The sequence below is a fragment of the Micromys minutus genome (assembly GCF_963924665.1).
Source record: "Micromys minutus genome assembly, chromosome: 24".
Classification (NCBI taxonomy): Eukaryota; Metazoa; Chordata; class Mammalia; order Rodentia; family Muridae; genus Micromys; species Micromys minutus.
Window position 1 is genome coordinate 32,401,724 of NC_137959.1, and position 123,985 is coordinate 32,525,708.

At 44.6% G+C, this 123,985-nt stretch overlaps 3 protein-coding genes and 2 pseudogenes across 6 annotated transcripts; 2 read left to right on the forward strand and 3 right to left on the reverse strand.

The window, feature by feature from the left end:
• Window positions 1-12,438: 12,438 nt before the first annotated feature.
• DHODH (dihydroorotate dehydrogenase (quinone)) lies at window positions 12,439-24,450 on the reverse strand. Of its 2 annotated transcripts, none has more exons than XM_080937312.1 (9): window positions 24,363-24,450; window positions 22,012-22,224; window positions 19,713-19,912; window positions 18,074-18,156; window positions 14,883-15,070; window positions 14,323-14,436; window positions 13,556-13,709; window positions 13,260-13,419; window positions 12,439-12,784 (listed from the first exon to the last, which is right to left on the reverse strand). In XM_080937312.1, exons 2-9 carry the CDS (start codon window positions 22,120-22,122, stop codon window positions 12,730-12,732), a joined length of 1,065 nt encoding a protein of 354 aa, XP_080793438.1. In that variant the 5' UTR covers window positions 22,123-22,224; window positions 24,363-24,450; the 3' UTR covers window positions 12,439-12,729. The 2 variants fall into 2 exon arrangements, with proteins under 2 accessions (XP_080793438.1, XP_080793437.1); XM_080937311.1 differs by lacking the exon at window positions 24,363-24,450 and adding an exon at window positions 24,187-24,209.
• A 1,874-nt stretch (window positions 24,451-26,324) lies between these two features.
• On the reverse strand, window positions 26,325-29,771 carry LOC308436272 (galectin-1-like; annotated as a pseudogene). Its single transcript has 2 exons — window positions 29,721-29,771; window positions 26,325-26,722 (listed from the first exon to the last, which is right to left on the reverse strand). The product of its transcript is annotated as a galectin-1-like (transcript).
• Window positions 29,772-32,525: 2,754 nt separating this feature from the next.
• On the forward strand, window positions 32,526-92,909 carry PKD1L3 (polycystin 1 like 3, transient receptor potential channel interacting; the record flags this gene model as incomplete). Its single annotated transcript, XM_080937139.1, has 36 exons — window positions 32,526-32,838; window positions 34,748-34,858; window positions 38,806-38,907; window positions 40,517-40,761; window positions 41,592-42,587; window positions 42,711-42,944; window positions 43,194-43,361; window positions 45,925-46,056; window positions 48,972-49,088; window positions 50,866-50,955; window positions 52,054-52,181; window positions 52,271-52,397; window positions 53,409-53,537; window positions 53,927-54,158; window positions 55,805-55,998; window positions 56,546-56,776; window positions 58,505-58,606; window positions 58,863-59,041; window positions 63,967-64,113; window positions 68,162-68,358; window positions 68,652-68,851; window positions 69,317-69,494; window positions 70,245-70,437; window positions 70,530-70,764; window positions 72,184-72,283; window positions 76,859-76,996; window positions 77,514-77,699; window positions 81,128-81,437; window positions 82,873-83,006; window positions 84,875-84,999; window positions 86,203-86,363; window positions 87,530-87,740; window positions 88,064-88,165; window positions 90,138-90,269; window positions 90,876-90,970; window positions 92,739-92,909. The coding sequence occupies 36 exons, from the start codon at window positions 32,526-32,528 to the stop codon at window positions 92,863-92,865; spliced, it is 6,801 nt and encodes a 2,266-aa protein (XP_080793265.1). The 3' UTR covers window positions 92,866-92,909.
• Window positions 60,251-60,819, forward strand: LOC308436091 (thioredoxin reductase-like selenoprotein T; annotated as a pseudogene). The gene has a single exon. The product of its transcript is annotated as a thioredoxin reductase-like selenoprotein T (transcript).
• IST1 (IST1 factor associated with ESCRT-III) lies at window positions 92,814-114,497 on the reverse strand. Its single transcript, XM_080937423.1, has 9 exons — window positions 114,413-114,497; window positions 103,850-103,952; window positions 102,941-103,121; window positions 102,490-102,577; window positions 98,918-99,001; window positions 98,368-98,478; window positions 97,230-97,430; window positions 95,114-96,596; window positions 92,814-92,914 (listed from the first exon to the last, which is right to left on the reverse strand). The coding sequence occupies exons 2-8, from the start codon at window positions 103,935-103,937 to the stop codon at window positions 96,492-96,494; spliced, it is 858 nt and encodes a 285-aa protein (XP_080793549.1). The 5' UTR covers window positions 103,938-103,952; window positions 114,413-114,497; the 3' UTR covers window positions 92,814-92,914; window positions 95,114-96,491.
• Window positions 114,498-123,985: the final 9,488 nt, after the last annotated feature.

Sequence of the window (123,985 nt, forward strand, 5' to 3'; positions counted from 1 at the left end):
TTTGGTGATACAGCTGCCTTTGGGTCACTCCTGCTCCTGTAAGTCAACCCTCACCTATATTCCTATAAGTAATCCCATTAAAACTCACTGGCTCTCTTCCTTTTCTGCCACCGCCGTACCATCCAGACTGATGAAGACCCACGCCGTGGGAATGCTTGAGGCGTGTCTCACCACAAGAATAACTTGGACAAATATCATCCAGGTTACTTTGGGGAAGTTGGTATGAGGTGTGTGTGTTCCAGTTCAAGAACAGCCAGGGTTACAAAGGTGACCTATGGTTGGCTTTATTTAATTCTGTTTACAACAACAGCAATAAAGCTCTTGGATCAAAGGTGTGTACCAGGACTGAGCCACACCACAGCTAGAAACAGGTTTTTTTTTTTCAGTAAATAGCACACTGTGTTGTGTAACACAGTTATATAACTGTGACCAAATATCCTGTGTACACATCACATTTTGCATTTTCTGTCAGTGGACTATTAGGTGTAATAATTAAAATCAAGCTACCCTATTGACAGCTACGCACTGGCCGGCAGACTCAGTCTGTTCCCAGCTCAGTACATAGCCCAAGATCAAGACCGCATGTTTCCCCTAGCCAAAGCCTCTCCCACCAGCACTCTGAGGTAGCACTCTTGGTCCCCATGGGCAGTTAATGGTGTACTCTTGCCAGTCCTGCACTCCATTAGCTACCTTTCCCCCTGGAATTCAGTCGTTTCCCAATCTTCCTGTCCCAAAGCCTGGCCAAATTCCACCTCAGCTAAGTTCTTTTCTTCTGCCCCACTTGAGTCACTGTGGAATAGAAAATACCAGACAGTCTTAGTTTAGAATCAACCGGTAATACAATCACTGGGTGAGGAATCCATCATCCTAAATTTATCAACTAGTTTATGTTAGAAATCTTCCAGTGATGGATCCTGGTGGATTCCGCCACCAGCTCTGACAGTCCCTGGTCTACATCTTTTCCTCTGCTCTGGCCTCTTAGTCCAAAAGGGTGTGCTCCTTTTCCTAGGTTCCTCTTCCTCTTCCAGAAGGCCCACCTCCTCCAAACCCAGTAATTAGCTTCTGTGATCTTTATTACCCAATCAATCAGTTAGGGAAAACTTTAACTACAATGGACCCCAGGGCTGTTTTTACCCCTGGAGAGCACTGTGAAGATGTTACGGTGAACATAGAAAGCTCCTTGTTTCAGTTCCCTTTGGTGGACACTTCATTGTGTGACAGTTTATTTTCCTGGGGAGATGCAACACACACACACACACACACACACACACACACACACACTAGCTTCTGGCTGGGTGATGACAATGTTTTGAGCATGGGGCTGATAGTTGCTCAACACTGCTGTTGTGATCCATGCTGCTGAAGTGGAAGCTGCAAGTGGCCGAAATCGGCTGTATGTTATATGTATTTTATTAAATCAACTCGAAAAATAAACGGTGAGTAGTAAGTGAACTTTACTGTATGGGGGGGGGGGACAAGCACAATTCAGCAATAAATTGGATACCCATAAACTCCAGCGATATCAAAACTTTATCTTTCAAGTGCTCAATGGAATGGAAAATGCAAAATGTAAAAGTGTTACCTGTCCCAGTGAGGTGGGCAGAAACCACTAGAGAGCGCACCTGGGAAATACAAAAGTAAGTGATAGTCAGTGCTCAAGCCGTTGCCCTGGGTGGGAAGTTCTTGGATGTATATTTTACTGTGCTGTATTGTCTGTCCATGTGTATGAATGAACACAGACGATATCTTTTAAAGTATGAAGTATTTGTATTTTCAAATGCACTGGAGGAGGAAATCCCTGCTACACTCACTGAGGCCTGTCTGTCACAGAGGGGTCTAGCTGAGCAGGATCTGGAGATTCAGGTCTTGACCCACGTAGACCACTTATGTAGTGGATTCAGATGCTTTCCCATTAGTAAGGGACCCTGGTTCCATACCCTTTGACTCTGGGTTTGGCTATGTGACTATTTGAAACAGAGTAAACACAACCCAAGGATAGACCTAGAATACAGCCTGCACCTGGGCCTGCCTCCTCTTTACTGCTAGTAGAATCCGGATGCCACCATGTGGAGGAAACTGAGCCATCCTGGAACTCCTGGAGAACTGAGAACTCGGGAGTCCCAGCCACAGCCAGCCAGCTCCTCTTTTCTGAAGCCCTCCACATGGTAAGTGCTTGACCCAGCTGAGACCTACACAGACCACAGCACAGCTCAGCACAGACGAAGCAGGTAATTGTCAGAGTCACCAGCCCAGAATGCCTGCTGCAATTGGAGAAGGCTTGTTAAACAGAGCATCTCAGAAGCACAGAGGGAAGAAAGCTACTGCCTGGACCCCCTGGTTCATTACACATCCCGGCCCATCACAGTTCCCCTTCCACAGCTCTTCTAGTGGCTCTCAGTAACCAAAAAGAAGGGACCTACTTCCCTGTGCATCACAGCAGACTGAAGGTAACCCTGAGCTGGGAACCTACCCAGAGGCACCCTCTTTTTCTGCCCCCCCAAGTCAGTCAACCACCCCTCCCTTCCTACAATCACCAAACTCCCGTCTCCGGCCACCACAGGTCTTGCAAGTGTCACTACCTCATGTTGTTTCTTCTCCCTCGTTTCTGGGACTCTGTGGGACCCAGAGCAGTGTGAAGGTCCTGGCCTTCGAGACTTCCTGTAGATGCTAGTGGTACCCTGGGAGGGTGCTTAAGAGGGGAGACCCAACTTCCCACTCAAGCAATTGAGACTCACATTCTGCCCTGCACATCTCCTGACCCTGTTACCCTGACTACCCTTCTTAGGCTCCACAGCCTCCCTGCTCTGGGTGTCCTTCATGAAAGTGACATAAAAATCATCCACCCCAAAGGATATGTTCTTTAGTTGGACAGACAGAAATGGGGGAGCAAGTGAGAAGACTGAGTACCTAGCCACAGGTGTAGGAGTGTGCTTTGTAAGATCCAAGATGCTATTTTAGAAAGCCTTGTGTGCGTGTGTGTACAACCAGGACCTGTGTCGAAAACAAAAGTTTAGTCAGCCACAAAATTCTTGAGATTTTGCCCACTACAGAAAAAAAATCATTATTTTATTTTTACTGTATTATTTTACCACCCCAAGGTAATCAATAGCTAAGGCTACTTCTGTGTGTGTGTGTGTGTGTGTGTGTGTGTGTGTGTGTGTGTGTGTGTGTGTGGTAAGCATTTTGCATATGATATGTGGTCTGTTATTTACAGTTTATGCTTCAATACAGTTTACTTGGCCATTGAAAAAAGTTTGTAGTTTTCATTTTGTGTCTGGTTTGCCCCATACCTTATTTGGTTTATTCATTTTTATTTATGCAAATGTGTCACATACCGCCTGCTGTTAAACTTGGAAACATGGAGCTCTTAATGGTTTCTCCATATTGACTTCAGCTCCAACATCACTCACTGAACATATAGTCCATGTAACTTCCAAAACTTGTCTCCTTTCCTCAAGTTCTATTATTAGGCGCAATCGATTTTAGACTTATTATTGCATCTTCCACTGAAATTGACCACTTATTATGAAATAGCCTTGCTTATCTCTAGTAATCCTTTGTGCCATAAGTCTCTCAGGATGTAGTAGTGTTCCGAGTAGTGTTCCTGTGCTTCATCTTTTTTCTATTTACCTATATTACCAATAGAACTTCCCTATCCTTTGTCTTTTAACTACAACATTTGCTTCATCTATATTTAGTGTAATTAGAGGTAGGGTAAGTTTTAAGTGCACCATTGTTCTATTTGTTTGTTTGTTTTTAATCCACAATTTCTATTTTCTTGATTTCTCTGCTCCTACTTTATTACATTATTTAGTTCTTGTTGTTTTGAGTTGGGTTTTGGTGAAGGTACTTTTATAATGTCTCACTCTGTAGCTCAGGTGGCCTGGAATTCATTAACTAGCCACCAAGTAGTGGCAATCTCTTGCCTCTGCTTCCAAGTTCTGGATTACACATGCCTGTTTGAATTTCTCAGTTTCTGTATTACTCATTTTTAAATTTCATTTTGCTTTGTTAGGTTTATGGAGGGGATGCTGTGATCATGTAAAATTTTATTTCATTTACTATGTGTGGGGGTGGGGTGGGGAAATATGTGCATGCATGTACACACCTGTGCCACAGTGGAGGTCAGTTTCCTCCTTCCACCATGGATTCCAGGGATTGTGCTCTGGTCATCAGGATTGCATGGCAACCTTCTTACCACAAAAACATCTCACTGGCCCATACTCGGTTTTTTAAAAGATTTTCACTGAGGGCTGGGAATATTGGTGAAGAAAGTGCTTGTGACAGAAGCTTAAAGACAGAGTGAGGCGCTCCAGCGCCCCATCAATGTCAGGCGGCCATGGGCCTTCCTATAATCCTGGCCCTCAGGAGCAGAGACAGGATCCAAGGAATGAGTTGGCTAGCTAGACTGGCAGGAAATGGTGAGCTCTGGGTTCAGCCAGAGACTCTGCCTTGGTACAGAAAGTTCATTTGTGCACCTGCATACATGCAACCACACATGAAGTAAAGGCTAAGATCTTGTACTACTTTTGACAAGATGAACTTCAGGCTTAAAAGTAGTACACATACTTTTAATAAAACTTACTTTCTTTTGATATTTGAGAGAATTCTTTTTGACACAGGGTCTCACGCCAGTTAGCCTGAAACTCAGAGACTGATCCACCTGCCTCTGCCTCCCAAGTACTGGAACTAAAGGTGCGCATCACCACATTTGGCAACATTTAAAATACTTTGTCCTCCATTCACTTTTTTGTGGCATGTTCCTGTATAACTTTTCTGTTGGTCACCTTCATGACTTCAAGCAATGTCGCTTTCCACAGGCTGGGTTTGTGCCTTCCCCACTTCTCAGATAACACAAAGACCTCACAGCAAAGGTGTTCTCTCTCCCTGCCTTCCGTCCTTGGGTTATTTCTGTATCTCCCATCCTAATGCTGTCATTGCTGAACATTTAGATCCCAATGTTGTAATCTGAATAAGAAATGTGCCTCGTAGTCTCATGGATTTGAACATTTGTCTCCTGGGTGGAACTGCTTTGGGGCTTGTGGGAGGGGTCACTGTGGAATTCTTAGAGATACAGCCTTGCTAGAGTCAGTATATCACTGAGGATGGACCTCACAGGCTTAAAGACTTGCCCTACTTAAAGACTGCGAGTGGCAGAAATGTGCTCAGCCAGCTTCCTGTTCCTGCTGGCTGCTGCCGGGTCTTCCTTTCTGTCTTGTTCCCTGCCTAGAACAAACAAACTTTGTTTAAGTTGCTTCTGACATGGGGTTTTATCACAGTAACAGAAACATAACTAATCTAGAAGTTGGTAGGAGGGGAAAAAAAGCCATGAACTTGGAAGATAGCAAGAGGTGGGGGTACACAGGTGGGGTACACAGGAGGGTTGGAGAGAGGACTAGGAAGAAGGCAAATGGTGTAGTTGTAGTGTAATCACAAAAAAATTAAAGTGGAAAAAAGATTGGGGTTGTTGCTCTAAGGAATGTGAATGTTGGTTTTTCGGAGGAATGTGAAAGAGTTTGGAACTTTGAGCTAGAAAAGCAGTTGAATGCTGTAAGGGCCATCTTACAGCATCTGTTAGATGGGCCATCCTAGAAGGAGCCTGGAAGACAGTACTGCAGAGAAGGAAATAGATACTGAAGGCCCAGCTCATACGGTTTCAGAGGAAAGCAAGGACTTCATTAGCAGCTGGGCAAGAGGCCATTCACGTGATGTGTCTGCAAAGAATCTGACTCCCTTCTGCCAAAGTCCTAAGAACTTGCTTGAAGCTAAATTTAAAAGTAACTGGCTAACTCAGTGTGGTGGCACATACTTTTTTAATCCCTCCACTCAGAAGGCAGAGGTAAATGAATGATCTCTGTGAGTTTGAAACCAACCTGGTCTACATAGAGAGTACCAGGAGTTATATTAACATTCTCTTGTCTTTGACCTTTAACTTATTTATTGCTGGGAAAGGCAGACTTTTAATGAAAATTGTGACAGAATTCACCCTTTTCCATTTCTGCTCCTCTTTCCTTACCGGAAGGAGTTGGCATGAGGGCCGTGTGTAGTTTGGCAGCCAGCATCTTGGAAATTTCTCACTGATGCAATGTTTGGGTTGATGATTTAGGGATGGAGGTTAATATTTTGGAGAAGTTTTTTCTAAAAGCTTGAGACTTCAGTATGTACAGTGCAAGCCATTAGCAAGTTTGTCTGCCAGTGGCCTCGTCTTTTGAGAACAGAGTTGCAGGCAGTTGGAAGTAGGAGTGGGAAGCACAGTCTGTGTCCCTAGCAAGGCAGTGCCTCATGGTCCCTGGAGCTGATTGCAATACCCTAGAAACGAGGGTCATAACGGGAGCACCCATTTAACTTGTTTACTGAAACAAGCTGCCATTTTGAGCAACATGTTCTGGGTTCCCACACTCCTCTTTTGATCCTGCTGGAAAGCCATGTGTACCCCAGGAAAACATGTGGTTCTTTGCCCATTCTGAGCATAAACATGTTGGCATTTGCTTATTCTCTGCCCTTAGTGTCTCCAACAATGCCAGCACACAACTCGGGTCTGTTTGCTGAACAAAATGGAAGGTAAACAGAACCTCTGCCCTCAACGTTTGTGGAGGGAACAGAAATTATGTAACACATGAACCAAGTGCTCCCTGCTCTTTACATACACTACTGAAGGGCTGGTCCTTACCAAACCCCTACCAAGCCCTTACAGAAAAGGCAGTTATCACACAGAAATGACAAGCCACATGTGAGGGTCCTTACCCTGGGCCAGGCATTTTTTTTGCATGGACTTTGAGCACCTACTGATTGGTTTCTTCACCATCGCTGAAGCAAGTGGTCCTATCATCATTTACTAAGCCTGTCTTTACAACTGAGACTCAAGACTAGAAATTTGCTCAAAGTAACGTTAGTAAGAAATAGTAAGCAGAGAGACAAGTCCAAGATACAGGCCACACCCACGGGTCATGATCTATATGCTGACCACTGGATTAGGGGTCCTTTACACGACTGCCTCCAGTTCCTACCAGAGTCACCTCTAATAGTCAGCGGGCAACAAACCCTTTAATCCTGGATCAAGGCACGTTTTACCCAGAAGAACAGGCTGACATCATCTCTCAAGAGCTATGTATGAGGGGTCTTGAGGAAATCTGCACATCAGATGAAAACTATGACATGGCAGTAACACCCAGCAAAGTGGAAGGAAGGTCCTAAGACACTGTCCCTCCCACCACCACCCTAAAGCTGGGAAAGCCAGCTCTTCTCAGAAAGTGAGGCTCTGTCCCAGCTGGGGCTTCTCAGCCCAGGCTTCCTGGAACATCCAAGGACACTGTGGCAGAAAGGCCATGAAGAGCTAGCACAGAACATGTAGATCGTGGCTGGGAAGTACATTATTAGGCAATAGCTCAAGGAAATGGCCTAATTGCATTCAGGCAACAGAATCTCTGTGAACCAACCAGATCCTGGGAGGAGCCACACAGCCCAATCCCTTGACAGATATCTCTATCAGGGATGGGATTGAAAAGAGAATTGAACTTTCGGACAGTCAGTCCAAGGAGTCAGGCACCACAGATGCCTGGCAACCCAGAAGTGACTCCCGTCCCACTGTAGAGCTCAGGCTCTTTCTCCTGCTATTGAGTACAATCCATAGGAGTCCTTGCCTCCACCCACCCACCCCACCCCCTCTGTGTGTGGCTTCCCAGAGACTAAGCAGCAAAGCATGTTTATCTCTGTCTTAGTCAGGGTTTCCCAGGTAGCCCAGCCTCTGACAAGCAGGATCTTAACAAACACCAAGGGAAGAATGTCAGAGCACAGCTCAACTCCATTTTTGCACACATTTGAGTTTTACTTTTAATGGTTAGAGACTCACATAAAACTGAAATTCTGATCTTACCAGTCTGATATATTTTGGGTTCTAAGACTCAGGATCCACACCAGACTGTTAAGATTCAGACTAAAGGGAGGCAGAAGCAAGCAGATCTCTACAAGTTCGAGACCTGTGTGGTCGACATAGTTTCAGGCTGCCTAAGCCTACACCGTGAGATCGTCTCAGAAAAAAAAAAAAAAAAAAAAAAAAAAAAAAAAAAAAAAAAAAAAACTAAAGAGAAAAGAAAGGAAAGGTTTGTTTTTGGGTGGTGAGGGCACACATCTTTAAATTCCAGCACTTGGCAGGTGGCTGAGTTTGAGGCCATCCTGGTCTACAGAGCAAGTTCTAGAATAGCCAGGGCTACAAAGAGAACTCCTGTCTTTGAAAAACCAAAAGGCAGAGAAGGAGGTAGAGGAGGAAAAGAAGAGGAGGAGAAGAGAAAAGAAGAAGAAATAAGAGCAATAACAAAAACCAGCCTTCACATCCAGAGTAACTGAATTTTCTGGGGTCACTGCCTTGTGATTCTATCTGGGGAATGAGGAACAGCTCTGATCCTTTGACAGTTTTGCTCCTGGATTCAAACCAACAGCTTGACAGGACCACAGGTGGAACAGCTCACTCAGCCCTCTGACCCCTTTTTAATTTCCTGTAAGGTGCTCTCCAGCTGGGCTTTTCCCCACCCCTGTCATCTGAGGACTGTGAATGGCTAAGTCCCATCCACTCATGAAGGTCCAGCCCTCCTGAGAGCTGACCCTGCTGTCAGTTCCCAGGTCCTTCCCTTTGTGTGTCATCTTCTGGCCTTTCACAGCCCAGCTGGGTGCCACATCAGGTCATTCCCACTAGGCTCCTGCATAGACACCTCTCAGCCACGTCTCTTGGTGACCAGGTACACTGGCTTTATTTCCCACCTACCGAGCCATGAGGTTCTTACAGGAATGTCACCTGACTGCCAAGACCCACAACAGAAGCCAAAAACTATATGGTCCATGATCCTTTGGCTCCCACTGAATTCTCTGGTACACTGACCAAGATCTGTACCCGGAAGAAAAGGAACATGAAGCACCTCTCATCAAAAAGCAAATAACATCTCTTCCAGGCCAATGCACAGTTATGAAAGACCCTAACCCTTCTCCTTACTAACTGGGGTTAAGTTTGGCTGCGTATGACAGAAAATGGTCTACCACGCAGCAACAGAGGTGACACTGCTTGTCTTATTGAGACTGCTTGTGGGGTGGGGGTGGGGGGCTGGCAAATAAAGGGAAGGGAAACGAGTGAGAGAGGGCACTAAGGTGTAACAGGCATGGGGGCTGGAGTGTGTTAGCACAGTTCTTGCCTAGTGTGCATGGGACCCTCCCTGTGTTGGATCCCTAGAGTATTGTGGTGTGTTCTGTCATCCCAGGGGATGGAAACAGGACAATCAGAAAGAAGGTCAAGGTCATCCTCTGCTGCCTACTGAGTTTGAGCTTGACCTCCTTGAGACCTTCTGAAAAGTACACGCATGTACCTATGTAGGGAAATGTTATGATACTCATTGTGCTGGCAAACAACACAGTGATGTGGATAATGAAGAAAACCACCAACTCTTTAATGTCCATCTAACCAGAAGTAGAAACTAGAGCTGGGGGTGGTGGCACAAGCCTGTAACCTCACTCCTTAAGGTGTAGGTAGGAGAATTGTAGCTTCAGTGCCAGCCTGGGATATATAAAAAATGTCAAGTCAGCCTTGGCTGTGTGCATATGATAACTAATTTCCCTCCCTTGAATGGCGGGCTAAATGGCTTGTTTTTTACTACAGTTAAAAGGTAGAATCTGAGATGCCCAGTTAAATGAGAATCTCAGATAGAGCCATCAACTTTACTGTAATACATTCTGTACACAGTATCACTGACCTACGCTAAAAGTATGTCTTCCTTCATATTTGATTGTGCATCCTGCTATTTAGGGCTAAAACTGCCGACCCTGCAATGAATGTGGCTTAGTAACAGTTTAACTTCCAAGCCTGAGTCATATAAGGTACCTAAACCTTTGGTCTGCTCTCTTGTAGACTGCCACTCTGGAGAAGCCAGATACAGTATTTTAGACACTGCCAATAGGCTTTGAAGAAATCTCCCGAGCTTCCTGCTGGAGGCCAGCTCCATCTCCCCAATCAGGTGAGGAAGTTCCTTTATTCCATTTGTTTGTTTGTTTGTTTTTAAGTGGTGGTAGAACCAGGGTTATAACTCAGTAAGAACACTTGCCTGGCATGCTCAAGGTCCTAGGGTTGATCCCAAGTACTACCAAAAAAATATTTTAAGTAGTAAGACTTAGTTGGAAATCCATCTGTCTAGTGTGCATGTGTGAAAGTGTGCAGAGACCAGAGAACAACTTTGGAGTTGTTCCTCAGGCACTATCTGCTTTTCTTTTATTTTTTAACTTTTCAAATGGGTTTATATAATAGGTTCTCAATTCACAAACCCTCTACACAGTAAGATTATATCCAATAGACAAAGACACAAACTGCCCTTCCATATGAGATAAAGACCTATAGAATCTCTTTAAATATTTATATCTACCTATGTCCAATTATAGCCACCAGGATCTAAGTCTGCTTTCCCTGGCTCCATCTTGATTTTTTAAATCCCTGTTCCTCTCCCGTTTTCCTACCTTTTCTCCACCTACCTCCACTGTCCAATCACATATCAATTTAACAAAAATCTACTTATCACTCCTTTTATTTACTTAAAAATTTTACCTTTAAATGTAAGCCGTGTACAACTATTATCACTTGAAAATATTTTAAATGACTACGTTTTCTCAAAGTTAGTTAGTTTGGATAGGCTGTAAAACTAAATTAGTCTTCAACTCCATCAGAAATCTGAGAATGGCCAAATATCTAAAAAACATAGGAAGCCTAACACAGTTTCCAGAGCTGAGAGAGGTTGTAGAGACAAATCTCCACTAGCAGTCCCCTGTTAGCAACATGTGAGAGTAAGTCTTCAGCCTTCTGGCCCAGGATCACTGACAAACTTTGAAATGCAGAGATCTTGAAGGGCTGATAATTTTGGCTTGGCAAAGATTATCAGTCGACTATTCTGCACAAAGTGTTCCTTTCTGGACAGTAATAGTCTGTTGATGAATTTGGCAGTTTCTGCCCAGTGGCTGCCAAACCACAAACTATACCTCACTACTATCTGCTTTTCTTATTTTCAGGCAGGGTCTCACACTGGCCTGGAACTCTCCAAGTAGGCTAGGCTGGGTACTCAGTGAGCCCCGGGGAACTGGTCTCCGCTCCCCCAGCTTTAGAAGTACTACACACAACAGGACACCCAGCTGATTTTTTAACCCAGGTTCCAAGGATCAACTCTATCCTCACACTTTTAACTTGGGGCTTGACTCTTCTGGACTTGTGCTTTGAAAAAGTTATTTAATCATTTAATTACCCCTTCTTCCCCTGGTATTCGAATACAAGACTTTTGTGATGAGTAATATTAGAAACTGCAGCTAAAGTTTCTTAGTCTGCGATGTAATGAGTGATGTTCTAAGGATTCCACAATAGTCCTTTCCCCTTTAACACACTGGAAACTAAGGCACACAAACTAGGGAGATGTCCATAGCTGATAAGAACATAATATTAGCCTGGCACATTGAGGGCATATTTTAAAAGCTGCTCAGGTACCTTTACTCCAAAGCAGTCCTGATGGAGGAAACAAGCTGCAATGACCTGAAGTAACTCTTCCCAGGCCAGTCCATCGCCACTCCCCACCCCCACCTCAGTGACCTCCTGCCCCAGCTGGAGTGAGCCCTTCTGATGTACCTATTAGCACCCTCTGGAGGGGACCTAGACTGGAAACCTAAATTTGCATCTGGTCCATAAGCTAGTTCCAATAATTAGCACATCAGCTCATGTTGTACAAAGTAGAGATGCCACATCTGCATCAATTCCTGTCCTGCTTGAGGTTTTGCTTGCCCTGACTACTCTCCGTGATGAAGCGTGACCCAGAACTATAAGATCAAATTAACCCTTTCCTCCCTGGGCTGCTTTTGGTCACAGTGTTTTATCACAGCAATAGAAACTCTACCTAAGACACGGGGATTTAAATTTTTAAGCAGTGAGGTGTGTTTGAGAAGTGTGCAGAAGCACTCATGAGGAAAACTGTGATGACAGTTTTTCACTGTCTTTGAGATCTTTCAGCCAGTTGCTGGGTGTGGTGGCATATGCTACCATGAGTTGCAGGTTGGCCTGGTCTACAAAGCAAGTTCCAGGACAGCCAAGGTTGTTACACAAAGAAACCCTATCTTGAAAGAAAAAGAAATGTTTTAGCAGTGACAGTGTATGCTAGCGTTGTTCTATGCATACGTGTTTATGTGCAGAGAAAGAGAGGGACAGAAAGCCACTTGAGGTGGATCAGAGTGAAGGACACACAGACTGCACTGATTATCCCTGCAACTTTTGACGACATCTGGGATATTCTCAGAGTTGGAAATTTAAAATAAACCCAGGTGAACTGAAAGGCAGAGTCCTGGGAAGCCTCTTACAGAGCAGGGAGTGGAGGCTCAGGAGGATCTGAAGAACCTGAGCAGAGACTTGGCCCCCAAGAAGGGATGGGATTTAAAACAGGTTTAAATGGCTTTATTTTCTCCATGATTTTTCCTCCCAAGAAGCCAATGTCCTTATGATACTGATCGATCCCAGGACTTAGATCTAGAGGGTGACGGTGGGATCTGTGGTCTCATCTCATCAAGTGATTAGTGAAATCTTTCACGTGGCACCCACGACTGGCTTGTGCAGTCCGTCAAGGCCACGGCTAAGGGACATGCACTGAGACAGCTCTTCCTCTCACGACCAGTTGCACAGCTTGCTGGAGCTGGCAGGCACATTCAGGATGGGGCTTCCGGCAGGTACTGTCACCTCCGATGATCTGCTCCAATGGCATCTGTGACTGTGTTAAAACCCCGTTCTCTGAAAAGAAAAGCAGTCTGTTACTGCAAGGAGCCCACACTCACCATGAGCACACTGCTCACTATACCATCCCACCCAACACACCTCGTGACCTCTACCCTCACCCAGGCAGCTGAACCAAAGTCCACCCAGGCCTTCTGTGCAGGAAGAGAAGTAACTTTATATCCTGCAGCTCCCGGACACCGAGTCAGTGTAAATTCATTACCTGCCTTCTTCTGCTTGGAATCCTCCATCCCCAGGGGCCTGAGAAAGTGGCAAGCCTTGCCTGGTAGCCAGCACTGCCTCAGAATCATTCTGAATTCCCTTAGCACTGAATTCCATAGTCAAAGGTGCAACAAAGAAATCATCCCACCCTGCCATCAGTGTTTCCCTCCAGCCCTTTGGGGGTACACAACAAACCAATGACAAGTGTCACTTTCCAACTTAACCTCTTTGACCAACTTCCCTGTCTCAAGCTGCATCCAGCCTCACTCACTTTAGAAGTGCCTCCAGCTCACGCTTGACTCTGACCACGACTGGTGGCCCCAGGAAGGTAAGAGCCGTGTACAGTTGCACCAGGGAGGCCCCCGCCTGGATCTTCTCCAAGGCATCCTGTCCGCTGCTCACACCACCAACCCCGATAATGGGAATCCTGCCTGCAGAGAACACATAGCAAAGCCAGGGTGGAAGGTGGAAGGACCCAGGTCTCCATCAGGCCTCAGCCCCCAGTCCCAGCAGACACAGAGCATGCGGGAAGACCCCAGGCTCCACACATGTCCAAAGCCACCTTGCCTTGGGTGAGGGCATACATCTCCCGGATGGTCTGGGTCGACAGATCTCGGAGTGGTTTCCCACTGAGTCCTCCTGTCTCAGAGCGCAGAGCACCCTGGAGGCCAACAGGGCGACTCACTGTGGTATTTGTGATAATCAGTCCATCGATGCCCAGCTATAGTGTGAGACAGAGAAACAGCTTTAAGTCATGGACCTGACAGACTCTCACAGGCCTCACCTACGTCTTGACTGGAGAAGCTGTCAGAAGGAGCCTCTCAGTGTGACATGGCAGCTGTCTCACACTGAGCCCACCATTGTGCCCAAGCAGGGTTGGACCCTGAGAGCAAGCTGTCCAGGAGTATAACTGATCGTATCTGAGGCCCTCAGGCAGGACGAAGAAAACCCAGGATTTAAGTCTGGGACTGTTGGGCTCATGAGTTCCCTCTTCCCTCCTTAGTCAGAGGCCTGGTGCTCAGACTGGCTGGAGGGGGGGCAGACATTGCCCTAGCCCCCGGTGAGGCTGGCAGAGAGACTAGCACATCCTTTCTGGGTGAACATGGATCAGGAACAATAAAAAGACTCATCAAACGTTTTCAAACTCACTGTTTGCCGCCAGATGAACTTTACAATGACAACTAGCCAGCCAGTCTTCCACATCACAGAAAGGAAGTCAACAACCAGGCACTCTGGGTTATCCCAGCGGGCAATGGGCAATGAAGGCTGCCCTGCCCTGCCCCACCCCGCCCCACCCCACCCTGCCTGCCCCGCCCCGCCCCGACGACTCAAACCTCTCTTGCCACACTGGCAATGTCCTCCTTGTCCTGGGCCGTGAGGTCAGGGGCAATCTTCACCAGCACTGCTGGCTTCCGTGTTCCCTTCAGGGCGTTCCTCTCGTGCAGCACCTAGGTTGGCAAGCCAAAGACAGGGAGCTCAGATCACAGCCCAGCGGTGCAGATCAGCAGTTTTCATACAGTCAACTAAAGCTCTGGCAATTCTCCCCTTGGGAGAGCTGCTCAAGGGCTCGGATTTCTGTTTCTGAAAACAAGCAAGGAAGAAAAACTGCACACTGGGAAGTCATCCCGTCCACGCACAGAACCGGGGGCACCGTGACACACACGAGAGATGCACCCGCTCTGGCTGACCTGTGGTTTTATAGCAGTTAACTGCCTGTTGCCTGGTACCGGGGACGGGAGAGATCGGAGAGTGCTTGGGGAAGCTGTGGTGAGGGTTCCTAGGCCAGGTGTGGAGAACAGCTTCTCCTCAGTGGTCCTGAACTCCCATGTGAAGGATGAAAAGGAACGAGGAGGCCAGGCAGGGAAAAGGAGCATGCGGTGCTGTAATGGCACACCTTGGACAGCAGGCGGCGCAGCTCAGTCTTTCCCTGTAGGCTCCTCAGACCAGCAGTGTTAGGACTGGAGACATTTACCACCAGGTAGTCAGCCAAGGGGCCCAGGATTCGGACACCCTCTACATAGTCTGCAGCAGCATCCACCGAAGTCTTATTCTTCCCAAGGTTTATCCCCAGAGGCAGCCCATCTGTAAAGATCAAGTTTGTCCTCACAGTTTATCAGGAAAAACATTTAAGTACCGGTTGGAAGTTCCCAAATCCGAACCTTCCCTTGAACCAGATGAGGGATCCGAACCACTCGGGCCTGGTGCAGGTACCCACCTGATGAGGACTAGCTCCTCAACTCTGTGGGCATCAAGTGTGTGAGCACACCGAGCCTTTTCTCTTTGGAAATTTAAATGGAGAAATTAGAAGGCCTACGTACTAGAAATAACAGAAAAACTATAGGAAGCTAAGTTCTTAGAAGTGTAGGCATAAAAATCAGGAGTTCAAGGTCACCCTCAACAACGTAGCAAGTTCAAAGACAACATGGGTTACATGAGACCTAGTTTCAAACAAACAAACAAACAAACAAAAAATGCAGGGTCATAAAGATATCATCTGGTGCTGGAGCACATGCTTAGCTTACACAAGGCCCCTAACATTAAGCCCCCAAACCAAAAAGTAGCTTCAGAAACTTAGTAGGCCCATTCCCAGCAGATCACAGACTTCCTCCAGGCTCCCTCCTCCCAATCCCAGCTCCAGAGGCACTGGAAACCCTTCAACCCCCAATGGTCAGGGGACCACGTGGGCAACCTTCACTCTCCCTCTGTCCTCCAATCCCAATCTCCCAGTTTTATCCCCAGCTCTGTGGCCTCTCCTTCCTTTCTGTGCCCATCTCCACACAGACTCCAGGAGCACCTAGCTCTCCTCCCTCCTGTGGACCCTCTCAGCACCACGTTCTAGCTCACGCTCACTCCTCAGTGTCTACTTCCAACGCCTAGAAACACTTTCTACCTGGGACTACGAGTGGCCACGCTGGCAGCATCTCAGATGCATTCCCTACCAGGCAGCCCACAGCATCACACTCTCCTAGGAGGCAACAGAAACTGGGAGTGGAACCCAATGAAGGCAAGAGCAGAGATCAGCACCTAGTATTACAGTTGTCTCAAACCCAGATGCCTAGATGCCAGCATAAAACACAGTGATGACATGTCCCCTCTAGAGCACAGCAACCTTACCACGCTAGGGCCTAAGAAAAGCAGAATAGGGAAGCAAGGGTATCAGAACAGCTCTTCAGAATATGTTCAAGGTCCTCAACAACGATATGAAGAAGCCTGTTAATGAAATCTATGAAACCTGAACAGGGGTAAAATGAAGAAAACAACTCAAGACACGAAAGTCAGAGGGGATGGAGTCACAAAAGAAAACCCCAACTGAGGAAAGGCTGGAAATCGAAAACTTAGGAGCTGGAACAGAAGCCTCAGAAGCAAGCCTAATGTAATGCAAGAGATAGAAGAGAGGGTCTCAAGCATTGAAGACAAGATAAGAGATAGATACCTTTAGTCAAACAAAATGTTAAATACCAGGCACAAAACAGCCAAGAACTCTGGGACACCATGAAAAGACCAATCTGTGAATAACTGGGCTAACAAAGGAGAAGAAACCCAGATCAAAGGCACAGAAAATATTCTCAACAAAATCATAGAAGTAAGTCTACCTTGCCTGTCATGGTACAAGAAGCAAGTACACTGAACCAGAAAATAAGTTCCACACTACACATAATAATAAAAAAGTGTAAAGTACAAAGAAGGAATAGCAAAAAACTGTAAGAGAAAAAGATTAGATAACATATAAAGGCAGAGAGTCCTATCAGAATAACACCTGACTTCTCAATATCAACTCTACAATCCAGAGGGGCCTGGATGGATGTTCTACAAACTGAGAGACGAGAGGAGAACCCAGACTACTATTCCCTGCAAAACTTTCAATCACAATAGATGGGGAAAAAAAGATGTTCCATGATAAAACCAAATCTAAGCAGTATCTACATACAAATCCAGCTCTATAGAAGATGCTAGAAGAAAAACTTCAACCAGAAGAAGTTAACCACTCCTGAGAAAACATAAAAATAAACCATAGCAGAGCAGCAAATCAAAAGAAGCGGGGGTGGGGGGGACCCCACCAACAAAACAGGAGGCAGCAAATGCTGACCATTGATACCTCTCAACATCAGTGGCCTCAATTTCCCGATCAAAAGACACAGGCTAACAGACTGAATTAAGAAGTGGGATCCATCCTTCTGCTCCATCCAAGAAACATACTTTAACATCAAGGATAGACAGCACCTCAGCGTAAAGGATGAAAAAAAGGATATTCCAAGCAGACCAAGGAAGCAAGCAGGTATAAACGTTTTAATATTGACAAGAGAGAATTCAAGCTAAAATAATCAAAAGAGATAAGGAAGGACACTCACCAAAGGAAAGATCCACCAAGAGAGAACATTGAAATTTTTAATGTCTGTGCACCAAACACAGGGCATCCAAGTTCACAAAAGAAACACTACCACAGCTTATCACATATTGACCCCTCATACACTCACAGTGGGAGACTCTGATACCCCACACTTGCAGATCATCCAGTCAAAAACTAAACACAAAAATTCCAGAGCTGATATCATAGAACCAAACGGGCCTAGCAGATATCTACAGGACATTTCTTCGAACACAAAAGAACCTCCCTGCCTCTCAGCAGCTCCTGGAACTTTCACTAAAACTGACCACATACTTGGACACAAAGCAAGTCTCCTCAGATAACAAAAAATTGAAATAACACCTACATCCTATCAGACCACCATGGATTAAAGCTGGATATCAGCAACATCTGAAACAACAAAAAGCCTACAAACTCATAAAAACTCAACAACTCTACCGAATGAAAAAAAATGGGTCAAAACAAAAATTTTAAACTTAGAATTGAATGGAAAAAAACTCACAACATAGTCAAACTTATGGGACACAATGAAGGTGGTTCTAGAAAGCAAGTTCATAGCACAAAGTGCCTACATTTTAAAAAAATGGAGATCTCATGCTGGTAACTTAACAGAACACGTGTAAGTTCTAGTGCAGAAAGAAGAAATCACACCCAGAAGTAAATAATCAGACTGGGGCTGAAATTAATGAACAATAAAGATAGAGGAAGAAAGGCTTTACCGGCAGTGAGCTGAGTCTGCTTCTGCTGTCTGGCCCGTAGCCTGTGTTCCACCACTGAGAGCCCATGGCTGTTGAATCCGTACCTGGTGCACATAAATCCACAGCGGGGTTAGAAGGTGACAATGTGGAAAAGGCACAGAGAACATCCCCATGTTGTCATCACTGGTTATTCCTCATTGTCAACTAGATGTGGTTTAGAATCACCATGGAAACACACCTGGCGTGTCTGAGACTGTTTCCAGAAAGTTTAATGCGGCAGGAAGACCCACCATGAACGAGGGCAGCACCATCCCATGGGCTCACATCCCAAACTAAGTAAGGAGAAAGCGACTCAAGAACCAGCGTTCTTCACTCTGCTTCTTCACTGTAGGCACAAAGTGACCTGCTGCCTCAGGCTCCTGCCACTGTGAGGGCTTGTGCCCTCAAACTGTGAGCCACATAAACCCTCCCTCCCTTAAGCTGTTTTTTATTGGTGTTTGTCCCAGCAACAAGACAGATAACTAAGGGGGTCTGGACACATCATTTTGTTGCTTATAGTCAGAAAACAGCATAGACAGGGGCGTAAAGATCTGCTGACAGAGTAAATATTCACCCATCCCTTCAACATGCCCATACCGATCATATCACATACGTGAGCAAGAGGGGAAAGTGTACAAGTGCCTGAGAACACAGGCACCTATCCCTTGCCACTTCCAGTCCTGCAAGACTCTAAGTATCACTACCTTGAGACCTGAAGTCACCTGTAATGAAACATGTGTGTATTTCCTGACCATTCCCCAAGACACCAGTCCCTGCCTGTAATGTAACAGAAAGATTGGGGACTTGTAGGGAAGTTTCTGGAACCAAGTAGGAAACAGCCATATGCCAAAATCCCCACAAGGAGGCTCTCCAAAAGTCACTTAGAAAAAAGTAGAAAGGTCTTCCCTCTGTGGTCTTACTAACTGCTCAGAACAACAAAGGCAAGGCTTTAGACAGCTAGAAGGGCTCTCCTCCCAAGAGCAGCTGCACATGTCGAACACTACAACCCTGTTCACTGAAAGCACGGGTGACCTGTGCGGTACCAGGGCTGCTGACAGCACGTGGCCCCCAGCCCAGGGCACTGAAGGACCAAAAGAATAAAAGGAGAATCATTAACCAATGATTTTTACATTGACTGAATGTTAAAATGACTTTAGAATAAATTGTTTAAAATTAAATTATAATGACTATAAATATATTACTGAGTTTGCTTCCTTTAATGTAGTCACTAGATTATTTTAAATTACATGTGCAATCATTATATTTCTATAGGCCAAAACCAGACAAAGTCAATGGGAAAAGTGTTTTAAACCACACTATAAAGTCTGCTGGCCCATGTCTCCCGTTCTCTGTGACCAGCACCAACCCTCAGAGCATCTGGGAAAACCATCATCTCTGTTTTCCAAGGCTGGGCTAAGATCTGCCTTGTACAGAGCAGATGTTCAAAAGGGCCCCTGAATATTCGATGACAGAATACTCCTGCATACCAGACATTCACATTACGAGCACTGGGAAGGGTGAGAACCACTGCTCTGTCATATGGGAAAAACACAAGGCAGGTCTTCCATCAGAGACCCCAGCAGGGGAGAAGATAGTCCTGTGATGCTGAGCCCCCACCTACCTGTTAATGACAGCTTGGTCCTCAGGGAGACGGAATACTCTGGGCCTGGGGTTTCCTTCCTGAGGCTGGGGAGTCACACTTCCTACCTCAACAAAACCGAAGCCCAGCTTGTAAAGTCCATCCACAGCTTCCCCGTTCTTGTCAAATCCTGCAGCAATCCCTACTGGATTTCGGAACTTATGGCCCAGGACTCTCACTTCCTGGGAAGGAGACAAAGTCAGAGGTGTATAAGGCTATACCAAGTGGCCTCACAGCGGGGTTCCCAGCATCCTGTATCAGAATTCCCCTGGAGCATTGCTGGTGCCCCAGAATAGGAATCTTCTAGAGGAAAGACACTCTGAAGGGTTCTGCAGGTGTTCTGGTGCCTCAGCAAGTCTGACACCATGAGGTCTCAAGGCTGGGGGAGAGGAAGTGTCCCACCACAAGTAAATAGGAGACAGGAGCTATCTAACAATTACAGGGTATCTTCTTATCTGCTCAACCTGGGCAGGAGAAGGGGTCCTTGGTGATAGCCTTTGGGTCATGCTACTCTGACACCAATGGGTACCATGTGGCAAAGCCTATACACAGCCCCATACAAGGCCTAGTTGACCCTTCCTCCACAACTGCCAAAAAGCCAGCCCATGAACACCATGGGAGTTGGAGAAAGGACATCAGCAGATGCTGGTGCTGGCTCCAGTGAGCTCTTAAAGGTGAGGTAATTGTTCCCAAGGGAGAAGCCACATGGCCCTGAATGCAGGAGATGAGACAGACCATAGGAAAAAGTAAGTGTGCACACAGCTCTTCAGAACCATGAGACAGAATGTGCATCTATAACCAGCCCTCCTTGAGGGTAGCTATTCTCAACCCTGACTGCATGACTGAGCCTGGGCACTGTCAAGCCTCTCTGAGATTATGGCTAAACTGCTCAAGCAGGAGGCCAGGGCAGCCAACCATTTTAAAGGCACCTCCCCTTCCCAGGAGAGTCTAATCAGGAAAGCGAACTGAGGAGTTGGGAAACAGCAAGGAACTACAGAGTGGACTAAGGGGATCAGCAGGCCCGGCTGTGGGGGAATAGGGCCTCTGGGAATAGAGTGCGACATACCATATGGTCCCAGTCACTCGGGGAGTGAGGCTCAGAAATCATTTGAGCCCACAAGTTTGAGACCAACCTGGACAATGTGGACCCATCTCAAAAGAAAAAAAGACAGCAGTCAGAGAAACCGTGGAAGAGCCACCCTGGCTCTGATATAACCCTGTCACCCAGGCCTGTCCTCACCTCCTTCTGGCTCCCCTTCACCCTGCCTCCAGGGCTGTCAATCTCAGTTTGGGGTAAGGAGGGCTTTAAGAAAGAAATGTTCTTTCAGATCCTACAAAAGCCCTTTACTATTTGAAACAAAACGGTACAGCTGCAGGAGACTGCCTGCTATGGGATGAGAGGAACCCTCAGGTACGGAAGGGAAACATACATAGCAAAGACCCCTAGATTCTTAACGGTGACTCCTCCTCCAGAGAGGTCTGAGGGCATTTTGCTGGCTTCCCATGTTCAAATCACTGCTGTTTCCCATTTGGTGAGAAGTGTCATAAAATTACCCAGGGATTATGGGAAACAGACGTTGGGAGGGTGTGTGCTTTCCCTTAAGTCTCCTGATGACCACAGTGCAGCAATGGTGCCAAGGGGGCCAGAGGGATGAGTCGTGGCTACGGCAGGTGGTTGCCTAGGACTTAAGTCCTCAACCCCCCAAGATGATACAACATCCAGGGCCTGACTCTAGTGGGGAAAAAGAAAGGACCCGTCAGGCCAGGCTCTAGCACCCTCCCTACCAAGCCTTCACAGCCACCTAGACATAATATCTACAAGTGACAGCCCTTCCCTGCTCACACCATCCCCCTGCATCCATTAGCTGTTTAATGACTCCAGACAATGTCCCTGCTCAGCCCCGGGATCTCGGCAATGCAGGACAGTGGCCAAGGTTGGACACTGTAGTTAAACTCCATGGGTTTGAATCTTGGTCCCACCACACACTAGTTGTATGACTTTGAGCAAGTCGTTTACTTGGTCTATACAATAGTTTTCTGATCTGTAGCTAGAGATGAGAATAGGGCCTATCTCAAAGAACAGTTGTGAGGATTAAAGACCTATACCTAAGTGCTGTTCTGAACATAACAAAAGATGCTTTCTCAGACTGGGTGCCAGATCCCAGCTGCTTGTGAACCTGGTTTGTAAAAGCACAGTGGCAGCAGAGGAATGTACAACTGCTGAAGAGTGTGACTTCCCCGGGCACCTCCATGTAACGCAAGGTGATCCAGGGGCACCTACCAGCATGTCAGAGTCCTGGAATGTAGCTCGAGGAAGGACCCCCAGGGAGGTGACTCGAACAGCTAGCCGGTGGGCTGACTCTGGATCAAGCAGCCTCTGTAGAGCCGGCATCAGATATTCAGCATAGAAATGGTCATCCCCCGTGGCTGTCAGATAAGAGGTGAAGAGAAGTCCTCCACCCCCAAGGATGATGACTGCATCCAGGGCCCGCTTCTAGTTGGGGAAAAGAAAAGACTCAGGAACCCGCATCAGGACAGGCCAAAGCACCCTTCCTGGCCTACCCAGAGACATGGCATCCACACAAAGTGACAGCCCTTCTCTGCGTACACTGACCCCTTCATTCCCTGCCTACCTACTCACATGCCAATCTTTGTAGAGGTTGTATCTGTGTGCTTTTCCAGGTTCTGGCCCTGAATATATTCAAGGGATCAGACAGGGGATGTTCAAGGCAGGCAGTACTGCCCCCTAGGGGCGTATGGGAACAATTTGACTAGTTTAATGAAGGAACAATGCTAATAGATTTGGTGTAGAGAAATCAGCCCTGTCAATATTCATCCTTGCTTAAAGTTGACACACTAATTTCCCTGTGTATTGTATGATGTTTGAACTCCTGCTACTGATATTTATGTAGGTTAAAAAAAAAAAAACCTTCCTATTATCTGAGCCAAAGGACAAGCTACAGTTCACCACAAACACCAACTACCTCCCCGTGATTTTACATATGCCTTTCCAGGAACACTGGTACCTTGTAACTGAAGGACAACTGTACAGCTTACACAAAACATTACCAAGAATAAGTCGTCATTCCTATAGCCTCACCAGAAAGGGTGTGGCGCTCTACTTGTAAACCAGTGCACGCCTGTGGCAATCATTTCTAAGTAGAGGCTTAAACACTTGACCATCTATATAGGTGAGTGGTGTTCTGACTTCTCCATACCAAAATGAATGTTTTCATTTCTCCTTTATACTGCAGTAAGGACACGGTGTTTGTTTATACTTTAAAATTATACCTAGAAAGGTTACTGGCCTGAAATGCCATATGTGTATAATATAAAAGCTGTCGCAATGTAAACATAACTTCTGTCTTGTTGGGTAGAGGGCCACAACCCCAGTTCAAAGGTGGTTCACTATGCTTTTTAATCATTATCACTGCCAGATGCTAAGTGGCTAATACATCCATTCAATCCTTCACCAAAGGCAAGCAAACCAGACTTGGTCCCTGTTCTTCAGAAGAGTGTAACCCAAGAGACAAATTAATGGCCACGTAAATACAGAGCCATGACAAGTGACAAGACGGGATAAATCATGGAAGGATCTTGAGGAAGCAAGTTAAAGCCGACTTTCAAAGATTACACACAAGGTAAAGAGGAGGTAGCAGCTGGAGAAGAGCTCTCTAGGTGGATGAAGCCAATATGGACGGTCAGGGGATGGAGTAGGGGAAGACAGTTTGGAACTGAAAGGAAAGCATTGCTTTAAATAAGGCAGGAGAAATGAAAGAGGTGTCAGCTAAAATACAGATTTGGTTAAGTGCACTTGCTGCTCTGCCAGAGGTACAGAATTTGGTTCCAGCTCCCATGTCAGGCAACTCGCTTTAGGAGATCCAAAACATCTAATCTCAGAGGGTAACTGCACTCACTTGCGCGCGCACACACACGTGCACACGCGCCTACATTTTTTAAAATGGGATTTGTCCACTAAACAAGGAAGTAGCGGATATGATCAGATTTGCCTGCAACACAAACCAAGTATTCAGTCTCCCTCCTCGGGGAGTGTGCAGAAATGCCTCAAGAGTTAATTAAGGACCAGTATCTGAGCACTTTTTCCAAACCAGGAGCACAACTAAGGGCTCTTCACACGAGACTTCCATTCTGACCACACTTGATCTAGAAGGATGACCGTAAGTCTTATTTCATTCCACCTTGGAGCGAAGGCGATCGTGTTCTCACAAAGGCCCGATACTACTTCAACTTTAAAAAAAAAAAAAAAAAAGAAAAAAGGAAAAAACGCGATCCTTCACACTCAACCTAGCCTCTGCCCACACACACTTGCTTTCTGCATGCCCCTAGCTACGCACATGCAGGCCACACTTCAAGGGCCCCGGCCTTTCCGTTTCCTAGCCTCATCTCCTCCCTGCCTGTTATACACAAGAAATAAGCCTCCCCGTGCCGGACTCACTCTCAGCTGTCTCCACGCCATGCTCCTTCTGCCACTAAGCCCGCCTCTGCCTGCATTCCATTGGAGAATGTGCGCTCGGCTCCACCTATCGCCCAAGCCCCGCCCCTAGATGTTGATTGGACGGTTGGACGCGTGCGCTCTGCCCGGAGCCACGCTCGGTAGCGGGACCTGCTTACGGTCTGTTTTGCCCACTGTCACGCCTCCTAAGGAATGCTGCTCTGAAGTCGCACACCCTTCCTTCTGTGCATCAGCAAGAAGGAGGCTTCCAGAAGCCTCGAGTGACGAGCAGACTAATCCGAAGTCTGCACACCAACCCCAGCGCCCGCCAGTGCGCAGTACCCTAATGCTTCCCTGTCCTTGGGAAGAAACAAAGGACGGTGCAGCCCGAAGGTTCCGCATAGTTGTCTTTACGCCAGTGCAGCGGTATGACTTACTTAGGCTCCTTCCTAAAACAGAAATCTTAAGAATTCTGTTTCATCAGTGCAGTGGTGGCGCCGGCCTTTAATCCCAGCACTCGGAACGCTGAAGCAGGCAGATCTCTGAGTTTGAGGACAGCCTGGTGTACAGAATGAGTTTCAGAACAGCTAGGGCTACACGGAGAAACCTTGTCTAGAGAAGAAAAAAAAAGTACTGTTTTACTGAGCACATTCATGCCATCATGTTGTAAACCATAAACACAAAAATTGACGTGCCGATTTAAAAAGTAAGCTCTGCTGTGTTGATAAGTAAATATGTCTTGGTTTTATTTTTGAGATAATCTTATGGTGTAGCTCAGGTTTGTCTAAAACAATCCTCCTGCCTCGGCACCCAAGTGCCTCTCTGCCAAGTGTCCACAGAGGCCAGAGGAGGGCGTTGAAGCCCTTGGAACTGGAGTTACAGAAGGTTGGACCCTCACCCTCAGATAGAGAAGTCAGTGCTCTTAACTGTTGAGCCCTCTCTCAAGCGCCCACTCTGACCCCATTTGTATCCCTTCCCACTGGTCCCCTTCCTTTTCTGAAATAATACTCCCCCATGTGGGTCATAATTTGGGGTGGGTCACAGGAGATTGGAAAGTTAGCTCAGCTGTTAACGCTTGATGTTATTGGAGAGGACCCAAGTTTCCTTTCCAGCACCGACATTAGATAGCTCTCTACTGCCTGTAACTCCAGGATCACATTCTTCTGGGGTACTGTACTGGTTTCCACATATCCGTGTGTGTGTGTGTGTGTGTGTGTGTGTGTGTGTGTGTGTGTGTGTGTGTGCATAAATGATAAAAATAAACCCTTTTAAGGTCTATATTCTGCATATGAGAACGAAAGCACATTTAGCTGTCTGAGATTGGCTTGCTTCATGGAACATGATCTCCAGTCCCATACATCTCCCTATAAATTATCTCATTCATTCTCTTTAGTGGCTGAATGTTGTTCCATGCCATAGATATCATATTATCTGTACCTCTCACCTGTCATTGATTACGTAAGCTCACTGTTGTGAATAGTGCTCCAAAAAACATAGGGGTACAGGTACTTCTGTCATATGCCAACTTCGATTCCTTAGGGATTAGACCTAGAAGTGACATATCTAGGAGGTTTTGGTTGGTGACTTAATGTTTGTTTCATTTTTTAAAGATGTATTTATTTTTATATATTTGAATACATTTTGACACACCAGAAAAAGGCGTCAGATCCAATTACAGATGGTTGTGAGCCACCATGTGGTTGCTGGGATTTGAACACAGGACCGCTTGAACAAACAGTCAGTGCTCTTAACCGCTGAGCCATGTCTTCAGCCCCATTTGTTTTAAATTTGTGTTCCGAGTGAGAGAACGTTCAGGCAGCAGCCTGCTGTGGTGACACATGTAGAGCGGAGGGCAACCTTCAGGAGTCTTTCTCTCTACTTTGTTGTCAGGGCCTCTCTTGTTTCTAGACTTCTAACTTCCAGACAATTCTGTCTGTATCTCTCATCTCCCCGTAGAAGCGCTTGGCACTGTTTTTCCTGTGTGTTCTGGGGCTGAACCCATGTTATCAGGCTTACACATGGAATGACAGTGCCAGTTTATATTCCCATAGTGTCTTAGTAACAGTTTCTTGGCGGGGGGGGGGGGGGCGTACAGGGAGCAGAGGCAGCTGCCTTTATTGTGGGCTAGGGGATGGCTGGCTTCACTCAAAGGCCACACGCTGAATCTTGAAGTCACCATCTGCTGCCGTGTTGATGACCTCCATGTTGAGGTGGTGGGGAACTTTAACTCATGCCCGTCTGGAACCTTGAGGGTCACATCAGCCTGGTCAAAGGTGATGCCCACCTCTGTGATGCTCCCAGGCTGGAAGGGGAAGGCAGGCTCCCAGTGTTTGGCTCCCGGGGCCCCATTGTCCTTGCTGTTACACACATGGTGTTGGCGTCTGCATGGACGTGGACGTTGAAACGGGGGTTGAAGTGTAGGCATAGGTTGTTGCTGTCTTTCCTGAGGTTCAGCACAAAGCTCTTGGCGTCGGGGGCCACCTCTCCCCGAACTTTGAGATATTGAAGGTTTGAGATTCAGGTTGCTGGTGACCACACGCTACGACTGAAGAGAAGCAATTCCTTTGACGTGCTCTACCAGCTGTCAGAAGACTCCACCCAGTAACAGTTTCTATTGCTCTGAAGAGACAGGATGACCACTGCAACTCATAAAGGTCAACATCTAACTGGGGCTGGTTCCCAGTTTCAGTCCTTCATCAGCTTGACAGGAAGCATCGCAGCATCTGGGCAGACACCATCTGTGCTGGAGAAGGAGCTAAGAGTTCTACATCTTCACTTGCAGGCAGCAGGAAGGGGGGGGGAGAGAAAGAGGGAGAGAGAGGGAGGAAAGGAGGGAAAGAGGAAGAGGGAGTGAAGGAGGGAGGGAGGGAGAGGGAGGGAGGGAGGGAGAGAGAGAGAGAGAGAGAGAGAGAGAGAGAGAGAGAGAGAGAGAAGCACTGGGCCTGGCTTGAGCATCTGAGACCTCAAAGCCAACTCCCAACAGTAACACATTTCCTCCAATGAGGCTACACTTCCTAATAGTGCCACTCCCTAATGGCCAAGCATTCCAACACATGAGTCTATGGGGCCATTCCTATTCAAACCACCACACACAGGCAGTGTTTAAGGCTTCCCTTTGGCTGGATCCTTGTTGACACTTGTTTCTCTTCTTCATGAAGGACTTCCTGGGGATAGAAATTGAATGTCAATGTGGCTATGGACTGGATGGTGGAAATAAATGTGAACATAAGCTTCCTGTGCCTGGCTGGTCACTCATGCTGCTGAAGGCCTGTTTGCTCATTCATTTGTCCATTTACTGGTTACATTACTTAAGGGAGGGTCGGTATTGTTTAGTCAGTATTGTTTATATATATATGGCAAAACTTTTCTCCATTCTGTTTCTTGGTCTAGTATCTGTTTCCTTTGCTATCCATATTATTAATTTCATGCTTTCAAATTTCTTCCAGTTGCTAACCCATGATATTTCCTAGGTTATCAAAATCCTGGTCATACAGTCATTTCCTATGCCTATATCTTGAAGGGTTCCTCCCCTCTCCATTTTTTTTCAATTAGTATCAAAGTTTCAGGTGTTTGATACATTTTTTCAGTTGTTTTGGGCAGAGTGAGAGATGGGTATAGTTTCACTCTTCTACATGTGAGTATCCAGCTTTCCCAGCGCCATTTGTTAAATGTTTGGGTGTCTCTCGAGAATCAGGTGACTGTGGCTGTGTGCGTTTGTTTCTGGGTTCTCTGATATGTTGGGTGTGTCTTTGAGTCTGCCTTTGTGCCAGAACCATGCAGTTAGTCACTGTGGCTCCATAATACACCTAACCTGTGATACCTCCAGCATTGCTCAGGATTTTTTTTTTTTTTTTTGTGCCTCCAATGTATGTTAGGATTGGTTTTATATTTCTGTAAAAATGTCGATGGAGTTGTTCTGACAGTTGGGTTGAGGCAGTAGATTATTTTCAATAGTGTAGCCATTTCCACAGTAACCTGCCAGTCCATGAACATGAGATGTCTGTCTTCTAGCACAGCCTCCAGTTTCTTCTTCAGTGGTTTAGAGTTTTCACTAAGGAGGCCCCTTATTGCCTCAGTTAGGCTTATTCCTGGGGATGTTTTGTTTGCTTTGTGTTGTTTGTTATTAATGAGATTGTCTCCCAGAAATATTTCTCTTCATGCTATCTACTAAACACACACACACGAAAAAGGAAGAGAGATAATGGTATTTTGTAGCCAGTGCGGTTTGTTTGTTTGTTTTAAATTTTTATTTATTTATTTGTGTGTGTGTGTGTGTGTGTGTGTGTGTAGGTAGGTAGGTAGGTAGGTAGCATGGCACATTTGTGGAGATCATGGCACAACTTGTAGGAATCAGTCCTGTCTTTTCATCATGTGAGTTCTGGGGATAGAACTCAGGCTGTCAGGCTTGGCAGCAAGCCCCTTTGCCCACTGAGCTGTCTCACTGATCAGGGATGGATTTGTTATATTGATTTTTTTTTGTTTGTTTTAGGTTTGTTTGTTTATTTGATTGATTGATTGATTGATTGATTTTGAGACAGGATATCTCTTATAGACCTGGCTGTGCTCCCAACTGGTCTCTAACTCAGAGATCCCCCTGCCTTTGGCTCCCTAATGTTGGGGTCAAAGGTGTGTACCACCATGGTATGTTTATTTTGTATCATGCTATTTTTCTGAAAGTTTGTATTGTCTATTAGAGTATCCTGATGGAATTCCCAATGCCTTTTAAGTATGGGCTCATATTGTCTGCAAATAGAGTTCTCTCTGTCCTGTTTGTAGCTCTTCTATTTCTTCCTCTCACTTCATTGTTCTGTAGCAATAATCTCAGTGCTATTCTGAATAAAGCTGGGAGGAGTGGGCACCTTTACTCATTCCTGAGTTTGGAGGAAACGCTTTCAGTTTTCCCAGTTGGTATAATGTTGGATAGAAGTTTACCACAGACAGCCTTGGTTTTTGTTTGTTTTTGTGGGGTTTTTTTTTTTTTTTTTTTAGAAGTCACCATTTCTGGAATCCCTTTCATTGCATTCTACAGTGCTGGTTCTGTGGTGGTGAGTCGTTTAAGTGCCCCTGTCCTGCAAAGTCTTTACAGCTCCATCAGCACCAGCAGATGACATTGCTGGGTCTAGTCATCCTGGCTGGCAGTCACTTGCTCTAGGGACTGTATTATACTGGTGCCTTTCTGGTTAGTAGGATCTCTCTGGCTAGTCTTGGCATTGGGATGAGTTCGGTGTTGTAAATGAGATAGCCTTTCCCTCCTGGTTCAACTCATCTGAACCTTCCTCCTCTCAAGCTGGCCCTCGAGGGTGACACTTTTTTCCTCTTATCATTAACAACAATTACTTCACTTCTTCCCTAGCTAGACCTTTGCAGTGTATGGGTCATGCTGTGCCCTTCAATGGAATACTGCAATATTTTAAAGCTAAGAATTCTGTCCTTTAGAGATTTTTCTTTTCATTTTGATGTCTGCGTCTGCAACGGTTTTCAAAATGCATAAAGGCATTAAGAGACCGTCCCGAATTCAGTCCCCACAACACACTCACCAAACACAGGTGGACAGAAATCAGCCTTCTTTGGGCTGCTTTGACGACCATCGTAACCCCGAAAGCTGCCGCACTACATCTGCTTGCATTTGAGGCACAGAAGAGGAGCCAGCTACACAGACCAGTGTAGGGCACGGAACAGGGGAAGCCCTGTGGCAAGCGCTATAAACAAAGGGTTTCCGGCAAAACACTGACCAGAACCACGTCCGAGAATCGAAGCTTCGCAGTGGCGTGAAGTACCGCGCGTGCCACAGTCAAAGGAGGCTGTGCGGTCAGAGGCCGGAACCACGCAGATCGGCTGTTAGGTTCAGCCGAGCTTGGCTTTTGTTGTTTTCGGGCATTGTTTGTGCTTATTTTGTGTTCGTTTCCTCATCACCTGCCTATCCGGCTTTTATGACTGTCTAAGGAGATTCAAGATACGGCTCATGTGCCTGCCGTTTTGGTTTCATGCACGGGAGAAACAGAATACAGCCATCTGAACCAACCCCGGTGGCAGCAGTGGGGAGGACACACAAGCCTAGAGATTTGTCGGCAGTAGTCTTTTATGTTCTTGTGCGGTGAGACCCTGCAGGGAGAGGGAGGTCTGCGGCATGAGTAGGTTTCAACTGTCCTGTCACAAGAGCATTTTCAAGGGTAACACTGAGGTGACAGACATGTTCATTTACTTCACTACATCATATTAGTGCATCCTGTAGCACACTGTGTTCTTTACACGATGTGTATTATAATGTGCGTGTTCTTACATAATGTGTGTTACAATATATGTGTTCTTTACGTAATGTGTACTATAACAATGCACATTCATGGTCTATTGAAGAACTTCCCTGTAGTGTTTCCATACATAAATTATCCTAATTCTTTCCGGTCCATACTCCTAAATAAGTTATCTTACCCTCTCCTTCTTCTCCCTCTCCCTAGTCCCCTGAACTTTCCATAGTATTTCCTCTACTGGTTCCAGATTGTCTTTAAATTCTGGCCTCTACAGATGGGAGAAACCATGTGATAATTCTTCGTCTGCATCCGACTTATTTTTGCTTAACAGGAAAGCTTGCGGTTCCATCCATTTTCTGGCAAATGGCATGATCACATTCCCTCTGGTCAAGTTCTGTCTGGTCATCTGTCATCTGTTGACAGGCGCCTGAGCCGCTGCTGGAGCTTGGCTGTGGTTAATGGTACTGAGATCAAAATGGGGGCACAGGCTGTCTTCATCCCCTCTGGGTGTGCACCTAGGATTCGTATGGCTAGCAGTTCCTTGTGGTTTGTTTTTTTAGGAACCTCCCTATTGTTTGCCACAGGATACACATGTTTACATCCCCCCAACAATGTACAAGGGTAACTTTCCCCGATTTTGATGAGGGCCATTCTGAGCGACATGAAATGAAATCCCAATGTAGCTTCGGGTTGTGTTTTCCTGGTGGCTAAGGATGAAGGGTTAATGGCCTATAAGCCCCAGCTGGACTGAGAGGCTCTGGGCAGGTGACACCTGTGGAAGCTCCTGATTAGGAGAGTCACGCAAACACTCTGGAAGTTGCCACTTCCTGACTACATGAGAAATGACCTGCAGATAGACTGGGTTCTTCTATCCCCAGGGTCCTATGAAACCCCAAGACCCCGAGTCCACAGGTACATGGTTCCTATTCCTGTGGAGAGACCATCACCCTTTATTGTGCTGAGAAAAGAGGAAAGTGCTCCCATGGAAAGCTAGGTTAGTCTTTTATTTCCGAGGCAACTCATTCAATCCCTAACAAGGGTTGTTTAGTATTACCACCCCTCCCCCACATTTACTGTATTACCACCCCTCCCCCACATTTACCTGCCATCAGCTGTCTGAGAAGAGTCAGCTCAGGTCATTTGCCATTTATTGATTGCATTACTTATTCTCCTGATAACTTTTTTGACATTCCTTGTAAATCCTTGTATATTTGCCAGAATACTGGGCTGACAAAGGTAACATTTATTTGAAAAACTCAATCATAGAGGGCTGGAGTGATGGCTCAGTAGTTAATAGCACTTGTTCTTGCAGAGGACCCAGGTTCAATTTCCAGCACCCACATGCTGGATCAAGTCTTCTAGCCTTGAAGGTGTCGCATGCGTTACACATACAGACATACAGACAAAACACCCATATACATAAAATAAAAATAAATATTTTATCTTTTAAGTCAATGACAGGACTAATCGAGAATAGTTTTCTTATCTGGGCATAGTGATGTATGCTTTTAATACCAACACTCAGGAGGCTGAGGCAAGTGGATCTCTGAGTTCAAGTCCGGCTTGGTCTGCATAGTAAGTTCCAGGACATATAGGGAGACTCTGTCTTGAAAACAGCAGCAGCAACAACAACGGAATAGTTGTTTTTCATAAAGAAGTATCAGTTTTTCTGGACACATGCCTCAGTGCTAGATGCTTGTATGACATGCATGAGGTATGGTGTTGGAGCCCTGTGCTGCAAAAACCAAGCTCACCAAGTCTAGTAACACGGGCTTAGATATCCACCAACCTCTTCCTGCTTGCAGGTAGACTTGGCTCCATAATGGATCTTTATTTGCTAAAGATAGACCTGGCTGTGTAGACACAGATGGAGACACTGGTGCCCCAGCTGTAAAGTCCCATTTGCTATTTATGTGCAACCGGTAAGAACTCCATCTGGGCTCTCTAAACAAAACCAAACCTTTAATCTCCTTGGCAGGTTGTTCCCAACCTACAAAAGAACAATATGAACGGTTCTGACAAACTCACTGGGTCCTATTTAAAAGCCCAGGCAGCTGCAAAGCCTCTGTACATCTTGCTCGGTGCAGAGATAAAATGCTCGTGCAGGGACAGAGACGATCCTGGCCTTGGCTCTACTTTAGAACCGGTGTCATTCTGGGCTTTGTTCTGGGATGTGAACCAAGCATCCCTGAGCAACATGGGAAAAAGAGCTGCTACCAGCTTAACAGACTTTACTGCAACTTCCACGAAGCAGAGATGTACTGCCATAACCAAAGAGGACGCCTAGCTGTCACTTGGAACCCAAAGCTCCAGGATTTCCTACAGAACTCCCCACAAAAAGAAACCGTGTGGTGGGTCGGGGAAAACCTAAAGCCACCTAGAAAGCATCCATGGATAACCCAGACAGGTAGGGCTCTGGTGCTGAGTGTTGAGGGGAAAAGCTTCCTTGTGCCTTGTTTTAGGGTGAAAGAAAGTTATCTTTGGTCTTTCTGCTTTTATTTTATTTTGCAAGTTACATTCTAAGGGTTTTTTTTGTTTGTTTGTTTGTTTTGGGGGGGGGTTCCTTTTGTTTTTTGTTTTTTAAACCTTTTTGAGATTTATTTATTTCATGTTTGAGTGCTTTATCTGCACGTACACCTGCTTGCCAGAAGAGGGCATCAGATCCATTACAGATGGTTGTGAGCCACCATGTGGTTGCTGATAATTAAACTCGGGACCCCTTGAAGAGCAGCCAGTGTTCTTAACTGAGCCATCTCCAGCTCCCTTTTAGCTTTTATAATCAGAAAAGGTGTTGTTTGACCATCCTCCCCCCCACCCTGCCTCTGCAGGCTTTTCACTTTTGTGCCTCTGCCAACATTTGTCTCCATAGCAACAGCAATGTACTTCAAACCCCCCCCCCCCAGACAGGGTTTCTCTGAGTAACCTTGGCTGTCCTGGAGCATGCTCTGTAGACCACATTCCAGGCCTTGAACTCACAGAGATCCACCTGCCTGTGCTGGGGTTAAAGGGGATTGACGGAGGCAAAATCTGGGCTTTTTGCCAGATCCTATCTAAAACTTAGCTCCTTGGTCTTCATGTATGTTACTTTGCTTTATTTGATTTGGGGTATTTGGGATTTTTGTGTTGTACTGTATGTGAGACTGTAGGACCCCCTTCCGGGACCCCCCCACTCGAGTCTCGGGACACGGGGTTACCCAATGAAACGCGAGAGACCTTCTTGCTGCAAAAGCACGAGGTAGTTTAATGACAGAGCTCCGGACTGATACGTACCTCACGCAGGAGACAGAGGTAACGACCCCGAGACTCGAAAGCCAGGGGTTTTTATAGAGAGAGGGTCGGGGGCTGGGAAGTACATGGTTCACCCACAGCGTGACTAGGCTTCAGCAGAACAGTACGTGCAGTCAGGAAGTCAGGAGACTGGTGGAGCGGATGCTTATCTAAGTCAGGAAAACCCGTGGTTAACATATAACTTTTAAATAGACTCAGGAGGGGCTCATTTGACCAACGACTCAGTTGTAAAAGACAGTCTGGACAAGCTTTTTGCCCCAACTTACATGAGTTTTCAGACCTTGAATTTAATTTCCTTTCAAGACAAGTTTTCTTTTTAGTGCAAGGTATTCAGCCCAGACAGGCCTCCAACCCTCAATCCCCCTGTCTCGGTCTCTTGAATGTTCCAGGTATACAAAGAACTGATGTTATACAAGATTCTTAAAAGAGAAAAATCTTTTATGGTGACTTTGTTATCTTTGCCTCCAGATTTCCTAAAACAGAAGCTAGGAGAGAAATTACCTATTTATTATCTTTCCTACAAAGTTGAGTATCATAATCTTGCAGTTTTAGCAAAAAAAAAAAAAAAAAAAAATCCAAGAAATTATTATACCATCATTTCCCCATTAATGTCTAGGTAATTAATTCTAAGATCTATGACTAAAAATATCTAAATATTGAAGAGTGATCCATAATACACAGGGGAAAGTCATAACTTTGGGGCTTTTTTAAAAGTACATATTGTGCATCAGTGCCACAGTGTGTGTGTGGAGGCCAGGTATCAAACTCAGGTGTTTCTCACCATCCACCATGTTTGGGGCAAAGTCTCTTTTGTTGTCTGCCACGGTCCCAGGTCCCAGGTCTCTAGGATTCTCTTTCCTCCATCTCCCATCCCTCCTAAGAGCACTGGGATTACAAACATGGGCTCCCATGCCTGACCCTACATGGGCTCTGGGGACTTGAACTCTGGTCCTCACACTTGCCCACTGAGCCATCTCCCCTGATTGACTCTGAAGAATGAGACTTAACTGAGTCTGGTGCCCCTTCAGGAGCTGCTGCCAAAAAGCCTGATGACTGTGCTTCTGTGGTCACTCACTCTGGTGCTTTCTTCCCAAGATGGGACCAGTGCTTAAAGAAGCATCATTTCATTTGCCAGGCTGGTGAGTAACCAAACTACATCAATTTTAGTTTCTTGTTAAGATTTATTTTATGTATATGAGTACACTGTAGCTGTATCCAGACACACCAGAAGAGGCATCAGATCCCATTACAAATGGTTGTGAGCCACCATGTGGTTGCTGGGAATTGAACTCAGAACCTTTGGAAGAGCAGTCAGTGCTCTTAACCACTCAGCCATCCTCAGCCCTGATTTTAGTTTCAAAACGGATTTTACATTAGGAATGCACTTAAGAGGGTTTATTTTGAAAAGTCTGTAACTGACCATAGGGCAAATATAAGAATTTCTATTTTTAGTTATCTTTTTTAACTTGTTCTATGTGTCTGTGGGAATGAAAGGGGGGGGGGGGTTTAACACATGTGCTACAGGACACATATGGAGGTAAGAAGTCAACTTCTGGGAGTCGGTTCTCTCCTACCATGTAGGTTCTGGGGTTTAAACTCAGGTCAGCAGGCTTAATGGTAGGTGTCTTTTGCCTCCGAGTCATCTCTCCAGCCTGCGGCTTCTAGTTTCATGACACTGGATATCACAAGGAACTGCTCCTTGGAGTGAGCGATGTCTTTAATCCACCATGCTAGCCACTAGATGAACTCTCACAGTCGACTTGGTTGAAGTGCAGGAGAAACTGAGCTCGTGGCTTTTGTTCTGGGAATGCTCACCTTTAGTCTGATCAGCACTGGGCTGTGGAGACAAAACAGGAAAGAAATGAGAATGTGGCACAGGAAAATGAGAAGACCAAGGGCCATGAGCTCTAAGAAGTGTGCTTCCCTGCATCTGGAAGATCAGAATGGTGTGTGCGTGTGTGTGTGTGTGTGTGTGTGTGTGTGTGTGTGTGTGTGTGTGTGTGTGTGTGTTGGCATAACTGTCATTTCTATATATGCGCACAGGAATACATGAGTTCTCTATGGTTACCATAGAGACCAGAGGCATTGGATTCCCACTGGGGCTGGAGTTATAGGCAGATGAGAGCTCTTGACATGAGTGCTGGGACTCAAACCCACTAAGCTAACTCCACATACCTGACATTTTTAACCGCCCCTGGCAGCAGCATCTGCCTTCATAAAACCTTAAGCCTTGACCCAGTGGATTCTTGCAGTCCTTCCAATATGGCAGACAATCCAGACTTTTAATCCCACTTTTTTTTTTTTTTTTAACAGAGTCTCACTGTATGGCTCTGGCTGTTATGGAACTAGCTCTTTAGAACAGGCTGGTCTCAAACTCAAAAAGATCTTCCCATCTCTACCCTAGGAGTGTTGGGATTAAAGGTGTGTGCCAACAAGCCCAGCCACTTTAGTATTCTTTTCAAACTCACTAATGTGTTCTTATTAACATAAGAATTGGCATGGCTAACAAAAACAGAATTCATTGCACTATTGCTCTGTCCCAGATAGAAAGACCACTGTCTTAGTTAGGGCTTTCATCGTCATGAAGAGACATCAGGACCAAGGCAACTTTTACAAAGGACACCACTTCACTGGGGCTGGCTTACAGGTTCAGAGATTCAGTCCGTTGTAGGAAGCATGGCAGCATCTGGGCAGATATGGCGCTGGCACACCAAGCATTTTACATAGTGTTCCAAAGGCAACCAGGAAGAGACTGGCTTCCACATGCAGCCAGGAGGATGCTCCCTCTTCTGCACTGGACAGAGCTTGAGCATAGGAGCCCTCAAGGCCCACCTACACAGTGACACACTTCCTTCAACAAGGACACACCTATTCCAACAAGGCCACACCTCATAATGGTGCTACTTGCCATGGGCCAAGCGTATTCAAACCACCACAGCCACCTTCCTCAACTGAGAGTACCAAATGCATTTGTCTCAGTGTAGTAAAGCCAGGCTTAAGCCTCCAGTCTTCGCTCTTCCCAGTGCCGCTGATGTTCACGGAGGCCAACGCAGTAAGGCTGAAACCCTCCCAAGTCAGCAGCCCTTGTTCCCCCACACACAAGCCACCTCTCTAATGTTCCCCAGTGGTATTACCATTGTGAGTCATCCCTGGTCATTACAGAAGACTGTTTCTCACAGCCCATTCCATGTGGCAAAAGCAAATCTTTTTTAGAGACAGGGTTTCTCTGTATAGCTATGGCTGCCCTGAAACTTGCTCTATAGACCAGGCTGGCCTCGAACTCAGAGGTCCATCTGCCTCTGCCTCCCCAGTGCTGAGGCATGCACTATTGCCCAGCAAAAAAAAGCAATACTTAGTTAATGTAGCCTACTGGTGATATGGGCATGAGTTTTGAGGAAGTGTAGCATGTTTGGACACTCTCAAAATTCTTGGCTTTGGACTCTATAAATACAGTCCTCCCGTCCCAGCGCTGTCCTCAAGGGTCACCTTGAACTTTTGTGCTGGTGTATCAAGTGCATCACTCCAAAATTCAGCTTCTGCTGATGGAGAGTCTAGCAAGTTGAAGGCTACCATGTCCCCTCCCTAGTGACTACTATTTGGTGATATGTCTCATCCTGTCTTTATGTGAGGCTACAAATGTTCACTCTGCCCTCACTCTGAGGATGTATCCCTCACCAGACACCGATTTTAGACTTCTCCAGCTCCTGAACTGAGAAGATTTCATTTCTGTGGTTTCTTTCTCCTTTTGTTTCTCTCTTCCCTTCTCCTTTTCCCCTGCCTTTTTTCCTTCTTCCTGTACTTTAATACAATCCAGAGTCTTGTTCACACTAATCAAGCACCCAACACCAAGCCGCACCTCCTAAACTTCTGCCCTTTATAAATCACTGAGTCTGTGATATTCTATCAGCACAAAACAAACTAAAAAGACAATAAGACACCTGGATTGAGAACTTTACAAAGCAATCCCCCAAGACCAAAATGAAGCCTTGAACTGTGTAATAATTTTCTTAAAACAATTTTGCTCAAGATTAGAAAAGAATCAGAATTGTGGTTCTAAAGGCAAGGAAAAAGCTGCTGACTTCTTGTTCTTGCTGTTTTGGTTGTCATGGTGACAGGTGTCTAGAGCAGAAACTGAGAAATCACATCTGGTGCACAAGGCAGAGAAACAGAAGGGGGGGGTGGGAAGAGCGCTAACTGGAAATGGTGTGGGTTTTTGAACCTTCAACACCCCCAGTGAAACACTTCCTCCAGCAAGACCATGCCTTCCAATCCTTCTCAAATAGTTCAAACAACTGGGAACCAAGAACTCAAATATATGAGCCTCTGGGGGCCAGTCACATTCAAACACAAACACACACACACACACACACACACACACACACACACTGTAAAATAAAGTAAAAGACGCATTGTTGTCTGCAGTAAGGAAGATATAAAAGGCTCCTGGTTGGTGGAGGCTGAGTAAGGAGGTGAAAAAGAGTCACACAAGTATGGTAGCAGCTGGAGTAGACACACTGCTGACCGCCGGGCAGTACGGATGCAGGTCGAGGAAGACTGCAGTCCTGATTTTAAGTTGAGATGTAGCCATGACTGTCTCTAGTGTCATTTGGTTTGCGTGTGTGATGAACCTGTATGTACGTGCGTATGTATGTAGGAAATGAAGCATTTCAGAATGTCAGTGTTGGGCTAAGAGTATGACTCAGCAGCGAAGTGTCTGGTGCCCGAACCACCACAAAAGCCATTCCTGCAGTTTCTGGTGGTTCTACCACAACAGTTACAAAACCACAAAGGAAGATGCTTTGTTCAGCATGTCCTCTCACACAAGTAGTTTATTCCTCTGTTGCTCACATGTTGGCCTAATTAGACCCAAATTTAAGTATACAGTAAGATGTGGCTATGGGGGGCTACTTCAGAATCTCCATGCTGTTATTCAAAGGAAATAATAGATAATCTTTGTGTTTTTCTGATGGTTTGTGTGTGTGTGTGTGTGTGTGTGTGTGTGTGTGTGTGTGTGTGTGATGACTGTTTGTGAGCTTACAGCCAAAACTGTAATCAACCAATAAACCTTTGTGTTGGCTCCACACAGCTGCCTTTCCCCCTCAAGGTGCAAGCATTTGGAGAAATGAGCTTGGTCCTTGGATATCCAGGAACAAAAGAGGAGATGAGACAGAGAGATTCATGATCCCAGGTAATGTGTTCCTTCTCTAAGTGTGTGATCCTGTCATCCCTGGAGGTTCCTGGAGCTGAGGTAAATCCAAATGAGTTATTGTATCCAGAGCCAAGGCAGCACCTACTTGTGTCTGAATATCTGATACCAATACAAAAGTATGGAGTACCTTTTCTTTGTGGTACTGGCTATCAAACCTGGGGCTCTGTGTACACCAGGCAAGTGCTCTATAGCAGAGACACACAACCCCAACCTTTGTGCCCCCCCCCAGCTCTCTCATTTAAAAACAAATGCTAATTGGGGAACATGCATTTGCCTGAAAACACTTTAGTCTATGTCTTATTTAGGGTTTTATTGCTGTGAAGAGACACCATGACTAAGACAACTCTTATAACAGAAAACGTTTCATTGAGGCTGGCTTAGAGTTTCAGAGGTTCAGTCCATCATCAACATGGCAGGCAGCATGGCAGCATGTATGCTAGAGGAGCTGAGAGTTCTTGACCCAAAGGCAGCCAGGAGGAGACTGTGTTCTAACACTGAGTGTGGTTTGAACATAAGAGAGCTCAAAGCCCACCTCCACAGTGACACACTTCCTCCAACAAGGCCACACCTCCTAATAGTGCCATTCCCTGCGGGCCAAGCTTTCAAATACATAAAACTATGAGGACATAGCTATTCAAACCACCACAATCTATATCCATGTTGGATGATTTGAGAGAGCACCAGACAGAGGGTAAAACTGAGACAAATTTACAGTGGATCTAGCGATTTTTCTTGAGGTCAGAGATGACCTCACTGAGAGAAAGAATCTTGCTCATGAAAACACACACACACACACACACACACACACACACACACACACACGCACGCACTAAAAAGGACAAGTGGGATGGCTCAGGTGGTAAAGGCACAGGCTGTGCCAGCTTGGTAACTCAGGTTCAATTTCTAGAACCGGTGAGAGGGTGAATACAGAGAGCCAGCTCCATGCACGGCACAGAGCCTCCTACACTAGTAATAAACTGAAGAACTGAGAACTTCTTAATCTGGTCAACATACCTCTTTACCCTCACACCCACAATCTTATTAGTATAATCTGTGTGTTATTATTCAACTAATACTTTTTCCCCTGGCAGTACTGGAGGTTGAATCTAGGGTCTCACAGATGGAAACCCGGCCTTCTAAAGCAGCAATTTTTTTCATGACTTTTAAAATTATTTATTTATTTATTACATATAAGTACACTGTAGCTGTTTTCAGACACACCAGAAGAGGGCACCAGATCTCATTACAGATGGTTATAGCCTCCATGTGGTTGCTAGAAATTGAACTCAGGACCTCTGGAAGAGCAGCCAGTGCTCTTAAGCACTGAGCCATCTCTCCAGCCCTTCACAACTTTTAAAGAACAATGCTTTTATTAATTCCTTGGGAATTTTGTGCAGTGTACTTTTTGATCAGCTTCGTTTTTCCAAATGATTTCAAATTAATCGCATACAGCTTTGCTTTCTTATTTCTCTAGATGTTCTCCCATTAGCCATATGTCTCCAACCTGCACCTCCTGAGCTTGTAAGTACTATGGTCACAACACAGGTGTGAAGTATTCAGCTCTCTCCTGTCTGATGGGTCCTGCCAGGATTTCATGGTCTCTTAGAGTGTGCCAGCCACGGCAGAGCGGCACTAGTGGGTAACCTGAGGAAGATCCCAGCCACCGGTCTCTGGGCTCTCATGCAGATGCGATGGCGACCTCCCTGCTGCTGTCTTGTTTTCCCCTCTGATTCATTCAGAGAACTCGTGGCCACCTTTAGAAACAGGAGCAATACGATAAGCTCTGGAAATCAACTATCAGGGCAGCTGCCTTCCCCTCAAAGAGTCCGCATGGTAACCCGTTAGGACCCACCTAAATCACTGTTTCAACAACAATCTCATGTTGTCTGGAGAAGTGTTTCCAGCAATATATAAAAAGACGAAGAGGAAGTGAAGTCCCTTCTCAGCATTTGCTGAGATGACAACCATAAAAATGCTGCCAGAAGGAGGGCAGCAACCCCGGAACTGCCACATCTGCCCCCTCAGCGCTCTGGTTCTTCGCCCCTTCCTGTCCTGTCTGACCTCTGCTCTGGAGTCAGAGGACTCTGACCGCTGGCACTGGGCATGCTCCTCACCCCACTGCTCAATCCACCCCATCCCCCACCACCTTTCATTTCTGGCCTCCTCCTCAAATACACCCAGCAAGCTTTGGCCCCTCAGATGTCCTCAGACATGTTGGGAGAGCCCACTTTTTTTTTTTTTTTGCCGTACTTGTTCTCACATTTGAGGGCCGGTCTGAAGCACAGCCTTCCTCCCCCCCAACCTGCTTGCCTAAGTGTTCCCTTCACAGAATGTATTCAGTACCTGATATAATGTGCATATTAATCTCCACTCCCATGGAGGCCCTAGGAGGCCGGACACTAGACTCATTTTGCTCAATACTCCCAATTCTCCAGAACACAGCCTAGCACATAGATGCTTAATAGGCTATTAAATCGTGGGCAATATAAACTCTTTGTCCTCAGTGTGTGAAATCATGTTCTCTTAGAGGTGTCTGACAGCAGTATGCAGGCTGTGTCCTAAAGAATATGGAGTCCCAAAGGGAAGACAGAATACTGCCCCAATGCTATTACACTTGATAAAATAAGACTCAATCTCTTCCTTTTCATGTCTTTATCTTTCAGTCTAAGACACTGTGCTTTCCCATTGACACAGTGTCTTCAGAACTTCCAAAAGCCACACAGAAGATGACAGTCTCATCCTCAAACAGAAGCTCACATGTGACATCAGTAATTAATGCATCCAACAGCAGTCTACCACAGGTGACATCAGTAATTAATGCATCCAGCAGCAGTCTACCACAGGTGACATCAGACACACCTGCATCCAGCAACACACCACAGGTGACATCAGCAATGAATGCATCCAACAGCAGTCTACCACAGGTGACATCAGACACACCTGCATCCAGCAGCCCACCACAGGTGACATCAGCAATGAATGCATCCAGCAGCAGTCTACCACAGGTGACATCAGACACACCTGCCTCCAGCAGCAGTCTGCCACAGGTGACATCAGACACACCTGCATCCAGCAGCAGTCTACCACAGGTGACATCAGACACACCTGCATCCAGCAGCAGTCTGCCACAGGTGACATCAGACACACCTGCATCCAGCAGCAGTCTACCACAGGTGACATCAGACACACCTGCATCCAGCAGCAGTCTGCCACAGGTGACATCAGACACACCTGCATCCAGCAGCAGTCTACCACAGGTGACATCAGCAATGAATGCATCCAGCAAACCACCACAGGTGACATCAGTAATGAATGCATCAAGCAGCTCACCACAGGTGACATCAGTAATGAATGCATCCAGCAGCAGTCTACCACAGGTGACATCAGACACACCTGCATCTAGCAAACCACCACAGGTGACATCAGACACACCTGCATCCAGCAAACCACCACAGGTGACATCAGACACACCTGCATCCAGCAAACCACCACAGGTGACATCAGACACACCTGCATCCAGCAACACACCACAGGTGACATCAGCAATGAATGCATCCAGCAGCAGTCTACCACAGGTGACATCAGACACACCTGCATCCAGCAGCAGTCTACCACAGGTGACATCAGACACACCTGCATCCAGCAGCAGTCTACCACAGGTGACATCAGACACACCTGCATCCAATGGCAGTCTACCACAGGTGACATCAGACACACCTGCATTCAGCAGCCCACCACAGGTGACATCAGTAATGAATGCATCCAGCAGCAGTCTACCACAGGTGACATCAGACACACCTGCATCTAGCAAACCACCACAGGTGACATCAGATACGCCTGCATCCAGCAAACCACCACAGGTGACATCAGACACACCTGCATCCAGCAAACCACCACAGGTGACATCAGACACACCTGCATCCAGCAAACCACCACAGGTGACATCAGACACACCTGCATCCAGCAAACCACCACAGGTGACATCAGACACACCTGCATCCAGCAACACACCACAGGTGACATCAGCAATGAATGCATCCAGCAGCAGTCTACCACAGGTGACATCAGACACACCTGCATCCAGCAGCAGTCTACCACAGGTGACATCAGACACACCTGCATCCAGCAGCAGTCTACCACAGGTGACATCAGACACACCTGCATCCAATGGCAGTCTACCACAGGTGACATCAGACACACCTGCATCCAGCAGCCCACCACAGGTGACATCAGACATACCTGCATCCAATAGCAGTCTACCACAGGTGACATCAGACACACCTGCATACAGCAGCCCACTGTTCCCTATGATAACAGAGGTCACCAGGCCTGAATCCACCGTATCTGCTGGAAGATCTTTGGCAAACATCACTTCAACCCCAGGAGTCACCTCCACCCATCCACAGATGTCATTTCAGAGTTCAACCAACCAGGTAAGTCTGGAAAACAGGACAACTGGGTAGCCTCATAACACTGAAAAGCACTGAGGTCTGGGGATGTAACTGAGTGGTAAAACACTGGCCTAACATGTCCATGACCCCAGCTTCAGTCATCAGTTGTTGAAAAACATAGTCATGAAAAAGAACATGTATGTCCTTCTATCAGGACATCCCAGGGTTATGATTTTAAAAAGAAGATGGTCACCGTGTTACCTCCCAGGAGGGCTATACACTAAAAGCAAAATAAACTGAGCCAAGACAATCGCTCCCAGTAGGTTGAATACCCATTGCAGTACTTGATGGCTCATTTTGATTTAGGACTCATCTATTCACCACTGGGTGGTGAAGGACCTCTGCTAGCCTGCCCCACTGTACCAGAGATGCCAGAGAAAAGATAAAGCCACTGAGGCAAGGTGACTGGCAAGAATTCCATCCCCCACGCCTACTGTTAGAAGTCCAAACCCTATTCATATGCAGCCTGGCACTTGTCCATTAAAACATCCCACTTGCTCCGCTTCCCATGGCGATGGAAGTTAGCGATTCACACCTGTCCCAGCATCGTCTTCCACCAGGGAGGGACCAGCCCACAGTAGCTTAAACTAGGAATGGAATTTGACTCACTTCCTCAAATAAAAAGAAGCCAGAAATGTAGACTGAATATCCAGAAGTGTTTATAGATAAATTGCTAGAGCTGTTTAAAGAATTCAGTGACAGTTGTCCAACTCAAGATAGGCATCAAAATTAAGTGTGAAATGATGAGAAAATTAGACACAGGCAAGTGATGTAGCAGACACCTTTATCCCAGTTCTCAGAAGGCTGAGGCAGGAGGATTGTAATTTTAAGGCCAGCCTGAGCTACATAAATATTAAGATATGGCATGACGTGGCCCAGGTTATGCTCTGGATTCTAAAATACCAGATGAGGTATGTGTCTCCACAGCTGCCTATAGTTAGGTTAGCATCCAAAAGCCCAGCTTCCAGTGGGTCATGGAGTGGCAGCTACATCTCACGCCCATATCATCATTTTATTTGCACTTCAGTTAGTCAAAGCCACAATTCAGTGGTTCTCAGTCTAGGGTCCGTCTATAAGTGACCTCTCCCAGGAAGTCAGGAATAACCTATTGAACCGTGTGACCTATAAGGATGGTGTGCTGAGGTGGTCTAGCTTATGACCACTTGACACAAGCTAGAGTCATCTGAAAGGAGAGAACCTCAGTTGAAGACATGCCTCCATGAGATCCAGCTGTAAGGCATTTTTTTAATTAGTGATTGAGGGGGGAGGGCCCAGCCCATTGTGGGTGGTGTGACCACTGGACTGTGTGGTCTTGGGTTGCATAAGAAAGCAGGATGAGCAAGCTATGCTGAGCAAGCCAGTAGGCAGCACCATTTCATGGCTTCTGCATCAGCTCCTGCCTCCAGGTTCCTGACCTGCTTGAATTCCCATCCCAGCCGCCTACAGTGATGGGCTGAGATGTGGAAGTGTTGGTCTTTCCACTTCAAATTGCTTTCAGTCACGGTTCATCACTGCAGCAATAGAATTCCTCACTAAGACAGACAGGATCACGACCCACCGACTACACTCTGTGTCTAACACAGCATCCACAGAGCACAGCAGGGATGTGGTGAATGTCTCTTGGAGACACCTGAGACATGCAGCTCTACTCCAGAATTCAAGAGAGTAGGTGGGTTTACACGGAGGTCAGTAAAGGCTAGACTTCAAGTATTGAAGCCTCGTGAGCTTTGGCCTTACTTCTTTTGTCTGAGAACTGTTTGTCACCTCACCTCCTGCTACAGTTGTTTTTCCCTTTTGAACATGAACTCCTTCCCCCATTGTTGAGTCTTGAACTCAGAACCCAGTATTTCTAGGTAAGCTCTCTGTGAACTCATTTCCTATCATCTTACCAGCAACCTCATCTGTCTTTATCCTATTCGTCCCATAAAATCTTTACCCATCTTCTCTCGTGTATGAAGGAAGTGAAAACCAATTCCACCCACTAGCAGGGATTCTCCCTAAGTAGCAGCTCTTTTGGAGCCTGTAGTTTATGAACCTTAGAATATTATCCTTAGCCAGTGTTCATTAACATGGTATACCAAACTCCAAATGCATGGAAATAATTCTGTATAAATAATTTTGATAAAACATTATCTTTTAAGGTTTTTTTCTGTTTGTGTGTCTGGGAGTGTGGGTGTGCACATGCCAAGCCACTCATGTGAAGGTCAGAGAACAACTCTTAGAAATCAGTTCTGGGGGCTGGAGAGATGGCTCAGTGGTTAAGAGCACTGAGTACTTTTCCAGAGGTCCTGAGTTCAAATCCCAGCAACCATATGGTGGCTCACAACCATCTGCAATAAGATCTGATGCCCTCTTCTGGTGTCTGAAGACAGCTACAGTGTAATAAATAGATAAATCTTTAAAAAAAGAAAAGAAAAGAAAAAAATCAGTTCTGCCCTTCCATCCTGTGGGTTCCAGGATCCAGCTAGGGTCCTTCAGTCTTAGCAGTAAGTGCCTTTACCTACAGAGCCTTGTCTCCAGCCTGACCATCTTTTCTTCCCAGCAGGTCATAAATGAGACAGCAGGAAAGCTGATCCCAGCAATCCCTGCTTTTCACACTCACAGTGAATTCCAGAAAGCTTGCACCATCCTCCAGAGACTGAGAGACTTCCTGCCAAGGTCTCCCACGTCAGCTCAGGTAAGCAGGGACAGGGAGGTGATACAGCAGCAGGGAGGGGAGGGACAACATGGGGGTTGTGCCCCCTGCAGAACTGGGCATCATGAAAGTACCCGATGAAAATCCAGCTGAGTAATTTTAAGTCTGAAACAAGTGTTTTGGTGGACAGTGGTATTCTCAGAGTCACCGTTTGTGATGCACACCTTGCCGTAGACACAGTGGGATGGTCTTGGAACAGGCCTCGAAATCAGAACGCTTCTGACCTTCCGGTTTTCGGCATCCATGCTTGATGGTATCACTTCCTCATAACCGGACAGGCTGCTTCTTGTGTATAACAAGGTGGCAGCATAAGAAATTCTATGCTCTTTTTTCTGTTCACCACAATAAGCATGTCTCCAGGGTTTTGCTGCTTTGGTTGGTTTGCTTTGGGTTGGCTGGTGTGTCAGCGGGGCAGAGGGTGTTGTTTATTTTTACCTTTTCTATTCTGAGACAGGAGCTCATGGATTCCAGGCTTGTCTCTAGGCTGTTATGTAGCCTAGAACAACCTTAAACTCTTGACCCTCCTGCCTCCATCACCCTGTTTCAAAATAACAGACTTGCACTAACACACCCAGCACACCCATTCAGGCCCTGGGCTTCATGCAGGCTAAAAAGCACTTCCAAGACAGCTGTCTGGTTTCTCAATTACAGAAATAGTAAGTTCTTAGGAAGTAACTCAAGGCAGAGAAAATACTATCATGAGGAAACACCCCCCGCCCACACTCACCTCTTTGTCTTTGCAAATCTCTTCAGCCGGATCTGATTGTTGCTCGCATTGCCCATCCCTGGCTGTGCATAACCACATGCTCCCCAAGTCACACGCTTTTTAAAAGATGAATTTAAAGTGTACAGATATCTTTAGACCTTTGGAGTTTTGTTGTTGTTGTTTTCTTTGGTTTTGCTTTGTTGCTTTGTTTTGTTTTGTTTTTCACTTTTTCCAAGACAAGGTTTCTCGGTGTTGCCCTGGCTGTCCTGGAACTCATTCTGTAGACCTGACTGGCCTCAAGATCAGAGATCCACCCATCTTCGCCTCCCAAGTGCTGGGATTAAAGGCTTTGAGCCGCCACTGCTCAGAGATTTTGATTCCTTTTAATTTAACACATTGCCAGAGGTTTCTCTCCACATTTGTCTGCATAGATTAACTGACCAGGGCTCATCTGAATTTTTTTGTTCATTCATGGGAACAGCCTACCTATGTGCATCCTTTTAAGTACATTGAGTACTTACTCAAATAACTCTGCACAAATAACAAATACACACAGCACCATGTAGCAGTGAAGATGCACTTTTAGGGCCAAACAAGATAGTGTTTTCATTTCCACTGTGGCCCCACACTCTCGTTTGTTTGTTTTTTTTTTTTTTTTTTTTTTTTTTTTTTTTTTTTTTTTTTTTGTTTGTTTGGTTTTTTTTGTTTTTTTTTTTTTGTTTTGTTTTGTTTTGTTTTGTTTTGCCAGTTTTAAAAGCAAGAAAGGGAAGAGAGGTAAGGTGACTTAGTTAGGGTGTCTATTGCTATGATCAAACACCATAACCAAAAACAACTTGAGGAGCAAAGTCTTATTTGGCTTATGGGTTACGCTCTATCATTGGGAGAGGCCACGGCAGGAACCTGGAGGAGAAACAGAAGCAGAGGCCATGGAGGAGTGCTGCTTACTGTCTTACTCTCCACAGCTTGCTTGGCCAGCTTTATCAGACAACCCAGGACCACCTGCCCAAGGGTGGCACTGCCCACTATGTGCCAGACCCTCCCACACCAGTCATTAGTTAATGAAATGCCACATAGACTTGCCTGTAGACTGGTCTTTTTTTTTTTAAAGATTTATTTATGTATATGAGCACACTGTAGCTGTCTTCAGACACATCAGAATAAGGCATCAGATCCCATTACAGATGGTTGTGAGCCACCATGTGGTTGCTGAGAATTAAACTCAGGGCCTCTGGAAGGCAGTCAGTGCTCCTAGCCGCTGAGCCATCTCTCCAGCTCCGAGCCCCTAAGTCATTAGTGGTCCAGCTTCCTTAGAAATCAATACATTGCCTCTTTACCTGCTGGTTGACTGATTGGTTGTCAACTTGATACAACTAGAGGTATTAAGAATAGGGGCTCTGTTTTCTGGGTATCTTGAAGGTTTTGATGCCACTAACCAGGCCTTCAAAATGAGCCCACCCACCTGCTCAGCATCTGACCTGGTACTGCTCTTCTCCCAAGTATCTCTCTTTTAGGTTTGTTCTCTTAAATAACTCATCTACTTAGCAGTAGACATTCAACACAATCCTCCCCCACAGATGGTACACATCATATATTTTCCTTGCCTGTCAAATGAAATGGTGATGTTGCCTTTTATAAAATACAGTTGAACTGTATGACAGCTATTGAACAGTGGGGCTGGGGAAATGACTCAGTTGGCCAAGTGCCTATACACAAGCTTGAGATCCTATGCACACATGTACAGCACTCGTATAAAGGCCAGGCATGGTCCTGCCTGGCTAGAAACCTATAGCTGGAGAGGTGGAGACAGGTGGAGCCTTAGAGTTTGCTGGTCAGCCAGTCTAGCCAGTTGAACTCCAGGTTGAGAGGCCCTGTCCCCCCGCCTCTCCCCCCAAAAAAACATGGTGAAGAGCAACTGATAAAGACTTGTGACATCAGTCTGGCCTCTAGATACACATACACACCCACATAAATACATGCATACATACATACATGGAAGGAGGGAAGGAAGGAAGAAGGGATGGAGGGAAGGAGGGAGGGGTAAGAAGGAAATACTGCACTGCTTATAAGAAGGCACAAATAAATCTGAAAGAGTCGCAAGCAGCTACATGCGTCCCCTTTCTGACATCCCCAGGTCAGTGTGGCCAGTTTACTCATTAACCTGAGTGAACAGTTGCTGATGCTCCCATTTCAGAAGAACAACAGTTGGAACATCCAAACACCTGCAGTCAGCTGCTCCTTCCAGCCTCTTGGAAGTCTAGTAACAATCAATCAAAACAGTCATCAGATGGTTCATCAAGGCACTGAGCAGGTGGGTGTGCGCTGTGCAGGTGGCCAGCTCCGCCAGGAACTTTCTCTTTAATATTCAGTCGTATGGCCTCTCTCCCCAGGCATCAAAAGAGAATTCTGCTGGAGAAACTGCAGAGTCTCTGGTCTCTTTCTCCAGCCCACCAGTGGGCACAGACTGCTATGCACTCAGTTCTCTTCATAATCAGCTGGAACTGACTTAGCGAAGCATGCCATAAACCTCAGCGAGAGAGTCAACACCCTTAGGAAAACGCAAAGATGCTGGATATAGTGGTACACACCAGTACTAGAGAGACTGAGACAGGAGGAGAGCAACCTTAGGGCCAGTCTGGGCATTGTTGGCAGGAAAGAGCATGGGAAAGAAGGAAGAAGGGAAAAAAGAAGGTAATACCAATTCACACCAAAAAAAAAAAAAAAAAAAGATGGGCAAGCCAGGTATAGTCACACATGTCTGTGATGACAACACTCCAGAGACAGAGAGAGGCAGAGAGACAGACAGAGAGGCAGAGAGACAGACAGAGAGACAGACAGAGAGGCAGAGAGACAGACGGCAGAGAGACAGACAGAGAGGCAGAGAGACAGACAGAGAAACAGAGAGAGTGGCAGAGAGACAGACAGAGAGGCAGAGAGACAGAGAGACAGACAGAGAGGCAGAGAGACAGACAGAGAAACAGAGAGAGTGGCAGAGAGACAGAGAGAGAGACAGAGAGGCAGAGAGAGAGGCAGAGAGACAGACAGAGAGGCAGAGAGACAGACAGAGAAACAGAGAGAGTGGCAGAGAGACAGACAGAGAGGCAGAGAGACAGACAGAGAGGCAGAGAGACAGGCAGAGAAGCAGAGAGAGAGGCAGAGAGACAGAGAGAGAGGCAGAGAGACAGAGAGAGAGGCAGAGAGAGGGGCAAAAAGGGGCAGAGAGAGACAGAGAGAGAGACAGAGAGAAGCAGAGAGGCAGAGGGGCAGAGAGAGACAGAGAGAGTGGCAGAGAGAGAGGCAGAGAGAGAGAGGCAGAGAGAGGGGCAGAGAGAGAGGCAGAGAGGCAGAGGCAGGTGGACCGGAGTTCAATGTTATCCTCGGGAACACACTGAACTTGAGGCCAACCAAGCTGTGAGACTCTTTTAAGTAAACATGAGGGAGGGAAGTAGAGGGGGAGATGGGGAAGGAAGGGAGGGGAAGCAATAATAGTATTAGAAAGAAGGCTGAGAAAAAATCGGTATCCATTGTAAATTATGTTGTGAAATTGCGCAGCAGTCCCACAAATGTTAGAAATAGACTGGCAACTCTGTCTCCTAGCAACTCTGCTCATTGGTATTAGACACGGGAGAGAACCTAGGCAGCAAGTCCACACACAGACGTTCAAATGCAGATTTCTCGGATAGAAAAAGAGCCCAAGGTGGAAAACAATCCAGCATGATCTGGAGGATGGATAAACAGCCAGCTCACACAAAGACATGGACACACAATCCAGCATGGCAGCCCTCAGGAACGTCATGTCACAAGAAAGGCCATCCACTGTAGTTCACCTTGTGGGATATCCAGAAGTATCACACCTGTGGAAGCCAGACTAGACCAGTTTATTTTAGGGGATTGAATTTAAAGGCTAGACTATGGTATGGGTTTCCTGTATAGATGTAAAAGGTATATTGTCTGAGTGGGCAGGTCTTACCACATTTGGAAGTTTCATCTCAATAGAGCTGTTTTCAGATACTGATCCTGGTCCTGAGGCTGTAGCTCAGCTGGTGAAGCAGTTGCCTATGCTGCAAGACACTTCTGTTTATCCACAGCACCCCACAGATGAGGCGTACACTGCACTTGGGATCAGCGCAGAGGGATCGGCAATTCCAAGTGATGTTCGGCTACAGAGTGAGTTTGAGGTCAGCCTGGGATACTGGAGACCTTGTTCTCCCACTCCCAAAGAAGCAGCTAACACGAGAGAATTCGGGAAAACTCATCTAGGGTGTGAACAAAAGCTCCTCACACTAAACGGTCCATGAGGCTGATAAACTGATCAGGACGTCAGTGGTTGCGGAGAGTTCGGAATAGTACAAGTTCAGAGACAAATTGCCATGGGCCGTCATCAGCCTCTAAATAGCCACTTGTTGTCTGTATGTGACCTAGCATCTAGGCGACCATTGGGTAAATCCTTTGAAATGTCCCCAAAAGACACCCAGCTCCCACTAACCAAAAAGCTGACAATGCTATCAGATAGCATCTGAGACCCATAGAATAGAGTTCCCCCAGTTTCTTTAACCCACCCTACCCAGTGTTCCCACCAATGTGTCTGAAAACCGCCTCTTTTAAGACATTATTTGTTCTATCAGTGTTGAGAACCTAGAAAAATACTCTTACTGTGCTGGAACATGGAATCTGGATAACCCGAGTCTTTGTCCTGGGCCCTGGTCACTCATATTTAGCTCCTGTGGACATTGGTGCTGGGGCCACCATAGTGTGGCTGGATCAGGGGCTGGCATTGACACGGTGTTTGGTAGCTTGATTATCGGGTATGCCAGGAACCCATCTCTCAAGCAGCAGCTCTTCTCCTTTGCCATTCTGGGTTTTGCCTTACTGAGGTCATGGTTCTGTCTGACTGTTGCCTTCCTTGTCCTCTTTGCCACACTAGGCTCTATGGGGTCACCCAGCCGTGCCTGCTGCTTTGACTCCATGCCAGTCCTGATGCTGGAGTGTACTGAACTCTACCATCAAACAACTAAGTTTCTCTAAACCAAAAGGGAAAGAAGAAAAAAAAAAAAGAGTGGTCTCTTTCATCAATATGAGGAGGAAGTTTTTCTTGGCTGCCCTCCTTAGTTCATGCAAAGATGTTAGATTCCGAATACTTCTGTTAATTTCAAAGTTCACTCCGGTTGTGTCCCCTTTCTTCACACCACTATCAAAATCCCTGTCTAGCTTGTAACCCCATCAGATGCATGTCACTCACAGTCCACAGATCACAAGGAACCTCCTTCCAAATGCAGGTTGAAGACATGCTGGAAACATCGCTGATGGCCCTGGGGGAGATCCACAAAGCGTTCTGCCAACAGAGTCTGTGTCCTCAGTCTGCAGTGACCCTGGCCTCTCCCACAGCCACTCTGGTGTTGAGCAGGTTGACGGGCTAGAGGACTGGGGACATTTCGTTTTGACTTTGACTTTTAGAGGGCATGCAGAAAGTGATGTGCATTTAAATCCTTTCAGCCAAAATGTGTCGACATTGCCTCTGAGCACCTACACTCTGGGTGAGCCTGCACCCCTGCAGTTAGGCTTCCCATCAGCAGAAGCGCTGAAGGAGCTCTTGAATAAGCACCCGGGGGTAAACCTTCAAGTGAGTATGAGTTGGACAGAGATAGGAACGCAGTGGAGTGGTGTGCAATGCCGTGTGAGGATGCAGGGGAGAGAATGAGTGGCAGCTGAGCACGTTGAGGAAAGACCATGGGCACTAATTTATTTTTCACACTGAGAGGAGAAAGACCTCTTTAAATAATCTAACAGGGGACGGGGAGGTGGCTCAGTGGGTAAGAACACATGCTCTGTCAATAAGAGGACCTGAGTTTGAATCTCCAGCAGCCTTGTAAGTGTGGGCATGACTGTGTGTGCCTATAACCTTTGTGGTGCAGACACAGGCAGATTAGAGTTCATCAGCCAGCCAGTCTAGCCCAAATTACAAGCTTCCATTTCAGTGAGGATCCCAGACAGAAAGCAATAGAGGAAGATACCTAGTGTTCTGCTTGCTCTGACCTCCACATGCCTAATCATTGGCACAAACATCTGCACCTACGTACACAAATGCACATAATACACGCACACACTCACACACACAATCTAGTGTATATCGAGGTTTGATGGCAAATGTCTATTGTCCTAGCACTCAAGAGGCAACAGCAGGACAATTGCTGTGGACTCAGATATATTGCAATACTTTGCTATTTTGCAAGTCTCAAAAAAATCCAGTAGGGAGCTTGGGAGCATTCAACAGATATGTGGCTTTAACTACATTTCTGTGATGTGATTTGAATTAATCTCAACCTCTCTAGTGACAACGTTGGGTTTATCTGAATCATAACTAATTCAGTGTTAAAAAATACACAGTGTTATACTGTCGAATATTTATTCCCTAGAGTAAGAGAGAAAAGGTGTGAAAATGGTTCCGAAGACTCCAAACAGTCACAACTTTCATTGTTTCTCATCAGTGGTAAAACGGTTAACATCCCTTCGCCTAACACACTGTTGGGGAACCCCAGCATTTGATTTATAACTGTACTTTGTAATCCGTCGGGGACTCCTTTATGAATAATTTGGCTGGCAGTTGGAGAGACTGGAATTTGCTTCCTTGCAGGTAACAGGTCTGGCTTTCAACCCTTTTGAAACTTCGGATGGCAGGAACATTGTTGGAAGCATTGGAAATGTGATGCTGAGCTCTGATTATCAGTCCATCAGAGTCCACGATTTAATAGAAGATATTGAGGTACAAGTATCTCCATGGAAACAGGACATTCTGGGATAGAGGCTGGAAAGATACAACAACTTGGCATTTTCAATACATGAAGGCGCTAAGTACATGACATGTGTTTAATCCCAGCACTTGGGAGGTAGATGCAAACTTCTGTAGGTTCAAGGCCAACTAGATTGCATAGAGAGCCCTCTATGCCCGAAAGGCTATGCAGTGAGACCCTGTCTTAGAAAAAGAGATTCATGTCAGGGCTAGTATTTTTTTACACATCTCAGGAGCCTCCACTTAAACTCAATCCCAGAAGACCCAGTGAAGAAGCGTCAGGAATTCCGTTACTTCATCACTACAAGGAAAACAGAAAGGCCTGTATCTTAACCTAGAGGATTAACCATCTCCCTTTCTAGATCGTGCTCTGGAGAAACGCCAGCATGGAGACCCAGCCCACCAGCTTCAACACAAGTACAGACCGTTTCACAATCTCTGTGAATATCACTTCCTTAGAGAAAACCCTCATTGTGACCATCGAGCCAGAAAGTCCCCTCCTAATGACACTCTACCTGGGCTTCCAGGACCAGCCGGACCACACTCACTTTTATCTCAACATCAGCCTGCCGAGGGACCCGGTGTGGCAGAGAGGTAACTACCATCAGATCCTGCAGGGATGTAGCTCTGTGGTAGAACCTGTGTTTAGTGTGACAGGTGATGTTTTCCAAGTGCCTGTGTAATGGGAGCAGGGAGTGTGGAGGAGTCAAGGGGTTGTCAGTGATGTAGAACATCTTCACGTATCATTCTCATACTTCATTCTTTGAGATGAGGTGTCTCTCTCAGACACAGAGCTTGCCGACATGTTTAGTCCTAGTAGCCTCCTTCCGCAGGGATCCTGCTACTTTCCAAGGCTGGGATTAGGGGCAGGTTGCCATATCCACCCATTCTGGGGATCTGAACTCTGACCTTCCTGATTACAAGGCAAGCACTTCACTTCAAATGCTGAGCAAGCTCTAAGCCATTTTTTTATGTAAGTGTCTTATGTAACCCAAAATGGCTTCAAACTCACTACATAGCTGAGGTTGATGCTGAACTTCTGATCCTCCTGTCTCCATCTCTTGAGTGCTAGTATTTGTACCACTATTATGGGTTTGTTGGTGCTGGGGATCAAACTCAGGGTTATATATATATATACACATACACATACACATACACATACACATACATATATATAATGCAAGCACTTTTATCACTGAGCTGCATTTCCCACTGTCTTAGTGTTTTGTTGCTGTGAATGGCCATAGAAACTCTTATAATAAAAGAAAGCATTTCATTGGGGCTGGCTTGCAGTTTCAGACACTTAGTCCATTATCATCATGGCAGGGAGCATGGCGGTTTACAGGCAGACATAGTGCTGGAGAAGTAGCTGAGAGTTCTACATACAGATCCACAGACAGCTGGGAGAGAGATAGAGAGGCTGGGCCTGGCTTGGGCTTTTAAAATATCAAAGCCTACCCCAGTGATACACTCCTACCAATAATGAAGACCACACCTCCTAATCCTTCTCAAGTAATGCTACTTCTTGATGACCAAGCATTCAAATATATTAGCCTATAGGGGCCATTGTTATTCAAACCACCACACAACCTATGTATGATGGTTTCTTTTCTCTAGAGCTCATAGTGCATTTTAATTCGTTAGACCTGAATGTGCATGTATCAAAAGAAAATGATTCCTGTGGTGATTTGGATATGCTTGGCCCATGGGAGGTACCACCATTAGGAGGTGTGGTCTTGCTGGAGTGGGTGTTACCTTGTTGGAGTAGGTATGGCCTTGTTGGAGAAAGTCCATCACTGTCTGAGTAGGCTTTGAGGTCCTATGCTCAACCTCCACCCATTGTGGAAGTCAGTCTCTCCTGGTAGCTGTCGGATCAAGATGTAGAACTCTCAGCCACTTCTCCAGCACCATGTTTGCCTGCAAGCTGCCATGCTTCCTGCCATGCTGATAATGGGCTGAGCCTCTGAACCTATAAGCCAGTCCCAATTAAATGTTGTCCTTTATAAGAGTTGCTTTGGTCACGGTGTCTTTCACAACAATGTAAAGCCTAACTAGACAGTTCCTTTACTGGAGTGTGTATGGTACCAAGTTCAGGATGTGTCACTGGTCTCTTTTACATGTTTCTGGTGCTAGACTCTTTGCCTCATTTATAAGATAATAGTAATTAATAATAGTAGTTGTGTATCTGATGGGGCCATAGCCCACTGGGAATATAACCCAACATTCTTCTTTGTCCCAAGATGAGGAGTACACATGGGTGCTGACACCAGAGAGCCTGTGGTATGGAATTGGCACCTACTACATAATGGCTGTGGAGAATAAAAGTACAGAGACAGCACAGCATACACCCGTCCTGGTCTCAGTGGTCACAGCTGTCACCCAGTGCTATTTCTGGGACCGACACAACAGGACATGGAAGAGCGATGGATGCCAAGTAAGGGGGTGAGGGAAGGACTCTCTGAGCTATTCACTCTACCCCTCCTCCTTCCATTTTGGGGGATAGGCCAGAAACAACACCAATCTGAAGGGGAAGCAAATCGACCTGGGACCACAAAGGAGGGCGGCCCGTGGTGGGGGGACAGGTATATCTCTAGAACAGATGCCTGTGCTGTGCTTTTCCAGTTCCCATCTCGACACCGCTGCCGGCAGTGACATGTCTGGCACCAGGTGACAACGAATAGATGCAAGCTACAAAGCCAATGTGGGTGCTGTATGCTAAACATCCCGCCGCTAAAACCAAGCAGGCCTCCTGCCACACAAAACAAAACTGCCAGTTGTAAATATGTTACAGACAGGAGGCAGGGAGTTAAGAGCATTCCTACTCTTTCAGAGGATTCAACTTGGGTTCCCTGTACCACGTGGTGGCTCTGAGCCACCACCTATAACTCCAACTGCAGGAGACCCAACACCTCTGTCCCCATTCTCTGCTTGTCACTCCTTGTCACTCTCCCTTACAATTCAGGTCTTCAATTGACTTTCAGGTAGGGCCGAGGAGCACCATTTTAAAGACACAGTGTCTCTGTGACCACTTGACCTTCTTCAGCAGCGACTTCTTCATCGTGCCCAGGACGGTGGATGTAGAAAACACCATCAAACTGCTTCTTCATGTGACCAGCAACCCTGTTGGTGTCTCGTTGCTCGCCAGCCTTCTAGGATTCTATATCCTCTTAGCCACATGGGCTTGGAGGAAGGATCGAGCAGATATGCAGAAGGTGAGAAGGCTTAGGCCCCAGAGGCCAAGTGTGTTGAGTGTGTCAAGCTAGATATATGGGACATAGAGATTGTGGGCCAACAATCAGAGAAGCTCCAGTGGGGCTGTATTAAATCTCTCTGCATACCTACTTGTCTCAAAATAAAGCAGGGGTTTTGGGTTGGTTTTTGTTGTTGTTTGGTTGTTTGGTTGGTTTTGTTTGCTTTGGTTTTGGTACCAAGGTAGGATCTGCACAGGAGTCATACAGATTAGAAATATACCAGACAATGTCTATCATAGGAGCTTGACTGAAATCACTCGTATTCAACTCACCTGATACACTAGACAAAGTTATGCCAAGGCAAGTTATAATTTAATGTACCTGCAGTATACAGGAATCTAGTAAGAAATTGTTTTCTGGGGCTGGCAAGAGGGCTCAGTGGGCAAAGGTCCTTGCTACCAAGCCTGACAACCTGAGTTTGACCCCCCAGGATGCACATGTTGGACAGAGAGAATGTCAAGTTGCTCTCTGACCTCCACTTGTGTCATGGTACATCTGTGCCCCCACACTGCACCCACATAAATAAACGCTAACCTTGTTTAAAGTGAAAGACAAGATCTCATACTGTTGCTGCAACTGACCCTAAAAATACATTGTCTAGCCCAGGCTGGCCTTGATTTAACAGTAATCCTTGTGGGCTAAACTTACACATATGAATTACCATACTTGGGCTAGGTTAAAAAAAAATTAGACAAGGTTCCACAGTACAATTCTGGCTGGCCTGAAGCTCAGTACATAGCTCAGGCTAATGTCAAACCACACAGAGATACTCCACCCTCTGCCTTCCAGGTGCTAACACACCTAGCTAAGACAAAGAAAGAAAGAAAGAAAGAAAAAGAAAGAAAGAAAGAAAGAAAGAAGGAAGGAAGGAAGGAAGGAAGGAAGGAAGGAAGGAAGGAAAGAAAGAAAGAAAGAAAGAAAGAAAGACAGAAAGAAAGAAAGAAAGAAAGAAAGAAGGAAGGAAGGAAGGAAAGAAAGAAAGAAAGAAAGAAAGAAAGAAAGACAGAAAGAAAGACAGAAAGAAAGAAAGAAAGAAAGAAAGAAAGAAAGAAAAAGAGAAGGGAAGGAAGGAAAAAGAAAAAACAGAAAAGCAAGCAATAAAATTATTGGGCAGCTTTTTTCTGGTTTCTGTTTTATATATTTTTTATTTTTGTGTTTTTTTTTTTCTTCAAGGCCTTACACATGCTAGGCAAGGGCTCTACCAACAGCCACACTTGAGCCGCTTCTTGTTTATACGTGAAATTCTGGAAGAGGAGTGTGTGCTTCTTATTGTCCCGGGTGAAGTTTTGCCAGCTTTGGTACATAGAAAACAAGACAGCAATTTAATTTGCATTTCCTATAAACAGTAGATGACTCTTTAGCAGGGCCATGGCCCTTACTGTTTATCTAAAACCCCAGGTTCCCTGGGTACCCTAGCTCAGTATGCTTCTCCTTCCACGGTGCAATGGGGGTGGAGTTTGATGCCCAAGGCCCATCACCTGATCCTGAGGATGTTTCTATTTACAGACGGAGCCTGGAGTTTCAGACCTCAGACCTCCAGTCACTTTGCTGGCCTGTGTGCTTGCCTTGCTGATACTATCTCCTTCTGCTTCCCATAGGGTCCCAAAACTGCCACAGAGAAGCCTGTCCCCAGCTGGGGCTATCCTGAGGAGAGACCTAGCAAGCTCATGGCTTTTGTTCTTCCTGCAGGTAAAGGTGACAGTCCTGGCTGACAATGACCCCAGCTCTGCATTCCACTACCTTATCCAGGTCTACACTGGGTATCGGAGGAGGGCTGCTACAACAGCCAAGGTTAGCAGAGCCTGAGCTCATTACTGTGTGTCTTCTACAAAGTGTGTCTTCGGCATACTCAACTTAACAATATCTGGGTGTCCAGTAAGGCTTTAAAAAGAATCACCAGGACTGGTATTGCTTAGGCTTACTGTGTACTGTGAGGAGCCCTCTGGCCTTGCCTAACATCTAATGGATGCTTCCTTCTGCTTAAGGAAAACCCAAAGGCACGGTGTTAACAGTGCCCGGTATTTCATCTTTCCTCTTTGCATCTTAGGTCGTCATCACCCTCTATGGCTCAGAGGGACACAGCGAGCCCCACCACCTTTGTGACCCACAGAAGACAGTTTTTGAGCGTGGAGCACTAGATGTTTTCCTTCTTTCTACTGGATCCTGGCTGGGGGACCTGCATGGCCTCCGGCTGTGGCATGACAATTCTGGAAGCAGCCCTTCTTGGTAAGTACCCGCCCCATGCTGGCTCACTTACCCTTTTTCTTTTCATTTCTCTTTACATTTATTTATGGTGTATGTGCACACTACTCACACATACATAGGGGTTAGAGGACAGTGTGAGAGTCAACTCCCCCCTTCCACCATATGGGTTCTGGAGTGGTAACTGGATGTGCAGGCATCTAGGCTTTGCAGAGCCATCTACAGAGCACAGGAAGAACAGATTCAATCTAATTCCCCAAGACCCTAAAAGTTTTCAGAGTGGCAAATTAGACTATACTACCACTTCTGGCCACCAGCAGTACTGATGCTGAGCACTGACTTTTCCTCTGCCATGACAACCCAAGATGGCTTCTTCCAACACACCACTACACTGAACACCTGTTGAGTCCCACACCCTTCATGCAGGGGCTGAGCTGGGTCTCTTAGATTCTTTCCTGTGTCTTCTACATTAGCCCCGGCCCTTCCTTTTGCACTGCCACATTCAGGAGCAGCTTCTTGCTTCAAACCACAATGCTGGTCGCCAGCCTCTGCCTTTCCTGCTACTACTGCCTTGGGAAGCCTTCAGAGAACTGAAGAGAGTTACAGTGTTGCTTGACTCCAGTTTGGGGAACTTTGTAACCGGTCTGATGTTGCCCAGAACACTAGGTGCCCTTTAAGGTAGTGATCTTAATTTCCTTCCAGACCTTGTCCTTTGTGGCTTCATTTTGGCCCACGAGCACCAGTACTCTGCCTGTCTCAGCTTTAAATACCCTCCTCACTGAGCCTAGTAATCCCGGGTTCTTGGTTTAAAGAAAGAGACCATAAGATTCTCACTTGAACACTTAGAAGCCATCGTGGAATTACTAACTGGCCAGATTTCAATATTTGCTTGTGGTGCCTCAAAGAATAGAGAGACCCAAAGAGGTGGGGAGACCTGTGAGAGGGGCTAGTCAGGGGAATTGTCAGAATGCACATGACAGTGACTAATTAAGCTCACTTTCTTCTAATGGGCTGTGGTTTATGGTACCCTAAAACAGTTACAGACAGCGTTAGAAGGCCCTAATCGCTGTGCTGGGCATCATGCCTCTGAACAGGGCTAATGCTCTGTGCACCATTCAGTTGCTCTTCTATGTTTTAGATATAGTTAAGAAGCTACAACATGGAAGCAGTTCGAGGCTAGGTTCTGGGCTGCAGTCTCTCTGAAGGCGGCCGGAGCGGCTGGTCTCAGTCAAGATGAGGCGCCTGCTGCTTCTGCTGGTGGCAGCGTCAGCGGTGGTCCACAGCAAGGCCTCTGCCAACCTGGGCGGGGTGCCTAGCAAGAGATTAAAGATACAGTACGCCACGGGGCCGCTGCTCAAGTTCCAGATTTGTGTATCCTGAGGGTACAGGCGGGTGTTTGAGGAGTACATGCAGGTTATTAGCCAGCAGTATCCAGACATCCGCATTGAAGGGGAGAATTATCTTCCTCAACCAATTTATAGACACATAGTATCTTTCCTGTCAGTCTTCAAACTAGTATTAATAGGCTTAATAATTGTTGGCAAAGATCCTTTTGCTTTTTTTGGCATGCAAGCTCCTGGCATCTGGCAGTGGGGCCAAGAAAATAAAGTTTATGCATGTATGATGGTTTTCTTCTTGAGAACCAGTGTATGTCAACAGGTGCATTTGAGATAACTTTAAATGATGTGCCAGTGTGATCTAAGATGGAGTCTGAACATCTCCCATCCATGCAACAACTTGTTCAGATTCTTGACAATGAAATGAAACTCAATGTGCATATGGATTCAATCCCACATCATTAATCATAGCCCTGCCTTTCAGCACTGAAAACTCTTTTACACTAAGGGATTTTGCAAGAGCAGCATGGCCAACATTATGAAGGCCTGTACTGAAGACAGCAAGCTGTTAGTACAGACCAGATGTTTCTTGGCAGGCTCATTGTACCTCTTGGAAAACCTCAGTGCAAGACAGTTTTCCATGCTGGCACATGCTGAATTCTGCACATATGTGTAGTCCAGTGATACTGTGTAGCTTTCCTGAGCCTACTGTTAACAGTTTCTTCTTACATAGTATTACTACTTATAATTCTTTTCCGGTCATGTTTGAAAAAGTACAGAATTGAGTTACAACTTGAGTTTTTTTCAACACCTATGTTAAGTCGGTTGTGTTTTTATATGAATTTTCATTTTTTTAAATAGTTAAGCATCAGTTTTCTGAACTGAAGTTCCCAAATAATTTTTAAGAGTTCCTCAGATAGCTCTAATTAGCCATGTTTGATACATAGTTTTGAAAACACTGAAGATTGTGAACAGTAAATTATACAGGATTTTGGGAGGAAATCCAATATCCAGAATACTCTGTGTATGTGTGTGTGTTGCCTAGTAAGTGTGGTGTGCGTGCATTTGTGTGTATGTGAGAGAGAAAGAAAGAGAGAGAGAGAGAGAGAGAGAGAGAGAGAGAGAGAGAGAGAGAGAGAAGGAGGGAGAGAGAGATTGATTATCAAGAACGGCAAAACCAACTGCTTTAAAAATCCTATTGTGTAGTTCAAATATCTTGCCTTGACCAATCTAATGAATTAATTAATGGGCTCTTTATACTAAACTAATTCTAAGAAACTGAGAAGATGTTAAGTTAAATGAAAAAGTTTATTGTGCAGTGTATCTGTTAGCATTATTTTAAATAACTATCTGCCTAATTTTTTTTGTTTTTGACTTAAAAGATAATCTCATAATGGACATACATTAGATTTACACACAAGTAATGAGCTAATTTACTGTTTTAGAACAGGTGAAACTCACCTCACTAAAGAGCAATTCAATGAAACCTCTTTACAAAGTAGGTATTATGTAAATGGAGAACATTTGTCTAGTAATTGAATTATCTTAAAACATCATATGTCAGAATTTTGTTGTATTTTAAAGACAAAATTTAAAATATTTTTAATGTTTTCATATTGTTCCAGAGTTCTAAAAAGAAACTTAAAGTTGGCAAAGACAATAAGAATAATTTTCCGGAACTAGAGACTAGTTTTGAGTAGCAGTTACATAGCAGCTGTGGCAACAGAAGGGTTAAGTGGAAGAGGCCGCCATGACCTGGTCGTGAGGTTATGAGCTTAAGGGACACAGTGTGGGGACTTGATGCTGAGAGCAGCTTGACCACTGGACGCACCCTGTGTGCATCCAGGCAGTGCCTCTTACAGCCTAAAGTGGAGCCTGCGGTGGCCTTCAGATGACTGACAGGAGAGAACGGATAGAATGGTACCTTTTGGTTAGCAATGTAGCACTGCTAGCCTAGGTTCTTTTGGTATAGACATTGTAATTTAAATGGAAATTCCACATATATGTGTACATTGACTAGGTCTTAAAACCTTGCTAATATGACTGCCTACCACTTCAGACTCCACATCCTGCAAAGTTTAACATTGGAGGGGCCTTTCTCCAAGTAGTGGATATTCCATTTGTGATGGAGCTAGCTTTATGGCACATAAACATTCATAATTTCAGCCATGGATGTCCATGTGTACTTGACAGGTCGAACTGTGAAGAACCCAATGTCAAATCCAACTTTCTCCGTGTTTGCCTTAGGTTGAATTTGTCTCCCAGTTAGTAGCTTTTACTGGCTTAGACATTCACACTCATCTCTTTTGTTTTATGCTTAGTCATATTTAAATCCAGAGTTTAACAGTCTACTAGACAGATAAATGAGGTGCATGAATATAAAAATATATAAGGAAAAGAAGATAAACTATTTATAACTTTATCATATTACTAACATTTCAAAATTTATTAGTTGCTTATAAATTGTATAGTTACAAAATGCCCGTGCTCTGTTAATCAGATGATCGTGGGTGTATCACAGGCCGGCTAGTTTTACTGGCGTTTTCAACACAGTTGCCATTGTGGAAGGATTTTTGCACAAATAAAAAGTCGGTAAGACATGGCTTTACACCTCAGCGTGTTGGATATAGACACATGCTCTGAGAACGTGAATAGCATGGCCGCGCACTAGCATTAGTGATAGGTGCTCAGCCTGCAGAGCTGTGAAACAGGGTGAGATCCAGTCACAGTTCATTCTTAATTCAGAGGTTTAGTAGTTTGGAATTTTGGTTGACTGGCACATTCTATCATTATCATAACTTAAATAATTTCAGTTAAAATTTTTTAAACATAATTTGATATTCTAGGGCTTTTCTTTTTTTAAAAAAAATGAGAGCAGGTAAAGGATTGTAAAGAATTGGGACTTTTTTGTGGCATTGTGAAAATAAATAAGCCAATATGAAAGAAAAAAAAGAAGTTACAACACAGTAGCTGAGGCACTGGCGCCGTGGCTAAAGGACTTCCTGGGCAAGTGTGATGATGACCTGAGTTTGGGTCCCCCAAACCCATATACATCCAGGTGCGGTAACATGTATATGTCTTCCCAGAACTCCTCTAGCATGATGGGATGGGGAGAAGGAGAATCTCTCGTGGAAGCAGCCACGTGCAAGGGACCCTGTCGCAAAGAAGGTAGAAGGAGTGGACTGATACCCAAACAACAACAACAACAAGTATATAGTGGGAAGAGAATCGAGTCTAAGATCTGAGAGTATCTAGGTCTGATAGGGGGTGAGAAGTCATTAGTATAAACGTTGAATATCAATGGTGAAAATGGGATACTTTAAGAAGTGATGGGTCATTATTACACGTGGAACAAAGAAAGCTTAAAGATGCCTTGTGCACATGGGCCGCGCATGCGCACTTCCAAATTCTCAGGGAGTAAACTTCGCAGCCAGCACCTTGGACAGGAACTTCCTGAGGGTAGCTGGTGGGCCAGGCTCATCTGCCTCTCATTCTTGCCTTGCAAAGCTTTGGTCAGTTAGTACCTTAGGTGCTCAGTGTAAGTGTGAGGCAGCTCCTCACACAGCAGTCCCTGCACAACTTCCTAACACGGGGATCTTTATCTGACTGCAGGTATGTAAGCCAGGTGACCGTCAGTGACGTCACCGTGAGGAAGAAATGGCACTTCCAGTGCAACTGTTGGCTGGCCATGGACTTGGGCAACTGTGAGCGTGACCGGGTGTTCACACCAGCCTCCAGGAGGGAGCTCTCTTCCTTCAGGTAAGCACGCACACACAGCATTATACACAGAGAGCACACACACACATTTTTTTAATGATATAGTTGTGAAGAGGGTTGAGTCTAAGATCTGAGAAATAGATCTCAGCTACCTCCTCTTCCTCATTGTCTTCCCATCAATCTTTTGATTCGCTGTGTTGAACTCTACTTGGCATTTTCCACCTCGGACCAGAGTGGGTGGCTGGCTGCAAGAAGCCAAGCAAGGGAGCTTATATAAAATACCTAAATGGGAAAAAAATTGGCCCATAACCTTTCCTCAGGAATGTTCTCTTTCTCCCCTCTGTGGCAGGAACAAAGCTTCTGTTACTTCTTAGGAGCCACTCCCATTCTGTTGCTGTGGAAGAAATCACCCCTCCAAAAAGCATTCTGGTTTTTCCATCATTCCGAGGGTCAGAAGTTAAGGGAAGGCCATGCCTGGGTAGTTGGGTTCCTTCAGGTTGGGTCTGTAGTCACCTGTGGTTCCAGGCTGTCACTGTGGTCAGGAGGTGGTGCTGGCTGTCAGACACACAGCACCTACACATGGTCACCTCGTCATGGGTAGCCTCCAGGTAGTTGGGTGATTTGCCTCATGACCAGTTTTTCCTAGACTGGCATTATAAGAGAACTAAGTACCTCCTTTGCTCTTGGTGACTCCCCTCCAAAGATCAGGTTCCCAGGGCAGAGACAGAGTCTTCCACTTGATAGGGGAAGGTAAACGGAATTTTGGAACTGTATTCAAGTTCTTACATGAACATAAAGTTATGGTTTGCCTGCCCCAGCAAAGGCTCTGTGGCTTGACTTTGCCTGTGCTCTTAGTAGTATTCAGTCACATTGGGTGTGTGCTAGCTGGTTACGTGGGGTCCCTCTGGGTTACCTTGGCCGACACGGAAACCCATAAACAATGGCTCAACCAACAATAAGATCAGCTTAACCGGCTTTGAGTAGTTGTAGTCCACCAGCCTGGAAAAAGGTTCCCATGGCTCCCTGTCACTGCAAAGTCAGGCATTACCAGAACAGAGGAAGTAAGAAATATATGGCATGGGCTTGGGGGACCAGAGAGATTTGTCACTGTACAGGGACTTCCCGGTGGCTGTCTCATGCAGAAGTTCCTAAGGCATCTAGACGTAGAAACCAAAGGTGACAGGCTGCCTGTGTTCTCTAATGAGCTTCCCACGTCACTCACTGTAAGTTTCAGCTCTCAGTTCTACTTTTCTAAAAAAGAGTTATTTGTTATATATGTGAGCACACTGTCGCTGTCTTTAGACACACCAGGAGAGGACATCGGACCCCGTTACAAATGGTCACCATGTGGGTGCTGGGAATTGAACTCAGGACCTCTGGAAGAGTGGTCAGTGTTCTTAACCACTGAGCCATCTCTCCAGCCCTCACTTCTACTTTTCAATGGTAATTTCCATTGTCTCAGCCTCCTATTCAGCAAGATGAAGACTTCACTTACGTTTGGTTCTCGGAACATAACCTCCATTAGCTCTTTGATTTAAAGCAGCCAAATAAAAGTCTCTGTCTAGAAGCCAAGTGTGGTGATGCATACCTACAATCCCAGCACTCGGAGACTGGAACATGGGGATTGTGAGTTCAAGGCCAGGCTGGGCTACCACTCTTTGTCTAGTAAATACAATGTTTTGGCCTCCTCATAGGCAATATATTTCCTATTGTTTTTCTAATATGTTATCAGCTGTACTCTTTTGTCTCTTTTTTAAATAATTTATTTATCTTGTATATACTGTACACTGTAGCTGTCTTCAGACACACCAGAAGAGGTTATCAGATGTCATTAAAGATGGTTATGAGCCACCTTGTAGTTGCTGGGACTTGAACTCAGGACCTCTGGAAAAAGTCAGTGCTTTTAACCACTGAGTCATCTCTCCAGCTCCTCATCTCTTTACATGTGCTAAAAACAGCCTTTCTATTGCAGACTGTTCTAGGCACCAGGCTTCTTTCTGCTCTGGCACACTTTGCTTGTGTTTATTGATGCTCTTGGACTGAGTGATATTTCTGAACTGACTCTGTGAGGTCTGTATTCCTTGTCACATGTGGCAACTGAAGTTTTGCACCATTAGTTCAGTGCTCAGATGAAGATGAAACAGAGATGTGCTGAAATTCCTGGAACCAGCCAGCCTCCCAGTCCTTGTCGAAGGGCCCTGTGGGCACACTGGGCTATGTCTCCACCATCCAGGAAGGCCATCTGTAACTTTGCCTGAGCCTTTCCTTCCTGATTGCTAAGAGTTTAAAGGTCATCCAAGAGTGAAAGTTCAGATTTTCTGAGGGGTTTCCTGAACACACCACACACACACACACACACACACACACACACACACACACACACACACCACCTGGCTTTATTTTTTTAAGATGGCTTCTGGAAACCAAACTCAGGTCCTGGTCTTTGCAAAGCAAGCACTTTCCCAACTGAACAATCTCCTCTGCCCAGTGGATTCCCCTTCACTAATGTCCTCTTCAGTCATATTTGTGTGCAGTAATCTCTTTTGTTTCTTGCCCATATTTTTCAGGGTTCATGTATTAATGGCAGAGTAATTGTCCACCATGGATAAGGCTAGAGTTTCCAAGCTTTAACCCCCTACAAACACACATACAATATCTCAGGAAAGAGATTGAGTTGGTTTTATTTCTGTGTTTTTGCATACTTTTTATTCTTTTCAAGCAGTTCTTTGGTGTTTTAAGAAGGTTGTTGTTTTGCTTGGGGTGGGGTTTAAGCCGGTCTCACCATCTATCCCTGACTGGCCTGAACTCAGAGACTTACCTGCCTCAGCCTCCCAAGTACTGGGTTTAAAGACATGCGCCACCATTTCCCGGCCTGCTTAAGTTGTTGTGAAGCCTAATCGGGTTTTCTTAGTTTTTTCATTTGACTCTTTATAGCTCCTCTGCATTTGGAATACAGAAATTAATCAAAATAATGAATTTCCTAAAGTATTCTTAATAGAAGTCTACTTTTGAAGAAAAGAAATCTAACAAAACAATGCTTATTAGTAGTATTTATTAAGTTATTAATTACTTTCCATTCCAGTGGCAGCTTCCCCTCCTTCTCCTCCCAGTTCCTCCCTCCCACTTCCCCCATCCACCCCCCCTTCTCCTCAGAAAAGGGGAGGCCTCAACCAGCTTTCATATAATGTTGCAGTAAGACTAGGCACTTCTCCTATTGAGGCCAGATGAGGCACCCCAGTTAGGAAAAAGGAATCCAACGGCAGGCAACAGAGTCAGTGATAGGCCCTGCCCCCGCTGTTAGGAGTCACATCTGTGCAGAGGGCCTGTGTCAGTCCCACGCATGCTCTCCGGTTGGTGGTTCAGTCTCTGAACCTGTATGGACCCAGGTTAGCTGATTCTGTAGATTTTCTCGTGGTCATGTTCTTGATCCCTCTGGCTCCTTCAGTTCTTTTTCCCTTTTAGATGCAGAGACACATAGCCAAACAATGTCTTTTTAAAAATCTTCTATGATATAAAGAGCTCATTCAGGGCTGGAGAGATGCCTCAGTAGTTTAGAGCATTTGTTGCTATTGCAGAGGAACCAGATTCGATCTGTGGGACCCTCGTGGTGGTTCACAACCATCTGTAACTCAAGTCCCAGGGGATACAGTGTCCTTTTATGGTTTCCATGGGCACCAGGTATGCATATGGTACACAGACATATATGTGAGAAAAACACTCATACACACAAAACCAAATAAATAAAGCTTAAACTCATTCCAACCTATTATAATATGTATTATCTGAGAGCTTGGTTGAAAGGTGTTAAATGGAGGTTGGAAAGTTGCTCTGCATCTTCTTGTTGGACAAACCAAGCCCTAGTCTAAGTTGCTTCAAAGTGAAAGCTCAGGATAACTCAGTGGGTAAGGGCACTTGATCTCCTATGACATGAGTTCAATCCCTGGAACCCACCTAGCATGAGGAGAGGGTTGACTCCTACAAGTTATCCTCTGACCTTCCCACACTTGATACAACATGTGCCCCCACACACATGCAGAATAAATAGATAGGCTACTTATTATGTCTCTTCTTGTTTCATTTCTCATTTCAGATACCTGTTCTCCTCCACGATCGTAGAAAAGTTCACTCAGGATTATCTGTGGCTCTCAGTGGTAACTCGGCATCCCTGGAACCAGTTTACAAGAGTCCAGAGGCTCTCCTGCTGTATGACACTACTGCTCTGTGACATGGTCATCAATGTTATGTTCTGGAAGACGGGCGGCAGCACTGCCAAGAGGGGTGAACCACGTATGTACACGCAAGCCCTGGTGTGTGCTGTCCACAGTGGGCGGTGCTCTGGCTGTGTTTCCATCCTTACTTCAAGACTTAGAAACCAAGTCGCAGTGTGCCTTCATCTCCCGTCCACTGTCCTAATGTTAGACCTTAGCATCTTCCCTGGGTGGTCTTGTTGATAAATGAAATAGTCTTAGGAACCTATCAGGATCTTCATTGACATAGAATGCTTTCTAACCCCAGATAAATTCCTCCATAAGCTGTTCTAACCCAGGCTGGTAAACGTTAATGCCACGGCTGTCTTTCAGTGGGTCCCCTTGCTGTGACCTTGTCGGAGCTGCTCGTCAGCCTCCAGACATCCTTCATCCTCTTCCCCATCCATCTCATCTTCGGGAGGCTCTTCCAGTTCATTCACCCACCAGAGGCTCTGCCCCCGCTTCCTCTGAGCCAGGCTGCCTGCCCCTCAGCTCTTGGTTGTGATTCCCTGTCTCTTACACAGGTAGTTCAGGTAAGCTTGGTGCCGAGGTTTTAATATGGAAAGTACCTTCCCCCTTCTGTGTGGTGGGAAAGAGTCATGGGAGAGTTCTTTGGGAAGTTCACAGCATCCTGGTCCCTTTGATATCTTTCCCCTAACTCCTGTCCACTGAGTTGTGATCAGTTATAGTCTTAGCTTTCTTCCAAGGTTATGAACTGTTGGAGAGATTGAGTGGGGTACCGTGTACTACTCCAGAACTGTTTTAGTTTGGGATGTCTGAGCAAACGGTCCCAATCATTCTGATGTCTCTCATAGAAATGGGTTTGAAGAGGCACTGTGGGGTGACTCTTCTCTGAAAAAATAAAACTGAAGCATTGGGTTTCTTTACACTAAGCATGTGCCCCTGACAAAAAGAAGCAGGCTGGCCATCTGTCATTGCACCCAGGTCTGAGCTAACACAAGACAGACTGAAGTCTCTCAACTCGGTTCTGTACCCAGGAATTAAAGGAAACTGTGGGGTTCCTGCTCAGGAGAAATACGCACCTGCTCTCGGAGCATGAACAGTCTTGGTGGAGTTCTTGTGACATTAACCAGCTGGTGAAGCTTTTATCCAGCCTTGTTTACTTGCACATAGAAGATCAAGGCTGTCACCAGACAGAATGCCACTGGGAAGACGGTAAGTCCGGTGATTTCAGTCCCTCCTGTAGCTCTGCTTCCGCTCCCGCACTTACCTAGTATTCTTACTGGGTTTTTGCCTTTCAGCCCAAAGTAATTTATCCTTAGCTGATTGCATTAACCTTTCAACCTTGATCTTGAGATCTACAAACCTGGTGATAAAACGAGAGTAATAGGGGCTGGAGATATGGCTCGAGCACTGAGTGCTCTTCTAGAGGTCCTGAGTTTAAATCCCAGCAACCACACAATGGCTCACAACCATCTGTAATGGGATCTGATGCCCCCTTCTGGTGTGTCTGAAGACAGCGACAGTGTACTCACATACATGAAATTAATTAATTAATTTAAAAAAAACTAGAGTACTAATCATAAAAACGTAAAGGTGGTCCGACCCCCACATCCTATCAGCTGAAACTATCTTGTCATCATTGTCTTCCCTTGAGTTGGAAGGTGCCATGACCTGTGGATTTCAAATGCAGCTTGGGCACTTGCTGGTCTAGGCAGCACGTGCTGCAGCTCTGGTGGGAAACTCAGTAAGCTTTTAAGAGTATGGAGGTCAGGGTTTAGAGCTGCACAACAGTGAGGCGCAGATGCACCTTCGGAAGGGAATGGCGCTGCGGGTGCTGGAGCTTGTCTCCATTGGCACTGGGAAATGTCAGCTCTATTGCCACCTAATAAATCCTTCTTCTCCATCCCCGATCTCTACGAAATCTCCCATTTGTGAACATGCCGACCCGAAATAAACCCACAGTGGTGTCTGAAAATCATTACCATTTCTGCCGCTACCTTCTCCAAGTTCTGCAGAGACTGAAACAGCACTTAGATGCTCTTGGTGCTGGCCAGGATCACCAGCCTTATGATTCCTCAGAGGCAGTCAGCCGACTTCAAAACCTCCAGGAACTCCTGGAGACACAGACTCTTCCCAGGGAGCAAGGGCCATGCAGGTAAGCCCCGTGAACTCCTGTTGCTGTCTATCAACTTTCTGAGCCTCCCCTGGTGTCGGCAGGAGATAATTCCTCCAACTTCTACTCCCCAGGCTGTCAACCAGTTTCCCCATCCTAAGCCCAGAAGAAGGGAAGAAGCCCATGTCTTTCTGCCTGTTCAGATGGTTGAGGTGCAGCTGCTGCCTCCTTCTTGGTGTCATCAGCCTGGCTTCGGCCTTTTTTATAACGCTCTATAGCTTGGAGCTGAGCAAAGACCAAGCCACCAGCTGGGTTATTTCAATGGTGCTGTCAGTCCTACAAGACATCTTTATCAGCCAGCCGATAAAGGTATGTGACTGATGGGACAGACCATTACAGCTGGGGGAAGCTGGAGAAACTGAGGCCAAGTGTTTTGACAGTTAGCAAATAAATCAACAAATAGAGTGATATTTGTTAGAGATATATGTAAAGGAACGACAGAAAATAATCCAGCAGCACAGGGCAGAAAAAGTTGAAGATGGGGATTTAAAAAAAAAAAATCAAACACTGGCTGGTAAGAAAGCTCAGCAGGCCAAGGGCACTTGCTATCTGACCCCTAAAGTCCACTTAAGTTTGATCCCAACAACCCACAGGAAAATAGGAAACAACTTCATGAAGTTGTCCTCTGACTTCCACAACATGCACTCACACACACGCATACACACACACAGACACACACACACACACAGAAACACACACAGAAACACGGAAACACACACAATAGTAATATTACTACTCCTAATAACTAAAATAGTGATAATAACTTTTTGGGAAAAAAATGATGAGCCATTTTTTAAAAGGAACATAAATGGAGCTAAAAAAAATGGCTCAGAAGCTAAGAGCACTTGTTGCTCTTGCAAAGGACCCGAGTTTGATTCCCAGCTCTCACAGGGTGGGTCACAGGCATCCTTAGTTCCAGCTCCAAAAGATGTGATACCTTCTTTCTGATCTCTGCAGGGCCCAGGCGTGCAAGTGGTATAGGCAAAACACTCGTACACAAGATGAAACAAGTCTTTTTAAAGGTTAAGGAACATAAAGACTTTTAATTTTGGGGGGGGGGTGAATTTGAGTACACTATTGCTGTCCTCAGACACACCAGAAGAGGGCATCAGATCTCATTACAGAACGTTGTGAACCACCATGTGGTTGCTGAGATTTGAACTCAGGACCCCTGAAAGAGCAGTCAGTGCTCTTAGCTGCTAAGCCATCTCTCCAGCCCAACTTTTAAGTTTTTAATTGAGGAAAAGTCAAAACACACTAAAGCATAGAAAAATTGCATAATGAATTCTCAAATTCTATTACCCAGCATCAAAAATCACCAGCAATGGCTAATATTATTTCATCTGTTTTGAAAAAATTTTTTCCAAAGTTCATATGACCATTGTCTAGATATCTCTAAAATCTGTCTATATTTCTCTAAAAATTAAGCTTTTCAAATATAAAATCATTACTGCACCTAAATAAGTTAACGGTTTCTTAAAATGGAAAATCCACACAAGGTCGGGTCACTCAGCTGCAAAGGAACTGAGTTTGGTCCCTATGTGGTAGAAGGAGAGAAGTTACCCCGATTGCCACATGGGTGCCAGCATAACCATGGCCACAAGCTAACGTAAATGTGCAAATAGATGGGAGGTGAGCTGTCAGTCCCCACCCCCACCTGCACATATGACATCATCTTCTGGGCCCCACAACATCTGCTCATGGAGTTCCCCTGACTCTTGTCTCCAGGTGATCTTCCTGACACTGCTGTTCTCCCTGATGGCGAACCACATGCCATGGCTTAACAAAGACAAGGAGCAACACGCCAGGAGAATTGTAGCACTTTGGGGTAATTCACATAGTTCCAGCTACGGTTTAATTTTACAAAGAGCAAAGCAAGAGTTCCTGCGATCTGACTAACCCAGTCAGAGAGCAGGTCACTTGGGTGATTTCTCTTCCTCCTCTGCCCAGTGAGCCCAGTGTCCCAAACTCATCCTCTGGTAGCCAGAGCTCCTCTCAGAGCTTCTGTACTTTGTCCCATCTGTCCTCCCTCCTGAGCCCCAGATGGTATTTGAACTGCCTGTCATCTCTGGGACTGAGCTGTCTGGCTGCCCCACAAACCCACACTTGCGTATATTCTCATTTCAGTCAAGTGGCATCCATGATCCATGAATGTTATCTTAAGATCTTAGTAAGATCCTAAGTGCTCTTGTTCTCTACATCCAGTTACCAAGCTTGAGGGGGTTCAGCCTAGAAAAAAAAAAAAAAACCAGACTCAAAATTACTCACAGCATATGGAGGGATGTTGCAAACATAATGTTGAGCCAAAAGGTACAGGGTGCAAAAATGTTAGCACAAAGTTATGCATGTGTTGGCTCAAAGACATACGTATGTCCCCTATAGATGTATGTAAGATCTGAAGAGATTAATCTGAATAATCTCTAAAGCTCAGGAAAGGGTTTGTGACGGACACGAAGCTACCAATCGCTTCTTTAAACTGAGCAGTGGACATGCTAAGAGCTAAGCACTCCAATCTTAGTGAGGTTTTAAAAATTAACAATCTCACTTGGAAGTGTCTTTCTTGTCTTGGTTTAATTTATTGTGCATTTGAACTGTTTTCTTTATGTGAAGCGACTTCTTTTTCAAAATTCTTGTCCTTACCCATCTGAAGTTCTATGATCTGCCCTTCAAGACAAATGTAGAATGGGGTATAGGTGACGGGGAGGGTACTTGGTGACATATGAAAGGCCTTAAGCTATGATTCCCAGATCTGCAAAGAAAAGCCAAATTCCACCGTCTCTGCAAAAGCATCTCCAACTTTCCTTGGGGGAGTTTTGTTTATTCTCCAGCAATTACGCAATGCTCATGCATGCAGATGGTTCCTGTCATTTCCCCTCTCTCTGGCTCTTTCCCTGCCCTACCTCTCGCCTTCCATTTCGCTTATGAATCTCTACGTTCTTCTTCTCAGTATAGTCTTTACACCAAACCATGGTCACCTCCTGGATTCTTCAGGAACATTCAGTGTTGGACCTTATCCCAGAATCGACATTGAACAGAAGCCCAGATGATTTCTACTTTTGTTAAGCTTGAGAACAATATTCCCAAAGGTATCCCACTGAATGGGAGCCCAAATTAGTTTATGGCTATTGAATCTAACTGTTTAAATGAAAAGGCTGGGTTGGTAGAGCACGCGTCTGGTGTGTGAGAGACACTGCACTGGGTCCCCAGCATTGAAGGAATCCTGATTGGTGGGTTGTGCTGGTGCATGCCTGTCATCTCAGCATCTGGAAGGCTGAAGCAGAGATCATAAATGTTAGGCCATCCTGGGCTATATGGCTGACAACATAAACTGTACTGGCTGGTTTTGGGTGACAATGTGACACAAGCTAGAGTCATCAGAGCGAAAGGAGCCTCGGTTGAGGAAATGCCTGCATGAGATCCAGCTGTAAGGCATTTTCTCAGTTAGTGATAAATGTGGGAAGGGCCCAGCCCATTGTGGGTGGGGCCATCCCTAGGCTGGTGGTCCTGGGTTCTATAATAAAGCAGGCTGAGCAAGCCATATAAAGTCAGTCAGCGTGTAGCACCTTTCCATGGTGTCTGGACAGCTCCTGCCTCCAGGTTCCAGCCCTGTCCTGACTTCCTTTGGTAATGAACTGTGATGTGGTAATGTAAGAAAAATTAACCCTTTCCTCCCCAGCTGGCTCTTTGGTTGTGATGTTTCATTGCAGCAATAGAAACCCTAAGACAAGTTGGAACCAGTGTAATGGAGTATGGTTGTGTCAGACCATGTTTTGGGGAGGATTGTGGAAGGACTTTGGAACTTTGGGCTAGAAAAACCATTGAGTTTTTAGCCTCGGTGGCATGTTCTTTGGGAGCTTGGAAGATAAGAATGTTGAGAGCAATGTAGAAGATGGGGACCTGGCTTATGAGGTGTCAGAGAGAGATTAAAGACTCTTATCAGGGCTGTTTGCTGTTTTGATGTAAGAATCTGTGGTTCTGGTCATTTGGAGCTGAAGAATCAGCTGTGATTAACAAAATACCAGAACTACCGAAGTAAAACTTTTACATTACTGGGACTATTGATGCTGGTCAGCTGGCGCTAAGAAATTAGCAGTGATCGAGACCAGCATCACTGAAGTGAGATCTTCTGGGGAAAGTTTTTAAAGAGCACAGAGAAGCTGTGTTCCAGAACTGGCTAAGTTTGAATCTCATGTTGGCAACCAAATCTGGTAGTGCAAAAGTCACCCAGATGGTACTGGTTTTGAAGGAATGAAGGGGTCATGGAGAGCAGCTGAGGCTTGGCACTGTGAAAGGCCACTGGTGAAGGTGCAGCCTCAGTTGCAGTTGACAACACAGGACTGAAGGGATCATGCAAAGAAGTTGAGGTTTGGCACCATGAAGAGAGCCTGGGAGAGGCTATTGGTGAAGTGCAGCCCAGTTGCAGCAGAAGACCCCATCATTTTGGAGATGCCAGTACCATGGGATGACCACCAAGAACAGCAGTAGCAAGTGGAGTGGATCAACCTGAGCCTAGAAGTCAAGCTGTGTGTGCTGCAGTGGGCAGAGCTGGAGAAGTGACTCAAGCTCTTTGGAGGAGCCAGAACACCTTAAGTGGGTCTCAAGACATTGAACAGTTGGAGTTTGTTTTTCCTTTGATTTGATTGTGACTGTGCCCTGAAGCAAAAGGCTCCTTTTCTCTCTTGAAACAAGAACGTATTTTACTGGAGCCCACAATTAAGAGACTGAATTCTAACACTTTGAACTTGAAAGGAGATTGAATATGTTAAAGGGACCAGACCTTTTTTTTTTTTTTTTCTTAATATCTTTTTAATTATTTACTTTATATCCTGATGGCAGCCTCCCCTCCCTCCTCTCCTCCCACTTCATTCTACCCTTGCTTCCCTGCTTCTCCCTAAAAAAGGGAAGGCCTCTCATGGATATCAGCCAGCCTTAGCATTTCAAGTTGCAATAAGACTAGGTGCATCTTCTTCTGTTGAGGCTAAACAAGGGAGCCCAGTTAGGAGAAGAGGATCTACAGCAGGCAATGTGGTCAGAGACAGTCCCTGCTCCTGCCTTAGCAGTCCCACATGAAGACCCAGATGCACAACAGTTTTATGTGTACAGAGAGCCTAGGAGGGATCATGATTCAATGTGTTTGAATTTGTTAAGACTGTGGGTCTTTTAAAGTTTATGGATCTAATGTGTGTGATCTTGGGGAATCAATAGAAAGGAAAGGTGTTGCTTAATCATGATGTGTTGGTATGCCAAGTTGACAAGGGGTTGGTTGTACTAACTTCAAATTGATAAGGGGCTGGTTGTACTGGCTGGTTTTGTGTGTCACCTAGACATAAGCTAGTTATCAGGAAGAAAGGAGCCTCAGTTGAGGAAATACCTCCATAAGACACAGCTGTAAGAAAGGCATTTTCTCAATTAGTGATCAATGGGGGAGGGCCCGGTCCATGGTGGGTGGTACAATTCCTGGGCTGCTGTCCTGAGTTCTAAAAGAAGGTATGCTGAATAAGCCTATAAGCCACACCCCTCCATGGCCTCTGCATCAGCTCCTGCCTCCAGATTCCTGCCCTGCTTGAGTTCCTGTCCTGACTTCTTCCTATGATGGACCATGATCTGGAAGTGTAAGCTAAATAAACCCTTTCCCCTCCAACTTGATTTTCAGTCATGGTGTTTTCATCACAGCGATAGAGACCCTGACTAAGGCAGAGACACTGTCAGGAAAAGGGGGCGGGGAGGAAGAGTGAGAGAGACAGTCCTGGGCTGTGTGTTATGGCACCGAGGTCCGCAGGTGGTAGACCAGCACTCCCCCCCTGAGCTGCACCTTATACTTGTACTTAACTTCTCTGGGAACTGATTTGTACTGTCTTTTGTAAGTTTTGTTTCCAGTGGGTTGAAATTTTCTGTTGTTGATCTAGCTTTTTGAGACGGTTTCGGTGTGTATCCTTGGCTGCCCAGGAACTCTATAGACAAAGCTGACCTCAAACTCTCACAAGTCTGCCTGTTTCTGCCTCCCAAGTTCTAGAATGAAAGGGGGCACCATCACTGCATGAATTGGATTGTTTTTAAAGATCTATTTATTTTATGTATATAAATACATTGTCGCTGTCTTCAGACACACCAGAAGAGGGCACTGGATCCTATTACAGATGGTTGTGAGCCACCATGTGGGTGCTGGGAATTGAACTCAGGACCTCTGGAAGAGCAGTCAGTGCTCTAAACCACTGAACAATCTCTCCAGCCCAGACTGGAATTTTAAGAAGGAAAACTCAGGCCTTTTTCCATAGACAGGTGCTTCTTAGCATTTTGTCTGCTCTGGCAGTCACCAGGAAATGCCTGCAGTAGAAGCTCAACAGTTGGAAAGCATGTCGTGAAATCTAACATTTATTTGGCCTATATTCTCAATACCTGACAGCAAAGAGTCCTTCACCGGCACCTGGCTTGAGAGACAAGAACAATCCTGTCTATACTGCCCCAGCAGTGGACAACCTAGCCAAGCATCCAGAGAAAGCCTGGAGGAAGCAGCTCTTCAAGCTGACTGGTGGCACTCTGGGTATGATGGGGCAGCAGCAGGCTCCCTGCAAGCACACTGGCTCACTGGCTGGACGGGGAAGGGTGGGGTAGAAGAAGACAAAACAGGGAAGGGCAGAAAGGTGTCTTTTAAAATGAAATTTGGAATTCCAACAATTCAGGTGTTCAGGTGGTGTGTGTGGTTTTGTGTGTGTGTGTGTGTGTGTGTGTGTGTGTGTGTGTACCCATTGGGTTGAAGTATTTGAAATTGACCATTTTGATTTTTTTTTTTTTTTGGTTGGTTGGGTCTTTGAATTTTTCAAGACTGTTTCACATTGTAGCCCGGGCTGTCCTGGAACTCACTCTGTAGAACAGGCTAGCCTGAAATTCAGAGATCTACCTGCCTCTGCCTCCCGAGTGCTAGGATTAAAAGTGTGCACCACTAGGTCCCAGGTCCATTTTGATCGGTTTTGACCTGCAAAGGTGAATAAGCAAAGGAGAAGGGGGTTTAGAGTTCTACGAGAACCACTTGAATATGATTTTTTGTTGTTGTAAACCAGTACAGATCCTCTTCCTGACCCTGCTGATGACAACCGTCTACTCTGCAAAGGACTCCAGCCGATTCCTCCTCCATCGAGCTATCTGGAAGAGGTTTTCTCACCGCTTCTCAGAAATCAAAGCTGTAGAAGATTTCTACCCCTGGGCCAACCACACCCTCCTTCCTAACCTATACGGGGATTACAGAGGTAAGGACAATTTCTGGGGCAGAAGGGAGGCAAGTTATACCTCCTGAAACCCTTTCTACAACTCATGGAAAACTAAAGGTCAGCCAGCTTCTTGATAGGACAACACCTCTGTGGACAATGCAAAGTCCCAGGATTCCATTCAAGAAGGGACCCATGGTGATCCATGGGGTCTGATTCCTCTGGTCCAGGTCACAGGGATCAGCAGTGTCTCACTTATAGCCCAGAGTAGCTGCAGGGACCCTGGGACTCAGCCACGCACTGAGCACAGGATCAGGCTTTAATAAAAAGTTCCTTACGTGACTGTGTATCCAACTTTTCTGTGTGCTGGCCCAACTTAGTGCCACAAACATACACTGAGTATCTGCAGCCCGCAGGGACTTTCCGAGGGGCTTAGTTATTTAAAAATGCTCAGAGTGGGGTCTGTGTCCTCCAAGAACCGCACTGGAAGAGGCATTGCCACGCTCTGCCCTGCAGCAGGTAGAGTGGTTAGCGCTCCCCTCAGACACCTGCTAACTGTTTTCTCCAGTTGCTCAGCTTTGCCATGACGTGACTGCGTGTCCTCCTGAGAAGCCGCTTTTACCTTGGGGTTGGTGGCTTCATGGTGAGATTCAGGATATCATCAGGGCTCCTGAAGAGAGTCTGAAGTGTATGCTCATTTTAGCAAGCACTTTCAGCTTCCCCAGAGTGCACTTGGTGTGTGAACACTCTATAGGAAGAAGACAACTCCTACTCATTGCATGGAGACATTCTTTAAGTACAACTTTGGATAACAGTTTTGAGGCTCAGAGAGCATTCTATTTGTAACACAACACTGCACTGAATGGTATATTGACAAAATGATTAGAAGCTGGGATAGAAAAGGTTGAGGCCATAGTAGGGCTAGTCTCCCCTTGGGCTCCTTGGCTGGGGCATAGCGCCACAGTGTAGGGCAGATGGAGAGCCTGCTAAGCTCATGCCCACTTACCAGCGTGTCATCCTGGGTAGACTTCTGGGCCTTCACTGTCTGCTTTCCCCTATTCTGGGGGAAGCTTCCTTGGCCCTGCTCTGTCCAGCCAATCTGAGTGCTCTGAGCAGTGCCCAGTACACAGTCCTGACAGAGTCAGTGCTGATTCAGCAGCGAGGAAATGGAGCTTCACTACGGAGCTACTGAACTGGCAGTAGCTACCCGGATGGACACACTGACAAATGCCACAGACCTCAGGACAAGGATAAGAAGCCCTCCTTGGACGGTGTTTATTATAACCCTGGCACTTGGGTGGTAGAGGCAGGATCCTGAATTTGAGGCTGGCCTGGGCATATATACCAGATCTTGTTTTAAGAACGAAACATAGTCAAGTAGGCATGGGATCAAAAGCAGTTAAAATTGGCACTGGCAAGTAAGGCATGGTGGTGTACACCTTTAATCCCAGAGGAGGCGGGGGCGGGTGGGTCCTGAGTTCACAGCCACAGTGGTCTACAGAGTTCCAGGACAGCCAGAGCTGGTCCTGTCTGTTCCAAACAGGCAGAGAAACCCTTGCCTCAAAAGATCCTCTGTGTGTGTGTGTGTGTGTGTGTTGCCTGCATGAATGCATGTGTATTGTGTATGTATGCACAGGAGTCTGTGGCTGTCAGAAGAGGGTGTTGGATCCCCTGGGTACTGGAGTTACAGGTCGTTTTGAGCCACCATGTGAGTGCTGGGAACTGAACCCAAGTCCTCTGCAAAAGCAGCAACTATCCTTTTACTGAAGCATTTTTCTAGCCTCCACACACAGATTTTTTTACATTTATTTTTATGTCTATGTATTTATCACATGTATGCAGGTATCACTCAATTTGGGTGCAGGGAACCAAATTGGATCATCTGGAAGAGTAGTAAGTTTGTTTTGTTTTGCTTTTCAGTTGGGATGTCTCTCCAGCACCCTATATTTTTAATTTTACAAAGATAATGCCGGGGCTGGAGAAATGACTTAAGTGGGTGAGGTCACTGGCTCCTCTTCCAGAGGATGTGGGTTCAAATCTGCCCAGCTCACAGCTGTCTGTACCTTGAAGATCTGACACCTTCACACAGACATACATGCAGGCAAAACACCAATGCACATAAAATGGAAATTTTAAGAAAGATATTTGCAGGACGGAAAAATTGGCTCATCAGTTAAGAGCACTTGCTGCTTTTGCATAAGGCCCAAGTTCAATTTCCAGATCAATGTGGTAGCTCACAAATGTCCATGACTCTAGTCCCAGGAGATCTGACACCCTCTTCTGAACTTAGGCTCCAGACATGTATGTGATATGCATACATACACGCAGGCAAAACACTCAAACACATAAAATAGTCTAAATGAAGTATCACTAAGTAGATATGGCAGTTCGTAATGTCTGAGATCCAGCAGTTGGGAAGGAGAAGCCAGCTTGGGCTACACTATCTCAAAACAAATCAAAAACAAAAAACAAACAAACAAAACAAAGCAACAACAAAACCACACGTAGAAGCATTTTCAAACCATACAGGGGACTCTGGAACAGCGAAAGGCTTTTCGGCTGCGCTGGGGAGAGAAATGTAAGTTAGAACTAAACTAAGCAGCATTTTCCACTTTTATAAAAGCGAACCTCCGCCCGTTCTTCATCTCCTCTGTGTTTTTAAATGACAAAGCTGTGAGTCCCCTGTTCAAGATCCCCCAACAGAGACATTTAGAATAAAATGTCAACTTCCTCCCCCCTCATCCTCCCCCCACAAAGCTGATCTTCTTTATGCAGCCCTTAGCGTGTCTGTCACCTCCTCCCTTCCCCCTCTGACCCTCATCTGCTGTATTACAGCCACTGTGCTCCTGTGTCATGAATCATTCCATCACCTGGGATCTTGGAACCCTGTTCGGCATCCACATCACACTTGTGACTCTGGGTCCCTCAGTGCCATTCCACCAGAGAATTTTCCTTAGTCACCCTGATGGCATTCCTCGCTTCACAAAGCACTCCTGCCTACCACCAAACGTTGAATATTGCTAGTCCTTGTTCCTCACCTGTGCACTCTCGGGCAGAAATGCCCCCGTATCTGTTACTGACACCTAAACGTGGCTTGGCTCATGTCAGCACAGAAGGTGTGTTGTTGAAAGAACGAATGAATGGGTAAATGGATGAGTATTTTTTTTAATCTTTTGTTAGGTTCTTTGGTGTTGCTCTTTAAAAGAGATATTTTATTTCTACACCTGTTGTAAGTGGTCTGGCTAGATGTACCCTATTGTTTTGAGCCCAGTATCCCTAAGTTAACATTTTAAGTTAATAGTTTCCCCCACTGATCCTCTTAATTTATCTAGATAATTCATATTATTTACAAATCATCATTTGTTTTTACACATCACTTGTCTGCTTCATGACTCTAAAGTGTACCTGGGCTGCCTCATTTAGTTAGCAACGAGACAATTGGTTTATTGTCTGTCTTACTTTCTCACTAGGATTTATTACTGACGGGAACTCCTTTCTTCTGGGCAATGTTTTGCTTCGTCAGATTCGCAGTCCTAATGACAGACACTTCCCAGTATCTCTTCATGAACAGATGAAGTTGTATCCCCAACATCAGGAGGACAGTGAGATCTATGGGGCTGGCTGGGTCCCCCATGATACAAACATCACAGAAGAAGACAGTATTTGGCATTATCAGAGTCAGGAGTCACTGGGAAGCTATCCCATCCAGGGGGAATTAGCCACTTACTCCGGAGGAGGCTACGTTGTAAGACTTGGAAGAAACCACAGTGCTGCAACCAGGTACATGTGTGCCCTGAACAAGAGGCTTATCACAGGACAGCCAGGAACTGGGCCCAGCTGAGATGGTCCAACTGCATAATGCTTCTGTACTGACCCTGGTTCTTGTACCTGCTTCTGGTTTACACTTCTAAGGAGATAAACCCTTCATTTATTTATTTTTAAACAAAGCCACTTTTTTTTAAGATTTATATTTTATGTATTCGAGTATACCTCTCTTCAGACACACCAGAAGAAAGCATCAGATCCCATTACAGATGGTTCTGAGCCACCATGTGGTTGCTGGGAATTGAACTCAGGACTTAACCACTGAGCCATCTCTCCAGCCCTACCCCTTCATTTATTATTTCTTGGCTCGTATGGATGTTTTGCTTGCATTTATGTCTGCTTACATGTGTGAAGTGCCCTCAGAGGCGAGAATAAGGTGTTGTATCCCCTGAAACAGGAGTTACAGTTTCGAGCTGCCGTGAGGATGCTAGGAATCCAGGACCTCTGGAAGAGTAGCCCATATTCTTAATCACTGAGCCATCTCTCCAGCCCCTGGAACTGTGTCTTTAAATTTAGAAATTTCTTGGTCAGCCTCAAGTTACAGATATGTTTTCTTTTGTCAAAAACAAGACTTTTTTTTAATCTGGAAAGAGGTTTTTAGTTTCAATTCTAGGAGTAGTTGAACTTAGATGAATCTTAGACACACTGTGATCTTCAAATGTAAATGGAACTGTTGCCCTTTGTCAACCATGATATGAACATCAAACCAAAGCTCAAATGCCCACACTAAATTGTTAGGAGTTTTCAGAGTAATTTAATGCAAGCATCTTGATAGTCTTTGATACCATGAATGAAAAAGTCTTAATTGTCTTCTGAGCAGGCAAGATGACTCAGCAGGTAAAGGTCCTTGCCTTCATGTCTGAGGATCCAAGATCATGCCGACCTAAGGCTCTGGGACCCACATGATAACTGACTCCTTTAAATTGTCCTCTGACCTCCACATACTCACTGTGACATACACATACCTCCAATAAATGCAATAAAATTTTAAACAAAACTGGTTTCAAAGTTATAGCAGCAAGGAACTACTCAACAACAATGTCAATCAAATAATGACATGTATATCTCTTTCACCTCTCAGTACCAGACAGGATACTCTAATTGTGTGAAGTATTGAATGTCTCAAATGGTAGTGGACTGGGTTTATAAAATGAATCCAGCCAAGTACAGTTTCCTCAGTGTCTGCTCTGGGTGTAAGCGCTACTTTGAACATCTTGTTTCTTAGTTAACTATCCATGTTGCCACCATGTGACTTTGGAAGTGACTAGTCATGAAGTCTTTTATAGGAACACTAGATCAAGGGATATGGCTCCTTCTGTGGTCTGTAACAGTGCCAGTGTGCTGGTTCACTACTACAGTATTGGATGGCTCTGTTTCCCTGTGTCTGCAGGGTTCTGCAGCATCTGGAGCAGAGGCACTGGCTGGACCACTGCACCAAAGCCCTCTTTGTGGAATTCACCGTCTTCAACGCTAATGTGAATCTGTTCTGTGTGGTGACCTTCATCTTGGAATCCAGTGGTGTGGGTATGCTGGCCTTCTCTCTGCTTTGCCACTGGCTATCTCAGGACAAGGCAGCCGTTATGATTATATACCATTCATTCAAGTAAATTTAACTGATTAGTCAGAAGTATGATTTTGTTTATTTTTCTATGTATTTTGGTGTTTTGCCTGCATATATATATATATATATATATATATATATATATATATATATATATATATATATATATATATATATATATATATGTCTGTGTGAGGATGTTAGATCCTGGAACTGGAGTTACAAACAGTGTGATCTGCCATATGGAGCTAGGAACTGAACCATCCCCAGAAGTATGACTTTTTAAGTCAAATAACTCAACAGCCTTTTTACCTCCTACTCCCCAGATGCTACTTTCAGTATCAACTGATACTAAATTTTTATTACATTTTAAGTTTTTTTCTTTTTTTTTTTTTTTTTTTTTGAGATAGGATCTTCTGCATAGTCCTGGCTCTCAAGAACTCAATATGTAGACCAGGCTGGCCTTGAACTCACAAAGATCACCTACCTCTGCCTCCTGAGTGCTGAGATTGAAAGCATGGATCACCACACTGGACTTTGAAATGTTTTAAATTGTTTATTCATTCATGGAGTTTCGGTTTTAAGTATTACTTTTTCTATGAAGGGGATATTGCTTTTGTATTCACATGGCCCTAGCATGTGTGCACCTCTCACATGGCCCTAGCATGTGTGCACCTCTCACATGGCCCTAGCATGTGTGTACCCCTCACATGGCCCTAGCATGCACACACCTTTCATCTCCCATTGCTTTCTTTGTCTTCAGGTTTGAACTTTTCCATTGTCATAGCATCACCAGAGTACTCAATGACAATTGTCACCTTTGTGGTAGAGGTGTCTCAGACGATTAGATGTTAACTCTTCCTTTTCAGGAAGTCTGCCTTGATCCAACTCCCTTCCTCTTCTCTACCCTTGAATTGACTTACAGGCATTCTCCCATTCACCACTGCGTATTGCTGTTCACTGGGGAGTGTTTCCCCCCCAGACCATCAGAGCAAGCAGCTTCTACCCTGCTCTCTACAACCCTTTAGTACAGCTCCTCATGTTGTGGTGACCTCCAGTCATAGAATTATTCCATGGTTATTTCATAACTGTAATTTACTACTGTCATGAATCATAATTTATGTGACATCCAAAGGGTCTTGACCCACACACAGGTTGAGAACCACTGCTTTAAATGCCCCTGAAGGCCTGGGATTCTTAAGGTCTTGTTTACCTTTCAAAGACATAAGTGGGGGCAGCTTAAATCTTGAGATTTAAGAAATCTTGTTGAAAGTAAGAAAGTTTTGTTCTTAATGTTCTTTCTGCTTCCAGGGGTACATCTTTGATAGGTAAACAGAACTCTAAGAACAGTAGCGAATAGCGATGGTTGGGGGTCTCTGTTCCAATGTTCCAGGGTTAGAATTCACAAGACCTTTCATAAAATTATGAAAAGTTTATAAAACCATAAACCTGCACATTCTCACTATCATTTTGGATTGCATCTAAAACCTTGTAGCCCATCCTCCTATAAACATCCAGCATTCACGGGATATTGGCACGTTTATTTTGATGTCAGCAGCTGTTCTAAGTTGAAAAGAGGAACACCGGTTACAGGTGTGAAGCCAATGTTTGTCCCTCCAGCTGAGGTCTCGCTCTGCCAACTTGAGATGGACATTTGTCCAGTAGATTACCCATGATTCATGTAATGTTCTGGATAGTTCTACGGGAAATACTAAGTGGAACGGGGAGACGGAAATGTTTGGAGTTGATGACACAGGAGCAGCTGGGTTGCTTTGTTTTATGAAAAGGACAAACTTAGATTCTTAACTGCAGGTGTTCTTCTTCTCTTCAGGGACTTTCTTCACCTCACTGCGACTGGACAGTTTAACCTCCCTTCAGTCATCAGAGAGGGGCTTTGCCTGGATTATCTCACAAGTCACCTACTACCTACTCGTCTGTTACTACACCTTCATCCAGGTGAACTGAACATGTCAGATGTGCACACGGCCAGCAGACAAAACCTCTCTGAGGGCTCCATTATGACACGGCAGTACACAGTTGGCATTTGGGTCCTTTCCCCAAGGCCTAGATTCCGAGGCTGACTGATTTCTATAGAGAAGAATAGCTCACTCAGTTCTGGCATGTTCAAAGGACTGAATTGGTTCTTGTCTTAGTCAGGGTTTCTATTCCTGCACAAAACATCATGACCAAGAAGCAAGTTGGGGAAGAAAGGGTTTATTCAGCTTCCACATTGCTGTTCATTACCAAAGGAAGTCAGGACTGGAACTCAGGCAGGTCAGGAAGCAGGAGCTGATACAGAGACCATGGAGGGATGTTACTTCCTGGCTTGCTTAGCCTGCTTTCTTATAGAATCCAATACTACCAGTTCGATACCACCCACCCACATGGGGCCCTTCCCCCTTGTTCACTAATTGAGAAAATGATTTTAAATGATCTTTTCTTAAAAAAGGAACTATCTATGTATATGAAAGTTTTGCCTGCATGTATGTATGTATCCCACATGGCCATGGAATTCGGATGTTAACTCCCCTGGAACTAGTTACAAATGGTTGCCAATCACCATGGGGGTGTAGGGACTTGAACTCAAGTCCTCTGCAAGAACAGTGCCCTTAACCATATCTCTCTAGCCCTCTTATGCAGTTTCTCAACCTTTATATATAGCAATGGCAAGAAAGTATGCTGGGCAAAAAGCACTGAAAAAAATTATTGTGAACAGTATTTTATCATCAAGCTTGATAAACAATGAATATTTTAAAGCTTATAAATTAAGTGTACACAATAGTTTTATAATCTGCAAGAATGATTATATCTGGTAAAAATTTTTTTAAAGATTTATTTAATGGATGTGAGTATGCTGTCACTCTGTTCAGACACACCAGAAGAGGGCATCAGATCCCACTCCAGATGGTTGTGAGCCACCATGTCGTTGCTGGGAATTGAACTCAGAACCTCTGGAAGAGCAGCCAGTGCTCTTAACCACTGAGCCATCTCTCCGGCCCCTGGTGAAATTTTATTAGCAACCAACTTTCCTTTTAACAGTATGAGAGACTGTAGAAGAGTCTCATGTCTACAGCCCATGTGCTTGACCTGGCCCAAGGGGGCAGACTATTTTCTTAGGGTCATTCAGACAACAATGGTGACTATGTTGTCTTTGCTCAGGGCTGTCGGCTGAAACGGCAGAGACTGGCGTTCTTCTCTAGGAAAAGAAACATTCTGGACACAAGCATAATCCTCATTAGCTTCAGCATCTTGGGGCTCAACACGCAGAGCCTCTCTCTTCTTCATGAAAACATGCAGCAGTACCGCCGTGCCCGGGACAGGTGAGGGACCTGAGCTGCAGGCATACTCATCTCATGCTGAAGGCTTCCTGATCCCTCCTTCCTTTCTTCCACTTCCCCACCAGATCTGCCACATTTGTAAAATGCAAGTTAAACTAAAACTTGGACTTGGGACCATGGCAGAAAGAAACAAGTTACAAAGGCATTTGCACTAGCCCTGCCAAAAGGCTCTGCGGTGCTCAAGTATCTATGGAAGATAATGCATTTACTTTCCAGGACTTGGGATTGGGGCTACTTTGTGTGTACCTAAAGCTGAAACAGTCGAATTATCATCCTTTGAAAGGATACAAACCCAGTGCAAGACACACTTCCCAGCATGAAGTTTTCCCTCCTGTTACTCTTATCAGGCTGCTGAACACCTTTAGATCAACTATTTTTCAAAGCTAAGGGCTTGAGATCTGAAACCTTTCCAAAGCACAGTCCCAAGTAGCTCTAGTGAATAGTCTACACTAGGATAGTGGGTCTGTGTAGCCCAAAGGGTCTGGCAGCTGAGCTCCAGGCTGCTGTGTGGCTCTGTCTAGTTCAGTGGTTCTCAACCTTCCCAATGCTGCAACCCTTTAATACAGTTCATGATGTGGTGATCCCATCATAAAATTATTCTTGTTGCTACTTCACTATTAATATTGTTATGAATCATAATACAGTTTTGGAGATAGAGGTTGCCAAAGGTGTTGGGACCCACAGGTTGAGAATCACTAGCCTAGGCCTTACCCACTGAGAGTCCATGCTCACCAACCTGTTCATTGCTGCAGTTGTCTCTCCAAGTAAACTGGTTGTCGTGACAAGAATTGCACTTCACACAACAAAATGACACTGCTGGGCAAATCTCTCACCTCTGTTAACACATAGTTGACTATGACTGCCCATGCAACAGAGAACAATCCATGACAATGACATATCCCCTTAGGCTAACTCTCATTTTGTGGAGGATGGTCCCCATTTCTGGGATATGAAGAAAAGACACCAATCAGCTAAGGAGCAATTTTAAAAGGCTTTCAGGGTAGCTCCTAGCCTGGGGGGCCTTTTTGTGTTTTCTGTGTTTCTGACCAGCTAAGAACCTGGGAGGAAGCCCAATCAAGGCTGCTGACAATTGAGGGCAGCTCCTGCTTGGTTCTCAGTAACTGTCATTCAATTTTCCTTGGTTACAGATTCATCAGTTTCTATGAGGCGCTGAGAGTGAACTTGGCGGTCACTCACCTCATGGGCTTCCTGCTTCTGTTTGCAACCGTGAGGGTGTGGGACCTACTGCGACATCATGCCCAGTTACAGGTCATCAACAAGACACTGACCAAGGCCTGGGATGAGATGCTGGGCTTTATACTGATCATCGTGATCCTGTTGAGCAGCTATGCCATGACTGTAAGCCCCAGAGCCCAGCATCTTTCCCAACCGCTAAGTCCTGTCACCGTTCAGAAAACCATCAGATTAGCACTGGGTATTTTGAGAAAAGGTCAGAGAGGAAAGCTGGGTTTAGTCATCCCATATTTAATGTCTTATACCCAGATGTGTTGTCCTGTCTCTAAGATACAGACAAAAAGATCTGAAGTAGCAGGGAGATCAGGTCTTTTAGTCCTAGTAATTTGAATAGCCACAAGGCATTTCCATTGCTTCTGTTGACCATATCAAGCACCTCAGGTCAGGAATGTGATTGGTCACCACTGACAGTCCTTCCTCCCGCTCAGTTCAACCTGCTGTTTGGATGGAGCATGTCTGACTACCAGAGTTTCTTCAGCTCTATAGTAACTGTTGTTGGCCTCTTGATGGGAATTTCTAAGCACAAGGAGGTAAGATAAGTTCACAGGTAGGTAGAAGTAGCCTAGTTACCTTTCAGATTGATGTCTGGTTTAGCAGTTTTACTAGTGTGGTGGAGTGGGTGGGGTTGCTTAACATGAAGCCTCTCGATGCATAGGCTAAGGAGAGAACCCATATACCTTACCCTTGTCTAAAAGTAAAGCCTGTACACAACCCTGCACTGCCCAACTATTGCTTCTTTAAAAAAAAAAAAAAGATTTATTTTATGTATATAAGCACACTGTAGTTGTCTTCAGATGAACCAGAAGCGGACATCAGATCTCATTACAGTGGTTGTGAGCCACCATGTGGTGGCTGGGATTTGAACTCAGGACCTCTGGAAGAGCAGTCAGTGCTCTTAACCACTGAGCCATCTCTCCAGCCCTCAACTATTGCTTCTTAAGTGTTTGTGCTCACCTCCTCTTCCCCCATATCCTCACCCTGCTGCCAAAGGAAACTTGGCCAGAAGAGCAAGCTGCCGATGCTCTCCACCCACGGCCCTCTGAAACTGTAAGGAAAGCAAGCAAGCAAGCACACGCCAGAAAGAATTGCATTCATTCTGTTTACAGTTAACAAGCCTCTGAGGAGGGTCACTCCTCCCTCCCTCACACAAACCCGTCTGCCCATGTTACATAAAGGACAAAGAACTTCACAAAAGAATTAGGTTTGAATTAAGTATACTGGTTAGAACATTGATATATTTGTTTTTAAAGTCATACAGTTCCACAGTATACTTTTGTGCAAAATTAAATAAAGTGAGGGGGAAACTTCAAATATGCATTTTATGAGTATTTAGGTCCTAACAGTGAAAGTGATGACACCAGGAAACTGATAAAACTGGCAACACTTGTACAATTAATCACTTTGATGGCCCATTATCTTAGGATTTCTATTGCTGTCATCAAACACCATGAACAAAAAGCAAGTAGGAAGGAAAGGGTTTATTTGGCTTACATGTGGAGGCAGGAGCTAATGCAAAGAAAGGCTGCTTACCAGCTTGTTATTCATGGCTTTGCTTGTAGAACCCAGGACCTCCTGCCCAGGGTGGTACCACCCATTAACTGGGCCCTCCCACATCAACCACTAATTGGGAAAACACTACAGTATAGGTTTGCCTACAGCCTAATATTATGGAGGCGTTTTCTCAAATGAGGCTCCCTCCTCTCAGATAATTACAAAGTCTGTCAAATGTTGACATAAACCTAGCTAACACACCCATGACTCAAAGGTTACTGATTACATAGGTTAATCAGTGGTTTTCTTCCTGAGAAAGGATGAAACAGATATTTGCTATACTGTTACGGTTGTAGCTTTCACAAGGCGGGTGAGTCACTGGTTAACAGGCTAGTAGCAACAATGAATGGGCCAAAAAAAGGAGTGTGTGTTTGTAGGTGACCGTTTGTTAAAAAGGACATCTCACAAGGCTAAGTATAGAAACCATCCTAGCAAGACCTGAATTTACAAAGTTCTGTATGACAAGCAAAAACAACAATCAGTACCTAGACCTTCCTTACAAGAGTGTGTTGGGAGAATGACAGTAAGTCAGTTTCCCCCATTTCCAAAGCTTGCACAACTCCAGCCAAAAGCCAGTTTTTCTTAACTTTTACTGGAAGATTCCTATGTCCAAAGAAGCTTCCCAAATGGCAGACAGGTTTTATGGTCCCTTCCGGTATGCATTTATTCTCTCCACATGCTTGTTACCCCAAGCTTTCGTGCTTAGACAGATGCTTTCAGTTTCCAAAACTTAGCCAGGATTTGAATCACAATCCTATGACTTACCTGTTTTTCTTGTAAAAGCTGAGAAATCTGATTTAATATCCTTATTCATGCTACATTCTCTTAGAAGTACTTACCTTATGATCTTTCTCTCCCTCGTTTTATCAGATTCAAGCATGTGCTTAGAAACCGTCCCCAGATCTTAACAGCTTGTAACGCTAACTCCAAGAGACCTTACTGTCTTCCTAGGTTATTGCTCTGTACCCGATCCTGGGCTCCTTTCTGGTTCTCAGTAGCATCATCTTAATGGGACTTGTGATCATTAATCTTTTTGTTTCTGCCATTCTCATTGTCTTTGGAAAAGAAAGGAAGGCCTGTGAGGTAAGTCACTGAACTGGGAAGGATAATGATGCTTCCTAACACTGCAATCCTTTTATAGTGTAGACCCCACCACCACAAAATTGTTTCATTGCTACTTCATAACTATAATGTGCCTACTGTTATGAAACATAATATAAATATCTGTTTTCTGATGGCGACCCTGGTAATGGGTCATTTGACATCCCCCAAAAGGGGTCACAACCCACAGGTTGAGAACTGCTGTTTTAAAACTAGAGACATGGTGGCACACACCTGTATTCCTAGTATTTGGAAGTGGGAATTGGATTTAAAGAGTTTAAGGCCAACCTGCATTGGAAAGTAAGACCCCAGGACATTACAAACTGACATGATACACAGGATCAGCATTCTCTTCAGTAGTCTCAACTACTTTTCCATTAAAAAAATAAACAGGTTGTAGTCTGTAACCGTAAGTAAACAGCTGGTCTTCACCCATTCAATAGATATTCCCAACATTTGACAATAAGCCATTAAAGACTGAGTACCTTTACTATTTACTATGTATTTGTGGGGTTGCATGGAGGGGTATCCCTGGTACTGTCACCTACAATTTCAGTCCATTTACTCTTTTTGTCTTCAACTGCTCAGAAAGAAGCTACACTGACAGATATGTTACTACAGAAGCTCTCAAGTCTGTTAGGAATCCGCCAGCACCAGAATCCTGCATCTGATGAAAACACTGGGTATTGACCTTAGTGTCTTAAGACTTTCTTGCTTTTGTTATTGCATAGCATAGCTTACATCTCAGTATATCAAGACACTTTGTTAGTGGAGAATCAAAATCCACTTGTCTCCATATTCTTGCTGGTGGGTATCAGCAGAGTAATAAGGACTCTCATACCCTAAGAACACAGCACCAACCAGCTCCACTGCCAATCAGCAGGTAACAGAATGCTCGCCACTCATGCCCCAAAGGGTGAGCACACCTGCAGCTTACTAAAAGAGCAGTAACCAAGCAAACTTATAGATGCCATCTGAGCTCAAATCAAGGGATGGAAATGAGCCCCCAAGGCAACAGCTCCTGATGCCTTCAGTCATAAGAGAAGTAAAGGTTAGGGCAGGAGAGAGATGGCTCAGTGGTTAAGAGCACTGACTGCTCTTTCAGAGGTCCTGAGTTCAAATCCCAGCAACCACATGGTGGCTCACAACCATCTGTAATGAGATCTGATGACCTCTTCTGGTGTGTTTGAAGACAGATACAGTGTACTCGTATACATTAAATAAATCTTTTTAAAAAAAAAAGTGAAGGCTGAATCTGCCTTGTACACTAACATGGGTCACTAGGGTAACTATTTTCCACTAAAATCTAAATTCATTCATTTGACCAACACTAGAGAAAGCAGGACATGAGATCTTTATTAGCAGCTAGAGCTATGAGATACAAATCAAAAACATTGACATTGGAGTTGCTGGAAACGAGTATGTACAGGAAATATTACATGTAAGCAAAAATCTCATCTTCTAATCCCAAAGCTAACCTCTTGGGGAGGGACAGCCTTGGCCATGGGCATAGAAGCACATCAGTTACCATAATACAGAGTCTCATCCACCCAGGAAAGCAGTGAACTGCAGCTACGTGGCACTAAAATGTAAGATACCAGTTTGTAAAGATTTCCCTTAATCGTAAAAGTTTTCAAATGAAAACATGTACCCCTCCTCTCCTGTAGGCTTCCAGATCTCTACCCAAGAGACTTGAGTACTTCTATTAAGGCAACTGGAAGCCCACACTAGCTTAGATAATGACCTGCACCTCCTTCTAACATGCTATGGGGAAAAGCAAATTTCCATAGCACTGCTCTTTCCTAAAGAAAGAGCTGTGCACTCAAAATAAAGGAAAAGGCCACAGAGGGCTCCCTGAGAATCCAGTAAAACTAAAAACTTTCCCAAACAAACTCAGCAACTGGATCCAGGTGGAACAGTGCCCTGCAGCAAGGAGTAGTGTACACGTCAATGAGAGGGCCCAGCCTCCAGGAACCGTGACAGTGGCTTCCTGAGCCATCTTCTAAGTCATCTGAGGAAACACATGGTAGCCTTGATTCTCCCTACAATCACCCCATGCAGAGGGAAGTATTTACACGTCAAGGTTGAAACTCGTCATAGGGTATTCTCTTCCATGGTCCAGCCATCTTTGGCAACTCTACACACAATACTTCTCACTCGCCAGGAAAGAATCAAGGATTCATGTGAGAGGAAGACAGATAGACATACAGAGCCAGCAGGAGCCAACTGCTCCAGCCAGAGTCTCTAGCTGTTAGTCTCAGGATCACTGGAGAACTGGAGAGCAACACAATTGGTAGAGCAGCAGGAGAGCCCCAAGGAAGAGCACTCAGTGATGGTTAACAGAGGAAACAGAATTTCATGGAGACTCATTGTTATAAGGAGAACTGTTCAGTATCAACTTCCAGAATGTGGATGTTGCCTGGTTTAAGAGACCTATGTTTTCTTTTTCAGTTCCTCAAATCTCCGGGAAAGATCATCAAAGTCTATGTCTTCTGATGCTGAGGTACTGGCTCCAGCAGATGCAGTCGGGAGTGTGTCTGGCACCGATGGCAACTCAGGCAGTACAAAGGTATTGTAATTATCCATGGGTCTGGAAGGGGGCTTTGCAGGAGCTTCTGGTTTGGGTCCTAATTAAATCAGATCAAAGAGCACAACTTTACAAGTGGCAAAGGAATGACTAAGCCATCCTTTGACAAAACCAGTACCAAAAACCCCACAATCCCTTTTGGCAGAAGACTAAATAAATAACCCAAAATGCAGGAGAGACCAAGGATGTAGCTCAGCGAGGGTATTTGCCTAGCATACACAAAGCTTAGTTTGGTCCCCAGCACTGCACACAACTGCCCATGGTGGTAAATGCCAGCACAAGGGAGGTAGAAGCAAGTGGATAAGGAAGTCCCAGGTCTATTCTGTATATAGTTCCTCCACCTTGCTCTTCTTTTCTTTCAATGCTGGAGATCAAACATGCTGGGCAAGTCGTCCACCATTGAGCTTACAGCCTCAGCCTCTAGTACACTCCACACCCAACTTCTCTAATTTCAAATATGTTTTCTGGGGTGCTAGTAGCACTTCATTTTATTTTTAAATTTATTTTATGTGCATTGGTATTTTTACTGCATTTATGTCTATGTAAGGGTGTTGAGTCTCCCAGAGCCATTGTTACGTTACAGACAATTGTGGGCTGCTGGGACTTGAACCTCGGTCCTCTGGAAAAACAGCCAGCGCTCTTGACCACTAAGCCACCTCTCCTAGCACTTCATTTTTTATGAAAATTCACCCTTACTGTTTGTGCCTATTTTGTCCTCTGTGCTGACTAGTTTGATGTCAACTGGATGCAAACTAGAGTCATTTGGGGAAAGGGAATCTCAATTGAGAAAATGCCCCCACCAGATTAACATCAGAGGCAATACCTCCCCTAGGTCCAGAGTGGTATATGAAAACAAGCTGAAAAACAGAGCTGGCCCTGCTGGCATGGGCACAAGTGACCCAGCCCCAAAGGCATGAGAGTGGGAAAGGCAGTTCTGCCCCCTGCCAACTGGATTGGGTTAGTCAGGGCAGTGCTAGAGAGCTCACCCTGGTGGTGCAGGAAAGCTGGCCAGCTGACTAACTCACTACCCCCAGGGCTTTGAGTTAGCCCATCCCAACATCTACCCCATCTATGCTGGAGCATGTAAAGCGACCAGTTCTACAAATTCGCTCTTACAGGGTTTCTATGACACAGGGCAACAAGAGGATATCTAAGAACAGCCCCAGTGAGGATCTAGTATTGACCAAGTAGCAGAGGCCTTGTACCAGACCAACGACCCATTGCAAAGAAAAATGGACTAAAGGGTTTACTGTGGGACTCACTGTGACACTACAGTTTCCACAATAAGATGGAAGGGGAGGAAACTGCAAGGGTGAAGGGTGGGTACAGGGACATGACTGGGATTGAGATGCATGATGTGAAATTCACAAAAAAAAATCAATAAAAAGTTTTTAAAAGCTATGAGTTTAAGCACGTAATCATTCATCCCTAACTTCTGCCTCCAGAATCCTGCCCTGTCTTTCTTTGACATACATGTTTTATCATATAATAGAAACCTAACACACCCTTCTTTACTACCTCACTTCAAAAACCAACTGTGGGGGAGGGCCTTGAGTGACAGGCGGTTCAGTGGTTAAAAATTCCTTCCAGAGAACATGGAGTTTAATTCCCCGGACCCACATGGTCACTCACAACAGTCTAACTTCAGTTCTGGAGAATCCAATGCTCTCTGGTCTCCAAGGGCATGCTGCATGCACATGGTGTATAGTCATACATAAACATGGGGTGGAGGATGAAGAGATGGCTTAGCCATTAAGATTATATGCTCCTCTTCCAGAAGACCGAAGTTCAGCTCCTACCCAATTCAAAACCACCTGTCAAGCTAGGCCGGGTTGGGGGGAAGGAAGAGGAGCCACAGGGCGGGGACATGTGCCTTTAATCCCAGCACTCAGGAGGTAGATCTGAGTTTGAAGCAAGCCTGGTCTACAGAATGAGTTACAGGACAGCCAAGGTTACAGAGAAACCCTAAAAACAAACCACCCTAAGAGGTTCCTTCAGCCTCCATAGGAACCTGCACTCATGTATATAAAACCCACATACTATATAAATGATGAAAAAAAATAATTTTTTAAAAACTTGAAAAATCGGGGCTGAGAAAAGCAAGAAGTCCTGAGTTCTTTGTTAGATACCTATCTGAAAAGAGGCTATGGACGATGGGTTGAATGCCATGGCCCTGGAGAGAGAAACTGCAAGAGAGTAAGAGGATACAGCACTGTGAAGCTTTTTGAAACATACTCACCAACAATCTGTGCAGAAGGAACATTTTTATCACCATTAATGTCATCAACCTGCAAAACAAAGATTGTTACGAAAGGATAAAAACAATGATATCTCTAGACAAAGTACTAACACCAGCTTGTTTTCCAAAAGCTAAGTTATTCACCAAAAGCACAGAAATTGCTCCTAGGAAAATGTCTCCTAGTCTCTCCATGCCTCTCTGAACCACATAAGACACCATGCCAACCTCTGACCTACTAAGCAAAGAAAGAAAAATCTTACCACACTGTGACACTTTTCAGCTTCCAGGCAAAGCAAACTAGCAAATCTATTAAGAACCAAGGCCTCAAGGACTGAAGATCCACCTCATCCCACAGACAGGAGGCCATGTTTTGATACATGGAATGCTAAAGCTTGAGAAAGACTCAGTTCCAGGAGAAAACACATCAACTAGAGATGAAAACCAATGGGAAGAATGATAAGCAAACGCAGGATCAGGGAGAGCTTCCTAGGTGAGTCATTTACATAGCACACCCACACCAATTTGTTCTCTAAGTAAACCATGAGCTGGAAACAGCTCTCAAAGGCAAGTATGTATGAGTATGTATATACACAAGACTGGCAGAAAACAAGTAATTCTGAAGCAGACACAGTTCAAGGCATCTTTACCACATGAGCCATTTATGAAAATTTCCATATACTCCTAACACTAGGAGCTGCAGCTAGGGCCTCCTGCACAATAGACACACCTTGCCACTGAACTACTTCCATGGTTTTTGTTTTAATTTTGAAACAAGGCCTTAGATTGGTGATCTATTTCAGCTCCCAAACTGCCACATGCTTGTTCCATTTCAAGTTTTAACTACCAGAATATGAACTAAATGGGCACTTCTGATTAAGTCAAATACCCTGTTACTATCCTTCCCATGAATGTTGTGAACTTAAAGGACAAATAAATCTGCTGCTCTAATAAATATAGTATCAAATTATAGCAGCTCAATGTAATTCTCAGACTGGTTTAGTAGGACAAATGTATCTACATTAAGTACCCCAGAGGTACACTACTTCCTTTTACTGTTTTAGATGGGCTCATGTAGTCCAGGCTGACTTGAACTCCTGATCCTTCAATGTGCTGAGACTGCAGGCATGTGTTCCTGTGCCCATGTGAGTACTGTAACTTCCTGAGTACAGCTCCTTCCTGATCCCTTGCTTCAGTACTGACATAGCATGCCCACCACAAATGCCACCAACGCGTTCCCCATCTCCAGGGCGCTATGAAAGCAACAAAGAATCCAAAAGCAAGACCAAACCCATACTAATTTGATCAAAAATTTGCCTTCCCTGTTGTCATTATTTTGCTCTCTTCATGGGATTCACTCTCCTGCCGTTTACCAAAAGGCTCAGGCACTTACAGATTCATAGGATGGGGGAGTTGCTGGTATCTGAGGTGGGTGAATGTTAGGAAAGGCCTGGTAAGTTCCCACTGGCAATCCACTGAAATCCGACTGCAAGAGAAAAGCAGTATCAGAAACACTACCCCCCAATCTGTAACTTCTAGATGGCCTGGGAAGAAATATGTGTAAAAACACATTATGTACATATGTATATAGTCAAGATCCTCAAAGGAAAAAAGGATCACACATGGTCAGAAAGACTACAGGCATGAAGATCTACAAAGGTTATTCTTCAAGTACTTTAATGTCTGCCTCAAGGGAAAAAACTGAATCACTTGATTGCTACCAATGACTTACTATAAAACGAGTATCCTAGCAACCAAGGCTTTTCAGCCTGGTAATAAAGGGAAACTCTTGTTTTCAGAAAACAAAACAAAACAAAACAAAAAACCCTACTAACATTGCTGTAACAGGTTCTCAGCTGTCTAGTAACCCTCCCTAAACTGGTTTTCCTAATACTAGCTATAGATTTTTCTATTTTAGTTCTTGCAGCTAAAGCCAAGGACTTTCCAGGATTTGACATTGTTCCTCAATGCACCTGCTTGACTACTCAGCTAATCTAAGTGTTGTTACTGTTCTGTATTCCTGGTAACCTAAAACTTCTGTGTGTCCAGAGCCCATCTGGTCTCTTCTGCAGCATTTCCTAAGCATCCACACTTTCCTTCTATATCCACACATACTTACTGGTCCCTTTGGCAGTGGGTATGAGAAGGGAGCATTAGGAGATGGCATGGGCATGGGCATGGGCATGGGCACGATCCCATCAGGTCCACTAACAGGGGCTGTGAACCCGCCCCCTCCTCCTCTTCCAGGACCACCTTTCTTCACATCATCTGTAAATCCAACATCAATAAGATCTGTCTCCACCCCAACAGGAGCTTCTGCCTAAGAAAAAGACAGAAGCATATATTAATCCATGGCCATAGCCATGTTCCCTAGAAAAGTCTAGGGATACATATAGAAGCATAAAAGTTGTCTACTTTGGTCTCATATAGCCCAGGCTAGCCTTGAACTGATCCTCTTGCTTCTACCTCCCTAGTTAATGGGATTAACTGCACTTTTGCTAACCTGACACTGTTTTTCTTTCATCAACAGCTGTAGGGAAAGTGACGGCATTAGGGAGAACACTACACCGTAATGCTGCACCACAGCCTCAGACAATTCCCTAGGAAGCACGGTTATTCTTAAGGGAAAGCAAGGGAGGCAAAGGTCTCCAAGGGATAGAAGGGGACAGAGTAGAGAATTTAAAAATTTAAAAATCCCTGCTGTAGGAGATTAGGAAGAAAATGTTCCAGGAAAGAACACCTTGTCCAGCAGAGGGAAGGTCTAAAGAACACATTAATAGTCCTGAGAGCTGGGGAAATGCTGCTGTCCTGGGTGTGTTAGAGGTTGGTTAACGTAGGAACTATCATACCCCACTAACTTTAATTGTTGAATCATTATTATAATCAGAGACAGAGAATTTGTTTTACACATCTATCTACACTCCACTTTCTAACCACTCCCTGAAAATAGCACAATAAGTGAACTATGTAGATCGTGGACTACTGCTATGTACAAGGGGATCCTCCATCTCTTCATGCTCACCGAAAGGCAGAGATAACATGCTTTACCATTTCAGTCACGGCTGTGCATTCTCAAGCTGCCTTCATTAGCTCACTCTCACACTTTAAATGCCCTGTGAGGTTTGCAGTTATGTTTATTATATAAGAAAGTATCAAAGGCTTATGTGCACCAATTCAGCTAGTATAAATAATAGCTCCCTGCTCCTGAAGAAGTCCTACATAGTCAAATTTCCCTTTGTGCTCAGGCATAAACTTACCATGACCACAGAGTCAGGTTCATAAGGTACATTGTAATTCTTGGCAATTTCAATCAGGTATCTCTCCACTAGGATTTTGGGTGGGGCTTCTACACTAAGTTTGTGCATTAGCTGCAATAAAAGATTGATGTTAAGAAGCATCCATACAATCAGCCTAGTCCCGACCTACTTCTTTTAAAATTTAGTTTCTCTCATCTTCCTGGTATAACTGAGGAAGATAAGAATAAAGATGAACTATTTTTTCCCAGTCAAAAGGTACACTACAGGTCAAGTGCTTTCCTCACTCTCTAGTTATGAGACAGGTACTCAGCATTAATGCCTTCCCCCATTTCATTTCTCCAACCCTTCTTTCCACTTTCCACTTCCTAACTCACAGAGGATGGAAAAGAGAAAAGCTCAATAACGCGGTTCGGACAGGGAGAGAGCCAGCACTGCAGGCCACACAGGTATATCCCCAGCTACCTCAGCCATGCACCTGTACAACTCAAACGCCTGCTGGTAATCAAACTACCTGTCCCGCTGGGTCCTACTTATCAGAGAGGTTCATTACCCTATCATTCACAGTCCCAATCTGGTTGGTCCTACACAGCTTGCCATATTCCTTGCTGTATTTGGCACAGAGCTGATCAGCAACCTACAAAAAACAAAAAACAACAACAAAAAAAAAAACTGTTAACAGAAACTACTCCCATAAACAGCTTCACAATTTCTCCTATCAACATTAAACATATCTTTACTACTAGGTTTTAAAAAAAAGTCAGTTGTTTTTGTTTGTTGAGACAGGGTTTCTCTGTGTAGCCCCAGCTGTTCTTGAAGTCACTCTGTAGACCAGGCTGTCCTTGAACTCAAGCAATCCACCTGCCTCTGCCTGTTGAGTGCTGGGATTAAAGGCATGGCACACTATGTCCAGCAAAAACAAAACACAATGTCTACAAAACCTTGGTAGGTGTACATTATTTTTCATTTACCCAGAAAGCAGCACCTAACTGCAAACACTCTCAGTAAGTATTGATAAATACTCAAAGTGCAGTTATGAGCTGAAAACGTGGTGTATGCCTATAACCCACTAACTAAGGTGGTGGAAGCAAAACATCAGTTCAAGGATAGCCAGGGCTACATGCCCCACCTCCAAAACCAGTAATATATGATGAACAAAAAGGACACTATTAAGCTAAGCAGTGGCAGTGCATACCTTTAATGACAGCTCTTGGTAGCAGAGGCAGGAGCCAGACTGGTCTACAGAGGAAATTCCAGGACAGCCAAGGCTACACAGAAAAACCCTGTCTTGAAAAACAAATAAACAAAAAAAAAAAAAAAAAAAAAAAAAAAAAAAGACACCATTCCTAAGGAGTCTTATCTATGTGCAAAATTATAATATTAATAGTAATAATAACCCAATAAAGGTCCACCTGCAGCCACTAAAGGAAGGTACAACATGCAAATCAGACCTGAGCAGAAGTTCCCTCTGAAGAGGCAATATTTGGAAGATTGTCAGAAGTAAACTAAGCAAAGAGCTGGGTACAGTATCATATATCTGTAACCCCTAATGAGAGGCAGAGGCAGGAGGACCCCCACAAGTTTGAGACCAGCCAAGGCTGCATAGTAAGAAACAAAACAAGTTAACTCAACAAGATAGAAAAAATATTGTTCTAGGAAAATATGTAAAGGTTTCCTGGGGCTAAAACATGGCCAGTTCAGAAAGCCAAAACAAAGTCAGTAGGTCTAGAATGGAACTTAAGGTATTTGGTAAAGACTGAAAAGAGTTACATGGGAGCCAGATGCTACACATCATAGATCTATAGAACATGAGAATCACAAAAAGCTACTTCAGGATTTGAAAGCAAGGAGTTGCCTTAACATAGGATTTGTTACCTTAAAATGCTTCAATTTTATGGCTTACAACTGTGCAAAAACAGTAAATTGTGAACTGTCCACAGTAAGGCCTATCATGTCAGCACTCAGGAGCTCAAGGTTACTTTTAACTACATAGCAAATGCAAAACCACTCTGGGTTATGAGACCCTGTGTGGTAGATGAATGTAACTGGTCCTCACAGGCTTGTAAGGAGTGCACTATTAGCTATGGCCTTGTTGGAGGAAGTATGTCACTTTGGGAGGGATTTGAGGTCTCACATGCTCAAGCTAAACCCAGTGTGGCACACAGTCTCCTGTTGCATGCAGACTGAGATACAGAACTCTCAGCTACTTCTCCAGCATCATGTCTGCCTGCACACTGCCACGTTTCCCACCACAACAATAACAAACTAAACCTCTGAAACCGTAATCCAGCCCCAAATTAAATGTTTTCCATTATAAGAGTTACCATGGTCATGTTGTCTCTTCACAACAATAGAAACCTTAAGACTCCCCATCTCAAAAAAAGAAAAAGAAAGAAAAAGGAAAGAAAAAAATAGCATTTGCTATAGCGGCTCACAACTGCCTATATATAACTCCAGTTCTAGGGAACCTGGAACTCTTGTAGCCTCTGCAGAAACCAGGCATGGACATGATACACATACATACATGCAGGCAGGCAAACACTCATACACATAAAGAGCTTAAAAACAGCAACAACAACAAAATGTTCTGGATGGATGTAGCTCGGTAGAGGAGACCTGCTCAGTATGTGTGAGGACAGACACAGCTGTGTGAGGGCCTAGGTTTGACCCCCAACACCACAAAAACAAGATGACAGAAAGCAAAACGCATATTAAGCAAATATATACGTGTCTAATACATATTTTTCTCCTTGTTCCTTCCCACGCTCCTGTCCTCTTTGAGAAAGGTTATAGAATGAAATCTAGACTGGCCTTTACTCATGCTTTTGCCTCAGCCTCCAAGTACAGGGACTATATGCACAGACTACCACACCCAACTAAGAAATAATTTAATACTGGCTGGTTTTGTGTGTCAACTTGACACAAGCTGGAGTCATCAAAGAGAATGGATCCTCTGCTGTAAGGCATTTTCTCAGTTTCCTCAAGGGAAGGGAGGGCATTGAGTGGTGCCATCCCTGGGCTGGTAGTCCGGGGTTGTATAAAAAGGCAAACTGAACAAGCCAGGAAAACAATCCAGTAAAAGGCACCCCACCATGGCCTCTGCATCAGCTCCTGCCTCCAGGTTCCTGCCCTGATTTCCTTTAGTGATGAACCAGTGTGGAAGTTTAAGCTGAATAAACCCTGTTTGTTGATGTCAAGGCAATACATGGACAGTAGAGAGTAAGGTGGGGACAAAGTTTTTATACGGCAGGAAAGGAGGAAGGAAGGAGAATCAAGAAAAAGCCAAAGAAGGAGGATCTAGATCCAGGAGTCTTAATTGGCCATAGGTAGATATGAATATTTTTAAGGATTTCTATAGGTCAATTTGTCTTATCTAGGTGAGTGGTTTATATCTTTGTCAACAGGTTGTAAGCTTATTGTGTGGATGTATTGTGGACTGAGAATTTAACATATAAATCTTATTGATAAATTATTGATTATTGAGTCATGATTTTACAGGGCTGTGGGAAATGTGAAAAAAGTTTCCAGCTGGGAGAGAGAAAGCTGGGAAAGGGTGGCTAGCAGACCGTGTGGTAGAGAAGCAGCCGGGGCGAGTGGTTCCAGCTCAGTGGCCTGCAGCTCTGTGCAGTTCGGCGCTGAGTGAGAATGTGTAGGTAATCCACAATTTTTAAGATATTTACTGCAAAACCCTTTCCTCCCCAACTTGCTTCTTCATCATGATGTTTTGTACAGCAATAAAAACCCTGACTAAGACAGGCAACAACCTTTGGCGCTGAAGTAAGTCCTTTAGAAAGTTGTTCATATTCTCAAAACAATTTCTATGCTATGAAGATCTGAAAAGTGACTGATTAACAAAGCCTATTTCAAAGCCAGAAGCTTGTGTACAAGATACCCAGTTAAACAAATAAACTTTAATAATGATACAAAAAAACTACAGACTGGGCATGGTGCCATTTCCTTTCATTCCAACACTCAGAGGCAGAAGAAGAGTAGTTCTGTGAGTGTTTGGTTAGCCTGGTTTAGATGTAAGTTCCAGACCAGCAACACTGGCCAGTGACACAATAAGACTTTGTCTATAACAAATCCAAAAATCAAATGTCTATTACAGAAATTGCTTATACTCACTATTTTCAACTCAGCCACTTCCGACTGCAGCCGAGGAGCAGCCCAGATCAGTGTAGATACAGATTCAGCTAGACCAGAATCTAGCTCCCTAATGAAGAAAAAAATATGTAACTTAACATTCTTTAAAACAAACCAACAAAAGCCACAGTCATTGTAATGTCCAGGTACTTGACAAATTACACTGGCTTCTGGAAACTAGCATTCTAGCAATTTCATTTCCCTATTTTGCTTTTGGAGAAACTAAGTGACACACCCAAGTGCACAAACCTCAAAGAAGCTGACCCAAGTGAGACTCAAACCTGGGACACTGGACTTCAGAGTCTGTTTTCTTTTCACTAACAGGCAAAAGATCCTTGGGTATGTGAAAGAACCTCTCAGTGTTAGCTTGCTGCGGATCCACGTAGACTGAGAAATTATAGATATGTTTAGCCTCTAAGGCAAGATATCTTACTTCATAGACTGGATAAGGCCAAACCGAGCCAGCAGCAGGTCACAGTACAGCTCCAGGATCTCCATGGCCTCCACAAGGTAGTCTTCCCGGATTATGTGCTCCACACGGATGCGTGCTCGTTCATCCTTTCCAGCAGCCAGATAGTCAGCAATCTCCTTCCTTGCTTTCTGAGCCAGTTCCGCTGGGACACAAACCCCACTCCAGTCACACAGCAGTAGTGCACTGGAACCTGGCCAGTAGGCAGACCTCCACCCACCAAAGAAGACTGAGAAGATGGGTGCTGTAATCTACAGTATCCGAACTCATACTCCCTTAGCACACCTACTCTCTTCATTACTACTCTAGAATCTGCCATCCTGTACAGATAAGACTATGAGACTGACTGACATTTTCAACTCAGGAGCCATAGACTGTAAACCACAATAAGGAGGCTTGAGTGCCTAAGACATAGAAAATGGCAAAAGGTGTGCAGATCATCTAAGCTTAGCTTCCTGTATACTTTTAACTACATTAGATTACTTATACTGAATTATAGAAATGCTACATAAATGGTTGTTATAATGAATATTTTGTAATAATGACAAGAATTCTGTACATACTCAATGCAGATATGCAGATACATTTTTTTCCTCTGAATACTTCTGATCAGCATTAGTCTGAATGCATGGATGTGAAACCCATGGATTCAGAGCATACAATTACAGAGGGGTCAACATTATGTCCCTTTCTCTGCAACAAAGTGTCTCAGTTTAACTATACATGAAGCAGAAGCAGACATGTATCCTAGTTAACTATACAGCTATGAGAAAGACTCCACAATACTAGCTTCAAAGATCCAGCTTGGGATGCTGGCAGTTCATAGTAGAAAAGGATGGGGGTGGGGTGGTATGGTACAGTAACAGTACTCACTTTTTTTTTTCTCCAACAGTTTAAGACGATTTATAACTAATCTCAAATTGACTCGTAAGCGCTCAGCTTTGAAACCAGAGCCCAGCATGCTGTCCTGCTCCTCCTGGAAAAAGTAGCAGCACAATGAAAAGTCCAATTAGTTCAGGAACTAGCACTACTTAGAGTCAGACTAGTACCACAGATCAGAGTGTTCTCTTTCCTTTTTTTCTTTTTGGTGTTGGAATTAAACCCAGGACTATGTACATGCTGAGCACATCTCTACTCACTGAGCTATCCCCTCCCTCAGCCCCTAGAGCTTTCCTAAAACAATGACATGATCTAAACATCTTGTTTACATATCATTTTACCATTGTTCAAAGAACTGAGTGAACAGGAACAAGTAGATATGAAATATAAAATAATGTGGTGAAACATAAAATTAGTATGTAGGTATTGGCCTTGGAAACAAGTGAATAAAAAGACAAGGAGGCCAGGCATCACTGGTGTCACACACCTTTAGTCCCAGTACTTAGGAAGCAAAGGTAGGCAGACTCTGAGTATGAAGCCAACCAGGCCTACGTAGTGAGCTCCAGAATAGCCACTGCTATAGAGACAGGCTGTCTCAAAAAACAAAACAAAAAACTAGGCAGGAAGTATTCCATTAAAAAAAAAGATTTCAAAAATAACGCTCTTTTTAAAAAAGTTTGCTAAAGCTAGAACCAAACTCAAAATATCCTCATGTTAATTTCTCAAACTGCAACTAAATCCGAGTCTTTGAGAAAAGCTATTGTCTGGTACCTCAGAAATGTCATTAGTATATAGTTAGACACAAAGTGTTATACAAGAGCATGAACAAAAGCTCGAACCTGCTTTATGAAGTTCTATGACAGAGTGCTATTTACCAAAAGTTGTGCCAAGCGACCATTACAGTCAATGTAAACACAAGATGTCAGGACGCATACTGTGCACTGACCACTGTATATTCTGTCTCATGACATTACAATTTCTATTTCTCTCAATTTTATTTCTGGACTCAAAACTTTAAAGCAATATAATATCTGAGCAGAAGCTGAACCTGATAAAGTAAGCAAGGAAAAGAAAAACCGGACAAACAGTACAAACATTAGGACTAGTATTTGCTTGTGTAAAAGCACTTTCAGAAGATAACAGGATACTTTCTTTTGTAAAATGGCCTCCAGAAACCTTTATACTACACTGGAAAACTTCTATCCAGGGTCAGACAGTATCTCTGATCTATTATGCTGAAATACGATCCATCCATTCAACAAGAATTTATTATGTGTCAGAAACTGGCTAAATACTGGAAATTAGGAGATAAGTACAGCCTCTGATTCTCATAAGGAAATTATATTCTATTGAAGAAAAAAATAATTAAAACTCAGGAAGCTATCAGAGTGTTTGAAAAAACAAACCTATAATCCTAGAGTCTCTCAACTGGGAGTGACTGGAGACATCTGCATTGTCATAACTGGAGAGGAGGCTATCAGCAACTAGTAGGCAGAGGCCTAGGGTACCATTAAACATTCAAGAATGAACAAGACAGTGGCCTTACAGTCTGTCCCAACCTCAACAGAACTAAGACTGAAAAACCTATTGTAAAGAAATGACCTAAATTCTTAGGACAATCAATAAAAGGTCCTCTAGATGGCAACGCCTAAGTAAGCTACATCTTAAAGAACAAACCAGACATTTGTAAAGGAAAAATCTGTGCCTGATGTGGTAGTACAAGTTGACACTTGTCAAGATTCTGTCTCAAACCAAAAACCTCCCAAGCACAAGAAGTTGTGTGTGTAAAATCCCAGGTTCCAGAAAACAAGAAGCTTTCTGAGAGTTAGACTCTAGCAGAATACTCTAATGCCAATACTTAGCAGAACATGTGTTGATAGATCCAAACAGTATCAATATTCTCAGGCACTCATAGCAGAGATGAATTGGAAGTAGAGAAGAAAGGCAAGCATTAACAACTATTATACTTTACTTTCTAGTAACCTGTACCAAGTCAGCCAGCAACAGTGAGCAGAACTAAGAATAAAACGTAAACACAAGCCCAGCATGGCATCTGTACCTCTAGACCCTGAAGAAAGAGGTGGGAAGATTCCTTGAATCTTAATAGTTCCAGCCAGGGTAACATAGGCAAACACACTAACCTAAAACCTAAATTCACCTGAAACCAAACCCCAGGTAAACAATCTATATCATGTAGCACTGAGTCCTTTATTGCACTATAAACTATGATAGAGCTCAGATCACATGTACAAGGGCCAGGAAAATGGGAGTGTGCACACAGAAAAAGATGAGGAAGGATTGTAGAAGCCAGAGGGGTCAAAGACACAAGAACAAAGCCCACAGAATAAACTAAGCAGCTCTCATGGGAGCTCACTGAAAAGGAATGGCAAACATGGACCCTATATGGGTTCGAGCTAGGTCCTCTGCATATACCTTATGGTTGTATAGCTTGTGTTCTTGTGGGACTTCCAACAATGGAAGCTGTTTCTGACTCTGTTGACTATGCTTGAGACTCCTTTCTCCTACTGGGTTGGTATGTCCAGCCATCAGTCATTGTATCTCATTAGGCCATATTCAGTGGACATCCCTGGGAGACCTACCTTTTTTTTTTTTAAAGGGAAACTGGAATTGATCTAGGGGAGAGGTGAAGTGGGGTAGGAACTGGGAGGAGTGGAGGGAGAGGAAACTGAGGTCAGGATATAATGTATGAGAGAATAAATATATCTTTAAAAAGAAAATAGGGGCAGGTGGAGGTACTGCAGAGGCTGCTTAGTTGGCAAAGTATATGCTGCTCAGATCTAACAACCTGAGTTCAATACCAACAACTACATAAGAAAGCTGGGCCAGCAGAGACAGGCAGATCCCTGGGACTCAGAATAGCCAAACAGCCTAGCTCCAGGTGAGCTCCAGGTTTTCACTTAAGAACCTGTCTCAAAAAAAACAAGGTTGACGGGGGTGAGGGGCAGGGGAAGGCAATGATCTGGTATTGGGTGGGGGGAAAGGACTGAAGCCCTGAGAGCCAGCAGAAAGAATGGAAACAGGCAACCTAGGGAGACAGAATGTTGGGAGGACCCTCCAGAATGTACTAGAGAACTGGGAGGTAAAAGACCCTCAGGACTCAAAGGTGGGCAGGGGGACCCTAGATATAATGCCCTACAGTAGAGAGAGGGAACTTGTAGAGCCCACCTCCAGCAGAAAGACAGGGCATCAAGTGAGGGATGGGGTTGTTATTCCACAGTCAAAACTCGTAACTGTTCCTGTCTGAAAAAAACTGCAGGGATGGGAATGGAGAATAGCCTAAGGAGAAGGTTCAGTGACAGGCCCAAAAGGGGATCCAGCTCAAGGGGAGGTCCCAAGGCCTGACACCATTACTGAGATTATGAAGTACTCACCAAAAGGGACCTATCATGACTGCCCTCCAAAAAACCCCAACAAGCAACTGAAAGAGTCAGATGCAGATATTTACACCCAACCAACAGAAGCTACTGATCCCCGTGGTTGAATTAGAAAAAGCTGGAAGAAGCTGAGGAGGTTGACTCTGTAAGTGGACTAGCAGTCTCTATTAACCTGGACCCCTAAGATCTCTCAGACACTGGATCACCAACCAGGCAGCATACACCAGCTGATATGAGTCCCTAAACACATATACAGCAGAAGACTCTCGGTCTGTGTTCAGTCAGAGAAGATGCACTTAACCCTCAAGAGACTGGAGGCTCCAGGGAGTTAGAGGTCTAGTGGAGTAGATGGGGTGGGGACATACCACCAGAGATGGGGGGATGGTGTGGGGGATGGGGTGGAGGGGGTATGGGATGTGGAACAGTAGGAGGGTGGACTGGGAAGGGATTAAAACCTTGAGTGTAAAAATAAAATAAAATAAGCAAGGTTGTCAACTCCTGAGGATCAACACTGGAGGTTCACCTCTGGGCTGTACATGTTCAAACAGCTTCCACAAGTATGTATTGAATTTCTTCGATAATGAGCCCTAGCAATACACTAGCTTAGAAAAAATGGACTGAAGAGGGAGGGCTCCGTGGTTAAGAGCACTTCTTGCAGAAGACCTGGATTCACCTGCCAGCACTGACATGACAAATAGCTCACAACCATCTGTAACCCCAGTTCCAGATCCAAAACTTTCCTCTGGCCTACGTGGGCACCAGGCATGCACATGGTGCACAGACCTACATTTGATCAAAACATACATATAAAATAAACCTAAACAAAAAAAAACTTACTGCCCTTGTGGAATCTATAAACCAGAGAATGTATCATATCACTAATAAAAATAACTAATCAGTGACCCCACCCCCTAAAATGATGTTATAGTTTTTATGACCTTGTCAGAACAAAGGTAACGACACTGGGGAATAATGCAAAGTTGTAAGTTAGGGCAGAAAATGCCAAGATTTCTGTTTTTTAACTAGGCTATGTTGCAGGCTATGTCACTTCTACAGTATATCAAAAAAAAAAAAGTCACATTTTTATTTTAGAGGTTAGAAAACAAGGGATGGAAAGATGGCTGCTCAGTGGCTAAGAGCATTTGCTGCTCGGGTTTGGCTTTCAGTACCAGTATAGCAGCTTACAACTGTCTTGGAAACCCCAGTTCCAGGGTCTGGAACCCTCTTCTGGCTTTCACAGTTGTGCTCATGGTGGACTTGCAAAATGCACAAAACTTAAATTTAAAGAAAAAATAGAAAACGCAGAGTAAGAAACTTGGTGTGGAGGATCAATAACAGAATGAAAAAGTACAGCAGTCAGTACACTTAAAGAGAGAGCAATAAAAGTCTCCAATTTGACAAAGAGAACTGAGTCAGGCAGTGGTAGTGGTGGTACACACCTTTAATCCCAGCACTGGGGAAGCAGAAGCAGTAGGATCTGAGTTCAAGGCTAGCCTAGTTTACAAAGCAAGTTCCAGGACAGCCAAAGCTATACAACAATCTGTAATGAGATCTGATGCCATCTTCTGGTGTGTCTGAAGACAGCTACAATGTACTTGTATATAATAAATAAATAAATAAATAAATAAATCTTTTTAAAAATATTGAAAAAAATGGTGACAAAAAAAAAAACAAAACAAAACAACAACAACCTAGACAAGAAACTCGATTAAAAATTGTGATAAGGGGAGTGCTGGAAAGATGGAGGGAGGGCTCAGTTAAGAGCACTGACTGCTCTTCCAGAGGTTCTGAGTTCAACTTCATGGTGGCCTAGAACCAAATGTAATGGGATCAGATGGCATCTTCTGGTATGTAACAAGACAGCTAGAGTGTACTCATAAATTAAATAAATCTTGAGAGAGAAGGGGGGAAAATGGGGAAGGAGGGAGGGAGGGGGAGAGGGGGAAAGAGAGACAGAGGGAGGGAGAAGGAGGGAGGGGGAGAGAGAGAGGGGGGGGGAGGGAGAGAGAGAGAGAATTGTGACAAGGATGCTAAATAGATCTACCTGCACAACCAAGGGCTTCTGGCAGGAGAGTCAAGGTAGAAATGTATGGATGGGAAAAGACTTTTTCGAAGGGGCTGACTACTGGGAATTTGACCATGCTCCAATGAGTATACAGGCAACACAAATCGGACTAACGTTATGTGGGGGTTTTCTCCTCTTTTTGGAGGGTGGAGGGGTGGCTCAGTGGTTAAGAGCGCTGAATGTTCTTCCAGAGGTACTGAGTTCAAATCCCAGCAACCACATGGTGGCTCACAATCATATGTAATGAGATGATGCCCTCTTCTGGTGTGTCTGAAGACAGCTATACAGTGTACTTAGGTATAAAATAAATCTTTTTTAAAAAAAGAAAAAAGAAAAAAAAAAAAAGAATTGCCTTTGTCATGGTGTCTGTTCACAGCAGTATAACCAAGGGTGCATGATATGAAATTCCCATATGATCAATAAAAACATTATGAAAAAAAAATCTCATAAAAATGAATAATTGGAGACAGCTCAGTGCTTGTTGTACAATCATAAACATGGGAATTCTCATTCCAGCACGCATGTAAAAAGCTAGACACCCAGTGATCCTAGCACTGGTCTAAGTGGAGCCAGGCTCAGTGAAGCTTGCTGGCTTCCAGCCTCACCAAGAAAATTTGAATCCCAGGTTCAGAGACACCTTGCCTCGAAAGAAACTAGACAATGTGCTGGGATACCAGACACCCACTTCAGGACTCCATGCAAGAACACAGATGCATACACCTGTACATACATGTGCATATACACTAAACACACACATACCCATAAACACACATACACACACACAAATAAAAATAAAAGTACACCAGGCAGTGGTGGCATATACCTTTAATCCTAGGACTCAGGAGGTAGAGGCAGTCAGATCTCTGAGTTCAATGTCAGCCTCATCTACAGAATAAGTTGCAGGACAGCCAGGGCTACACAGAGAAAACAGGGGTTGGGGACAATGCAGTATGAAAAAGGAGCCCATTAATTTGAAGAGCATCAGAAAAGGATATACAGGAGGGTCTAGAGGAAAGAGAAGGGGGATGCATAATTAAACTATACTCACAAGATCTTTTTAATTAACAAAGCCTCGAATATTGTCAAAACAGAAAAATCTGTGTGTATCAAATTCCAGAGGGGCTGGAAATATAGCTCAATGCTAAAATATTTGCAAGATCCCTAGGTTTGAGCTTTACATTATGCCAAAAATAAAAACTACTTGAAAAGATACTAGCTAGAAATTCCCTAAATTAATACACATAAACACAGACTCAATAAACTCCAAACGACAAACCTAGAGATTTATGCCTCATCTTATCATAATCAAATTGCTGTAATCAGAATCAGAGATCTATATTTTTTCCAAGATAGGGTTTTTCTTTGTGTTTACCTAGCTGTTTTGAAATGCAGTCTGTAGACCAGACCAGCTTTGAACTCAAGAGATCTACTTGCCTCTGCCTCCCTAAATGCTGGGATTAAAGGTGTGCACCACCACACTCAGCCACAGATAAATTTTTTAATTTATTTTCAGTTCTTAAAAAAATCTGTCCTGGACTGGAGAGATGGCTCAGTGGTTAAGAGCACTGACTGCTCTTCCAGAGATCCTGAGTTCAAATCCCAGCACCCACATGGTGGCTCATAACCATCTGTAATGAGATCTGATGCCCTCTTCTGGTGTGTCTGACTACAGCTACAGTGTACTTAGATATAATAAATAATAATAAAAATCTTTTAAAAAAAGAATAACACATTATGGGATTTTCATTGTACACAAGTATAAAATACTTAGGATAACCATCACCTAAGGTGCAGAAGATAAAACAACCTATATAATGTTAACATTTTGTCTTCATTAGGATTTTACTGCTATGAACAGACACCATGACCATGGCAAGTCTTACTTACTGCTATGAACAGACACTATGACCACGGCAAGTCGTATAAAGAACAACATTTAGCTGGGGCTGGCTGACAGGTTCAGAGGTTCAGTCCATTATCTTCAAAGCAGGAGCACTGGGAGCATCTAGGCAGGCATGGTACAAGCATATCTAAAAGTTCTACATCTTCATCTAAGGTTGCTAAAGGAAGACTGACTTTCAGGCAGCTAGAGTGAGGGTCTTAAGCCCATATCCACAGTGACACACCTACTCCAACAAGGCCACACCTCCTAACAGTGTCACTCCCTGGGCCAAGCATATACAAACACATTTCTACATTCTACCACAAGTGGAAAAAGTCTCTAAAAACATAGCCACATCTATCACTTCTAGAACAGTATCATAAATAAACACATAAACTAAAAAGCACTTTAAATTTTTTTATTTTTAATTATTTATTTATTTACTTTATTTTATGTGCAATGGTGTTTTGCCTGCATGTATGTCTGTGTGAGGGTGTCAGATCTTAGAGTTACAGATTGTTGTGAGCTGTCATGTGGATGCTAGGAATTGGATCAGGGTCCTGTAGAAGTGCAGTCAGTGCTCTTAGCCTCAGAGCCACCTCTCCAGCTCCTAAGGATTCTTATCCATGTGTCTGTGTATGTGTAAGCCACATGCAGGTGGGAGTCCTCAAGAGGCCAGAAGAGAGCATCAGGGATCCCTTGGAGCTGGAGTTATAGGTAAGACACCAGAAGTGGGTGCTGAGAACCAAAACTGGGGACTGAAAAAGCAGTAAGAACACTTCACCCTTTAGACATCTCTACTTTAAAACACACTGGAAACTAGAAAGTGACCAAATAACCTAAAGGTAGCAAAGTAGTAAGAGCAGTGAGAAAATGATCAAACAAAAAGTAAGCAGATGTCCAAGTATACAGTGAATACATAACCAAATATGAGTGAAAAAACACCATTAAAAGACAGATGATTGGTCAGACCTGGTGGCAAAGAAATTTAATACCAGCAGTTGGGAAGCAGAGGCTGGAGGATCTGACTCTGAACCAGTCCAGTTTACAAAGCAAGTTCCATACTAGCCTGAGCTATATGATGAGACTCTTAAAAACAGTAGTGGCAACAGCAACAACAGACAAACAAGTGACATCAAGAGTAGTGATCCAGGGCATCAAAGACACAGCTCATCACGGCAGGTAAGAGCATTTGCTGCATCTACATGGTGGCTCACAACTGTCATTCCTAGAGGATCTGATGTCTTCTTTCTGGCCTGAGGGCACCATGCATGCATGTGATATGGACATTCACATAAAAGGAAAGAAGAGTACTGGTACATAGGTGGTTCCCAGCATGAGACACAGACAGGTAGGAGCATCATGCGTATAAACCAACCTAGACTACACAAGAAACCTGTCTCAAAAGTGTCCGAATAAAAAAAGAGCCAACTAATTAGTGTTAACAGGAGGAGCACTCCATATAAATAGGTGAATTCACCAAGAAAACACAACTGTAACTCTGAATAAATGCCTCTCATGAGAAAAGATTCAAAACACATGAAACAAAACTTGACACACACCAAAAAGAAACACAACAATCTAGTTATAGTTAGAAGCCTCCATATACCTACCTTGGTAGTAATTCATCAATCTAGCAGACAGAACATCAGCAAAAATAACTGTTCTGTATTGACTATTAATGAGTGCGAAGCAAACAGCAAACAGTTGAGTGTCAACTTAAGGATTTTAAAACTTTATTTGTGTGTGTGTGTGTGTGTGTGTGTGTGTGTGTGTGTGTGTGCGCGCGCGCGCGCGCGCATGCATATGCATTTGCAAGGGCCAGAGTACAAGTGTGGAACAATTATGGGTACTCTTTCTACCACATAGGTACTGAGGATCAACTCACACCAGGCTTGGCCACAAGGGCCTCTAAATGCCTAGCCATCACATGAGCCTTCCTCCTCTTCCTTCAGTCCAGCTCCTAGTCTATAGATGTTACCTGCAGAGGACCTGGATTCAACTCTCAACACCCACATGGTGGCTTACAATTATCCAATAACTCTAGTTCCAGAGAGTCTAAAACCCTCTTTGAACTTCACAGGCACCAAGCACACTTGTGATGCAGATAAACCTGGGACCCTAGACAAAGGTCTAGGCAAAACATAACACACATAAAATAAAAATAAATATTTAAAGGAAAAGAAAAAAGAAAAGGAAACCTCATTATCAGTAATTTAAAAGTTCTACTTGAAATCATTTGGTTAAACTACACTTTGTTTTGCAGTTTTACTTCAAACCACAGCAGGTTACACATAATTGGGACTCGATCCTGACCAGAGCTTACGTGGTAAAGATTCCAGGGGCTCAGGTCTTGTTAGAAACCAGAGACACAAGAAAAAAAGTAATCTGAGGAAGAAAACTGTGTTTTAAAAACACAAGTGAAAAATGTTAAGAAGCCCCATGACTTAAACACAAGGATACTGTGAAGTTTCCCATGAAGGTCAAAAACTTTGAAGGGTGTGAGATGTTAATAAATGTATCGACTAACATTTTATTAAGTAAGAAAAAAATACATGTATAAAAAAAGTATGACTGAAACAATGGCATGAGTTGATTGTTTGATTAAGGAGTTATACTCTTTTGTTGTTGTAATAATAATAACAATAACAATAATAACAATAATACCACCAGAACCAAACACTAAGAAGGCATAACAAAAGAAATGACAATCTCCTCCGGGAGCCGTTCATCATCAGATAGAACACAGAAAGCCCCCTTAGCCTCCCTCTGCAGTCCACAGCCCAGGTCCGGTCCGCATCCTACCTCAAGTTCAAAGTACCGAGTGCCTCGCCTGACTGACCACAGGACCCGGAAGAGGAGCGCTAATTCGGACTCTCCACGTCTGACTCACCCCGCAGCGACCCCGGCGGGTGGGGACAAGGCGTTCCAGGGGGTCCCAACCACAAGACACAGCAGAGGGGTGTCTCCTCAGTGCCCAGGTCATGCCCAGAAACCACGACCTCAGGACTCGTCTCGGCGGCCCCACCCCCTCCCACGGCCGGAGCCCGACCTCAGGCCTGACCCCGACCGCCAGGGCTTCCCCCTTTCTTCCCCGCTGACACGGCGCTGATGGCTTGACCTCAAGGCCCTAACGCCGGCAGGAGTCCCGTAAAAGCGTGGCGTAGAAGGAAGAGGAAGACAAAGATGTCTAAGGCTGAGGATGGCTCGCTCACCTGGAGGGATCCAGACGCGAAAACGGAAGAAGCCGACTTCCGATTAGCAGCTCAGCATCCAAAATGGCGACTCCCTCGACCTCACTACAGCTGACTCCAGCGGAGGAATCCAAGGGGGCCGCGTTAGCCACGCCCTACCTTGCAGAGATTGGCTCCGCGCACAACACGGGGCGGGGCTGGGGACTATTTCCCACGGCGGAGGAGCGGAACCTGACTTGTGACAGCTAACGTCACGAAGTGGGTTGAGTCACTTGCTAGGGGCGCGCCATGCAATTTGCCCGGGGCGCGGCGAGGCGAGTTGAGGCTTCTCTTGGAGTCTGTGCCCAGTACCCTTGTTCCAGATTCTTCCAGCCCCTGGAAAAACCGGCTGCCACTGCCTGGCAAACGACCGCGGTTCCGCCCCTACCTGGCTCTCCGGTCTCTCTATCCTGATCTCTGAGAGGCGGTTGGGCGAGATTCAGCGCTGTGGAGCCAAGTCCGCTCGCACCTTTCTTTTCTAATGCTCTCTCCGCACAGCCTTCACTGTCATTTGCTCTTATTTATATCTGTATTCTGAGGAGTCTTTTCTGGGCTTGAAAATGTGAAAGAGCATCCACTACTCTTGTTCTTCGCCCTGTTATAGAGGCCACAGGTATCAAGACTAAAACTGTGGCTTGTCTTGTGTCAGTCATGAAACCAGGACTGCGGGTTACCTTAAGAGGATTGTATGAATTGGAAATAATTGAAAATAACTGGCTTGTAACCATGCGTGGCATTTCAAAGCGCCAGGATTCCAGGACCTCGGAATACACAATATATTTGCATATATAAATTGTAGTTCTGCAGCAAGATCATGGCATTTGTTGCTAAAACTTTCTACACACACACACACACACACACACACACACACACACAAAGATCCCAGCAACAAAGTAAAATGATAGGAAAATTTCTCCTAAAGCACACATCAGTTTATTGGGCTCATTTACAGACCATAAGTGTGAAAGGTCACTTAACAGGCATGTGAGTAATCACTCGCCTTCAAATAAGGTGGTACCAGTAGAAATGAACACTTCCTGAAGATGGCTGTTGTTTGGCTCCAATGATTGTAAAGTATCACAGCCTTTAAAAGAAGTAATCTTTGAAAGGGGGCAGATTGTTCAAATTTAAAGTGCCTAGGTGCAAGTGTGTGTGGATGTTGTTTGGTTACAGTTTCAAACTAACCAATCATAAATGACACCCCCCCCCCCCCGCCAGAGGAATGGCATTAGATGATGGTCTACACGATATCAAATATTATTGCTATTTTGTACAAAACCTTTTAATGTAAGAAATGCCTGTGTATATATAGGTAAAATGGCAGCCAAAAGGCTTCAATTGCTTAATGGGATGGTAATGAGTACTGGAGTATCATTACTAGCTTTAGTATGTTTTCAGATACTGAAGTCAGGGTTGGAGAAATGGCTCAATGGTTAAGAGTGAACACTGCTCTTCCAGAGGACAAGAGTTTGGTTTCCAGCAGCTGAGACAGGTGGCTCACAACCACCTAATTCCAATCCCAGGGAACCTGACACCCGCTTCTGGCCTTCTTGGGTACCAGCACTCACAAGCAGAGACACAGTCACATAATTTAAAAATATATATATATAGTAATTTGAAAAGATGTTCAGAGCCATTAACGAAAAAAGCAGGAATACATTTGCTAGACTTGTTTTTAATCCCAGCACTGTGGAGGCAAAGGCAGGGGGATCACTTGTCAATTCAAGGCCAGCCTGGTCTACCCAGAGAGCTCCAGGAGAGTCAAAACTTTTCTGAAAACCTTTTAAATAATAAAGTGTATAAAATTTAAGAAGAAAGGGGAAAGAAGCCCCACCAGAAATGAGGCTGCTGTCCTGTAATCCCAGTGCTTGGAGGGTAGAGGCAGGAAGATCAGTAGTCCACTATTGTCCTTAATGACATAGAGGGTTCAAGGCCAACCTGGGCTATAGAAGACCCGGGTGTTTTGTTTTGTTTTTCTTTTCCCAATGGTTCTGAATTCTCACGATTTTAAATGAATTCTCATGGATATATACTATTATATGTGAACCATGCTTTTTCTCTGAGACTAGATTTTACTATGTGACCCAGGCTATCCTCTAGCTCCCTATATATTTTTTTTTTGTTTTGTTTTGTTTTGCTTTTCCATGAGTGTGGAGCCTGCAGGCATGCACTCCCTATACCTGGCTTGGACCCTAGTTATTTAAGCTCTATTCATGGACATTTAGGGTATTTCCAATATTTTGCTTATGAACAAAGCAGAGACCAGACGTTTACCAGCATGAACCGTAGCTACTAGGTACATTCCCAGAAACAAAAGAACTGAGTCAAAGAGTAGGTACAATTTTATGATTGTAAATATTGCTTAATCACCTTTCATAGAAATATCAGCTTACATGGCTAACACCAAAGCATGAACATTTCTTTCTCCGCATGCCCCTGGCAGTACAGTTTAACTTTTAAGATTGTTGACAGCATCGTAACCTCGATCAAACCCTAGAAGCATATAGATATTTTTATGCCTGTAATCCCAACACTCAAGCGGCTGAGGCGAAAGGACTGCCACAAGTTCCGTGTTAGTGTGTGCTCTAGTATAAAACCCTGTCTCAAAAATAATTGTAAGCTGGAGGAATAAGGATCAGCAGTTCAAGGCCATCCTCCCCACATAGAGAGTTTGAAGCCAGCCAGCTACTGAAAAATGCCATTAAGCTCCAGCCTAGTGTCTGGATTTATTTAGAAAAAAAAAATAGCTTCCTGTTTAAGAGTTCCTTTGGACTCAGTGATCATCGCCTTTACCTTGGGTTTTAGCAAAAACCGGCGGTCTAATATTAGAGACTCTATAATATGTCAGTTATGAATTGTACTACAACCTGCCAAGTTGTTCTGACATTATCTGGAGATGGGGTGGGGAGCCGTGCTCAACAGACCGGCTCCACTCAGAAGCCAAATACAATCAAAAGAAAAGGGACCTACTCTTTCACTTGAAAATCTTTTATTATAGGACAGAAATTAACATATAAGGTTTATTTGGTTAGCCAAGTAGTCTTTGTGTGTGTGTGTGTGTGTGTGTGTGTGTGTGTGTGTGTACGTCCTTATAATTGGTGGCTGTAACTAAAATTTAGCACAGTGTGAGTTTCAGAAAAAGTGAGTTTCTCACTAGCAGGCCAGTCAGACCTGTTTTTGAAGATCCCCTCCAGCTAGGATTGGCTTTGCACATTGTTAAATGGTTGGGAAAGGATGGTGGCAGGGACAGGAAGTGGTAGTGACCTTACCTTTCCCACAAAGCCTAAAATATTTACTACTGGGTCCTTTATAGAAAACGTTTGCTAACTCATGCAATGAAAGTATTGCATGTTGTATTTTAAAAAAAAATGTGATGGCACAGTCAAATGCACTGGCTTTGATTTTTGTTTTGTTATATTAAGACAGTCTCATGGAGCCTAGACTGACCTCAAAAACAAAAAAAAAAAAAAAAATGTACTCAAGAATGACCGGAGCTGCTCTTCCTGCTGCCTTCTCCTATGTGCTGGATTACAAGCAAGAGAGCCTGCATTCATCTGCCCAGCCCCCATGTGAAATGTTAGTGTAGTCTCCCATGTCTATGATCCTAGGTAGCAGAAAACAGAGACCAGGGCATATTTGAAGCTCACTGACCAACCCAGGTTAGCCAATTAGTGGGCACTATATCAGGTGAGAGATCCTATCCCAAAAAGATACAGTAGGGGACCGGAGAGACTGCTCCGTGTTAAGCACACTGGCTGCTCTTGCAGAGGACCTGGGTTCTGTTTCCAGCACCCATATGGCAGCTTATAATTTTCTGTAATTCCAGTTCCACAGGAACCAACACTCTCTACTGACCTCTGTGAGCACCAGCTACACATACATAATGCAGGCAAAATATTCATTCACATAAAATCTTTTTTAAATGAAGAACAATTAAACATGACATCTGATATAAACCACTGAACTCCATATGCATACACACTCATGTGCACCCATGAGAACATGCACATAAGTTTATTACATATATGCACATGTATACCCACATGAATACATTACATACTAAACACATTCTGTTTTTTTTTTTTTTTTTTTTTTTTTTTTTTTTTTTTTTAGTGTAAGATTCTTGTTAAGAGTGTACAAGGCTGACATAGACATATTGAGCTGACACTCCAGAGAAAAACCCATGCATTTTATGGCCAATTGTTGCTAAAAACAAGGATATCAAGAGAATTCAGTGGAGGAAGAAATCTTTTCCAGAGACACATGCCTTTAGCTCTTGAGAGTTTTAATTAGGGCTTTACTGCTGTGAACAGACACCATGACCATGGCAAGTCTTATAAAAGATAACATTTAAATGGGGCTGGCTTACAGGTTCAGAGGCTCAGTCCATTATCATCAAGGCAGGAGCATGGCAGTATCCAGGCAGGCATGGTGCAGGAGGAGCTGAGAGTTCTACATCTTCATCTGAAGGCTGCTAGCAGAATACTGGCTTCCAGCCAGCTAGGGTGAGGGTCTGAAGCCCAAAGCCACAGTGACACACCTATTCCAACAAGGCCATACCTCCTAATAGTGCCACTCCCTGGGCCAAGCATATACAAACCACCACAGAGGCAGAGGCAGATGGATTTCTATGAATTCTAGGTCATCCTGGTCTACCTATCAAGATCCAAACCAGCCAAAGTTACCTAACTCTCTATTTAAAAAAAATAGAGAGCAAAATTATTTTTTATTTTAGATACAGAGTCTTGCTTTGCAGCCCAGGCTCACGCAAACTCAAGATGTTCCCACCACAACTTCCAAGTACTGGAGTTACTTCAGGCCTGCAGCAGGGCACCTCATCACATGGAAGAGAGTGAAGGTGAATCTTCCTGCCTTGCCCTATACAAACACTAATTCAGGATGGACTAAGTACCCAACTAAGAGCTAACGTTATAAAATTCTTTAAAGACATTACAAGCATAAATTTTCAGCACATGGTGACAGTTCCTTAGCTATGATGGCCAAGTCAAGGCAGCTGAAAGAAAGAAACAGGCTTTGGGAAGATAAGAGAGCTTCTCTATTTTGAATAATACTATTCATTAATTTTAAAAGACAACACACACATTGGGAGAGGAAATATTTGGAAACCACTTATTTAATAAGGTAGATGTGTCCAGAATACGTTTAAAAAAAAAAAAAACTACAATAACATAAGAAAAGAGGTAAGGGGTTGGAGGGGTGGCTCTGGATTAAAAGCACTGGCTGCATCCTAGAGGATCTGGGTTGAATTCTCAGAATCCACATGATAGCACACATTCATCTGCTACTCCAGTTCAGAGGACCCAATGCCACCTTATGGCCTCCTTGGGCACCAAATATGCACATGTTGCACAAATACACATGCAAGCAAAACACCCATATACATAGAAATAAAATAAAGTGACAACTCAGACACTGTAGCACACATTTGTAATCCCAGCCCTCAGAAAATTTAGGGAGAATGCATTAAGTTACTTGTAACTGTTAGCTTTAGCTGTTAATGTGACATAACCTACAAGTATCTTGCTGAACATGGTATAGCCCTGGTTGGGACAGTGACATGGTCACACGGTTCCTGCCCCCTGGGAAAGGGCCTGGGTGGGCCTCCACAAGTGTTGGTGGCTGCTGTGAGTGTAAGGCTTGTTTGTATAGTAATGAATGTATTTTTACAATCCTCTGAGGAATGTCCTCTCCGTTAAAGTTAATGACTCCATGATAATCTAATACTGCATGAGTCCAGGAGGCAAAGGTGTGGCTAAGCTAATGTCTCAGCCAAAAAAAAAAAAAAAAAAAAAGTAAATGCTGGGACCCTCAGGACAGCTTTTGAGGCTATGGAAAAGAGCTCTAAATACATGAGTTCAAAATGTATATAACTTGTCAACTATGCAAAATATAAGCATGCAATGTGGATTATGGGGGGCTTCATGAATCTAAAGGAACAAAGACAGCTACACTATGAACCAACTTGTCAGAAAGATACAAAGATAGGCAGATTTCTGAGTTCAAGATCAGTTTGGGACAAAGTAAGGTAAGGCCCTGCTGAGTTAGGAATGGTAATTTCAGGGCAGGGTCCCACCCAACTAGTTTATTGTTTATGCTTAATGGAGGCAGACAGATCTCTGAATTCTTTTGCAAACTTAAGAAAAAACATATGCTTGCTGTCTCTTAAGGATCAAAGAAGTGGGGGTTTCCAGATGCTGCTTCAAAGAATAATCAAAGGGAAACCTGGAAAAATGACTTGACTGATGTATAAATAAAAAACTGGGGCTTTTCGTCTGCATGAGATGAGCTAGCAAAACCAATAGCATTTCTTCTTTAGGGTGTTTACTAGTGAGAGCTGAGCTGGAGATCTCTGGAGAGCATCACAGCTCTTCAAGAATTTTTTCTTAACAAGATTTCTGACTTGGTCAGAGGATGCACTAATTTTTTTTTTTTTTTAATAGCAGCTTTTCTGACTTGGTCAGAAAAAAAAAAAAAAAAAAGCAGAGCTGTCTCAACCAGAGAGAGTTTTTAGAATAGCAAGAAAAAGCTGTCAAGAGCAGAGAGAGAGAGAGAGAGAGAGAGAGAGAGATGTGGAGAGGAGAGAGAATAGAGAGAGGAGAGAGAGAGCAAGGGGGCAGTCTGAAAAGCCATCTCAGCAGAACCTAGGCCGCCAACTTAGACCCACGATTTGACTTCACGTCATTCTTTTCTTTGACACTCTCAGACACCCTTCTCTCAGAACCCCTCTCCATGCCCAGGCAGGTCCTTGGCAGTATCTGGGAAGAGAATCTAAATGAGTTCTTTAGAAGACATTGGCTTTGTGGGCATGTCTGTGGAGGATTGTCTTGACTGTAAATAGATGGTGGCACCATTCCCTAGGCAAGTGATCTGAACTGCATCAGAAAGCTAGCTGGGCTTAGTACTTAGTACTACTGCTTAGTAGCCCGCAGGCAGCATCTTCTCTCGTTCCTACCGAAACTTCTTTGGCTGTAAAGTGAATTTCTTGCCCTGAGATAATACTGTGTGTCAACTGTAAGCAGGCCAGAAGCCTTCACACTCCTGTTTCTTGAATTCCCTGAAAGATGGACTGTGGTCTGGAATTGTAAGCCAAATAAACTCTTCAATCCTTACATTACTTTTAGTCAAGGTGCTTTACCACAGCAACAGAAATAAAACTAGAATACTTGTCTGTTGTTGAAACAAAGTGCCTGACAAAAGCAACTCAAGGAAGGGTTTATTTTTGGCTTACAGTTCCAGGATACAATCCATCTTGTTGGGGAAGGCAGGGAGGCAGGAGTGTGAAGGAGCTGGCCACTTTGCATCTGTGGTTAGGAGACACACAGCAGTGTATGGTCTAGGATGCCAACCCAAGGATTGACATCCCCCACTCCTACTTTAATTAACCTAATCTTGACAATCCCTCACAGGCCTGTCCAGATGTTTTAACATCCAAAATCTAAACCCTATTACACTGGCAAGTTTAACCATCACACAGGGTTACCGTGAGCTTGACGTCAGGCCTTGCTCTATAGCCAAGTATCAGGGCCAGCTAGTGTTAATGGAATCAATCCACAAAGTTAAATGAAAGGAAATGGCAGGACAATTACTTTGCTTGGCACAGTGACAAAGAGGGTCAACCTGGGGCTAGGAAGGAGATGGCTGTGGGGAAGGTGATTACTATCCAAAAGCACAAGTCTGATGACCTCAGTTCAAATCACAGAATCAACACTGGATGTGGTAGCAAAAGCATCTCTGATCTTAGTACCCCTCTGGGGAGGTAGGTAGAAGAGACAGGAAAACCTCCATAAGTTCCCAGGGCCCCAACTAGCTTGGTTTATAGAGTGGCAATGATTTGTTTTGTGACCTTCGTGTTTGTGAATGAATGCTTGTACTCACACACAAACCCATGCACCCACATATGTTATAGTGTAGGCATAGTAAAGATAAAAAGAAAATCTATTACTAATTAGAAAGTCTTCCAGATCTAGAATGAATTTAGGTGAGGAAGAGGTAAAATAAGTATGTTTTTCATTTTTTGATCATGAGCCTGAATCACAACACTGTGGAGACATTTTAAGAATACAGGAAACTCACAAAAGAGCATTATTATGATCCTATATTATTGTAAGCAGCCCAGCACCCCCTATGCAATTGCTGTGGAGTGAACCCAGGTCTAGTCTACCCCTGAAATCTAAGCTGACCAACACCACACAGTGATTTAGTAACAAACTCAAGACATTTCACTGGAGGCTATCTTTATCAGTCAGATCTTTTCCTGTTGAAAATGTCTGCCAGGTCAATCGCAAAGTGATCCAACAAGGCCATGTTTCATCTCTAAGTCTAGGTCATCAAGAATTACCGAGGTCTTAAAGTTGCCGTGATCTCAGCATATGTTCATTCACAAAAATCTGAAAGCTAGTTTGGTGAGAATATTTCATTTACTAGGTATGTGTACAAATCAAAATCTTGAATTTGAAATGTTTTTTCTTGACTGATATTGAATAGCAACTCCTATTTAAACATTCCAGTCATAGTAAGAAAGCAAGCAAGCAAGAGCAATTTACCTACAGCATTGTCAAGGACTAGGATTCTTCAATTCAGCAGGTTTAGCACTTTCTATAAGATACAGGCAATGGCATCTCATTTGAGATTTCAGGAAGAAAAAATTTGCAAGAATGCTTTATGCAAATACTTCGACTAGTCATTTTATCAGCAAGAGTCAGCACTCCTGTTTGTTCTGCCTGTGCGAAGCCGCAATTCATAAGAGAACTTGCACAGGGCTTTCAGAGATTGTTTTACATGTCTAGCACAACTCTTGATAGGAGAGGCCCAGAACAGGGAAGTGACTTGATCAAAGTGAACAGATTGGTCGGTGGCAGGGCTGGGACTGAAAGTTGGGCCTTCTAAAAAAACGGGGCTCCTCTTTTTGCCACACTCTCCTTCTCTAAGGAGAGACTTCAGAGGTAGGTTTGGGTTTTCCGCCCACATGAGGAGAAAGGAGGGAGGGCAACGGAGAAAAAAATGAAGCGAGTTAGAACGAAGTGAGTCCAACCACGTTCAGCCTTTCTAAATACCCTGTAGATGGCAACAAGGACCACGAGCTACCCAAGTCCTGGGTCTAGGACCACCTGGAAAAGTAAACACTCCAAATAAATCTAACCAATTTTCGAGTCTGAGGTTCTGACAGCTTAGTCCCCCTCGCTGAAGCTGTGGGCCCTCTTTCTTTACATTAAATGCCTGCGGAGCTGAAGAAGCCTTGGGACGTGTGGGAGTGGGGATGACTTGAGACTATGGGACAGATGGCTCAGGTTTGGTTACGGAGAGAGGGAAGCCCTGCGGCTGAGCTGTGGTTGGGGGATGTGGGTTTTGTGGCTGAACTCAGATGTTGGGAGAGGAAACCGGGGAGTCGGGGGGCGGGGATGACAGCTGAGTGGAGTGCACCGGTTCTACAGGAGCGCGGAAGCGTTGAGGATGCCTCCGAAAGCCCCTAGATGCTCAGCTGTCCTTGGCCAGGACCGGGACGCGGGCGGGCCCCTCTGGAACGCCCGCAATTGG

Coding starts and splice junctions, on each gene's coding strand:
- DHODH (XM_080937311.1), bottom strand. CDS start 24,207: ATGGCGTGGAGACAGCTGAGA. Junction 18,157..19,712: donor GACCAAGCTGTCATTAACAG/GTAGGTGGGGGC, acceptor TATGTGCACCAG/GTACGGATTCAACAGCCATG. Junction 13,710..14,322: donor TTGCCAGTGTGGCAAGAGAG/GTTTGAGTCGTC, acceptor CTCACACTATAG/CTGGGCATCGATGGACTGAT.
- IST1 (XM_080937423.1), bottom strand. CDS start 103,937: ATGCTGGGCTCTGGTTTCAAAGCTGAGCGCTTACGAGTCAATTTGAGA. Junction 97,431..98,367: donor AACCTGACTCTGTGGTCATG/GTAAGTTTATGC, acceptor TCTTTTTCTTAG/GCAGAAGCTCCTGTTGGGGT. Junction 96,597..97,229: donor ACCCACTGCCAAAGGGACCA/GTAAGTATGTGT, acceptor TTTCTCTTGCAG/TCGGATTTCAGTGGATTGCC.